The sequence below is a fragment of the Saccostrea cucullata genome, unplaced genomic scaffold (assembly GCF_032062105.1).
Source record: "Saccostrea cucullata isolate Sc308-1 unplaced genomic scaffold, CSIRO_AGI_Scuc_v1 ctg983, whole genome shotgun sequence".
NCBI classification, from domain to species: domain Eukaryota; kingdom Metazoa; phylum Mollusca; class Bivalvia; order Ostreida; family Ostreidae; genus Saccostrea; species Saccostrea cuccullata.
The window spans coordinates 2,334-146,512 of record NW_026923348.1 but is presented as its reverse complement, the minus strand read 5'-3'; the positions used below and the strand labels follow the sequence as shown (position 1 = coordinate 146,512).

Genomic DNA, 144,179 nt, shown 5'->3' with positions numbered 1-144,179 from the left:
GAATGACGTAGGTCATGAATCAGACATGGGGGATTACCAATAGTCACGATTCTGATTGGCTGTGCGGAGATATTGCTCAACTGCGTTAGCCGTAACAATGTGGAAGCGTGAATTAAAGCTCAGCATACACTCAGATATAAAAATATGAATTTGAGAGATACTTTTATATGCAATTCATTGAGAAAATATCATATATGCAATTCATTGAGAAAATATCATTAATAGCTAATGAACCAAAATTTAGCATGGGTCGACAACTAGTATTCGCCATGCATTGGATTTACATTGAAGCCGAAAAAGGACTTGAACATGCACTTGGCCTTTAATACGGTTTATTCCCACTTAGCCAAAATTCTGAATTTCTTATTCCCATCTAGCCAAAATTGGGATTTTCACACCTGAGTGGTCACCTGTGTATAGTCTGTTTTAGGCTTATTACCTGTAATATTTACCTGTGGTGTAATGGTTCATTAATCAAATAAATATCATGAATATTTGTTTTAGATATAAGACTAATTAATAAAGTTCTACTTTGTATCAATCAAATATTTATAAATAAAATAATATTTGTATTTTAAAAATAAAGAGATCGATAGAAAAATTGAAAAGAATAGGAATTGAGTTAAATTTATTGTGCAGAAATATTAATGCTAATTATTAGAACTTATGTACATGTATACATGATTGAAATTGAGATAAGTGCTTTTATGCATAGGTGTTATACGCATAATTACAATGCACATGCACTTGTTTCGGAATAAAATTTTATCACATAGTATCATATGGTTAATTTTTTTAGTGCTTGTGGTACAATGCCATAGAAGTCTTTTTCTGATAAATTTGTTATCCGATAAAAATAAGTATTGACCCAAAAAAATCAAAACATTATAAAACACAACACTAGAAATTTATTAAACGTGTCCGAACTGATATTTAATTCATAATGTACAAAAAATCGTTTAGAAGTAGATTCTTTATAAAAATGTCTATATTCCTTTACAATTGCTTGTTTATAAGGATTAAAAATCCAGCAGGCATGTTTACGAAACTTTCCTAAGATTGTTCGTAAGAAATTTCCTAAGATGTATCTTAAGAAAATCTTAGGATCATCGTAAGATTATCTTAAGGTGTTTTTCAAAGCTATCTTATGACTATCCTAAGCTAAGACGTCTTAAATCATTATGACATAGAAATACTCCAAGCTTTTAACCATTGTAAGGGATCAGAGAGTTGTAATTTTTTGCTATATGTAATGCTACACGTTATGTCATCATAATGAAAATATCTAAAGAGTGAAAATTTAAAAAAAAAAAAAAAAAAAGAAGAAGAATTTGAGGGGTTTTTTAATTTTTAAATTTATAGATATAAATTGTATATTTTTAATTATTAATCATATAAAATCAAAGATACATATACTGTAGTAATATTGGTTACATCTAAAATCAAATAGAGTGCTATTGATCATTCAGAATCTTTGAGCGATGAAAAACTTGTGCGCCATTTTACATGAGTGAAACGGGATGCAGCGGAAAATCGGAAGGAAGTAGGCAAAACTGGAGGAGCCCCCTCCCTCAAAGACTACATCATTCGCAAGAAAAATTGTGAGAATAATTGGTTATACTCCAATCTCTGCCATAGAGGGCAGTACATGTATCGACATCTGTGAGGTCACCTGGAAAAACCCATTTAAACTCTCTCTCGATTTTTCCAAGTTTAGACGTCTTAAAAGAGGGAAAATACTCTCTCTCTCTCTCTCTTTCTCTCATAGGTTAATATTGATTGATTGTATATTATTTAACGTCCCTCTCGAGAATCTTGAAATCACACATATGGAGACGCCACCACTTGCCGATGGAGAGCTACAAATTTTGTCCTATTCTTGACACTTAGGGCCATTGAGCAGTGAGGGATCTTTTAAGTGTCACCATCAAGTGCGACACGGGCATTGGTTCATACGGTCTCATCCGAAGGACCGGTCTCCATGTCCCACAGTGGGATTCGAACACGACTGAGACGTAAGGATCAACTCCTTACTCCGCGATTCTCTCAGGTTAAGTGAGATTAAATTTTATTCTGTTAACAGGTTACATATTCTTACTATGTATGTTGGCATCTGCGTGAGGCACTGAACGTCATAAGAATTCTAACCATGAGTATTCTTGGAAAGTAGATGCATAAAGACACGTAATTCAACATGGGGGAAGGGAGGTCCAAATACTATTTACACTGTACCATTGAAAACGTTCATTGAAAGATCGCCCCTTTCACCCTTTTTATGTTGTATAGTAAAATAGGGGTTATGGAATAGTGTATGAGTAAATTTGGCACTTAAAGTTGGAACCGAGCCCCCCCCCCCCCCTCCTCCCCAGCACGAAATAAGATTTTCGCACAGACACCTGACATTACTAATTTTTCTTTTAATAAAAAATATACCCCTACCTAAAAATAAATTCTTATTAGGTAGGAGTAATATTTTTCTTTTATTTAAAGAAAAATAAAGTAACACCAGGTCCCTGTGGATTTTCGAGCTACAAAATTTTCAGGGTTCTTTTTCGCTTGTCAATTTTTTTTTTAAAATGTACGTTATCTAGATTCCTTTTCTATGTAGTTGAATTCTTTTTCTACCCCCCCCCCCCTTCAAACTCGATGCTACGTCCGTGTCATGTGTAAATATAACTTACATTTATAACTGTGTATTAATTCAACATATGTAGAAACCATCTGATATATACACAATACAAAAAAATCCATGATTTTTTAGATAGCGTTGAGGCTTCAAGAAGGGGGGGGGGGGCTTACAAAATAAATAAATGTACTCTTTTAAATGAAATAGTGCGAATATCATTAATCAGTCAAACTGTATTACATTTGTTTCGATAAACACATCAACAAAAATTAATAGTCATATCAAACATTTTATTTAAAGAAATATATATATTGCAGTGGTATATAATTTTTCCAGCTGTCGTTAACGGTCCTGACATACTAGTAATCAGTCTTTCGAATTCTTCCTACATCTTTAAATACTCATTCAGGTCTGATACGACGATTTCGTCGAGACAGCAACAACATGGACGCAGCTATTTCTACTTACGATAGACTTAAGATATGTCCAAAGCTGTCGTAACTTTATGATAAATCTTAGAAACTTTCATAAGTTACGATACTTTCGAAAACCCCACTTAGTCTTAAGAATTGTCGTAAGTATATCTTAAGACGTTTCTTAGTCATAAGATAGCTTCGTAAACATGCCTGCAGTATTTTATGCATGAAAGAAAAAAAAAACTTAGTATCAGATGCACATTTAAAATATTTGCACTAACATTAATTTTATAATACAATCATCCTATTAAATTCAATTGTTTTTTTTTAATTTGATTTTTTTAATTACATGAATCAGAATTTACTCATTTTCATTTAAACACATGATTTACGGTATAGATTCTAGATTTCAAAAGCATTACCAGTACCTTACTTTTGCATGACTGTATTAATTTTTATCACCAGTACTAGTGATACAGAGTGTAATAGAACTGGCACTTAAACATTTCAAATAAGTTAATATATCAAATCTCATGAATTAAAAATGAGTAGATATAAAATTAAAAAAAAATACAAATTAAATCAATGCAAATAAAATTAAAAAAAAATTTTTAGTATAATACTAAGTAACCATTAATTTGAATTAATTAAAATATGAATTTATTAATAAATATTGATTTCAATACAATTCATTAATTGTCAGACTTTTTCTAGTGATCATCTAAAACAGATTATAGGTCAACTGTAATTAATTTCTTTTGTTCTCTCCCTCCCCTTACCTGTACACCATTCACACTTAGCCAAAACCAGTTACCTGTACTTTTTTCAGAATTTTGGCTAAGTGGGAAGACACCTTTAATACAACGGAAATAACTAATTAATGACTGAAAAGAAACTATTTTTTTTGCCTCATAACGAGGAGAAACTGATGCAGCCTCCTTCCGATACTACGTGCTTTTAACAAAATTTTTCCTGGAAGATTTTTCAATCCAGCACCCACTTCTTTGTGCCAATGTTAAACAAGAATGTAAATATTATTTCCCCTGTAAATCCCTGGTAAATCCGAAAACATTGAATTCCCATGCCAATTAGGATTCAATGTAAATTTCACTGCATCCGCAAAAAGCGTGAGATTTTTTTTAGTTATACGAGTCATATTAGTTTTGGAAACACTGAGTAGAAGAGTGGACGTAGAATTAAAATCGCCTTACGTTTTAACTGATGAGGGGGATGTCTTCACTTTATCTCACATTTATGCAGATCTTGAAACTAAATATCTTGTGTATCTTAGTATTTCTAACAACTTCAATGTCGATGCGAATGAAGGCGTTGGAGACAGCGGTACAAATACAGGTGGAGTTTGATATCGGGAATTTGTCTTTTGAAAATACTAAAAACTACACAAAATGGACTGTGTTAACGTTTTGGAAAGTAAGCACGAGCAGAGAGCGGAGAACACTACCGAGCTTTACTATGGATACTGAAAATGGATTTTTTTTTTACTTTGTGCCAAATCTTAGGTAAGTTGAGCCAGTATAGTTTTTAAAATTGATTTTTACATTATAAAGGAATATATAGCAAACTAATTGTGTCCTATGAGGTCAAAGGACGATCAAAGCTCATGTTAATCTGACTGCCGTCATGAGAAAAGGGCCCTTATCTTTTGACGTCACAATGCTCAGAAAACGACGTCAAAGTCGAGGTATTGTAAACACGGAAGTAATTTTTGTTGACTGCATTTTGTAAACAAGAAGTAAAATTGAATTTCAAAGTGTAACAAAAATTTGAAGCTTAATGCGGACATTTTTTTAATAGGTATATGATATGATTACAATTTAGTACGTAAATTTATTCATAATTTTGTTTAAATATTTAACTTGATGCTGATATACGGGACATTGGACATGCACAAATTGCTAGCTCTGGAACAGCGATTAAAACGATGTCTATGCATGACGAAATTGAAGATGCTGTTTTTTTGTTTTCTGGGCAATTTACAAATACTTTAATTTGAATTCATGTTAAGAAGTCTCGATATCAAAGGTATATTCCATGAACTAGACTAGTATATTTTGTCAGAGAGAGAGAGAGAGAGAGAGAGAGAGAGAGAAGAGCGAGCGAGAGGTCTATGCACATATAGTAATTACCGTTTTTATAAGAGCTACTTTTTCCCTGAAAATATATGTTTTACCATAATGTAATAATGTAAAACATACAGAATGTATTTATTCATTTTAATTTTAATCCATAGTTAATTACACTGATGTACCCCGATAGCCAGCCTTCGATGAACTGTTGATTTTAATTTTTTTTAAAGGGGGGGGGGGTAAGAAGACAGACCAAACAAAAATCTCCGGATAAAAAAGACCGGTAAATGTTAAGCTAAGAAACATAATCCCTCTTTTATTAGATAAAGATAATAATAACTTACCTTTTACTAAATTAACAGTAATAGAGAATGATAAGGGAAAAAAATACGGATGATAGGGATGTCACAATTTTGTTAAATTAAATTTTGTTTTAAATACTAATCTAAAATGATCAAATAAATACATTCAAAGGAATTGTATGGTAGAAATTATTTTTGTTTCAAATTTCTGAAATTGTTCCGATGAAATGATTGAATGAAAATCAACTGGAGCCTATTTTGCAATATGTTAAGAAATTAAATACAGCTACTGTAGACTTTTCCCAAAAGCATTATACCCAATGTTGAAGAAATGAACAATATTACATCGACAATGATAATATGAATGAGGAACCAAAAGGAAAAATAAAACTAAAGATTAAGCAAAAAGACGTACGAATTTCCGGATATCATATATATGGCTACATCTCTTGAGAATACATTCACCGAAAGAGCAAAAAGTATGTAACAAATTATAATTTCCAAAAGTTATGAACATTTTTAAAATCTTTAAAAACTTTTAGGAGCGTGAAATATTATTATATAACTGACTGTTGAATTCTTGATATGAAATAAATAAACCACATTTTGCGTTGAAATCTTCAACTCTGATACATGTATCAAAATACCCCGCATATCTTGACATTAATTTCTTAAAGTTTCGTTGAAATCGAGATAAGACTTTATATCGTAATCCTTACATGACCCTACGGAAAGTAATTAATAAAGAAACACAAATTTTTCTTCTTTTAAAGAAAATATTGATCATTACAATCGCAGCAAGTAGCAACGGGGGTAGGGGGTGGAGTTTACATTGAAAGTCCCTCCCCCCCCCACACCACCACCACCACACACACACATACACACTCTTTGTTGTAGTATAGTCAAATTCGTGCACTATAGGGCTAAAGAATAAGGCAGTGTTTTATGTTTGATTAAGAAAATTTGATACTAAAAGAAGATTGAACCTACCCACCCCCCTTTCTGACCAACGGCGAAATTGGATTCGAGTTTCGACACCCCCCCCCCCTTTTTTTAAGGTAAATTTATTTATTTTTTCTGGCTGAACCATCCCCCAAATTTTTCAAAGGAGTTAGTGTGGGGACAGGCGAAGGTACGAGTCAAATGTTTTTATTTTGGGATATGTTTGGTATGTTCTGAATGTAACAACTAGGAAAAAATGGTCTGCCTAAGTAAATATTTTAGCGAAAGAGAGTCGGATTAGAGCGGTATAATATTTACTTAATTAACAGCATCGCCTCAGACAAAAAGCATTAAGGTATGTTGTACATAATAGTTCATCATTGGATAAGACAATCGCATCGAAATTTTGAAAAGCTTATATCAAGTTAATTAGCCATTCACGGAGGAAAATGAATACTAAGTAGATGACCGTTCGTGGCCGTGAAAAATTGTTTCGCTTGTCAAGGAAAATTTGGTGATTGAAAGTGCCTACATGTACAACTGAGAAAAAAAATATAGCTCCCCCAACTGAAATGGCTTCCTAAGGGCCAGCCGTTCTTGCGTAAAAATACAGTGGACCTTCAGATATCCGGAAGCCAGATATCCGGATGTATCCGAACGATTTTTCATCGGGACGAAAGTTTTATTAACTAGTGATTCCGGTATCCGGACGCTTCACATATCCGGGCAAATTGACTAGGAATCAAAGCATCCGGATAAATGAGGCTCCACTAAGTATACATTCAGTTGCAGTTTCAAATAGATTTCGTCAAAATTTTAATATGGAAATCATAGAAGCTGCCCTTGTAAGAAATATACAAATGTTGTGTTCATGTGAAACAGGGTACAGGTGCCACAAAATATATTTTAGAAAAAGGTAAATGAGCAGAAATATTTGAAACCGATTTTTATTGTGATTTAATTTAAAAAAAAATAAGAAGTTAAAAGACGGTTTAAATTTGAGGCATAAATTCAAAGAAAGTTTCAATTTTAGGTATACGGTATATAAATAATTCATTTGTCCTTTATTTGCCAATTTACTACCACGTTTCTACTCTATAACTAAGACAGGCGACGAAAATGAATTGTATACACAGTGGAAACCTAGAGCTTTAAACATTTTAATTTTTAAATAAAATGTTCAAAAACGTAAAAAAAAATTTAAAATCCGCTTGCATGGAAGAAGGGAACTTATATTTTTTCATGAATGTTTATAAAGCAATAAACGTTTTTAAAAACAAGTTTACATATCCTAGCGTATCTGAATTTATTTCTCAATTGAATTTTTAGTGATACAGAAAATTCATGGTGTTTTTTTTTTTATTATAGTAACAGAAGAAAGTTACTTGCGTGTGTGATTGTGAGTGAATGCTGTCTCACAAGTTTTTTTTTATTATCGGGATCGATGTTCTTTTTGCGAGGGGGGCCCCTATTTGCTCGTGGTGTCCTTCTGCATGGGATTCTCTATTTATGTATATATTTCTTTTAATCTTTAAGTGTTACAAATTCTTTATATATTTTATAAATTATATTAGATTATTTGATATAAAAAGAATGATTTTTATGGATTTAAACAAATATTATTTCCCTACTGATTATGTTATAAACCGTTCCTACATTCTGTCTAGACCCCCTCCCCCTCTCTTTTACGAATTACTAGATCTGCTCTAAAATTAGCATGGAAATAGTAATAACATACGAAATCCCTCAGGAATAGTTAAATACTAGTCGCTTGGAGGAAAAAAAGAAATACTTTCTCATATTTTAAATGCTCAAAACGATTGAGGTTATTTAAATAACACGTGATTTTAAGATTTTTTGAAATTAAATTGAATAAGACGCAGGCGACGTCATTACGTTTTCAGTGAGTAACGTCAAAGTTATTTTTGAAGCGCCTCACTAAAATGCTCATAAAATATCGAAAAAGTGAGATATTTTCAAAATTTATGTATATTTGCATTCAGAAAGAGTCCGGCTATCAAAATTTACCAAAAAGTCAATTTGTGAAAATTTGACCTTAAGGGCCCTTTTCTCGTGACGGCAGTCATCTTATTGACCATTTTCAAATAAATCGGAACTAATTATGCAACTTGATAACAAATTTTAAAAAATTATATTTCGGAAAAATAACCTGCTCATGATGTATGTGACATAATGTGTTCAATTAACGTGTGTCAAGAATTTATGCAGTATGAATTTTTATTCTCTATTTAATGTTGTAGCTGACATAGAACCCATTCCTCACATATCCTTTTTATATTTTTTAAAATGTTCAAATGGAGTTCATAAACAAAGGTATGTTTCCAACATTTTATCATTCTTTATGTGTATTTGACACTCATTTTTAGTCAGTGATTGTGGAATTGCATGCAGTAGTCTGGATCGATGACATCATTAATATTTTTTAAAATTGTTGGCAGTCAAAAGTGAACATTTTTGTACTAGTAGCAGAGACAAATAAGTATTCAGTAAACAAGATACAGCTGTCAACAATATTTCTTAGGTAAATAATCAACTGACTCATAAGTTTTGTACCATTTTGTTGTGTTGTGTTTGAGATTATTTATTAGAAAAATGTAATGAACTTATAAACGTGATAGCTGGATTTTTTTATTTACGCTACCAAAGGAGGAATAACATATTTATTGAGGATTTTAAATAAGTCTAAAGAGGATTTAAAAAAGCGAAAAGGATCGCACGCTCGGTCCCGCTACATAAGGTCTTTGAAAGTAACAAAATATGAATAATTTTGGATATATGAGTACTTTTTAGGAAAAAGAGTACCAAATCATCGGAAGTTTAAGTCATTTCCTGGTTAGGCAAGATTGAGAAGAGAACTAAATAGATAGAGATTATATACTTGAATGGATGACTTCGGGTATATTAATATTTAGCATTTTAAAGTAAAATTATTAACTTTTAAAAAAAATTAAGCCAGTATTTTTTTTTTTCTATGGTCATTTTAGTTTTATGTTTCAGTGCATCTTTCCACCGCAGGATTTATTGATATTCAAAATATTTAAATTTTTATTTTGAAAAAAACGCTTTTCCCCATAGACTTCAATGCAGTCGTTGTTAATTGACTACCGCTTAATTAAAGAAATTTTTAAAACTTTCTCGCGGGCAATCATTTTCCACGATAACATGCTTTGATATAATATCAGAGTATTATATACTTGACGGACATTTAAGGGTAGGGAATTTGGTCCCATTAGGGATGGAAATCCTTAAATACCATGGAACGGCATATTTACTAGATCATCTGAGCCAAAGGCTCGAAGAGCTACATGTAATGCTATGGCCATTTGTGCGTTGTGCGTTAACTTTTTAGAATATGGACCATATCTCAAGAACCCCTAGGCCAATCATTTTCAAATTTGTCGCATGGTATCTTTGGCCCAAAGGCTACCATTTACACTTAAACTAGGAGTAAGACCCTAAAACAAGGGGAGATAATCAGGAAAATAAAACCAAAAGTACTGGTTGCTAAACATTCTTTTACTCCAGAACCACCAGACAGATTTTCACCAAACTTACAGACAAGGGTCAGCATATGTTGAAGATTTAAATTCTTCAAGGCATGACCCTGTGGCCAACTTTTTTCAAGGCAAAGTTCCTTTCACTTCCAACTTTTTTCCTATATTTTCTTGCTATGTATATACTGTGGTAAAGAGTGGGGGGGCCAACCATGTTTTCAATAGACATTTTCTATCGTTAAGGTAATGTTGGGGAAAAAAGTGGGGGGGGGCCAGGCCCCCCCCGGATACTACGTGCCTGATAAAGGTGTCAAAAATTTCGGCCGACGGTTAAAATCAAACTGTAGCTCAGAGCTCGATGATCGGGCGACTATTGGCCGACTTGTGAATATTCAATCTATAAATGATTCACAACACAAACAAGATGTTGATGCATGGATTGATACATATTTTTTGAATGGAAATAATATTTAGAAATCCTAATTATTTTTTGCTGCTAACATATGCACCATTACTCGATTTTTATGTAATTCTATACAAAATTTTGCACACATTTTCAACATTAAGCTACAATCCTACAAAATTCTGCCACCTCGCCTTGCAAACATTACTCACATCACCTATCTGAATATAGATCTATGAAAAATATTGCTGATTTCTAAAGAAAAAAAGATTTGTTGTGTAATTTATCCAAGTCATTGGTGTTCCTAGGAATTAATGTGACTGCTCCGTGTCGCCCGATACTCGTGTCGACCGATCATGTTTTTAGCCGACAAGACCAGAAAAAATTTGTCGCCCGACCATCGGCTTAAATGTGGCCTAGGCATTAGATATTGATTGGCTTAGAATCATCAAACTTTTTCAGTTGATGCATCTTGGGTCTTCAGAAAATGTCAACCAAAAAGAAGATCACGATGACCTACTTCTGACATTTTATGGCTATATTTAAGTATCTTGGGTACTTATTGGCTTAGAATCATCAAATTTTGTCAGTTGATGCAACTTGGGTTTTCGGAGAATGTCGACCAAAAAAGAAGGTCTTTTAGACCTCGTTTTGAAATCTATGGATATATTTAATTATTCCCGGTACTTATTGGCATAGAATTGTTAAACTTTGTCAGTTGAGACATCTTGAATTTTCGGAGAATGTCGACCATCATGACCTACTTTTAATTATCTCAGGTACCTTTTGGTTTAAAATCATCAAACTTTGTGAGTTGATGCATCTTGGGTCTACGGAAAATGTGAACCAAAAAGTAGGTCACAGTGACCTACTTTTGAGATTTTATGGCTATATTTAATTATCTTAGGTACTTATTGGCTTAGAATCATCAAACTTTGTCAGTTGATGCATCTTGGGTTTTCGGAGAATGTTGACCATAAAGTAGGTGACCTACTTTTGAATATCTAAAGTACTTATTGGCATAGAATCATCAATCTTTTTCAATTAATGCATCTTGAGCCCTCAAAAAATTTCAAATCAAAAAGTAGGTCACCGTGACCTACTGATGGTATTTTGTAGCTATAGTGAAATATCTTCAGTCCTAACTGGCTAAGATTCAAACTTTGTCAGTTCATGCATCTTGGGATACTTAGAGTTAGAGGCTTCAAAAAGAAGTGATAGATAGTACAATTTACCGAAAAAGCGATTCAAGGCCCTTGGGCCTCGTTTCTTTTTGTTTTAAAAGTGTTTAAGATAAAGTTTCAAATCATACCAGAGATTTTTTGAAAGGGTATTAGCAAATAACAAGCAATTTATTTAAGTTTGTAAGGATTTTATGAAGCTAAGGTTTTCAGCAAAGGAACGGTAGATCAAGTTCACCTTGGTGGACAGGTATATTAAAAGTGTTAAACACTGTATTGTGATTCTGAAAATTTCCTTTCTTGGAAAGGGACTACAAAACTCGGTTAGTACGAACATGTATAAAGCGAATTCACGGTTAAAGCGAAGTTATTTTGGATCCCCAGCTATGTAAGTTTAAGGAATTCCTTATATGGATATAACGAATTACGGATATAGCGATGTGATTTTATAGGTCCCAGTGACTTCGCTATAACTGAGTTTTACTATAAGTATAAGTATGTTTTCCAGACGTAGAATTAAAGCCAAGTTCTTTCAAAATACAATTATAATAATTAGCCTTGCAAACAAAGATGATTTTGTTACAAGTATCATCTTCAAGTATCGTCTACTGGAACCAAAACATTTTCTCAATTTATTTACACCTCCCTCGGTTTAGTGAAAATAGAAGGGTAGATGGTTGGCAGTTTGTTCTTCATTTCTAATATAAATTTTTAATATACTAGTATTTCTAAAACAATCAATCCATCCTGACAGTGTTCAGGTTTTCTTGTCCTTATACTGGAAATGTAATTGTTGTCACAAATTACAAAAAAATATTTTGAACGAATTTCCATTCGTATTTCGATATGATATATCCTGGTGAGCTTGAGATAAAAGATATCATAGAGTCTGACACATCTGTTTTATATCTGAATATTTTACTTGAAAAAGACGTTAATTGTAATCTAACAACCAAGCTCTATGATAAACGTGATGACTTTAAATTTTCTATCGTCAACTTCCCTTACTTATGCAGCAATATACATTCATGACCTGCATACGGAGTTTATATATCTTAGTTGATTCGATACGCAAAAGTAAGACGTATGAACAATTTCTAAAACAAGGTAAATTATTGATAATCAATTTGATGAAACAAGAATATCAGTGTTCTAATTTAAAGTCATCGTTTCGTTCTATTGTCGACACAATGACCATGTCAGGAAATACAATTTATCATTGTGTCAAATGCTGAATGAATTTTTAATATTTACTGATAGTCCATTATTAATACATTGAATTGACGATCATGACAAGGAGCCCACGGCGGTTGTGACTGGTTGGCAGGGGATGCTAACTCCTCCATGGCCCCTGATCCCACCTTAGATGTTTTGGAGGTCCGTGTTTGCTTTGCTCTTATTTTGTATTGTTTTATCGACTTTCGTTTTCTCCATACGTTTTACCCAACATTTTGAATATTTGTTTAAAATACTGGATGTAGACTTCAACTCAAAATATGGTGGAATGTAAGGTTAAACCTTTTGTATGATAAAGAATTTTACAACATCAATTGCTATTTTAAGCTTAAAGAAGCGATGTATCTATTCAGAATTATCTTCCGACACACGTGGTGACTTAAAGAGCCTATATTTTGCAACATCTATAATCACAAACTAAAGTATACTCTGCAGGTAAAGAATCTAGATATGGACTTGCTTTAGCTTTGCAAATACTAGTAGTCCATTCAATAAATTCAAAGAAAGTTAATATATATCGAAGACCTAATTGTTTATTGACATAAAGATGAAGATAATCACAGGAGGCATCAGGTATATTTGGTTTATCATTGATTTCATAAACATTCAAAGAATAATTCACAGTACTTTAAAAAAAATTCTTAATAAATGTACGATAAGGTCATGCATTTTAACCAAATACAATTTGGGTAATCCTAACAAAAATCTACAATATCAATATCACAATTGTAGCCTTCCGTAGGGAAGTTGGATTATAGTGAAAGTCTCGTTTCACAACATTTTTCTTAATTCATCATTACACATTTTTCACAAAACAGGCCTGGGACTAAACAAACGGACTCGACATAATTTTGTCCATGAAATATATTGAAAATTCGAAATTGATTTCTTTCTTTGTAACCCATTTTTAAAAAGTTATTTCCAAGAAAAAGTCTGCATTGATACAAGTAACCTTGTTTTTCAGTCATACTTGACATATTTTAAAGATAATTAAATCGGCAAGAATTCTGTGAACTGTTTATTTTTTATCTTCCAGGAAATTAGTGTTTAGTGAAATGACATTTGTTTACCTACCTTGGAGGCTAAATAGCTTTATTAAGCCAAAAAATCTTTCTAACTACCATGCCAAACCATGTTTATTAGTTAATATCGATTGTTAGTTAAACATTCAAATACTATATTTAGAACGAATAGATTTCTGGGCGTCCCCATTTGCTAGATGCTTTCGAATTGCATTGCTTAAATGGACTTTGAGCTTAAGCACTTTTCGTTTCACTTTCCAATAAGTTGATTTTGAGTGCTAGTTTAATCTCGAAGTAAAATAACTTCGTACAAATATAAGTTTTATCAATTGATAAAGATAAACTTTCAAAAGCTTCCTCTGTCCCAGTTCTGCTGCTACCTCTGTCCCTTTAGGACTATCTAATATAAAATTTTACAAATTGTATATAATATATAAATTGTTTGTGGGTTAAGAACAAACCAGCCTGAAGTAAACGACCTGTCCATGTCGATGAAACCAAGGACCATTAAAGGATTGGCATTTCAAAATACTATAAAATATTGGGTTATGCCTATATATAATTGTCATTCGCTATTAAATGACGTGTATGTGATTCAATGTAATATTAATTAACCTGTTTTGGCATCTCGATAAAATTTCAAACATGATACATATACTTTATTTTTTAACCATAGTTTTGTCATACAAGAAATGCTATTAGATATTTCAGGGTTTCATAAAGTCGAGTTTCATTAATTTTATATAAACAAAAGTTACTATTAGAATTACTATAAAACTATTGACTGAACGCAAAACTTCATTTTTGAGGTGTTAAAATAATACAGACATTACTTAATTTTATACGTTAATCGACGTTTTTATTCTTAAAAATGTATCCCCTTGAACTATTTTAGTATTTAAAGGAACAAGTCATCAAATTTTTAATGATTGCGAATAAACTTTTGGTTACTATTCCAGAATCATAGATATTTTAAAGACCAAGTCAATGTATTTCTACTTGCAAATTAAATACATGTACATTATTCCCGTATTTACTTAAAAAGTTGATCGAGCCCAGGATAGAATGGTGTTTGTAGTAAGTAAAATCAAAATTCAATCTGCTACAAAATTCTGTCGTGAAAAATGCACTTTAAGATTTGTTTAAAATTCAAAAGTTAAAAATTTATGCCAGAATAATAAATGTGTATAACCCTTATTAAATCGAAACAAAATTAACTATATTCTTTATTACAATGTATGTATGACATTGAACTTGTGTCTTGCATATACGTCAAGATCCTTTGATTTGACTGTTTTACTTTGGACTTCGAAATCTCTCTTAAATGTTACGAGGGACGTTCAATAAATAATGTCATCGGGGCTCGGAAAGAAGCAAAAGACGTTTTTTAATAATTTAGTCTTCATTATTTTACTAATTAATCTCTTTTGATTCAAATAGATGTCCGTTAAAGTTTTTAGTCAATTTCTGATTGTATTTAGAACACATTTTTGGGTATGACTCTTAGCATACTGGAAAAAAGCACATAATTCCAATGATTTCATGGACTTGTTTTTTCTTTCTGAAAGGTGGTTTTTCAAGTTTGGAAATAGAAACAAGTCAAAAGGTAAAAGATCTAGCGAATATTGTTAATGTGAAAAAAATATTAACTTTCTTTTTATCCCGAAAACCCCTTTAATCTAGGGGTGCAGGGTTTGGACGCTGTCATGGAGAAATTTAATGTAGTGGATTCCGGATTCTAGGTTCTTCCTCTATTAAACCTTTCGATTTTTTTTTCAAAAAGATTGCTTTCTAGACTCCTCCAAAAATGAAACTGTCTCCCCTATTACGAAATTGAACAACAGTACCACTAATATTTAAGGAAATTGCATATAAATCTGTCTTTGTGTTCTTGCATACCTTTGCTCTTGTCGGACCATTGTTGATTTTATCAAGTTCATCTTATGCTAAATTTTGTATTGAGTGTTTTAAGCAATAGATTCATGTTCCATTATCTGTTTGAATATGAAACAAACTTGGATAACTACAGTTACTGATATTTTTAAAAAATTGTAAAGACATTCCTACACGCTGTCGTTCTCACTCATTTTTCAAAATATAGGATTGCTATGTGTCTTAAAGTCAGTCATACATCATCAGATATTATTTGCTGAAATTGGGCAAATAGTACATAAGTTGTTATATTTTTTATTGGCAAGGACGGTACCCATTATTGATGCCCATTATATAATTTTTTATCATTGAAATCCACTTCCTTTTTTGTCTATAAAACAGGCATTGGTTGAATTAAATGTCTCATATTTCAGTGAAAATTTCTTTGGGATTTTTAACACGTTTTACAGCAGCTTTTATGAAGCTTTTATTTTCACTCTTGTTTACTGATTCTTTACCATTCATTTATAATGCAGTGTCTCGAATAGCCCTTCTCACGATGAAACTATGTGATGAAAAGTGGTCACATCAACTGTTATCAATTCATTAAAGATTCAATAATGAGAGAAAGTCAAGCTTAATGTCATATAATTTCTATGTTGTATGTCATCGAGCTAGTGACATTATTTATTGAACGCCCCTCGTAGCTAGCTTAAGACAGATTGTGGTGTTTGTGCATAAGGTTGATGCTGGTTATCTGAAATACTTGAGTTTCTGGTCTTCTATTTAGAGAATTTCATTGTTCAATGACTATTTTGAATTTTAATTGTTCTCCCTAAATTCAGTTCTAGCCACGATCTCGGATCAGCGATACATTTCATAGAATGTACAGGCTTGACGAAAACTAAATAAAGAGGAATTTCAATGATTCTTTTCCGAGAGGATTGCCTTATTTCTGTTCACATTTAAAGTTTTCTTACCATGTATGTCTTAAATACATATATATAAACTACAAATCATAGCCTCTACTTTCAGTTTCATAGAAACCAAAAAGGATAACCTACTTCCCAGCCGGAGATGTCTTAATTTATGATACATGTAGGGTGCATGTTTCACCTCTGTTCATGTTTATTACAAACCCTTACAAATGCATCTTTGGTCTTTTGGTGACAAAAGCATGTAGGACAGATACAGTGGCAAGTGGTGAAATAAATGCTGACTATATGTAGAAAGTAGATTTAAGTAAGTATTGACAGTTTTTCCTCACCATTATCAGAATTGAAGAAAATATTAAAAAATCAAATGGTAATCATGACGTTTAATGAATTTTTGATGCAGTGGTTGATTCATTTCAACAAAATTTTTATTTGTGACATCAACTTGGTACATATAAGGAATCACTGTCTATATCGTATAGTATGCTAGGGCATCAACAATAGTGGGAAACATGGGATAATCTGCATAACGGGCGAAGCCATTTCCATTTCATTGTGAAATAAAATAATAGATTTAGACATAGATTTAAATAACACGCGGACTCCAATGCTAATCTCAATAGTCCTCGCCCACTGACGTCAAACACAAAGGCAGCCGCACGAGATTTACATGCATATTTGGCCTCCTTAGCGACAGAAGCAGAGTAAGATGCGCGAGGGATTTGCATGCATATAAGGCCTCCTTAGCTCCTGACCTATCGACCTGCCTAATTTACATTACGGTAGATTTATCAAGAAATCAACTCCGCTAACTTTCAAAGAGTTATCACAGAGAAAAAAATAGAAATGGAAATATATAGTGATAGCCGAGCTCATTATAAAACAACGGGTAGGTCCTCCATTGGAGCTGCGAATAGGACAGAGTCGAGGTTATGCCACATTCTAAGGTCGTAAGCAATCTTTTAAGGCGTATCATTTTGAAATGTTTCAGCAGTAGAAAGACAGTAAAGGAATGTATAGTTCTTCTGATAGTGACCTTGAACTTGTACAAATGACTGTCAAGCCATGACACACTCTGCAACTGGTTATACGTACAAAAGCAAGCCCCATCTGTATGTTAACGACTTGACAAGTTCACATATCATCCTTCAAACTATTCGTCTGAAACATCTTATCCTTAGTACAGTACCAAGAGAATCCAAACAATTATGACGCAATACACATTATAAAATTTGACCAAATTTGATGAACACATGATGAAATTTGACCAATGTCATTGCCACCGCAATATAGAACCAGAAATTGTGGGGTATCATCTTAAGGTAATCCCACCCTCCTGTGATGTCATAGGTTTTTGCAAAAACTGTTATTAGTTTAAAATCATACCTAATAGAACAATATCTCTTAGAAGAATGCTTTACAATAGATGTAATGATAAATATTGTTAAGTTAAAGAATTTAAAACATGCATATTTTCTATATTTAATCAATTATTTAATCTTTAAAAAATATTGACAAGGGCAATAACTCCTTCTAAGGTCTCTTCATTCAGGCATTTGATTTATTGTAAAAAAGTTTCCCTGATATTCACAATTCAAAAGTATCTTTTAAGTAGTAAGTATTTAGGAACACTCAGCATCAGAATTATGCATTTTAACCAGTTTTAACATATTTTTCATAATTCTGTTTACAAAAAATGTGCGATTTTTTATGTTGACATACACTTCTGTTTATTTGTGTTTCGCACCTTAAATAATATGCTGACCTATACATTTTTTGCAATAATTGGAAAGTTTAAAGTATATTAAATGAAAATATATGCAGTTTTTGTACTTTGAACCTATAAAATTGTGAGGGTGGAAACACCTTGATATCAATTTGATTTGGGGAATGAGCTGTCGCCATCTCAAACGTGTACCACCTTTGACCTTTTCGTCTAACATGACCAAAGGCATGACATATGATTTGTGATCTGAAATACAGTATTTGTACTTAAGTTAGCGGGCTTCATATTTTAGCAGCTTTGGCGCTGGCAGCTATGCGTTAATTAATGAATATCGCTAAGAAAACTTTTATCAATATACAATAAACGGTGCATTAGTGTGTAGCGCTAATTCATGAAAACGCCAACAACTCAAAATTTAGTGACTGCGCTAAATTTCAAATAATAGTAAGCAAATTTATGTTCACGTACTATATATATGTAAAAATGTTTAATTGGTGCAGTCTTGTTTGAAAAAACCTACAGATTATTCTGCTTAAGGGTGCTAACGTTAACAAATCCAATTAAGTTTTTGATCCCAAACGCCCAACTTCTTGGATTTCATCATCTGACATGCCATTGATAGAAACTGTTGTGGCATCACCTAACCTAAAGGAATACAACTTGTACTTACTATTGTCTACCCCTCTGTATGAAAATGACTTCTTTTAAATGGCATTTAATTGATAATGTGTTAATGGTGACCCATCAAAATGCGGGAGAGAGCCTTTTATTATAGGGCCTTGAATTAAATATTGTTTTAGCAGCTTGACTGGACAAATCTTTAATTCTGTAACGTGTGCCCAGCCGTGCGGTCTATATATATTCAAGTAGGCACGTACCCGGTTACACCCAGGATTTCTGCAGTGCATAAATTTAGACAAGTGATTTGTATCTTGTCCACTAGGACACAAACTTAATCAATATATGTACGATGATTATTTCAACAATTTACCTAATCAATATACCGGTATTTACTACGATTCGCAAAACAAAATCAAGAGACGATCTGACTATGGACCACCTGCCCTACCCTTAACCAATGTCCCCGAACAAATGCCCCAACCAAGGGTCCCGGTTACTTAACAAAAGGTCTCTAGTCAACTAGCGTATCCAGTTCACTTTGGCACTAGGGTACAGACTTATTCAGCCTTTATTTCTAATGCCAAAGCTACTGACAGCTGACTGAGGTCGACCAGTTGACGCAACCTATACAATAGGGCTTATTCAGTCCTAAAGTAAAATATTGTGATTCGGCTAATTCAGCGTCGTCACTTATCCTATCACCCTTACTATTCTATCATCCTTACCTGGCGACTTCTTAGATCGGCCTGCTGCAACGAACATGCACTACACGGATTCTAAGATGGAAATAACAAAGAATCTGCCAACACCCGCTAAATATATATAGTAGGACTGGTCAATTACATTGTTGGGGAGACAGGTTATTCCATGTCAAGTAAAACCTAATATCCCTTGTAACACTGATTGGAATATTCCTGATTCATTACAATTTCCTCCATTGCAGGTAAGGTGAAATGTTTGGATATATCGAACAGAATTCAAGCTCAAATTTCCATAAAGCAATATTAAACAGGAGCTGAACAAACACGGACCTCCAAAACATCAAAGGTGGGGTCAGGTGCTATGGAGGAGTGAGCATCGCCTGCAGACCTTTCACACCCACCGGGACCAAAACACACCCTTTCCAAAATGGTCAGTTTTAGAACGAGACAAATAATTTTTTACATTTGAATTGTCCTGAGAGAACTAAGAATAGTCTTAAATTTAGTGAAATTGAACTCTGAAGTTATCAGTCAAATTCAGTCAAGCCCCCCCCCCCCGGTTTCGACGCCTATGAGCCACACATTTAAGTCATCTTTAACTGCCACAGAAACCCTAGCTGGTAAAGAAAATGGGGGTTTAGTAACCCCTTGTTTGACGTCGTAAATACCAGAACGCCTTGTAAATGTTGACTTAACGGAATGGCACACAAACAGAAACTCATCAAACCTGCAAGAGCCTGAAAATTCCTTTGAATAGCCTTGAAAAAGATGATACATGTACCACCGCTTTGACATCACATATTGTTGAATAAAACAGACACAGTGTAATACTGGAAATGAGGCATCATTATTGCGATGTTTTCCTTTGAAGACCAAGTGCTATGTTTTTATTTTTAGCTCACCTGAGCCGAAGGCTCAAGTGAGCTTTTCTGATCAAAATTTGTCCGTTGTCTGTCGTCGTTGTTGTCGTTGGCGTTGTCGCTGTCGTTGTAGTCGTAAACTTTTTACATTTTCATCTTCTTCTCTAGAACCACTGGGCCAATTTCAACCAAACTTGGCATAAAGTATTCTTGAGTGAAGGGGATTCAAGTTTGTTCAAATGAGCGGCCATGCCCTCTTCCAAGGGGAGATAATTATGAATAAGTGAAAAATTAATAGCATTTTTAAAAATTCTTCTTCTCAAGAACCACTGGGCCAAGAAAGTTGAAACTTGTGTGGAAGCATCCTCAGGTAATGTTAATTCAAGTTTGTTCAAATCATGACCCCCCGGGGTAGGGTGGGGCCAAGATGGCCGATCAAAGTTTTACCTAGGAATATATAGGAAAAATCTTTAAAAATCTTCTTCTCAAGGACCACTGGGCCAGGAAAGATAAAACTCATGTGGAATCATCCTCAGGTAGTGTAGATTGAAGTTTGTTCAAATCATGACCCCCGGGGGAAGGGTGGGGCCAAAATGGCCGATCAAAGTTTTACATAGGCATATATAGGAAAAATCTTTAAAAATCTTCTCAAGAACCACTAGGCCAGGAAAAATGAAACTCATGTGGAATCATCCTCAGGTAGTGTAGATTAAAGTTTGTTCAAATCATGATCCCCGGGAGTAGGGTGGGGCCAAAATGGCCGATCAAAGTTTTACATAGGAATATACTAGTATAGGTTAACCTTTTAAAATCTTCTTTTCAAGTACTTTAAAGCCATAATTAGTGATATTTATGGGGAATCATCTTAGGTAGTGTAGATTCAAGTTTGTTAAAATCATGACCCCCTGGGGGATTAAAATTCATGCCCCCTCCCCCCTCAGTACACTTTCAGTTCTGTGCTTTTTCCTAGCCAATTGCTCAGGTGAGCGATGTGGCCCCTGGGCCTCTCATTTATATATCATGACTAACTGTGATTTAACACGCATGCTCTGTCAAGAAAGACCACGCCAGGATGATGATGCAACAATTTCAATGGCATGACCTTACAATGAATAAGAAAAAAATTAACAAAGAAGCCAACTTTATAAGCAAAATACAAAGTCATGTAGACATAGTGAGTAGTGAAGGTACACTTTTCCTAGCACGTCGATATCTAGATCCAAAATTAAAAACACAGCACATTTTTAATAATTTTTTTTGACTTTCATAAACTTGAAAAGGAACAAAACACACACAGTGTAGTACTAGAAATGAGGTGGATATTCCGGTTCGTCTTATTTTATTAATTCCAACACAAATGGTTGCATATCCAATAATTTAGAAAATCGCTGAACCATTACAGTATACTGTCGGCGTACACACACACACACACACACACACACACACACACACACACACACACACACACACACACACACACACACACACACACACACACACACACACACACACACACACACACACACACACACACACACACACACACACACACACACACACACACACACACACACACACACACACACACACACACACACACACACACACACACACACACACACACACACACACACACACACACACACACACACACACACACACACACACACACACACACACACACACACACACACACACACACACACACACACACACACACACACACACACACACACACACACACACACACACACACACACACACACACACACACACACACACACACACACACACACACACACACACACACACACACACACACACACACACACACACACACACACACACACACACACACACACACACACACACACACACACACACACACACACACACACACACACACACACACACACACACACACACACACACACACACACACACACACACACACACACACACACACACACACACACACACACACACACACACACACACACACACACACACACACACACACACACACACACACACACACACACACACACACACACACACACACACACACACACACACACACACACACACACACACACACACACACACACACACACACACACACACACACACACACACACACACACACACACACACACACACACACACACACACACACACACACACACACACACACACACACACACACACACACACACACACACACACACACACACACACACACACACACACACACACACACACACACACACACACACACACACACACACACACACACACACACACACACACACACACACACACACACACACACACACACACACACACACACACACACACACACACACACACACACACACACACACACACACACACACACACACACACACACACACACACACACACACACACACACACACACACACACACACACACACACACACACACACACACACACACACACACACACACACACACACACACACACACACACACACACACACACACACACACACACACACACACACACACACACACACACACACACACACACACACACACACACACACACACACACACACACACACACACACACACACGTGTGAAGGGTGTCAAACGGGGACAGGGGTTAAAGAGTGTCAAAGTGGGGACTTCTTTATCTTTAACATTTCATTGACTTGTGACCTAAAATATTAATCACCCTATAATCCTGATGACAAATATAATGAGAATATATCAATATCTTTGATTTTAAGCGAAGCACATTTCACGGCACAAACGGGGACCTATTTCACACTCATTAATATTCACACACCAGTTCTTGTTATATTGTATCTAAACGGGGACATTTTCCAAAATGAACAAAACACTCTCTTTTGTGCCCTTTATTCACTTATTACAACCAGTTTTCATCACTGATTAAGACCACCGTTTTCATCGGCACTTGAATGATTAATATTTTAAATCAAATATGGAAATAATGAATAGTTATTGCATGTTGAAAATATATATTTAAGGCAGGATTCTTCTCATATTTCTAATATTTAAAAATTAATGAAATTTTCACAGAATCAAGAAGACAATATCAGTAAGTGATAGTATCAGTGAAATTGAATTCGACCGTTTTATATTAGGGGCAAGGTCAGGTCAAGGTCATTATCTTTTTCCTTGAAATTAAGAATAAAAAAATACTGTTGCTAATCATGTGATACCTACTTCTATTTCAAAAGTTTAAATATAATTGTTCTTTTTGCATAAAAAGATATTACTATATCAGGTCTATAGCTTGATATTACAAAGTTTACATAAGTAATTTAACTTAACTGATATTGGCTAATCCGAATTTTCTCTGTTTTTCTTAATCTTTTAGGATATTTTCATTATTTTCATATACTTCCTATATTTAACTTTTTCTTATTTTCATATATAATAAAGTAGTCTTATAAATGTACAAAATAATACAAAAACGAAAATTTTGATCGTTTATTTAGAGAGAAAAAATACTTTTTTTGGATTCTTGGCTCAAATCTGCACTTTGATAGGAAGCGTTTAAAAACTAACAAAGTTCTGGTTTGTTTGAAAAATCATATTTATTTGATATATTTTAAAAGTTAAGTCCCTTGTTATTAATTTAACTTACATTTGAAAATTTCTCCAAGTCTTCAATTGTGTAAAAATTATAACTAAATCCATTGTTCTATTATAATTTTGAGACACAGAAAAGAAGATATTTTCATACCCCACCATTCCGCCAATAATATAGTTCCTGCTAGTTTCCAAATGCAGTTTACCATTTCTATATGAAGTTGTACAATTGTAATGAGGAAAGAAAAATATGGTCTTTTAAATTCCTTACACCTCAATATATAAGGCATATAAGCAAATATATTTTGAATGTTTCATCTCGTCAGAAACCAGAGAAGAATCCTACCTTAAGTTTTCTTATATAGTTTTAAAATTAAGCAATCTGTATTATACTTATCAGTTTGACATCAAGTTTGCCGCAGTGGCATTGGCATGATTGATGGCATTTAAATATGGTGATTGCAAGTTCACGCCTGACATTGATATTCTTATGATTCTCCAAATCTTTTGTTCAGTATTGAGTAAAATGATTGTCGTTTGACATACTTGCAACTATAAAAATATAACACAACGTCTGAAGAGGGCAATGATAATACCACTCCGCAAAATGACCCAATAAAAATGAAAAAAAAGAAAAGAAGAATACATATGAGTATTTTGGCATTTTGATTATGATCATGCTATTGAATATACTGTAAATGTATTATATTTAGCGCGAACGATATTTGGCGGAAATTGACTTTTGAAAAAGTTAGCGTAGATTTGATTTCGTGCATTTCTTCATTTTCTTCTTCATGTGTGTATGTGCAAGACATTTAGCGTTATACTTGATTTAGCGGTTGCTGCGTTCCGCCAAAGCCGCTAAAAAGAATACACAGCGAAATGTAATACGTTTACAGTAATCGATAAACACTTTAAAATCAAATGCAGTGCATTTACATGTACTCGTCATTACGGAAGCGGGGTTCGACGACTTCTTTAAAATATTTACATTTATACATTGCATCTTTGAGGCACTTTAATAAAAACATTAAACATTTATTGACTAAGTTCGGACCTAAGAACCAAAAGGTCGTTAAGTTCGAGGGTCGACAAACTATTTCGCATTTTGCTCGAGAACACAGTCAACAAATGTTTTGTTATACCTTTCATTTTAATTTTTTGGACATACATGCATTTTGTACTGTCTTCCGTTATGTAACCTTAATGTAACACTGTTAAACACCAACAAATGAAAATGTTATTAAGCTCCGCTCATCTCATAGACCGGTCCAACATCTCATTCAGCGTCCAATATAGATTTTTTATGCCAGCTCAGTTAAACATTTGAATTTTTTTTATCGTTTAGACATGTATAGGAACAAAGGACAAGATAGGGTAACAGCCGAATTTTTTATATAAAAATCAGAACACTGATAAAACTGTGATAGTTTGTAGTTAAGAAGTTAAAATGATGCTTACTTTAAGACAAGCACTAATTCTGATTCAAGGGCTACATGGAAGCCACTAAAGGGTTCAGAAATAGGACATTTTCCCGAATTTCCTCAATTCTGGTGGATTTTCATCATATTTTGGGTACATTTCTCTTCGAAAAACATAGAGCACACGCTTGCCTATCTGAGATTTTTACATATATACTGCATCTGATATCAGAGTATAAAATATATAAATTTGGTAGATAGGCAAGCGTGTGCTCTATGTTTTCCGAAAGAAAATGTGCTGTAAAATTAGTGAAAATTTGCATAAAAATGAGAAATTTCGAAAATTGACCTATTTCCTGACCTCACTGCGACCTCTGTATATTCTTAATCTTAAAACCAGTACTCATTTTGTGGCAGGGGTTAAAACAGGTTTTCATGAATAAACTGTTGGATCATTCTGAAAGACACCCCAAATCGGGGGCCAAATACTGGTCTTACCCTATCTTGTCCTTTATTAAGGTATAACAATAAATTAAAAAAAACTTTCAAAGCAAAGACAGTTTAGTAAGGAATCAATTTATCTTATAATCTTTAATTTCAAAACCGATGATCCGGAAGTATTACGTGTTTTTTTATTGCAACAAATTTTTATGACAACTACATGTTATTGAATTCAAATATTTTTTTATAAGAAATATGCAAATGAACTAATTTAACGTAAATTAAAAAAAAAAATCAGGAGTAAAATGTGTTTTGCACAACCGTTGCTTAAATTATAAAAGAAAATTTACAAGAAATTTCAGTTGCGACTACTTAAAATAGGGCACTTTTAACCAACTTTTTGCAAAACATCTTAGATATGAATACTATCGAGCACCCTCGTCCTCATTGTTTAAAAAATTATTTGAAAAAGTAGGCACTTGTGTTATAGAGATGGATTTTCCCTAGTGTAGAATCCTTCCCCCTCCCCCCAGGCGAAATCAAACACCAGATCCAAATTACGCCTTCTCTCTTTCTTATGCAGAGTTGTTAAAGAGTCTATATAAACCACAGTCACATTATTATAAAATAAACGACAAACAGATTTTTAAATGAAAAATGAGTGTATTTAAACTTGTGTAATTAGAATTATATATCATCGAGTCCCAACCCAAAAGTTTAGCTTTTAAATGAAATGCAAATCTCCTCACATTAGAAGGATAAGAAGTATTAACACCTTTAATGGCTCAGGGCGTCTCCATATGAGTGAAAAATTCTCGAGAGGGACGTTAAACAACATATAATCAATCAATCAATCTAATGGCTCAGCGGTAAGTGTACATGTGAATGGACTAATCCCCAAAAGATAGACTGATCCCCCTGCGTTAGTCCGGAAGCTAATCCCCGTTCATTCGTAATCCTGATTTTTTTTTTTTTTTAATTATATACCGATAGAATAAAACAGTCAGTATATAATTGGTGGGTTAGCAAGATTATAATTCCCCATGACCAGGACTATTTCCCGAGACGCAGCCACTATTATCCGCTGACTATTGAAATCCCGCCCTCAAGCGTAGCAACAATCAACTCTGCTTGATGACGGTTATATTACAAAAAATATTGACTGTGCAGAATTCATGGACGCAAGGTTCATTGTAATATATTTTCATAGAATATTACGAATACTATAATACATAAAGCATGCAGTTATTGTTACATTGGAATGTTTCAACCTTCGAAATCTTTGGCAACATTTACTGTTAAATTATACTAATACAAAAATCAAAAAAATATATTAATGAGGATTATGGAAAACTGAGAAGAAGCTTTGGGGTCAGCAACTAGCTCATTTGATTTAAACACCTCCCGATACCAAGTTAAATCAAGAGAACTACAGATAACGGGGACTTATCTTCCGAAGCAGTAATTAGCTCATTTGACTTATGCACGGGAATTAGTCAATTTACGGCGATTTCACAAACCAAAAATTAGCTCGCTGTATCCAATCGATTAGAAAAAAACATTGCAGAAAACCTTTGAAAATTTAAACGGTCGTATTTCTGTAAAAAAAAAAATATATATTGAAGTGAAATGCTACTCATCAAAATACACTTCCATTCCAAAAACAGCTTACTATTTCAAAAATTAAGAAAAAAAATTTGTGAAAAAGTTTTTGGGACAGACAGACAAACGAAGGGACAGATAGAAAGTGAGACAGACGGACAGACGCAAAGGAGACTTTAACCAACCCTACCCCACCCCGTATCACTGATGTAATGTATTTGATTGTTGTTGAGAAAAATAAGCTTAATTTTTTTTTCAATCTTTGAATTCGTCTGTGAACAACACATATATCTGGTCACCATTTTAAATTTGTAGAAAGAACACGTGTAGCAATGTGCTGCCCCATCCCTCTGAAACCATAAGTACAGCAATTAAATTTTATTGGGAACACCATTAGCCCTGGGGGAAATCGCACTATACGAGGGTAGTCCTAAAATTCCGTAGACAAGGCTTTTTTGTAGGAACCCTATATCATACATTAATGAAACATCGTATATAGATTAAACCAGCACTATCTAATATATTTATAGACGCATGTGGAGTAACTTCACAAATTGTTCCAATTTTAAAGTCGACACATTTAATTCATTGTCTGGTGTAGGTAGGCAGCGCAATACCCAAGAGTTGCATTTAAAATTTGGTATATTATCCTACGGAAAAGTAATTACTACACCGTATTTTTTAAATGGATATGAAAATTTTTAATACTGTTCTATTAAGGAGGCTGGCGGGTCAACAATGCAATCCCAAATTAACAACCAGATTTAACTTATGTTTTTAGATATGGTATATTTAGCTGTCAACTATCATTTGGCAAAGAAAAAATTCATATATCTTAGTTTTAAAATTTTATCATTTTGTATATCTTTATATGGAGCTCTCCTTTTAAAGGAGATTGAAATAGTCTAAAAATGGCTGCCACCCCCTAGCCTCGTTAATTACATTTCCCCAAATTTTGGTGTTCATGCTTTGAAATATGATTTTTAAAACGTTTTTTTGAACATGAGGTTGAAATCCGACATTCTCAAAAATGGCGGCTGAGTTGGCACAGGCGGCGCACTGGACTATGATCAAGTGTTTTACTCGATCGTAAATTCAAAAAACTCTTACCAAAATGTTCCAAAATCATAACTTTTTAGATATGACTCTAGGAAATTTTTTCTCATCCTGTAGCATTTAAATGATTAAAACGGTTTTTTTATGTATATCTGAATAATATTAACTAAAGGGTGATTTTAAGGGGGAAAAGACGTGTTACATTTAATTAGGCCTTAGAAAACTGCGGACAAGGAATTGCATTGTGCAGCCATCCCTTAGAGAAAGACAGAAAAAAGAAAAACCATAGAAAGCATTTGTATAAAAAAAAACATCTTAATCAAATGTGTGTAAAAAAATCACAAAAATCAGGGAACTTTGTGTATGAATTATCACAATACAATGGAGGACATTTGTGTATAAAAAACTACAACACAATAGGGGACATATTTTGTGTATAAAAATCCACATTACAAAAGGGGACATTTGTGTATAAAAAACTACAACACAATAGAGGACATATTTTGTGTGTAAAAAATTACAATACAGTAGGGGACATTTGTGTATAAAAATAACAATACAATAGGGGACATTTGTGTATAAAAAATAACAAAACAAAAGGGGACATTCCTGTATAATCATAAAAATACAACAAAAAAATTTGAATAATGTATTATTCTAAAATCTATAAGTTGAGGAGAATTGGGTAAAAATATTACAAAAGAGGGAAAATTTGTGTATAAATAATCACAATACTATAGGGGACAATATGTGTATAATTTCTATTTCTTTATTGCATAATGTAATTTGGACGTCCCCCTCTGCAAATTGATTGATTGATTGTATATTTTTTAACGTCCCATCTCGAGAATTTTTCACTATGGAAGACGCCACCACTTGCCGGTGGAGGGGTTTACATGAATTTTGTGAAAGATATCCACAGGCACTCAAAGGCCTTTGAGCAGCGACTTAAAATCATTTTCTAGTGCCAGCACCTACTGCGACATGTCTTATCATGTTCTCGGTTTATACGGTCTCATCCCAAAAAAGGACAACTTTAAAGTCTCATTCACGTCCCTTCTGTAACAACAATTTGAAAACATTCGTTAAAAAATCCGCGACGTAAGGATTCATCAACTCCTTACTTCGCCTAACTTTATAAAAGAAAATTAATATATATATATAAACTGATTAGACGATAATCAACTAACCACTGCGCCACGCGGGTGTCCCAAGATGCGGTGATCTGTCCCCTGGACTCGAGGCTTTTTCACTAATTATGTAAATATGGAAAAACGCTACCACTTGCCGTTGGAGAGCTGCCTCCTTTTTGTGGAAGGGCAAAATTCAGAAATTACGATGGAAAAGCTGGGCGTAAAAAAAGCCATTAATATTTCACTCGTCAAGGCATTGAGCAGCGAGGGATCAAATTAACAGTCCGAAGCCGCCATGTATGATACTGCGACATTGTGGATCTCGCTTTGTATGGTCTCCTCCAAAGGACCGGTCTCCACGTCCCACGAGTAGTAAAAGAAACCCACGACTATAAAACCACGAATCAAATCCTTTTTTGCACAAAAACTTACAGGGCCATTGAGCATAGAAATCAAAGGGATATTTTTCGTTATAGCATCCTACTGAGACACGGGTTGTAGGTTTAAAAAATGTGCGATCTTTTATCCGTAAAGTTTATATTTCCAAGAAAGAATTTTACCACATCCCCATCACTAATACCAAAATCGGGATTCGACGTATGACCCACCGCGAACAAGTAAGGATCAACTCCTTACCTCCGGATCCTCTTTTATTTTCAAATGTGGAAAAACATTTCTTGTGAATGAAAATATGACTCTAGAGTAACAGGCGCTCTGTAAGAGAGGAATAACCACCGGGACCCAGTTAACCGCCCGCATTGCCAACAAATTAACAATCCGAACCTTAGAAACACGCCATTGATTATCGAAAGCAATTGGCTTTAAGTTCTTATATCATGACTGGTTCAAAAATATATATATATATATATATATATATATATATATATATATATATATATATATATATATATATATATATATATATATATATATATATATATATATATATATATATATATAATTATAGAAGAAAACAATTGCTGTTGAAATTTCATTTTCGTTTTGTTTTGTTCGGATGTACATAAATTGAAATTGTTTTAGCTTGCAATTTTTTAGATTTTATATGTGTTATAAAAGTTATCTGAATAATTGGAAACTGAATTTGTTGCACGCAATATCATTATGTTCTAACTGAATAACGACGATGCCGATTTGAAATTTTGACCTTTATGCCTCATACTGTAGTTTGAACTTTATTGGGCTCTTCCCTAGCGTTGAAGAGTTTCACTAAATGAAGTATCTGTGTGCAATACTTTAAATGTTTATGTATGGATTCGTACACCTCTTCCAAAACAAATTTTGATGAAAAAAAATCTGGAAATTGTGATATGTGATTTTTATATAGCTTCTTTGAATAATGCAAAAATTTTCATAATTTGATATCTTCCAAAAACCCCTGGTAATGGATGCAGATTTTTTGTCTATGAAAATCTGATGCTACTAGATTAAGGACCATTTGTGCTATTTATTCTGTGTTTTATGAAAGTATGAAATTTTTAATTTGAAAGTAGAAGTATGAGATATAAAGGTTGTACGAGTATATACAATGGTTACTGGTTAATTATATAGAAAGTGTCCTTTTAATTGATCAGATTTATTGTAAAAATCTATCTAAGCTGACTTTATGAATCGCACAGATTCAATTTATAGGGATTTTAAACATAACGTCTTCACGCACTTCGAATTCTAAGCGGTATGATCAAATCGCTGTAGTATATACACAGCATAAGACCCCCCCCCACACACACACACACACACTTCCTTCTCATCAACATCACATTGAACATTTTGCTTTCATAAAGCGAGGGATTTATTGATATTTTTAGATTTCTTCAGTATCTCTTCCCTTCAGAAATCTCAGACTGTCGAAACATTATTTTAAAATTTAATCATTTCACACGCATTTGCTTACTAGCTGCAGAACTGTAGCTCTCCAGAAAAATAAATTTTGACAGATAGAAGAGTTACAATGCAAACCATTGTAAAAACGGTATATTTATTGCGCACTGTTTCTTCCTTTATTTTTCCATAGTTTTCAAGTGTCATCTGAAAATATTACTTACCGTGTGTTGCTAACATATTGTTTCAATGTTTCCTCAACAACAAATGTTATAATTTTGTTAATAGCCCTCCTGGACTTGAAGTTGATATCATAAAAAAAATCATCGACTTTTTATTTATTTATTTAAATTGCAAGATAATTCGGTCTAATGTACTTCGTGCAGTTGTCACCTACATGTATACGAGAGTACTTTATATAGGAGTAAGAATTTTTTTTTAATATATCTTTTTGCAATTAAGGGGGAAAAAATGGAAGAATAAATCCAGTTTTTTCCAGGCAATAAATATACAGTTTTTACAATGGATGGGGCTGTACATTGAAGCTCTCCGGTCTGTCAAAATATTTTTTTCGGAGAGTTACAGTTCTGCAGCTAGTATTTGCCACACTACTATTACAAGGCACATTGAAGGAATTTCAGTTTAGTCTCATGCATGTTTACTAGCATCCTTAGCTATGCAAATAACCACTTACAAATAAAATGGTAAAAAAATTGTACGCTGTTACTTTCCGATCCCAACCCCACTCTTACCCCACTCTAACTCCCTTCCCAACAAAATGCATGACAAAGTTCAATTCTGGTGAAATGTATATTATTTAACAAAAAAATCTTTAATTAACTCTGCAAATAATACGTATACTTATTAATCTAAATGGGTATAATTTTCCCACTAAATCAAGAATTATGTTTAAGCTTAAGAAAACCAACCCTACTACAGATTTCAAACTTTAATGTAAACAGTCAATTATTTATTTCGAATTATAAGCTTGCGTCCTCTACTTTTTTGCACAGATATACATTAATTGTGCATTGGAAAAATGGATTTACGGTTTTATTGGGGTTTAGCCCCATTGCATTGTGGCTATATATAGATATATATATATATATATATATATATATATATATATATATATATATATATATATATATATATATATATATATATATATATATAAATTGAAAGGCTCCTCAAAAAAATTTCTGACAAACACAAAAAGGGGGGAAATGTCCATTTCCCGAACACGAAAATCCTATTTCGTGAGGGGGGGGATGAGGTTCGAACCTATACTGCGACGTGTTTTTGGAAAGTGGGAGGGCTAATGGCAGCAATGTTCAATGTCTATACTAAGCTTAAGTATATATTTAGAAAAAAAAAGTTGGGCTAAGCCCCCCCCCCCGGTTCTGACGCCTTTGAGTTCAAATAAACTTCATTCCTTAAGAAAAATGATAGACTCGATTAAGAAACTTAATTCACATGTATGCGTAACGACTTATAACCCAAATAGATGTTGTATAGACATGATTAATGTTTGTCAGACTGACTGATGGTCATAACGTAGTTACGAAAAATTATAAATGTTAATTCAACCTTTTAAAAAATACGGACTTAAAAACAAGAAAGAGACGTTTGTTTATTTACACACCTTCCAACCGGGGACGACCTTCCAACCGGGGACGTCCCCGGTTGTCTTCGATTGAAAATAGCGCCAAATTCGAAATCAGGGATGTCTAATTACCCAAAAAAGCCGAAAAAATCCATTTCTTAACATGTTGAAAAAATGTCCCCGGTTAGTTAGGATTAAAAGATGTGTGTTAGTGTGAACTTTTCATAATGAGCGAAGGTTCGTACTTGGGGATTACACACGTGTCCCCGGTAGTATAGTGAAAAACGTGTCACGTGACCTTTCCTGAAACAAACATTACCTTGATATATATTCTCTTTCTTATTTTTAAGTCCGTATTTTTTTTTTTAAATGTTAAAGTTACTTCTATTATTTTACGTTACTAGGGCATGATCATCAGCCAGTCTGACAAACATTCGTGTCATTGAACACCTGGATTATAGATGTACGATTGACTTAGCATTTACGCATGTAAATTAAGTTTCTTAATCGAGCCTATATTTTTTTTTTAAAAATGAAGGTTTTTTAAACTTATGTTATTCGAATAATTCGATAATTCTAACATAATTTGGGGCAGTTTGCACGTTATAAACCACGCAATATTGCGGGTTTGATGATTGCCGATAAGCAGTCACAATACATTCAGCATAATTCATAGGCGTCGAAAGCAAATTAAACTGGGGGGGGGGGTTAATATCAAAATGGGGCTAGTCCCCAATAAAACCGTAAACCTTGTTTTCAATGTCCACATAATGTATTTCTTTGCAAAAAAGTGGAGGACTTAAGCCGATAAATTGAAATAATATTGTTTATATTATGTTTGAATTCTGCAGTAGGGTTGATTTTCTTAAAGCAAGCATAATTCTTGAATTAGTGACAAAATAATTCTCATTTAGATAAAAATGCTTTAGTTAGTTAATTAAAGAATTTCCTGTAAATATAAATTTCACCAGAATTGAACGTTGTCATGCATTTTTTTAGGGGGGATACATGTAAGACCGGGTTGGGGTTGGAAAGTTATAGCATACAGTGTTTTTATCATTTTATTTCTAAGCTGTTATTTGCATAGCTAAGGATGGTAGACATACCCATATACATGCATGAGATTCCTACAATGTGCCTTGTAATAGTAGTGTGGCAAAAGCTAGGTGCAGAACGGTAGTTATCCGAAAAAAATAGTTTGACAGACAGAGCTACAGTCCCATTCATTGTAAAAACTCTATATTTATTGCCTGGACAAAAAGCAGCGCTTAGTTCTGAATTTATTCTTCCAATTTTTTTTTACCTCAACTGCAAAAAAAGATATATCTTTAAAAACCCTCTTTCAAATGTAGGTGCGTTGGACCAAATTATCTTGCAAACCAAATTGAAAGTATAAATAGTTGAAATTTTGATGATCACAGGAGGGCTATTAACAACAATGACATTTAAAAATTAAGCTTCGACAGTCTGAGATTTCTGAAGGGGAGAGACACTGGACTCTTTGAAACTTAGCGGAGTTAATTCCTTGGTTATCATACCGTTATGTAAGTTAGGCAGGTCAATAAGTCAAGAGCTAAGGAGGCGTAATATGCATTCAAATCTCGTGCGCATCTGTCTGCGATTCTTACGCTAATGAGATCAAATTTGCATGAAAATCTCGTGCGGCTGCTGTTGTGTTTGACTTCAGTGACCGATGGCTATTGAAATTGGGATGGGAATCCTCGTGTAAGAGGTAGAGCCACTTTGGGCTTTATTTGGCCCTCAGAATTTCTGAAAATTTAAAACCGCTCAGTTTAGGTTGCATATGCAGTTTTTATCACTTGGACTGTTGGTGACCACGTATCTGTTAATTATTTCGTAATTTCACATCTACTCAATGCATTATGATGTCATAAGATGCGTCATTTTCCTCATATCCTGTAAATTCCTTTGAAAATGACCTAAAGTTGAAGCGTTTTTCTAATATTTCAAATAGAGCACAACCTATGATCCAAAATATGCCAATACATAATGAATAAAGTGTCTACGTTATTTTGATTTATGAAAATGGAAAAAGGGTGATAGTTAATTAATTTATATAAGTACAGGGCCATTTCATGCATCAGATGGCTCTTGTTCTTTAAATCTATGTCTGCATTTTATTTAAGTCTAAATCTACAATTTTATTTTCACAATGAAATGGAAATATAAGGAATCACTCTCTAGGGAACATGGGATAATTTATGCATAAAGGGCTTCGCCCAATATGCAAATTATTCCTTCTTTTCCCACTATTGTTGATGCTCTGGCATACAATACTAACTAGACAGTGATTCCTTAATTTAATGCAGTCTATATGCCACAGCGATCTGATCATACTCCTTAGAATTCGAAGTGTATGAAGACGAGATATTGAAAAAAAACCTATATACTATATGAAACCTGTGCGATTCATAAAGTTAGTTATATAGAGTATTTACAATAAATCTGATTAATTAAAAGGATCCTTTATCTATAATTAACCAGTAACCATTGTAAATATTCGTACAACCATTATATCTGCTACTAGTATTTTCAAATTAAAAATATAAAAAAAAATCATATTTTCATAATATACAGAATAAGTAGCAGTCCACTCTCAGTACGTCGGTACGTGGAAGTTGTTATGCATGGACATATACGTGTAGTACAATGTTTACATTTGATCACAGTCGAAAGAGAGAAAGGAAGAAGGCGCTAAGAATAATGAAGAAATTTTTTTTATCATTTGACTGCTTTTACGAAAAAAGTATCCTTAAAGACATACGCAAGGTACCTTACCTGCTGTTAATTATTCAAGATATTTTAAATCTGAGATTATAGTGTCATCAGATGTTTATAGACAAAAAATCAGCATGCATTACCAGGGTTTTTGAAAGATAACAAATTATGAAAATTTTTACATTATTCAAGAAAAGTATATACAAAAATTACAAAACACAATTAACATATTCTTTTTCAAAATTTGTTTCAGAAGAGGTGTGCAAATTCATAATTATATAAAAAATTTTAAGTATTGCACACAGGTCCATCATCTAGTAGAATTCACCTCCAGGGAAGAGCTCAATAAAGTTTAAAGTATGTTGTATATGACCTTAAAGTCAAAATTTCAAATCGGTATCGTCGTTATTCAGTAAGAACGTATAATGACGTCGGGTACAACGAATTAAGTTTCAAATCATTCAAATAACTTTTATAACATATATAAATTCTTAAAAGATGTTTTTTTTTTATAATTTTCTTCTTTCAAGATCTTAAATTTTCAATATATATACACATGTATTATGAAGATGAATTTGTTCTCTTCCATAGGCAGATCTAGTAATTTTGACGGGGTTGGGGGGTCTATACAGATTCTGAAAACAGATTTTGTTAATTTGGAATATAATATGTGTACCGTACAATTCAACACTAACTTAAAGATATTTGATATTTTAGCTCGATTAAAAGATGCAAAGCACTTGTACATTCAGACATAAAAACTACTGATGACTTATACTTTTTTTCTATCAAAAATGTCGGATGGTCATTTAAAGGAAGTAAATAATATCTTGGCAGCTTAATATATTGTTTCTTTTCAAATTGTTTCATGCATATACTTTTAAGAATAAGTACACTACTGTCGATGCAATTATTACTTCACTTTAACATTGATTTATGCCCTTGGAGGTTAGATGAGGTGTGGATGGGAGTTCCACATTAACTGTATTTAATTCCTAAACAAAATTCAAACTCGATTTCAAGCTTTCATCCGAACAAAACAAAATAGAATCAAAAGTAATTGTTATCAGAGAATAGCTTTTCGGAATGTTAAATTTTATTTTATAATTGCTACCTTTTTAAAAAACACTCCGTATTTTTACTCAATTCTCCTCCATTGAGGTTTTAGAATAATTCATAAACATGTTCCTTCTTGTACTATTGTATAAGCCTAAGGTACATGTATATACATACGTCATTCACATTTTTTTTCTATTTGCATGTTATATACAGGAATATCTATTTTTGTATTGTGATCATTTATACCCACAATGTCCCCTATTGTATTGTGAATTTTAATACACAAATGCGCCCTATTTTATTGTGAATTTTTATACACAAATGTCCCTAATTGTATTGTGTATTTTTATACACAAAATATGTCCCCTATTGTATTGTGTATTTTTATACACAAAATATGTCCCCTATTGTGTTGTAGTTTTTATACACAAATGTCCTCCATGTATTGTGATAATTTCTACACACAGTTCCCCTATTTGATTAAGATTTTTTTAAAATTTATTCCCAATATTTACTAGTATTAACAAATTCTTTCTGTTGTTGTGCTGTATTTTTTACAATCTTTTTTTACTGATTCGCGAATGTCCATAAAGCTTATTAATATTCTTTGATATCCATTCATGCGTCCTCTAGTTTTCGGTTATAATCAAACGTAATACATTAATATTTCCATTTCTAATTTTTTTCTCTGTGATACCTGTTTGAAAGTTTGGGAAATTTATTTCTTGATAATTCTGCCGGAATGTAAATTAGGCAGGTCAATAGACAAGCAGCTAAGGAGGCCTAATACGCATGCAAATCTCGTGCGCATCTGTCTCTGTGTCTGACGCTAAGGAGACTAAATATGAATGTAAATCTCGTGCGGCTGCCTTTGTGTTTGACGTAAGTGGGCGTGGACAATTGAAATTGGCATGGAAGTCCTCGTGTAATTTAAATCACCTAGTCTGCATTTTTAATGTCTAAGTCTACAATTTAATTTCACAATGAAATGAAAATATATGGTATCACTGTCTAGTTTTGAGAGTATGCCAGGGACATCAGCAATAGTGGGAAACATGGGATAATTTTAGCATAACGGGCTTCGCCCGTTATGCAAATTATCCCATGTTTCCCACTATTGTTTATGCCCTGGCATACTCTCAAACTAGGCATTGATTCCTTAAATATATTGGTCTTTCCACCTAATGATCTCACCCATCGGAAAACTAGCTCTATAGTAGAATTTCACCCAAGGAGAAATGGCTTAATCAAATGAACTAGACTCCGTCCCCAAAAGCTTAATCTCAGATATCTATAACACCATAATCCTCATTAATATGTATGTATGTATATCATTGATGGAGTAAACAAGGTTCCAGTTCCCCTCAACAAGGTCCTGACCCTGGGGAACTGTAATCTTGCTAACCCTCTTAATGACATACTTTAAATGTATAATAATTACCTCTTTTAAACGAGTTTATTATATCGAAAAAAAATTTCCTTAGAGTTGATATCTTTTATAGTAAAGAATAACAGAACTAGAAATAAACGGATTCGATTTATTAAAATGTGTGTGTATTATGTATAATGAAGAGATAATGGAATTGAAGAATAGTTTTGCAACTGATTAATTAGTGTTCTTTTTATATGTCAAAAAAGTATCTCCTTGTTCACGATTTTTTTCCCAGGAGTGATAAAGTTAATCCTTAAGATTATTGGCAGCAGAACAGTTTAAGAATTTTTCATAACTTAGCCCCAACGCTGAATAAAATTTTAGCCATTTGTCCAATATTAGAAAGATAATTATAAATGGGATTTAAGATGACAAAAAAGTGTGTAGAAAATTAAGGATAGTTACAGATAGATGGAAATTTGAACATCTAGGTAAATTAAAATTTTTTAGTACAAGTATTTTGAAATATATTTTTTTTTATCATTTACAACCAAAAAAGATCCAAGAAAAGATTCCCATCTATACGATCAGTTTTTATTTGTATCATCTGTCCTTAACATGATAACAAACCTGTTATTATATACTGCATGAAATTGATTGATTGATTCCTCTGGAGAATTTTTCACTCATATGTAGACGTACGCCACCACTTTCTGGTGGAGAGCTTCAGACTTGGCCCTTACACTCGGCAAACAGAGTCATTGAACAGCGAGGGATCTTTTTTTGTGTCAGCACCTACTGCGACACGGGGCTTCGGTTTATACGGTCTCAAACCTGCGGCTAAAGGATCATTTTCACTCAGAGAAAACCATTGTCAACTAATGCGCAGCCAAGGTTGCCAAAGATTTCGAAGGGCGGAAATGCCAAAGTAGCATTTAACTACATGCTTTATGCATTATAAAATTCTTAATATTCTATGAAAACATATTACAACTAAAGGTACTGTGAACAATGAGTTCACTAAATAAAACCCCGCCTCCCATATGAATATCATTGCAGTATCCATGTTTTGATCTGGAAAATCCAAAATATATGTCAGATGAAGAAGTAAAATAGGAGGTCACAATGGCAATATGTAATAAAGATTCTGTGAAAGTTGCATTAAATTTCTTTAGGTAGTATGAGAGGAGTTGCAGATACATGTAAGAGATGGGTACCCCAAAGCGTAACAGAAGGACGTACAGACGGACGGACGGGTATATCATTTTTTTATATATACCCTCCAACTTTTCAAGCGGGAGTATAATAAACCTTGTGCGCATGAATTCTGCACAATCATTTTTTTAATATCACCGTCATCAAATTAAGCAGTGTTGATTGTTGCTACGTTTGATAGCGTGGTTTCATTAGTCAGCGGATAATAGTGGCTGTGTCTCAAAAATAGTCCTGGTCAAGGGGAACTAGAATCTTGCTAACTCACCAATTATATACTTTTTGACTATGTTATACCGATATAAAAGTAATTTTAAAAAAAGTAAAGGATTACGAATGACCGGGGATTAGCTTCCGGACTAACGCACGACGATTAGTCCTTTAACAAATTAGAACCGAAACAAAAGTAAAATCTAGAGATAAGAGATAACCGGAGAATTAACTTCCGAAGCAGGGATTAGATTATTTAACTATTTCATGGAGATTAGTCCATTTGCAGAGATTTCTAAGGAATTATTCACATTTTACTGCGTAGCTTTTATAGAGGAAAGAAATCAGTAGACGTATGAATTAAAGGAGAAAACTAACTATTTATGAAATAATTCGTTTTCACATGATACGAACTCAATCAATTCTTCCGTTCATTAGATTCAAGCAAAAGATAAGTAATAAAAAGTATACATAAATAAAGGGCTTTATATGAAAAAAAATCTTTAAACAGCCTTGTCAAAAAGAACATTAAAAATACATCTACCGCTGAGCCATTTGAGGTGTTGATACATCTAATCTGGGGAGATCTGGTTTCTTTTGAAAGCTAAACATTTTTGTTGATAATTTGAAATTTAAACTTCCTAAATGCAACACTCATTTACCATTCAAAAATCTGTTTGTCGTTTATTTTATTATAATGCGGCTGTGGTTTATATTTACTCTATATGACAAGGGATGGGGGATCCTACTCTGAGAAAGAGATAGCTGCAGATCTGTAGCTCTCCGAAAATATATATTGATAGACCGGAGAGTTACAGTGCCACCACCCATTGAAAAAACTGTATATTTATTGCGCACAAAAAAGTGAGCTCTGTTCTTGTTCAATTCTTCCAAATTCTTACCTCTATTGCAAATAAGGAAAGATTCAAAATTCTTTTATCATCTATCAAATACTCTCGTAGTTGACACCTGAACGAAGCATATTGGACCGAATTATCTTTGAAACCAAAATGGCAGTATAAATAAGCGAAATTTTCTATGATTACAATATCAGGGTTCTGAGGATTTAGTATATTAACAACAATTTTGAGGAATCTTTGGTTGTGGAAACAGCGAAAGAATATGTAAAAAACACACGGTTAGCAATAGATTGAGATTATAGCTTTAAAAACATGGAGAAATAAATCGAGAACTGAGCGCACTTTTTTGTGTGCAATAAATATACAGTCTTTTCAATGGGGGGCACTAAAGCTCTCCGGTCTATCAATATATTTTTTCGGAGAGCTGCAGATCTGCAGCTAAGAAAGAGCGAACTTCAAGGAGTAATTTGGTTCTGGTGTGTGAAGTCCCCTTGGAGGGAAATTCTGCTCTAGAGTACGATTAATAATGAGGACGAGGGTGCTCGAACCCGCCCTTACTGTACAGTATACATATCTCAAGCAATCAGATGATTCTGCAAAAAGTTTATTGGTTTAAAGTACCCTATTTGCAGCAGTCGCAACTAAAATGTCTTGTAAATTTTCTTTTATAATTTTTAACTCCTGTGTTTTTTTAATTTAGATGTTAATTTAGTTCATTTGTATATTTCTTATAAAAAATAAAATTATTTGACTTTAATGAAATGTATTCATAAACATTTTGTGCCATCAGAAATACTGCACAGGTATAATACTTCCGGATCATCGGTTTTCTGCGTAAAACATAAAATGAATAATTGTCCTTGCTTCGTAAGATTTTTAGTTAATGTATTTTTTTTAATAAAAGTACCTGATCAAAGATGCAATGTAATGTAAATATTTTAAAGAAGTCGTCGTACTCCGATTTTGTAATGAAGCGTATACGTAAATGCAGTGGATTTGATTTTAAAGCGTTTATCGATTATATTCAATAGCTGACCATTTTCAGAAGGTCAATATAAATTTTTCTTTTCATTTTGAAATTGGTCATTTTTTGGAGTGGTATTATCAGCGCCCCCTTCAGACCCTTTGCTATATATTTTTATAGTTGTAAGTATGTCAAATCATTTTTCTAATTCAATACTCTGATTCTGATACAAAAAAATTGGAAAATCATAAATTACATGTAGAACAAGTAGCTTTGAATTTTGCAAACTATGTTACAATCACTATATTTAAATTCCATTAATCATGCCACTGCGACAAAGAGGTCAGTGATGCCAAATTGATAAATTTAAGACAGATTCCTTAATTTTAAAATTGTTTGAGAAGAAAAATTAGAAATATATTTTCATCATGCAATAACTGTTCGTAATTTCCATATTTGATCTAAAATATTAAGCATTCAAGTGCCTATGAAGACGGGGATCTTAATCAGTGATGAAAACCGGTGGTAATAAGTGAATAAAGGGCACTAAAGAGGGTGTTTTGTTCATTTTGGAAAATGTTCCCGTTTAGATACAATATAACAAGAACTGGTGTGTGAATATTAATGAGTGTAAAATAGGTCCCCGTTTGTGCTGTGAAATGTGCTTAGCTTAAAATCAAAGATATTGATATATTCTCATTATATTTGTCATCAGGATTACAGGGTGATTAATATTTTAGGTCAAAAGTCAATGAAATGTTAAAAATAAAGAAGTCCCCACTTTGACAGTCTTTAACCCCTGTCCCCGTTTGACACCCTTCACACTTACAGACCCTGAGACGTGCTACTACCCCAAAAAAGCGTGAAACTTTCGTGCGCTTCCGTTTTGTGCAAACCGTGTAGCGTTTCGTGTAAACCGTGCAGCGTTTCGTGCAAACCGTGTAGCGTTTCGTGTAAACCGTGCAGCGTTTCGTGTAAGCTCCAAAGCGTTTCGTGCAAACCGTGTACCGAGCGTGCGAGAATCGTGTGAGAAACGTGCAACTTTCGTGTACGAGTCGTGTGAGAAACGTGTGACTTTCGTGCAAGAATCGTGTAAGATTCATTCGAAAGTCATTTCATTTTAAATATGGCTATCGATGAGTCAGAATGTCAAATTGTATTAGTATTTTATTATTGAAATAATTATGATTGTGATATTTTTGGAGTAATAACAAAAAATGGAACAACAAAACAAAATTACACGGTAAAGTATAATACATATTTGGTTTTTTTTCTTTTTCTTCCGAAGAAATTGTAATCAAATTAATCAACTATGTACAACAATTTTAAGGGCATTGAATTTCGATATACTATCAACGCGATCATGGCTTCTTAAATTTTTTTCTCAAAGAAAGATAGAAATTAATACCGGTATAATATTTTTTCATTTAAAGCAAAAAATATATCAGGACGCTGCTCTTGTCTTTATACTTAAAGTACGTGAAAGAAAAAGAGTTAAGCCCACGAATGGTCAAATAATGCCTCATATAAAAAATTAATGAAATTTTGATAATAGATAGTATAGACTTCGAGCTTTATGGAACTGTTTTCCTTTTTTTGATATCTATTTTACTTTTTATTTAAGAGAGTTTGCAGTATGGCATTGTTTTACTAGGAAATGGTGAACGGAACGTCATAATTGGTATAACGTGACGTAAGGTCATATAGGACAAAAAATTATGTGATTGTAAGCACAGAAATGACTTGATAATGGATAATTGACTACCGGGTATGACATTATCAGTTTAATAGAAGTACATGTCCAGTCGTATTTGGTGCGATTCTAACAATACAAGGCCCAATAGCAACGTTTTTGAATGTAAGTATGGGTTGGGGGTGGAGGAAAAAACCTCCACAAAAAATTAACATGCAGCAATAATCCTCCTGATAAACTGCATCCGATCGGTAATATGTTTGATTTTACCTCTTCACTAAATACGCCAGAAGGAATATTTCTTGCTTCGTATTTGTATATAAATATATTATATTTATATAGTTAATGCCTAAAAAGTAAATATACTAGAAATCACTGGCCTCTGTGACTACACCTCCTCAAAAAAAGTTCTATTCCGTTAGGGGTGGGTGGCTTCCTCTAACTTTCATTTAATGCAGGAATTTGCCAGTTTTTAACTTCTTTTAGCTATGGGCAGCATCTTAATAAAAATATACATATCAAAACTAAGCAAAATAATATTGACCCTCCCCCCTTCTACTCTGCGTGGGGGGGGGGGGGGGGGTTCGAACTTCAGTACCAATTTTTTCCCCAAACACTACCACTTTCCTCGTTTTTAACCGATACTGCCACTTGCCTGTGGAAAGTGGGGGAGGGGGGGGGGAAACCTACGAAGCAATTTTTAATGTCTATACTACCGGTAGGTTTATATTTGGGAAAAAAAGGCATGATGAAACCAAAGTTAAGCAAGTTTAAACATCTTTTTGGAAGACAAAAGCATTAACTTCTATTTAATAAAAAAAAAACAATGACTGAATCTGAAATTCAACCTTCAAATGCCTTTTAAAAGAAAGAGGGAGTCAAAGGCGAGGACAATCTCCTGCTCCGAGACATATTTCTCAATTCCCAAAATTCACAGAAAAGTTTTAATTTTCTAAAATCATGTTATCAGTTATGTCATCTTTAACACGTTTGATTCATCTATTTCATTGCATGACTTAATATTTTTCAAGTTGACATGCAGTTACGCATATTTAACGGAAAACGGTTATAAATTGTTTGTTTTTTTTATATATATATATATATATATATATATATATATATATATATATATATATATATATATATATATATATATATATATATATATATATATATATATATATATATATATATATATATATATATATATATATATATATATATATATATATATATATGGGTCAAGTCTCCATTCCACATTAATGTTTAAAAGATTAAAAAGTAATTGTAATATCTATTTTACGTTTCAAAAAATTGAAGTCCGAAACCATTCAATATAAAAACAACACGATTTATCTAAAGCATTCTAACATACATTACATTATGACAAATAAGCACTTGCAGCGTAGTGGTTAACATACTAGTATTAAGGTTAAGAGAAAAAATGGGTTCAGTATTATGCCCAACCTTGAGCTTTTGATAGAGTTTGAATCTTGTGAGAGTTTTTTTCACACATGTGCACCTTAAAACAAAACTAAGTGAAAAATGAAATGATATATCTGTAAGTTATTTAATAAAATAAAAGAGGCAGATATGTAAAAGATGACTCTGACAAAGCAATTATTGAAAACATCTTATCATGAATTCTTACACTAAGAGTTGAATTTCTTTGTCTCAAAGCGGGGATTGTCCTAGCCTTGGACACCTCATTTCTACAACCATAAAACAGTAAATAATTCTGCCCTATTAAATATTAAACCTTGAATTTGGTGAAAATTAGTGTACAGAAAATTAGATATGGACATGCATTTCATCAAAGACTAGAATTTTACTTTAAAAGTAATCGCATTTTATTTCTCACATGGCAGCTATTCCAATCAACAAATACACCCCCATCCCCCATAATACTAAACAATAGATGAACAAATTATTAAATGCAATATCTCACGGGAATCAGACTGAATGAAACATCTTAAGGAAACTTTAATTTTATTTTTGTAAGTTTTCTTTTCAACCAAAGTGTTACTTAACGATTCATCAGTACTTGGGCAGGCTGGAACCCCCCCCCCCCCTGGCCCCCAAAGGGAAGAAAAAACAGTTTTGTATTCAGGTCGTCCGCCTTGTACCGTCGTAGGGGATGAAGGGAGCTCTGAACGTGTCATACTAATTTTAAGTAGGTGTAAAAGATATGTTTGAAGATCAGTTTTTTTCTGAACTAGGGTGTTGTATGCCTTAATTACTATTGCCAATTTACACTAAAAGATAGATAAAATTATTGATAAATTGCGGCTTTATCCCCTTAACAATATTGTACGTTCACGTTCTTTATTTCTGCTAGTCCTGGAATTTTTTGTCGGTTCGTGGCTGCAACCCCATCCCCAATATTTCTTCCTAAGACCTTCATAGCTCTAAAAATGCCTGAGAAAAAGAGTTCTTTTCTTGAAGAATTTACCCAAAAGCTACATGTAATCAGCATGAGTACGAGTATTAATTTAAAAAAGAAATTAAAGTACCGTGTCTTTATTTATTTCATAAAACGTTTTATGTCGTTTCTGGTATTTAGTGAAAACTTTACTTTCACTTCTCACCTGCTGTAGACCAAATCTTCTTGATGGTAGTTCGAATAGGCTGATATAACATTGTATACAAACCGTAGTTTAAGGAATAGCCATGGTTTTAATTAAGGATGAAGATGTAGAATTTTACGTGTTATAATATTATACATGTACGTGCGTATTTCGTGTTGTCCATTTTACTGAGCAATGCCAAACAATAACAGTACGTCAATAGCTATTATATGACTTTGAGTATACGCCCAGTATTTGTGCACAACTTCAAAATAAATGGTTTTTTGAAAAGTTAGGTAGCTCTTATTTAGTATTTTTTTTAATGTATTCTTTTCTTTTACTGATACATGATACATACGTTTCATACGCATGACTTCAAAGAAAAGCCCGAAGATATTTGTTAACCTGTAGTGTTAGATCAACTAATTACAGTAAACTGCCCCCCTCACCCCCCAAAAAAATTAAATAGTGGACCTATAAACCTACTAAAGTGTAATGAACAACTACAAAATCGTAGTATGATACTTTTTGTGAAAAGTGAGTAATAATATATAACAAAATAACATTAATATATAACTATAAACTAGTAATTTACAAGGGGCAAAAGGGTTAAAACTGAGGAAATTCGGAATTTTTGTGGAAATCTTCTTTTTAAGGTATGAGCACACTTCAGCCCCACAAATTTTTTTTCATAAATAGAAACCTCTTGATGTTAGTCTTAAACTGAACCCTAAATAAATTTGGGGCAGGCCTGTGCTCTATGAAAAATTTGACTATTTAGCCCCCAAAATGTGATAAAATCAAGAAAAATCCTGATTTTCTATGATTTGGGGGCTATAGATCTCAGGTATAAAAGTAATGAACTCCAAGATTTTTTCCACTTTGATAAACTACAATACCTAGACTATCTTTTAAGCAAAAAATATTTGTCCAAAACTTCAGTTTAATTTTGACCATTTTACAGGGCATATTTTGACCCTTCGTGGGCCAAGCTCTTTGGAACGATGTACCATTTAATAAGTTTCAATTATACATAAACTTTGTTGCTCATTATTGTCAAATACATGGATTATAATTTTGATTCCCATGCCTTGACGACCACGCGTTTAGAAAGGAAGGGGGGGGGGCTATTTATTAAATTACTAGTCAAGTCTTCATTTTATGTTGTAACTTTCAATCTAGTATCAATTTTAATAAATGTTAAATTTTCTTTTCTTTTTTTAAATCCTTAAATTTGTTAAATGTGTGCGCAGATACGCCCCTTGAAATTGTATTGGAATATTCTTTCCGTCTTTCAAATGTGATCAAGGTCATTTAACGAGGCTCGGGGGTGGCAGCCATTTTTAGACTATTTCAATCTCCTTTAAAAGGAGAGCTCCATATAAAGATATAGAAATTGATCAAATTTTAAAACTAAAATTTTTGAATTTTTTTCTTTGTCAAATGATAGTTGACAGCTAAAGATACCATATCTAAAAAAATAAGTTAAATTTGGTGGTTAATTTGGGATTAATTTGTTGACCCTCCAGCCTCCTTAAAACAGCGATCACGGGCTCCGACTCCGAGTGCTTGCAACTGAAAACCTGTTTTGCTATGAATACATATTGAGTTCTCGGCTTAATGACAATGAAAATTACGATTATTTTTTTTTTAAATAAAATGGTTCTATAAATACTTAATGGATACAACTTATATATCAACGGATTTAATTTTTTATTCATTTTGTAACTCCGAATTGCTAGCCGTAAACAGTAAAATAAACAGAACTCCTTTCATGAATATTATGTAAGAAACGTTTAGGAGTAAATCATGAATAATTGTATATTATTAGTTTTATAAATCACGTACTTTTTATTTCATCCAAGGTATTTCAGTTTTCTTGTAATATACCTGAATGCCGTGTGAAGATCGATCTACGTTGAATGTAGAGTGTATAGTCAAATTCCGCGACTATTAATTAATGTACACAAACATGTATATATATACGTGTATTCGGGTTTGGAAATGATGGACTTTACAGTATGATAGGTATACTGGTGCTATTTAATAAGCTTCATGTAAAAAGACTGAGACATTACATTTACACACCACACACCCCCGACCGGTTTCCTTCCAAAAGATAAAAAAATCTTTAAAAATGAATCATTAATCGTTAGTAGAGTATATAAGCAAATTTTATTATCAAATCAAAATCATGAAAAATAATCCGCCTACGGAAATCAAACACAATATAATCATTATTTAGAATCAATGAGTTCGTGTTTCTGCAGTACGAAATCGAATTTTTGTTATACTCGTAAAAAATATTAAAAGGCAAGAGATACATTGTAATAAATGACTACCTGTAATATATATAAAAAATATATTTCATGAAATAGTCATTCATGATATCGGCATTTAGTTTTTAAACATTTGGATTAATAAATACATGTAAATACGAAACGACAATTAATTATTAATTAATTACAACTGTCAGAGTATGAAATTTTATTTAGGTTTATATGATACTAGTGTACTAATATTTAATTTAAACAGCTTCTAAATGTGGCTTTGTGAAAGGTTTCCATATATTTAATTATAAAACCGTAATTATTATTATGTCCGAGATATTCCGAGTAGAAAATCCAAACTGAGGCCAAAACGTGCGAGAATCGTGTACAAAGCGTGTGAGAAACGTGTAGAAAGCGTTTCGTGCAGCCTTTCGTCCAAAGCGTTTCGTGTAAACCGTGTAGCGTTTCGTGCAAACCGTGAAGCGTTTCGTGTAAACCGTGCAGCGTTTCGTGCAAACCGTGTAGCGTTCGTGTACCGTTCGTGCAGCGAGCGTGTGGGGTAGTATCACGTCTCAGGGTCTGTATGTGTGTGTGTGTGTGTGTGTGTGTGTGTAAGTACATGTGTAGTATATAAGTATATTTTCAAAATCAATATCTTTCGTTTATTATTTGACTCTCATCTCATCAAAATCGGACGAAAGACCCATTTGTTGCTCGCAACGAGAATGGATCTAGTAACACTGCATTATTCTGTTTTCATTGTTACGGACCTAATGTCTTTTTTTGGAGGTGTGGGGGGGGTCATGATTTTTTTATTATTTATTTTTCATTAAAATTCACTTTTGTTCGCGCTAATTAATCTAATTGATGCGGTAGATGATTAAAAGTAGATAAATATAACGATCGACCTTTAATTTCGGGTTGCGTGCATTTATCGCAAAGGTAAGACCGATCCAAACTTTCAATACTTTTTACACATATTTACTGACTGCGTTTTCGTGGGACAAATTAAAATTTGAATCAATGTTCATACCATATGTGAATAAATAATATTTGAAATAAACTTTTATTTATGTATAAATTTTGAAAATGTATTTTTTTGTAAATATTAACTTAGAATATAATGATACCCTGCTTTCATTTTTACTTGAATGTGTTTTCTATATCACAGCACACTTTAACTAACTTTCAATTATTTTTATATATTTTTATCTAAAAAACTAAAATCGTTTACTGGCATTTCTTATTTTATTAGATATTCATACAATGCTACAGGTTTTGACATTAAATTTAAAACCCTGAAGCATCTTATTTACAAATAAAACAATTTTTATGCTGTCTCCTCAAAAAGGCAACAAACCACCCACCCCCTCCCTTTGTAAAATACACATAATGTAACGAAATTAAAGTTAGGAATTTAAATTAAAATTTTACTTTTAGGAATTTTCCTCCCTAACAATTTTAATAGTTTAAAATAAAAAACAAATTGAGTTCGAATTAACTGAAAATCGCAAAACATATCTATTTTACCAGAATTTTAAAGATGTGAGACTCGAATAAACAGATGTACCCCTTATATCACAATTTACAATTCGTACATTTTTTTATAAATGTTATAATAAAAATTATTTAAAAACTATTTCAAATACAATATTCTAATGCTAAATGATCTAACTTCATAGCATCTTTAGAAATATTTTTTGAAATGTGAATATTAGAAACTTCATTTTACATAAGAAGTACAATAAAGGAATTCAAAATTAATGCATAGCGTCAGCTTTGTAGAAACAATTCTTATCAAATGCTTCTTAAAAAAAGAATTTAAGTATTCGTATGTTTACTGAATGTTTTTAAGGATATGCATATATTATTCATCCTGTTTTGTTCAGTAAAAACGTGTAAAATTGGCTAAAATTTTCAGTAAATACACGAATTTCCTAGCTATTCAGTGATTACATGTATTTCCTAAAACAGCCAGTAAATACATGTATTTACTGAATGTTTTAGGAAATACATGAAATTCCTGATTTCACATATTTACATGATTTACTGTAACATATATTTTATTGATTTTAGAAACATCCTCTTTCAATAACAATAAACGAAAGCAAACTATCTTGACTCTTCCATTTTTTTTCTAAAACATGCAAGAATATCTTTGAACAACTCAATGCAACGTACAAAAAAATCAATGGATGAAACAATACAACAAAATCACAAGAATCGTGTTGAATCTGTCGTTAAGCATATTTGGATATTGAAAAGATTCTGCGTGTTTACAATATCTTTTCTTATCTTATCTTATCTGAACATCTGTTTGATAAGGCTTATGAAAATACTCCTCGTTTCGAGATATAAAGCATAAAAAATATAGCATTTCGGTCCTATGCAATCCCTAATTACGTAACATATGATGAAAAGATTATCATATATTGTTGCAAAGCGTTAAAAGGAATACATTTGCTTCAGTAATGTATAACAAAATATTAATCATTAGAGAGTTATAGATAAAGGACTTTTGGCCCCTCTTAGCCCCTTATTGAAGGGGTCAGCCCCTTTTTCTTGAATCAAATGAAAGGTCTTGTGCTTTGAAAGATTTTCTGTTCAACACTTATTTAGAGACTTCTTTTCGTTGTGGAGATATGCTCAATTGAAATATTTAGGGGCCACTCCTACTAGTCCTTAAAGGGGCCGTTTTACAAAAATTCAAAGCATGCATATTGTTTAGAACATTATTCTGACCATCTTTTGTTCAATATCCCTTATCAGAATATTCCCCCCTTTCGAGATATAAAGCGTCAAAGATTTGACAATCTGCCCCCTTCTGACCCCTAATTGCGTAACATTTGATCAAAATTGTATCATATCTTGTTGCAAATCGTTAAGATGAATACCTTTGCTTCAGTAATGTATAACAAAATATTGATAATTAGAGAGTTATAGATAAAAGACTTTTGGCCCCTCTGAGCCCCTAATTGAAGGGGTCAGCCCCTTTTTCTTGATATCAAATGAAAGGTCTTGTGATTTGAAAGATTTTTTGTTCAACACTTATTCAGAGATTTCTTTTCACCGTGGAGATATGCTCTATTGAAATATTTAGGGGCCACTCCTACTAGTCCTTAAAGGGGCCGTTTTACAAAAATTCAAAGCATGCATATTGTTAAGAACATTATTCTGACCAATTTTTGTTCATTATCCCTTATCAAAATATTCCCCGTTTTCGAGATATAAAGCCTCAAAGATTTGACATTCTGGCCCCTTCTGACCCCTAATTACGTAACATTTGATCAAAATTGTATCATATCTTGTTGCAAATCGTTAAGATGAATGCTTTTGCTTCAGTAATGTATAACAAAATATTGATCAATATATGTATAGATAAAATACTGTTTGCCCCTCTGAGCCCCTTATTTGAGGGTTCAGCCCCTTTTTTTTATATCAAATGAAAGGTCTTGTGATTTGAAGGATTTTTTGTTCAACACTTATTCAGAGATTTCTTTTCATCGTGGAGATATGCTACATATAAATATTTAGGGGCCACCACTACAAGTCCTTAATGGGGACATTTTTCAAAAATTTCAAAGTTGCATATTGTTAAGAACATTATTCTGACCAATTTTTGTTCAATATCACTTATCAAAATATTCCCCCTTTTTAAGATATAAAGCGTCAAAGATTTAGCATTCTGGCCCTTTGTGACCCCTTATTACGTAAGATATACTTAAAATTTGAAAATATGTTGTTGCAAATGGTCTAGAATTAATAAAATTTGAAAAATCAAGCAGAAAAAGTCATAATATTTTTTGGTCACAAGGGGGATCGAACCCGGGTCGCCCGCGTGACAATCCAACGCGCTAACCATTCGGCCATCGGGATCGACGCTTCGCGTTTTCAAACGCTAATATCTCGAGATTGGCTTTTTCGATTTTCAAACAAATTACATATATGGCTTCTGCAAAAGTGTCTCTATTCAATTCTTAAATTAACAGATTTATTAACAGACTTATTTTTATATTCATATGAAGCAGAATTTATGCAATATCTTATGCGTTGCAAGAAGAAAACACTTGCTGTGGCCTTCAACTCGACTTTTAGATATATCGAAGACGTATTGTCTATTAATAATGATAATTTCCATACCTACGTCGATACGTTATATCCTGGTGAGCTTGAGATAAAAGATACCACAGAGTCCGACAGTTCTGCTTCATTCTGGATATTTTACTTGAAAAAGACACTAATGGAAATCTAACAACAACGCTATATTATAAACGTGATGACTTTAACTTTTCTATCGTCAACTTTCCTTACTTATGCAGCAATATACCTTCATCACCTGCTTACGGAATATATATATATATATATATATATATATATATATATATATATATATATATATATATATATATATATATATATATATATATATATATATATATAAGTTGATTCGATAAGCAAGAGCATGCTCTACGTATGATGAACAGTTTCTTAAATGAGGTTAATTATTGATAAGCAAGTTGATGAAACAATAATATCAGCAGTCTCTTTTAAAGTCATCATTTCGTAAGTTCTATGGTCGATACAATGACCTTGTCAGCAAATACAATTTATCATTAAGTCAAATGCTGACTGGCGTTTTCCATATAAATTGATAGTCCATTAGTTATACAATGAATTGGCGACGGATTCTCCCGTTATTTCCCGATCATGACAAGGCGGTTGTGACCGGCCAGCAGGGGATGCTCACTCCTCCATGACACCTGATCCAACCTCTGATGTTTCGGAGGTCCTTGTTTGCTCTGCTCTTATTTTGTATATTGTTTAATGGACTTGAGATTGAATATTGCCATTACTTAGTTACTTATCTCCATATGCTTAAACTAGCTTGTAATGGAGACATATTTTAAAAAACACCCCTTGAACTGAAATGTAATGGATGTCCTCAAGTACATGTTGTTTTATTCTTGTATATATTTCACTTTAGCTTTCATATATATTCAAATATATTCAAAATATAATTGTAAAAGGTTTACCTCTGATACAATTATTGTCTCTCTCCCTAAACCCAAATTCACATCCGCATTTTTCCTCTCTCCCTCTATATCTTTTATATTTAGGGTATTTTAGGCACATTTGTTGACACCCAGTTGAACAAAAAGACGAACCTGAAAAATATTACATGTATTATATATAGTTATCTTGAAACTTGCAGAATTAGGTTGAGTTTTATTGATGATAATGCTTAAATCAATAACATCAAAAGCACACATAATATTTTTTTGGCTACCATGTAAACATCTTTTGGTAATTAAGTGTATTAAGTTGCAATGTCAATAAATATTTGAGTCCTCGGTTATATCGACTATTGACAAATGCAAAAGAACTTTATTTCAGTTGTTAATTTATGATGCGCTTCTTGTGATACAATGTTGTATTTTTTTCTAATATAACTTTTATGTTTTGAAAAGGAAGTATAGAAAATGGTACTATTACAGTCAAATCTGTTTTGATATTTTCTCTGATATCCTTGTAAAACACGTAATGAGGTGAAAAGTCTCATGTAAGGTAAAGGAAAAATTAGAAAGATTTAGGATTCAAACCACAAAAACAACAACAAAACACAATACAAACTGTCTTCTGATGATAACAGTCTGTCATTTATCACAATGTCCGTTATTTTTCCTTCCAGGAGAACACATCTTTGTTTCGCTCCTGCTCCATTTCCATATTCAGATGAGCATATAAAGTTTTCCTTAGCTGTCGACATGGACCATATCAGCAAATTCTGAGCAGAAACATAGTCAAATAAAAGCAATCCAAAATGGATATATAACTTCTGGGGATATCTGGCCCTTAGCCAGGAAGGATGACTCTTTCAATAATGATAAAAATTAATAATTTAATTTAAATATTCTAAAAATAAAGCTTAAAATTGAAATCTTTTCGTGCAACAACTTTCACTTGATGCCTCTAAATGTACGTCAAGGTTATTTGAAGTTTTAATGAAAGATATTATAAAGTTTATATTTGTATTTCTTGAAAGTATTAAAAACATATTTCAACAAATCTAAGTCCTTTTTATCCAGCCTTAGTCAGTTAAAAGTTTCTTAGTTCTTGGCTGAACGCTATTGCAGAAATAAAAAAAAACTCGCTGACATTTTTTTTTTAAATCCAAAATGCATTTTTTCTTTTTACATATTAATATTCAATTTCAGGTCAGACGATACGTTCGACGGAAATATCATTTTCGTATATCTCAAAACATATAAATTATATTTAAAATTAAAATAACATTGTGATTTAAGAATTGGTTTCCTTATTCTAAGTTTTGAAAAACAATCATTATACGGAGGTACCTGATAGTGTAAAAGTGAATCAACTGTGGCCCCCGGAGTATATCTGTTTACTTGTTGATTTCTACCATCTTTGTCTATACTCATTATACCTTCATAACTCGTCCAAAACAGCCTTAATAAAAGATATTCAATGTGAATATTACATGATATAAGTTGCGTCCAGCAAAAGGGACTTAGGTGACCTATAAAAGTAACTACACGACAAAAGCGTTTCAAAGACAAGACGTTTTGTCTATATGTTTGCCGAAAAAAATATTAATGCGATAAATATGTTTGTAATATGAAAAAACAAAATTATACACGTCTATAACTGCAAGTCCGTATAAAAATTAATCATCCTCTATTCATGGATTAAACGATATTTTTTTCAAAATAATATATATACACTGGATGAAATACAGTTTCCGCATGGCTGAAACCCTACTGAAACTCTGCGGAAAATTAAGGTTACTAATAGTTTCTGCAAAGGTTTAGTGCGTAAACTTCAAGTTTCATCAAGTTTCCGCAGTGCGGAAACCAACCAAAGGTGTCCACAAATCCAAATAGTTTCCGCAACTGAAACATGCTGAAACTTGCGGTATACGCAAGGTTTCAGCATGCATATACTGTTGAAATACATATGGTGTACCATAGGTTCCGCAACTGAAACTTGCTGAAACTTAAGGTATACGCAAGGTTTCAGTATGCGTATACGGTTAAAATAAATATGGTTTACCAATGGTTTCCGCAACTGAAACTTGCTGAAACTTGAGGTATACGCAAGGTTTAAGTATGTGTATACGGTTGAAATACATATGGTTTACCAGTGGTTTCCGCAACAGAAACTTGCTGAAATTTGAGGTATAGGCAAGTATGCCTTTAAAATATTGATATACATAGGGTATACTTTAGGTTTCCGCAACGGAAATTGTAGTATTGACTACACAATTTAGCCCTGGTTTTCAACCATGGTCATTTTCACCCTGAATTCTCATATTGGAAAAAACAACACACTAACACTTGTTATCAAAGAATATTCAATGTTATTACAAACATTTACATACATTGGGTTGAACATTTTTCTCTTGCATCAAAAACATTTTTTACAGCTAAGTCCGAGCCCTCAAGTCACGACAGGAGGACAGAGAAAATGTCTGCATTTAATGATGTCTCATATATCAGAGATATAATCTTGCGAGAAGAACTTAGAACTGCATTACTGCAATCAATCAACTAAACCTGAATTCGGTTTATGCAAGTCTAGTATTATCAAGGAAATGTAAAATTACTTGGTATAATAAATGCACAAGTTCACATCACAAGTAGCCAATAAGCACCAAGGTTGATTCCTTTGTTAAAAATTCAGTTTGTAGTCCATCATCAATAAACAGAAAAGTCCCTGAGTGGATCTCATTTTTTGATGACCCACTTACACTTATCATGCTTATGCTAGTGGTGGCTGCATGTTTTCGGAACTGTGCAACACATCACTGTAGTCTGCATGTATGTCCTGTTCCAGTTTCAGTTGACTTTAAAAATATCAATGCTTGAGTATAGAAAGACTTGTTTTCATCATTGGAGAAATGATATCATGTTCAAGTTGGATTGATCTGCTCATCAGTTACTTCAACCTTTTGAAAAAATATATAAATATAGTTTAACAAAATCCCAATCTTAATAAAACAACATGTTAGATCCTCTCGCATACTCGCTACACAACATCTAACAATATCCCATAGAAGGTCACGTCAGATGTCAAATACGGAACAACTCTAGACTTCTTTGTTCTAATATATGAAATGCAATAATTTTGCAGTTGACTATTTGATTGGTTAATAGAATTTGACCTCTGACTAGGGCTGTATCAATATATCTATATATCAATACGTATCTATATTCAAGAAAAATATCGTTCCGAAAAGTATCTTCCAATACGTATCGGAAAGAGATTTTTTCTTCAAAATCTGTTCAAAAAATGGGAGTTTTAATCACCAAAGATTATCTTTTACTTTTTTGAATTAAAACCTTCAATAATTATATAACTTTTAAGGACATAACACATTTTTCTAATTATTACAAAATACAATGAGAATTTTTTGAACATGTTGATTTTACTGACATCAAAAGATTTAATTGAAGTGTTATTTTTAAAGATAATGAGACAAGAACTTTAAAATGGGTAAAAAAACACTTAATTGATATGAAAAGTATGCATTAAAATGATTAAGAAGCCTACTCTGACGGACGTGTTTCAGAATCCAGTATATCGCATATCGCTTTAAAAAATATTGTATCGTATCGTATTGAAATTTTTGGCTCAATACACAGCCCTACCTCTGACGTGACACTCTACAGGATGTTGTTAGATTTAGGCAGTATCTAACAATTAATATTACTTTAATGGACATAGTCCCTAGTGCTGTTCTAGTACAAGCTTTTGTTTGATTAATTTCACATTTTAGGCATTTTTTATCAGAATGATTTAAAATGAAATCTGAAAAATTATCAAGTGTAAAATATCATTAGTTTATCAAAGATGCCTTTTTTAAACACTTGATTAGGGGTAATGAAATAAACAAACTTGAATTTATTTAAATGTACCTGAATATATATGCATAGATTTGTTTCTGATTTTCAGAATAAATTAAGGAATTTTCTTTCAATCTACTTGTTCATCAAAATATCTTTTTATTTGAATAATAACTAGAGGTCCATAGACCTAATAGGTATCATGTAACAACTTTCACTCAATTGAATTTGGTTTGTGTTTTAAACAGAAAGCCATGAAATTTGAAAATTTGAAAGATGCACCATTGCTTTTCATAATTATACACTTAACATGCTTACTTTGGTTACTCAATACCCAAAGGTAGATCAGAGTAATAGGGTGAATTCACCATGCATCGGACTACCTTGTACTTCAACAAGTTCTAGCGATATTGCTACCGACGGAAAATTATCAAAATGGAGTTTGACATTTAGTTTGTAATTAAAATATCAATTTAGAACACAATTATATGCTGTTTATTGAGAAAATTTCCCCAAAAATCGAGTTTTTAGGAAAAACTGGGAATTAACCACGGATCGGACATTGTTCACCATGCATCAGACGGACGGTATGGAGACCGGAAAAATATCACACCTTTATCACAGTGCTTTAAAATCATTGATATGGAAGTATTTTCATCTTTTATCTAAGAAATAACCCTCAACTTTAATTTAATCGACGAAATTATTGCACAAATGTAGAACGATTCAAGAGACCTCACTCTGCCTTAGAAATGCTTTAAATACTTATAATGCCGTAATTCGCGCCTTTTTTCTCATGGTTTATCATACTCTGGTTTGTAGAAATAAATTAAGTAAAATTCCAGACGTCACATATCGATAACTTGTATTTTTTTCTGAAAATATAGAGTTTTTATTTTCTTTTTCCGCAAAAAACAGCTGTCAGCTGTGTTCTGTATGAAAATGGTAGTGCTTACCTTTGCACCGGAAAGTGTCCGATGCATGGTAAATTTGTGTCCGATGTACGGTGAAATTAGCATACTAATAAAAACCCGCTTTATTAAGAATTAAACAAGCAGTGAAGTGAAATTTCTTTATAATTAATGTAGAAATACCAATCCCTGACAAAATTCACCAAAGTCCGGCTCGTTCTGTGGAAGTCGAATTAAAAAGAACGATAACTCTAAAAATGGCAAAATCATAAATTTCGGGTTATTCCCCTTTGATCATGTAAAATATGACGTAACTTCAAGGCCATTTGCTGAGTATATTTATCACAACTTGATAAAAACAATCGGTATCATTAAAAAATTTAAATCTTCATCTTTATGACAGAAAAAAATAAATACACAGAACTCTTAAGTTGAAAGAGAATTTATTGCCTAAAGTTGTCCGAAGCAAGGTATGTGTCCGATGCATGGTGAACTCACCCTAAAGATAAAATGCAATTCCATTTTAAAACCACAAGTTGTGTACCCCACCCCACAGGAACCACTAACCCTGGGGCCACACATTCCAAAATTTTCTGAGTGTTATCTTAAGTTTTTTCATCATAAATGGTTGATTTATTCCCAAGAGCTATATGGACCAACCCTAGTACTAGAACCCCTGACCTTGGGGCCATGAATTTCATGATTATGGTAGATGACTCAGTGCTCATTACAATCATGGCAACAGTTTGACTGCTTGATGTCCAGAAGTAAAAAAGATGGGGGGAGGTATCATAATATTTACAAATTTTGTTCCCCTTCATTGTAGATGCTTTGTACCAAAATTGGTTGAAATTGGTTGAGCGATTGCAAGGAAGAAGCTGAAAATGTTCAAATGTCAACACACGACAAACAAAAACAGGTGCTGGCACGAAAAAGATCCCTCACTGCTCAAAGGCCCAGCATAGGACAAAATTTGTAGCCCTCCACCGGCAAGTAGTGGCGTCTCCATATGAGTGAAAAATTCTCGAGAGGGACGTTAAACAATATACAATCAATCAATCAATTCAATAAAATTTAGAGATCATAAAAGTATTATGTAAAATTTTCATAATGGGTCACATTGCCATTGGTTAAAGCGACAGCCCTAGAGTTGGGGAGTAAGACCTGATTCGTACATCACGGGTCTGAATCCAATGTAGTACAAAGAGACTGGTCCCTCGGATGAGACTGTGTTGGTGGCGTGTCCACATTAATAAAAAGTTCTCTAACGGGATAACAAATAAATACAAGTATATGACTGTATAATGAATCAATACATGTAACTTAAGAATTTGAAAATGGCCAATTGCCCATTTCATCAAGCTCCAGTCTATCATAATACACACTTCAGGTAAATACTGTTCTGTTCATATCAAGAGAATATTCTTTATGGTTGTGATTTCTGATGTATTTATAAACTGCACCACAAATAATACACAAGGTACAATAAAAATATGGTATTTTAATGAACAATAACACCATGCACACTACCGGTAAATCAAGTTTTAGGTTGCTAAAATAGTGTTAATTGTTTCATATAGATCAAAACATGCATATGTGTCAGTATAAAATTACAATTGATCTATTAATTTAAAATAAATATCATTTTAGCATTTCACGTTTAATTAATGATAATCATGCCTTGTAAGAAAAGATGTTTATGTATCTTCGTGTATAACTATTTTTTTTCACGTACGACAATGTTTCAAAATCATAATGTATTGTATGAAACTTAATAGAATACTTCGACTTGTATAATGTGAGGCATTCTGAAAATTATCAAAACACTTTCATATCCCCAAATCTGCAAGTTCTCAGGAATTTTACTTTCATGACTGTACAACATGCACAAACTGGCATTTCACAGTGATACAATACTACACAATTACATTCTCCCAATATGATGCCCTCTTACACAATGGCATTCTTCCAACATAATGCCCTCTAACATGTCTAATATTTACGATTCTAGACTGCATGTATGTTAAAAATATATTCAACCCCTTCCTCGGCTGTGCAACACAGTCTTCCATCAATAATAAAAACAATTCAGCAAAAAATAAATGTAGGATTCAAGAAACTACTCCTGCAAATAACAATGAACACATCCAGCAGTTATAATGAACAACAAAGCTTACCTGTTCTGAGGGAACCTAAGCGTGGGGGCAAATCTTTCGATTTTCCGAAAAAGTAAACACCGGATACAAGTTCATAACGATATTATCCTCTAAAACCAACCTTGTGCAGGGGAGGGTCAGAGCGGACGCCTTATCGAAAACTGGGAATCTGGCGAAACCACTTGGTATCGCGACTCTGCCTACCTTTTACAACTTTATTTCGCGGAGCTAACTCCCGAGACGCGAGAAATCAGTAATTTGATTATTTTCCTACTTGTTAATTGTCATTGAAAGGATGCTTCAAACGTTTAAACAGCCGTATCACCGACAAATGAAGCATCACTTGAACTAGGTCACCTCCTCGCCATTCGACTGCTTTGCGCATGACGTAAGCACACAAATACACAAAATTCCTGTCAGTTTGAAAGTAACACGTGCTCAAACCACGTGTAGGGCTTTTGGAAAATTATGAATGTGTTGTGAAAATACATATAAAATAACATAAGGATGTTTTATTTACTTATTGATAAGGAAAGCAACCGTCAAAAACGACTTCTAAGCTAAAATGAGGTTTAAAACACCACACATGATATTTTCACGTGATAGTTTGTTTGTGTATTTGTTTGTGACGTCATGCGCAAAGAAGTCGGATGTCGAGGAGGCGACTAAATTCAAGTGATGCTTCATTTTTCGGTGATACGGTTCTTTAAACGGCGAAAGCATCATATTTATGACGAGTTTAACAAAAAACATGCAAGATAAATACAATGGTACAAAATGCATGCGGTCGTTTTAACAGCACTTAATTATACGTATTACAACCTAAGCTGAGAATGATTTACAAGGCGCTTTTTCAAAATAATTTTAACTGTACAATGGTTGATTTGAATTTTTGGAACGCGCCGTTTTGACCCAACTTTATTTTTACGATTGCAGACAATTTAAACAAAAATAATGGTGCTATGAACTGTAAAAAAATAACTACCTGTATCTAATCTGTCGTTTGAGATGCCTTTCTTCTGTGTGGAGTCAAAAGATCTTCTCATCTCTGTTGTTTTTGTGTTTTCTTGAGCAAGTTCTTGGTGTTTTCTTAGCCATTTTGTCCCTCTTTCTTCTACTAAAAATCTAACCAATGAGAGAGAAGCATTCTATCGCGATACGCCACCTAGTGATTGAATGTCAGTCTCTACGGAAAATTCGACTTAGTTTTTGAATTTCTCTTTTGGCAATATTTTTTTTTACGTTTTAATTGCAGACGTCCTTGTACTTATGACAACAGAATGAACATGTCAGTTTTAAATGCTTAAATAAAATTGACCATGGAATCGAATTTTGGTATAAAACCGTATTTTAAGTCCCTTATCATCATGATTATAATGATTATGGTAATTGTTGAAATGGACTGTCCAGATTTTTACAAATAGATTGAAAATCATATACACATGTACTTAGATTATTGTGTAAAAAAAAAGAATACAAGTCAACAAAGTTATGCTGATGGCATATTATCCACAAACAAAAGCGATTTTAACCCCCCTCCCTTTCTAATAAGCGATACGAATTAGCTGGTTAAAACTTTATCACAAGTCTGAAAATTTATGTTTATATGTTTTTTTTTAAATCTTAATCTACGGGATAAATTTTTATTTGTATCCTAAAAAAGAATAGATAAATTAACAAAGTACATGTAAATTTATAATCATTGTACGTTATATAGTGAATTATATAATAATTAATTTTGACCTTCGTAACTTAAATAAAACGAAGAAAAAAAATTACAAACTATATTAGAATGTTTTGTATGAGCCTCTCTCTCTCTCTCACTCTTTCACACTCTCTCTCTTTCTCTCTCTCTCTCTCTCTCTCTCTCTCTTTCTCTCTCTCTCTCTCTAGAGAGTTCCGAATGTAAACATGGCAGGTAAATTTGAAGCGAGAGAAAAACGGTAAAAAAGTAATTGTTTTTTCGTCTTTATATGGATTATTTTTGGGGATTAAAAGCATAAACAATCTTAAGAAGGTTTGTTTTGATTAAATTGGTTGTTATTTCTAGTGCAAATCCTTTTATATTCCTTAAAATCGTTTCGGAATGGATCCGCCCGATTTTCTGCATTACAAGTTAAGTAGTGTGTATGGGACTTACTAAGTATTCTAACTGTGGTGAGGGGCTGAGGGCTTATATTAATCTAACTTAACAACAACAAGGAGAAATTACCCAAATCCAGAGAATGCAAAATCTGATGTCATGACACACATTTTCAGTTTTTATGAGCAAGTATGTAAAAAAAATTCTGTATCTTACACAACAAAAAGTTATTAATAAACTTGATAAAATTCATTTCTAGTTGGTACCATAATTGATAAATGCTCTAAGGAAATGGAATTTTGTAATTGAATTATCAAATAAGTCGATGATTGATCGATTAAGCTTCTCCAATTTTGATCAATTATCGATTATGAAATTTCCCCGATTATTCAACACTAATAAAAAGTCATAAAATCAGGAGACAGTATATATATTAAAGCGGCACTGTGACGCACAAAGGGGAAAATTGGCAAATGTAGAATTTTCGCATGACCTCTGTAAATTTTGTTCAATTGCTAAAAGTATTCAGTTTCAAAAAATTACATGTTTTAGAACCTAAAAAATGATATTTTTATGGGGAAAAATAAAAGGAACAAGATGTGTTTGTGAAACACTATGCGCCCAGCGGCAACAAAGTTCAAAAAATCTATTTTTAGTATATTGGTCACAGTCAAGGTCACAAGGTCATTGACCTTGGTGTCATTTGAAAGAATGCATTCGAAAGAGTATGCACACCAAATATGAAGTCCCTATCTCCTATTGTTCAAAAGTTATGGCAAAAAGTGTAAAAAGCTATTTTTAGCATATAGGTCACAGACAAGGTCGCAAGATCATTGACCTTGTCGACGTTTGAAAGGACTTTATAAGAGGAGTAAGTATACCAAATATGAAGTCCCTATCTCCTATGATTCAAAAGTTATGACAACCAGTGGGAAAAGCTTTTTTTAGCATATAGGTCACAGTCAAGGTCACAAGGTCATTGACCTTGGTGTCATTCGAAAGAACTTAAATGGTGGAGTATGCACACTAAACATGAAGTCCCTATCACCTATGGTTCAAAAGTTATGGCAAAAAGTGTAAAAAGCTATTTTTAGCATATAGGTCACAGCCAAGGTCACAAGATCATTGATGTTGTCGACGTTTAAAATGACTTTATTAGTGGAGTAAGTATACCAGATATGAAGTCCCTATCTCCTATGGTTCAAAAGTTATGACAAACAGTGGAAAAAGATATTTTTAGCATATAGGCCACAGTCAAGGTCACAAGGTCATTGACTTTGATGTCATTTGAAAGAACTTTATTAGTGGAGTATGCATACCAAATATGAAGTCTCTATCTCTTATGGTTCAAAAGTTATGGCGAAGGTTAAAGTTGACAACAGACAGAAAGACAAACAGATAAACAGACAAACAGACAGAACAAAAACAATATACGCCCGGGATCTATCGATCCGGGCGCATAAAAATAATTTCTGTCTGCCCCAGAACGAAAATATTGCAAAATATCTGGTACTTATTCATCCCTATTGTACGCGTGCGCAGAAAAGTGTTGAATAAGTTTCCATATTTACCATGGTCTCAGTAATCCACGAATGAATGTAAGAGGACCCCAAAAAATGATTAAATTTTTTTTAAAAAGTTTTTATAACATATTTCTCACCTTTGCATGCTCCAGTTGAATGTTGTTTACAAGTTTGAACTAAAAATAAGAGTTGCATGACCTTGACATAACCGAAACAACGAAACGGTAGATCTATACAACTTTTATTTTTCCGGCACTTATATTGTGCCGTCAATTCTTGCAGTTTAATTGTCATATATTCGCTAAATACTCATGATTTCATAAGTCTTCCTCTGTATGCTACAAAATCTTAAAATTATGATATGATTTTGACTCACTGTGCCGCTTTAAGTACTATAATTTGATCATTGATGGATATAATCGGCCAATGACTAATTATTATTAACCAAATTTTGATTACATTTTGTAAAATTTTCTGATTATTGTTAAACAGTTAGCATGGTTAGCATGTATATTTTCTGACAACTTCTCAGCATGTTCATGAGGCTTAAGGGGGATGTACGGCCACATTTAGTGCAGTGAGAGCAAAATGTAAACATTTCTTCAAATGGCTAAAATACATTATATTTGATCAAATTTAAAGTTTTTTTTAATAAAGATACAATAAATATGCATAACCGAATGCATGTTGTGCATAAATAATCTATACTTTTGCAGAAAAATGCTTTTGATATGCTCCTTAGAACTGCGCAGCTACAGAATTCAGCAAAGCCTTAAAAAATCCAAAAAAATACTGCAAACTGTGCATTAATGTTCTCTCTACAACCATTTGTTGAGAAAATGTCTAATTTTTGCACTTTTAAATAAAAATTTCAAGTTCAAAGCAATGTACCATTGTCTTTAAAAAGAGTGTAAAGAACCATGAAAGTAGTTCATGGATAGCAGCACGTGGTCTATTTTAGCACAGAATCTTGTTTTCCAGACCTCGTCCTAATATGGAGGGGCATAAAAATCTTTAAATGTAGAAGAGAATTACAGTTGAAAAATATTCCATATAATATATGAACACTTTTAAAGGAGGAAAGGTGTTATAGTGCGGCTTGAAGTAATTTATTTAGTGTTATTATCGAACAGTTTTTATATAGTTTACGTATTGATATTAAAATAACTAAACTCTTTGATTCCAGGTAAGGAAAAATGAGCACCATCAAAGTTAAAAATTAAGAGTTTGTAAGCTTGCCACAGATAAATTATATTATCTATTGAAATTTAATTATCTACAATAAAACACAAAGAAATTAGACACATAAGATTGATACGAATGACCTTGTTTTAGTACCTCCTAGTACGAAGCGTTATCAAAAATTTCGCGAAATATCTCTATATCTACAAAACCACAGTTCAGATTAGATAGCCAAACACAAGTTCTATAAATAGCATATGCTGAAGTTTTGATCCTTGTTTGTGATGTCAATCTGAAAATGACGTCATTATTCAGGTACTTTTGACGAAAAATGGTTGTTTCAATGGAACTCGTGGCACATGTATATCTTAGAAATGCCTTTGAAGTAGCGTATAAGAATTTGTTCATGTGAAGCAGTTTATTAAATGGCTTCCTATAATTTCAATCAATGATTGGATATCGTTTTAGTGAAGGAAGGCAGATGGTTAAATATGATACTTGTTATGTTGCCCGGTGAAAGCAAGTTTGAAAAGGGATGTGTTTTTAATAAAGCAATATGTTATCAAAGACCTTCAATTAAAATTTTACACTTTGAAAAATACTTCAATATTTCAACAATAATAAATATCAAATACCTAAGATATTGTTTATTTTTTGATCACCCCTCGTATATTCTGTCAAATAAACATGCATTTATAATTTTCATCACAGAGGAGCAACAGTTGAAAAGGCATGAAATCATTCAGAGTGGGTTAGGAGATTTAATGAATAACTTTTTTTCTATTTGCCCATATTTTCAAAATTACAATTGTACAAAGTAAAGAGAAAAAATCAACCTATAAACATCTTCAAAATGATGTTTGGTGGTCCTCCCAACTCAGGGAAAGATTATTGGGTCCGTATTTATAGGTGAGAAAAAAAAAATCCTTAAAATTTAAACAGAATTGTTGACGGATGAAAAAGAAAAAAATATCGTGTAATGGAATGTTAAAAAAATGAGTCGGGTCATTTCTAGGCAGTATTTTTTTATTTTTATAACAAGTGGTATTATAAGGCTAGTACATGTTCCATCACATACTTAGTAATGCAATTTTAAAAAATCTTTGACACTATTTTGAAAAACAAACATAGGATATTCGGGGGAAGGGGGGGGGGGGGTAGCACTCACTTTTTTGAAATGATAGACATAGCATATATGCAATGGACCTTTCTTTGCAAACATTGTGCTCGCTTCTAAATTTCATAGAAACAACTCATTATATTTTATCAAGATTCGCATGTTCAATGAGCGAGAGCTTACAACGTTGTCAACATAATGAGACATGATGCGTTTTTGTGTCCAAACATTATTCCATACAATGAGTGGGTCATTGCAAACATTCTTGCTATTTATGTGAGGTGCCTGAAGGATATCCTATAACTGCCTATTTTTTCTATCTAGCTTCTAAACAAAATAGACATATGTACCAACTTTTCGAATGTAAGACATGTAATTACAATTTATTTTTCATGCACTGCATATTGTTTAACATTTTCAAATTAAATGCTAAGCATCCTCCTTGCAGTGCCCCATTTGAAAATAACTTCTATCGCCACAGAAAAAAAGACCCAACGTAAACACATATGTTTAAGACATTTTTACCTTTTTTCTTGAGTTTTAAAGTAACCAACAAATTATCAAGACTTGTTCCATTAAAATTAAATATAATCATGGTTATAAACGGATTCATCCACAGCAGATATATGCAAATGCCAACCATGTGCTTAGTGGATTAATATTATCAAGGAATTTCGAGTTGTAAATAGAACAATTTTTCCTGATTTGCTGGAGTGAGGTTAAAATCGCGTTTTTTCATTAATCAGACAAGCGATGCAACAAATAAACGTAGTAAGTAATATTACCTAATTATTATTACTTAGTAATTTCTTGTCTTGATGTTATTATGGTCGCATTTATTCTAAAAGAATTGTTATTCGAACTCTGTGTGACAGAGGAATGGCGGACCAAAATAAACACATGGCCTCAGGAAGACACCCATTTGAAAAATCAAATTTTCAAGAATTATGGATAATGACAAGAAAAAAAAAACGAAACAAATGTAGCCATATTATCAATGAATCAAACTAACCCCATTTTCAATGCATTTTTCATCTCATGAATGCTGTAGCTGCGCAGTTCTAACATGATTAATTTTCTTCTGATTAAGACAAAATAAACTTAATTGTTTACTAATTTTGGTCTTTAACAGTAGGTTATTAGTGCATTAGCACTTTGAGTAACTTTGGGCTAGTTTGGTAGAGTATTAAGCGCATTCTTGGTATTTCTTAGTTTACACCAGACTAAATCAAATATGGCTTGTACATCCCCCTTAACCTACTTTGATATCATGAACAAGTACCATTTTTTTTATTTTAGATATACCAGTTTCTATATTTCCATGTACATGTATTAGGCTTCATAACATACAAGGTATCAGCATGCTTTTTTTTTATTATTTCTGCTTTTAGAGCAACGGAAGTACTGTAAACCAACTTTTATTTGAGTGGAAGAAATATTAGCCAGTTTCATGACCAGTGTACGAAATTCCCGTCCGCCCGAGACGTACTTAATCGGGAGCGGACGTATAAACTTTACTCTGCATCAGCCCGCTTGGACGCACTAGTATATATATATATATATATATATATATATATATATATATATAGAGAGAGAGAGAGAGAGAGAGAGAGAGAGAGAGAGAGAGAGAGAGAGAGAGAGAGAGAGAGAGAGAGAGAGAGAGAGAGAGAGAGAGAGAGAGAGAGTGTGGGGGGGGGATTTTTTTAAATTTGTAAAATTTGAATGTTCAGACACCTTGGGGTCATTACTAGTGACTATACACTGTATACACCATGCACTGTATGTATATAATACGCCTGGTCACAGCCCATTGTTCATCTAAGGTAGAAAAACCTCTCAATCCACATAGAATATACAAAAAATACACCAACACGGTAGCAGATGTCTTTGCGACACGTGTCTCCCCACCTGTGGCACGTGAGGACAGTTGCCAGCGAGTTGGATTCAAAGAAAAGGATTGAAAATTTGATCAACTTACATATTACTTTTATTTTTTAAAAAAAGTGTGTTCTGAATCACAAATATATAGCACATTATACATCTCAATACGAATATAATTGAACATATTACTAAAAAGTATAGGTACCGCGTTTTCAGTTATATTGCATAAATTGACATCACGAAAGCAAGATATTTGAAAAATAAATAAATAAATAAATAAAATGCCTACACATAACTTGCAATCTAATAAAAATGAGATTTTCCATTCGTTCCCAGGGTATTGTTTCACAAAAACAGACTTTTTTACATTAATAAGTCTTCCTCGTGCGAATAAGCTTAAGCATCTGGGTAACAAATGAGACGATTTAATTTTAATTTGATTGACATTATATGCTGCAGATCTTAAGAACCATGGCATCAAATGTTCAGGACATGTTTTCTTGCAATATTTACCCGCGGCTTTCGATTGAGATTAACGCCAATTAAACGAATAAATTGTATTCATGAGAACGGAGATAAAAATACATATATGTAGATATTAAATCAATGTAATTATAAAAAAACAACAAGTAACTATTGCACTATATATCTATGTTGAACACTGAACATTAAAAAGGGTTCCTAGTCAGTATTTGTTGTTAACAAATTGAATTATTAAAATGATAATATTCCATTCAAGAATATAGATACATGTATAAGAAATTTAAATGCAAAACTTGCTATTTCAGACTAATTTTCTTTTTTAAACAAATTAACATTAAATGTAATATTGTAGACAGAGGAACCTCCATATATAACCCTTGATTTGTTCTCATACGGAAGTAATATTTTGTGAAAATTATGTATGTTATGAAAATAATTAATTCCCGAGGGGGAGTCTCGAGTTGGGTAATGTAGAAAATCCTGGTGAGAGAAATCGATTTTGTTTATAAATGGTAGGACATCGCGCACGGTGTTGGTACTATAATATCTAAATCTTAATGTCTCAAAGAAATATGCGGTTTCGCGATGTCATATTTACTTTAAATTAAAAAAAAAATGATTTATTTTATCTAAAGTGATGAATAGTTCCTAAAAATTTCTTTTTAATAATTTAAATTTATTTTAACTATGATGAGGCGGTACTCAGTATTGGTAATTTACGGCAAAATCCCCGTGTCCGACGTTACATCAATTATTGTTTGCGCAACTAAAAGGTATGGAAAAATGCACTTACAATTCTCTGAATTAAATAAAATTTAGGGGTTAAAATAAAATTTATGCATTTTTTAAGATATTGTTGAGTTTTTAACATCATTTTATCAATTTCATAAATTTAGACTAGATCTACAGAGCGTAAATAAAATGTCTAACGGTAAAAATTTGTTTCCTTACACGGACAATAGCCGAAATGGAGATGTGTACCAGACATAAATCCCAGACAAATATCAATTTGGCTGAATAATCTTTTAGTACATATATCTCTTAGATTAATTGTATTGATACATTTCATATTACATTTCAAACGTAAATATAAGGAAGGCTTTCTTAAGTGTAGCCATTTTGTTATGCATGCATAGTCACTGCATTGTTACTAAATATGTCTCAGTAACATATCAAAGATATATTAATTAATGTAAGATGCAAAGCAATCATGTATGTAGCTTGAAAGAACATTGAATGCTGCATTTACTAATTACACAATTTTTACAGTAATGGTCTACATGAAATAAATGCAAGCATCAATAAAAGTGTAGCCATTTTGTCACAATAACGAAAAACGTCATTTTACGCAATGCGTCAGGGGTGTCAAATTATTATCGCCGTGGCTTTTTTCATGCAGGTCCGTAGTACGAGCTCACATGTACTTACGGACATGCAGGAACTACCCCCACCCACCCCAGATATTCAATCCCGGAGCTTGTTGGAGATTTTTTCAATAATTATACTTTTGACTATTATTTATCATGTGTATATGTACCGAAGGAAAAAGTTATGAAAACATTAAAATGATATCGTTCCACAAAAAATATCCTACTAAACGAAGTATGCATCATAAGAGTCCCCCCTCCCCCCTTTCTTTCACTAAAAAATAGTAAAAAGATTTTAGAATTTCTGTGATAAACCAGCCTTTTCAATAATGGTGAAACGTCTCCATCTCTTTTTTTCACCCCCCTTAATAAACTAAATTGATACTTATTTTTTTAAATTCAAAATGACAGCTGTTCCATTGAAACTTAGGAAATATAACAAATATTCTCATTTTTTCTCTATACAGCCAAAGCGCATATGACGCTATATAGAAATAAAAGGGTTGTATTGACCCTACTGAAAAAAAAAATATTGAAGGAGGTTGAAAGGAAATACTACTTAAATATATTTTCTCCTCATAAGACACACAAGTGAGAAAATAGAAAGAGGAATATTCACTGAGTGCCTTTGGCATTTCAGTAAGTAAAATTTTATTATTAAGATTTATTATTAAACATCTAACTATTTAGAAAAGAAGGTTCAAACATTCATCAATATGCGCCATTTTTTTTTATACTTTTGAAAAATAAAATTCATTTAATAAAAGATCTAAAAAATTGTATGTATAAGGTTCAAAACTTTATAACAACGTTATGGCTTTTTAACGTTTTTTTTTAACTTAACGTCTATGTGTACATGTACCAACACCGTGCGCAACGTTTATTTTTTCAGCACAATATGAAATAAATTAACATGAAGCAACGATCTTGTACAAAGTGCTTATCATTGATATCAATATCGGTATGTGTAAGTTTACACAGAACACATCTCAAAATCTGAATATGAAGTAGTAGATACCTGGTATTTAAAAATAAAACCAGTTTTTAAAATGTATAAGTAAATAAAAAATGATATGAGTTGATTTTTCTACCCTTTTGAAAAAAAAAATAATAAAAACAATTTCAGTTCGGTTTCAGCATGCGAAACCCTCACGGAATCAAAATCAATATAGTAAAGATTATAATGAGTTGATTTTTCTACCCTTTTGAAAAAAAATAATAAAAAAAGTTTCAGTTCGGTTATATGATATGATAAACGTGATGACTTTAACTTTTTCTATCGTCAACTTCTCTTACTTATGCAGCAATATACCTTCATCACCTGCATACGGAGTATTTATATCTCAGTTGATTCGATATGCAAGATCATGCTCTACGTATGAACAATTTCGTAAACGAGGTAAAATATTGACAAGCAAGTTGATGAAACAAGAATATCAACAGCCTCGTTTAAAGTCATCATTTCGTATATTCTATGGTCGATACCATGACCTTGTCAGCAAATACAATTTATCATTGAATGAAATGCTGACTGACGTTTTTGATACCAATTGTTAGTCCATTATTTATACACTGAATTGACCACGGATTTTTTCCGTTATATCCTGATTATGACAACGAGCACACGGCGGGTGTGACCGGTCGGCAGGGGATGCTCACTCCTCCATGGCACCTGATCCCACCTCTGATGTTTCGGAGGTCCGTGTTTGCTCTGCTCTTATTTTGTATATTTCATTTGAGTTTTACAATCAAATTTTGTACCATAACTCTCTAGTACCCCGCACAACAACCGTCCTAGAGGTGCAACCCCCCATCCCCATCCCGCCCCTTCCCCCTTAGATCTGTGCATGCTTTTTTACCTAAGTGGGAGACGCAGATTCTCTAAATTAGCTTTTTCTTTTTAGTGAATGAGACCATATAGGTTGTGGCAATCAGATTTAGGGATTTATAGATTCTTTTACATTGTAGAGGTCTGATTTTTGTCTCAATTCTACTTTTTTCAGTTTCAAGTTCAAATTTAGCTAGCTAGGTCAAATTAAAGTGGGATAGTAAACCATCATAAATGAAAAAAAAACCTCTATGTATTAGGCAAAGGTTATGCTAAACAAAGCTTACATATATATTACCTATTTGCATGATGTTTTTCTAATCTACAAATACAAGAAAATGTACTGGTAACATGAATTTCAGTTTTTTTTTATATATATTTTCAATTAAGGGTTCAGTATGGCTATAACAGTATCCCATTGTTGTTTTGTAGCACTGAGTGATTCAACCTGCAACATGACAAACTCTAACAGGGTTAAAGTGATGCTTGCGAGCTCGAGGTTCCGTTTGGTGACCGTGGGATTGTTAAAAGTGCCATTCCCCCCCTCCTCCCTCCTTATAAACTCCTTTTGATCCGATGAGATTGGTTTATAACTTCATGGAATTAAATTTGGCGAAATTGAACTTATAATTTTATTACAGTATATCTGTCCTTTGATTAAGGGACAAAACATGCAAAACCGGTATAATGCATTTATTTCAAGAAGCTTAAAACATGTATTCTTTAAGGAGACCGAGTCTAATTATTTTTGCATTAGGGATTTTGATAATTTCTTGATATTTACTTTTTACTGTTTTATTTATTGTTTTAAGATTAAAAAATCGATTATTTACTACTCCGATTTCTCAGTGGACCATCTAAAATGTTGTCAAACTTTACTGTTGGACCCTACGGGAATTTGTTGGTAAATTGCCAAATTATTACTTTTTTCTATATTTTTTGTACTTCTGTCCTAGGGATTTCTTTTACATTCAAGTAAATGAAAGTAAATGTAAAAAGTCACCAAATTGTGAAATTTCAAAAAAGTTCACCATCTGGATTAATTGGTCTAGGTAGTAATTACGATGTTTGTTTTTTCGAAGCCAACTACCTCTTATATTGCCATATTACGGTATAAATACATATATTTGCTGATGAATTATTAGTGCATACAATTTTTTGGCATAAATTGCGATTTTTAGATCACTAGTCTGTTTCTTGGGAAGTTATATCATCAGTTTTTAGTACAATATCAATGGACGTTTTGAAGATACAAGCGAGTTCTGCGTCATTCTCCAGCGTCATGCATTGCTTACAAAATCCGAAAATAGAGAACCATTTCAACGTTCTTCTTCCAATAATTGTCGTAAAATTACATTTTCAGATCAGTAGTAGTTACAAATAATGTTAATTTTGTAATAAAATCAAAATAATTTTCAAAGGTGTACTGTCACACAAATGACTGCATGAAATTAAAAAGCTGCGCAAACAGATGCGCACTCGAATTAGACTCGGCCTCGTAAGGACATTATCACAGAGAAGAAAAATCCACTGGCTGACTCTCTAAGCTTTTTTTAAGTTAAACTTGTACTATAAATAGCAGAGTAAACAAGAAACAAAACAGCGTCAAAGCAGACGCTTCCGATAAACAAAGTAGTCCCCTTGTAAGACAATATTGAATCAACTATTTGTATCATTCAAGTCGTTGGAAAAATTTAATTGCTTGAGAATGAAACTGAAAGCAGCTTTGTTTTATTTGGATAATCGTGATATAACTTTTTGTGCACATACGGTGCTGAATGCATATTGTAAGCAAACTATTTTTAATAGTGCCGGCTTTTCGAAATTGTTGAGGAATTTCATGTTTCTAATAGTTTTCGTCGGTGTTATCTTACTGGTTATTCTGTTTTGATTTTTAGCAAATTAATAGTATTATGAATTGGAATTTTAAGAATTATCATGCGTGAAGTCGCTTGACTATGTACATGTATCAGTGTTTCTAAATGTAGTTAACAATAAAAGTACTCTCTGTTTGAAACTAAAAGGATGTCTCTGAAATACACTTGACTGTGCATTATTATATACACAGGAAGAAATGAGACCTTTCAGTTAAAACTGAAAGGCGGTTTCAGTGACTTTTCAGCTGCCATTCAGCCACTGAATGGCAGGTACATTTCAGTGATCTTTCAGTTGCCTTTCAGTCATATTTCAGGTACCTTTCAGTCACCATTCAGTGGACACATTTCAGTCACCATTCAGTGGACACATTTCAGTCACCATTCAGTGGACACATTTCAGCTATCTTTTAGTGACCTTTCCGTCGACTTTCAGTGACCTTTCCGTCGTTTTTCAGTGACCTTTCCGTCGTCTTTCAGTAATCTTTCCGTTATCTTTTAGCACACATTTTAGTATCAATTCAGCGATTTTTTTTCACCGGCTTATTAATTCGAATCAGTAGTTTTTCCTTAAAAATATTTTGCATAAATTTATCATCCAATCTTAACGGTGTTTTTGTTTTCTTATTGTAATAAAGGTACCTAAAATTGGTAATCATAGTTAGATGTTCAATTGTATTTCAATTAAGTATTTACCAAATGTTAAAAGACATACATGTATATGGCATATTTTTGATACGTTCGGACTAACTAATAGGATCTTTCTATTTCTTTTGATACTTTTTAAATAACGAAAAGACTTTCCTGTATATTGTACCATTAAAATCAAAGATTTAAAATAAAATTTAATATCACACACAGTTTAAAGTCAATTTAACCATAGAAACGAGGGGATATTTCAGGTCAAATTCGGCGAAAAATTCAATTTGAACGTATAAATATAGCAAATATCATGCAAATCTGCACTTGATCTTGTATTTTTTTAGGTCAGATATGTCATATACTCCCTGGTATAACCTTAAATTGCGATTATAGATTATATCATGTCTTAATAATCGTTTATTTAAATGCTACAAAATAAATGATAACAGTTCAACTGAACTCGTTAAATTCAAATAGCGTGGACTCATAAAACTCAAAATGATATTTAATTTTCTAGTAGATTTAAAAAACAGAAAAATTCTTCAAATGATAAAAATAATGATCCGATTCTCGAATCAAAATTCAACTAGATGTCGTATAAGTTTGTAAATCTCTAATTCGGTAATAAATATTAATTTGATAAGGTATTAAATTAATTAGAAATCAATCTGAAAAAAAAAAAAAAAATTGGAGGCTATCGATCATAATGCGATCTTATTATTAAAAAAGAAAATGTTATCTTATTTTTAACAGCTCTAATATAGATTTCATTATTCCTATGTCAATCTAATACATTCTACAGTTATTATATTTTTCATGGAATTATCTAATACTAAACGATGAGACAGAATAAATATTATCTATTCCTTTTTCTGGAAGAACCTTGATATTATAAATTCCGTTTCTTAGTTGTCAAACCCGCATGCTATTTCAGATTTTGAAAGACATCATTATAAAATCATTTCACAGGAATAGAATAAATCATTTATTAATGCTTCTTGTGGAAGAAACTTAATATTGTAGATTAAAGCTTTTAAAAAGATACAGTTTGAAATATTTTGCTAATTTTCTAGATAGAGAATTCAAAACGATCTCCGAGGAGAAGATTTCTTTGACAAGAACAGGTGCCCGTCGCCGATAATTGTCATCATCTCGCTAAGAGTTGTGTAATTAATTAGTCTGTCCCCCAAATCCGCAGCATTAACATAGAATATACAAAATATATACAAGATATATACACATCGCAACTTCTCGATACAACAGGTGAATCGTGTTCCATTTCGATTTCTACAAATTGATTGATTTTATTTTCTTATATTTCAAAAAGAAGTCGTAGCGTAATGGATATGGTCACGGACTTACACGCTGGAGACCAGGGTTCGATTCTGGCTTTTTGCAAGATTTTTTTTATCTTGCATTAATTTTTTTTTTCATTTTTTATTCGCAAATATGTAGACTGAATACTATTAAATCAAGAAAAAGTTAAGTAAATTTTTTAAGTTAAAGAGTAAGTCGATTATTTAATAAAAACATGCAACTGAATGATAACTGAAAGGTCACTGAAATGTGTCTGCCATTCAGTCGACAGAATGGTAACGGAATGATCACGAAAAAGTCAGGGGAAAGGATCTTTTCAGTGACCTTTCAGTGACCATTCAGTGGGAATTCAGTTACAATTCCGTCGACTGAATGGTGTAATTTCATCTTGTGGTGGCCCCTAATTATATACCATAGGGCATTAAATCATAATATATAGTTTTAGATTATTGAGATAAACCTATTTTCTTCAGTAATGCATTACAAAATATTAACTGATAAAGAGTTATCGATTGAAGACTTTTGGCCCCTCTGGGCAACTAATTTGAGTACCCAGCCCCTTTTTCTTGATTTCATCTTAAAGCTCATAACATTTTGAACACATTTTGTTCAACAACTATTCAGAGTTCTTTTACATTCTCCAGCTGTTTGCAAAAGAAATATTAAGGACCAAGCCTTCGAACCCCAAATTGGGACGTTCAGCATGAAATGAAAGGTTGCATATTGTTTAGAACATGATTTTGAACATCTTTTGTTCAATATTACTCACCAAAATATTTCCCACTTTTCAGATTTAAAGCGTCAAAGATTTAGCATTCTGGCCCCTTGTGGCCCCTAAATATGTAACATACGACATTGAAATTATAATATATAGTTGTAGATTGTTGAGATAAACATTTTTGCTTCAGTAATGTATAACAAAATATTGAGTGTTATAGAGTAATCGAATAAAGACTTTTGGCCCCTCTGGGCACCTAATTTGATGAGTCAACACTTTTTTCTTGTTATTATATTAAAGATCTCGTCATTCTGCACAAATATTGCTCAGTATGTTTTAGCAAATTAATTATACTTTAAAAGATATGATGCAAAATGTCTCTGAATTTCAGTCATGATTCATGTCCTAATTTTCGTCCCCTACCGATCTTCCATACTAATCATTTCCAGATTTTTTTAAAGTATAGATGCAAAACTATAATATGATGTCTATCAGTCCTGAAAAGGACAGCATTCTAGCTTTTGTCGTTTTTGAGTTTTTGTCCAGACAAAATGGTCACTAAAAATTTGATTAAAAGGCGATAAAGTCCGACCGGAAGTGATTTTTCGGAAAATAAAATAAAAGTATCAGGTTTAGTTCATGATACATCATTTCTGAAAATATCAAGTCAATCCACTCAAGCATCTCTGAGAAATCGTCCGCACAAAAATGTGTAAAGAAAAAAAAAATAACTAGATGTAATCTCGTTGCAAGCAACGAATAGGTCTTCCGTCCGTAATCTGATGAAAATAAGACATGTGTTGGGATAATTCCATTGTCAAAATGGCATAAGAATTCTTCAAAATATGTTTAGAAACACAAAAAAATGTACGATCTATCAATTCCGATCTACTTCCGGTTCTTCTTATTCATTTCCGGTGCGACAGTATGTGTTCAAAACGACTTTCAACTCTACATCAAGCATGCAGTATCATCCCTGAAAGTTTTGATGGAAAATACTCATTTTTTACAACTTCCGGTTTGAACAAACCGTACTTCCGGTGGTAATATCAAGATGCTATGCATTCTTTAAATCTCTATAATAAACAATTACATTCATTAGAAAATGAAGGAAAAAATCTCTATATTTAAACTACTTCCGGTTTACAACGGAAGTGTCGACGGAAAAAAATTAAAAAATGAAAATATTTAAAGTATTCATATTGTTAAGAACATTATTTTGACCATATTTTGTTCAATAATGCTTATCAAAATATTCCCCCTTTTTGAGATATAGAGCGTCAAAGATTTAGCATTCTGGTCCCATGTGACCCCTTATTACGTAACATATGATCAAATTTTTATTATACATTGTTGCAAATCGTTCGGACGAATATTTTTATTTCAGTAATGTATCATGAAATATTTATCATGAAAGAGTTAACAATGAGAGAGTTTTAGCCCCTCTAGGCCCCTAATTTGAAGGGCTTACCCTATTTTCTTGATATCAAATGAAAGGTTGTACTATATTGCACATTTTTTATTATATATGTCTTAACAAAATATTAATCAGTAAAAAGATATAAAAGAAAACGTGTCAAATTTTGCGAGATGCTTCTGAGTCTATTTTTCGAGCACGGGTGAGCGTCGATGCCTTTTTACCTGGAAAGCTCTATATGCCAAATGTCACATCTACTATCCTTCTTCTACCTTCACTGAAAATCTGAACTCGATATCTTAAGTCGTCGAGGAGGAGATCTCAGGACAAGCCGACCCTCTATGAATAAGAAAATCATCGTCCATATCTCACGACCGGAAGTGACTTCATCGACAACGAAAAATTCCGACAAGGTTCAGATGAATATCTAGCAGATCCGAAAATTTGGTAAAAATCGGGTGAGCCGTTTCCGAGAAATCGAGTGCACAAATTCGGTAAGAATAATAATAATAACTAGAGCAAAGCTCGTTGCAAAGCAACGGGTAGGTCTTCCGTCCGGTTTTGACCGGAAGTGCCCGAAGTAACGGAACAAAAGAAAGCATTGAGCTAAGTAGTCTCCAGTGACTTAATCATTTCAATGTTGCATCAAAACCTTCAAAAGTAGCCATTTTTGCTACTTCCGGTTTGACCGGAAGTGACAAGGACGGACGGAAAGAATACTTTTTATGCTACCAGAGACAAATGTAACCCAAATACTTGTCAAGAACGGCAAAAAACGCGTTTTCTGACTACTTCCGGTTTTGCCGGAAGTGACGACGCGGACGTATTTTGACTCCAATAAATTAAGCTCGACATTTTTAACAACTTTGCTTCTTTGACATATTACAAATTCTAAATACTTTTTGAGATATAAACGAAAAAAAATTCGGCCCCTCCCGGCCCCTGATTTAAGGGGCCAGCCCTTTTTTCAAGGTATCATTTGAAAGATCTTGAAATTCTGTACTTATTTTGTTCTACATATTTTTTAAAAAAATATTTCTAGGTAAAAAGTTAGTGTAGAAAAGGTGTTAAAAATTTTGAAATTCTTTCTAGGACTATTATCAGGCCATAGCGAACGTCGGCACTTCGTACTTCCGGTGGTTGTGATATACGAAATTCACTTCTCCAAAGGTTGCTCTAGCATCACTGAAAATTTCAAGCTTCTGTGTTGAGTGGTTTTTCAGAAAACTGCCGGACAAAGGGACCCTCTGATTATCACTAAAACGCGGAAATTTCAAAACTGGAAGTGACGTCATCCAAACAAAAACAATATATCTAGTTTTTTTTCGTGCTCTATCAGTCCTGAAAGTTTTATGAAAATCGAGCGATCCGTTTTTTGAGAACTTGTGTGCACAAACTCGGTAAGAAAAAAAAAACAATAATGATAATAATAACTAGAGCCAAGCTCGTTGCAAAGCAACGAGTGGGTCTTCCGTCCAGTTTGACCGGAAGTAACTTTCATTTCAAAAAAAGAGTAATGAAGTCCAAGAATGGGTTAATTCTCCAAATCTATGTTAATAAGTACTATATTAAGCCATATTTGGCTACTTCCGGTTTGACCGGAAGTGACGCTGACGGACGAAAAGTTAAGATTTAAGCTTCTAGTCACACATGATATCAAAAAACCTGTCAAGAACAGCAGACTTCATTATGAATTTCTAAAATTCAACAGAAGTTATTTCACAAAAAACAAAATAGTCAGACAACCTCTATAGCCTAAACGATTAATTACATTTTGACACATAGAAATGTTAAACTTTCACTTCATTCACAACACTTGAAATCTCCTGAACATGTTGAAAGATCTTGTTTTATTTATCTAAAACAATCACCCTATCTCATTCGTATCACTTTTCTGTTTCAGAATCACTTAATTTCAAGTTATTTATATTCAATTATTTCTTTCATCGAAACTATCTTTTGGTTCTATGACTTGATAATATATAAATAATAGTATGGACCTAATTTCACTGGTATTTTTTTTTTTTTAATGAATTTTCTACAGAAAAATAGGAAAAATATTTGCATGAACTGCTAGTGCTTCAAATGTACGGAAACCCTTAACACGATAATTTATTAATTAAGATATGATATCTTGAAACTAAAGCTATCATTTAGATTAGAAAAAAGTCATACATTTTAGTTTAAAAATTTGATAATTTCTCTATATCTTTATATGAAACTCATATATTCTTTTAAAGGAGATCAAAATGGTCTAAATATGGCAACTACCACCGAGTTCATTTAATACGTTTTCAGCACAGTTTCTCTTCAAGAACATCTTTAAATTATCTTTTTTCATATAAATTTGTTTTTGTTACATTTCAATAATACTTTATATTTATTGCTTCTCATTTCAGAGATACAACTATTCAAGATTTTGATGTCTAATCCTAATCTAAGACGGAAAACTCTTCGTATTATTATCAATTAAGGAATGTCTCAATCAAAATCATATCTGATATTATAAAAAAAAAAATCGGACGGAAGACCTACTCGTTGCTCGCAACGAAATTGTTTCTAGTTAAGGTCTTTTGTCTCCAATGAAGACCTTCTTGTTATTCTTCGGTTTCTATTCCCTGTTATTTTTTTTTCAACCGATTTTTGTGCACGCAATTTCTCAAAAACGGCTCGGTCGATATACATGAAAATTTATATGTAATAGATTATCAATCGATCTTGGTGGGGTTTAAAGCATTTTTATGACGTCATTTCTGGTCGTGAGATATGGACAAGTTTCTGATTTTAAATTGCAATTTTGGCTTGATTTAGTAGCAAAAACTGCTTAAGATATGAACTGAAGATTAATTGGAGATGATAGTTCATGTTTTTTGGCGTTGCAGAATAACCTTTTCGTGCGTCGTCAATACTTCCGGTCGCTACCGTAAGCAAATTTAAAAAACGAACTTTTCAATTTTTGTTTTTTAACATTTTTGTTTTTGATTTGAATAGAGACCCTTTCGCAGAACCGAAATATGTAATTTGTTTGAAAATCGAAAAAGCCGATCTCGAGATAGTTGCATTTGAAAACGCGAAGCGCGATTCCAATGTATAAATGGTTAGCGCGTTGGATTGTCACGTGGGCGACCCGGGGTCGATCCCCCGTGTGACCAATCAATTTTTATCGATTTTTCGATATTTTCTATTTTAGACCATTTGGAACAATATATTAAAAACTTTTAAGCATATATTGCTTAATTAGGGGTCACAAGAGGCCAGGTTGTCAAATCATTGACGCTTTATACCTCGAAAAAGGGGAATAGTTTGATAAGCCATATTGAACATAAGATGGCCAGAATTGTTCTTAACAATATGCATACTTTGAATTTTTGTAAAACGGCCCCATTAAGGACTTGTAGGAGTGGCCCCTAGATATTTTGGTCTAGCATATCTCCACAACGAATAGAAATCTCTGAATAAGTGTTGAACAAAAAATCTTTAAAATCACAAGACCTTTCATTTGATATCAAGAAAATGGGGCTAACCCCTCAAATTAGGGGCTCAGAAGGGCTAAAAGTCTTTTATCTTTAACTCTCTAATGCTCAATATTTTGTTATACATTACTGAAGCAAAAGTGTTTATCTTAACAATTTGCAACAATATATGATACAATTTTGATCATATGTTACGTAATTAGGGTTCACAAAGGACCAGAATGTCAAATCTTTATATCTCTAAAAGGGGAATATTTTGATAAGCAATACGGAACAAAAAATGGTCAGAATAATATTCTTAACAATATGCTTACTTTGAATTTTTGTAAAACGGTCCAATTAAAGACTTGAAGGGGTGGCCCCTGAATATTTATATGAAGCATATTTCCACCAAGAAAAAAAATCTCTGGATAGGCGTTGAAGAAAAAGTCTTTGAAATCAGAAGAACTTTCATTTGATATCAAGAAAAAGGAACTGACTCCTTAAATTAGGGGCTTAGAGGGGTCAAAAGTCTATCATCTTCAACTCCTTCATGATGAATATTTTTTGATAAGTATCCATTATGAGAAGCAAAAATATATTTCATATATATACATTATATATAAGTGGATAACATTACGGTGTTTTTTAATTTCACTATGTTCACGATTTAAGATTTTTTTGCGAACTTTAAACCATCGTGATTATTATTTCACGTCATTTCTACCTAGAAACAGTCATAGTACCTGAATATTTACAAACAATTCTCCGTGAAATTAAAACCACCGTGAAAGGTAATTTTCTAGCAAACCGTGAAATTTTAGACACGTGAAATTAAAGCCGTCCACAGTATTATAAAATTTTGATCAATAAGTGGTTGCAAGGGGCCAAAATGCTATATTTTTGTGCTTTACGTCTTGAAAAGAGGGAGTATTTTATAAGCTATATATTAAACAAAAGATGTTCAGAATATCGTGATAAAAAAGAAACTTTAAATTGAAGTAAATTTAATGTCATTCTCTTTTAATGAATATCTCAGTCAAAATCACATCTCATCTTATCGAGAAATTCAACGGAAGACCTGCTCTTTGCTCGCAACGAGATCTCATCTAGTTAAGGTCTTCGGTCTTCAGCGGAAGACCTTTCTGTTATTCCTAGGTTTCTTTTCAACAGTTTTTATATTTTTTTTTCTTACATATTTTGTGCACGCAAGTTCTCGAAAACGGCTTGATCAGTTTTCTTGAAACTTTCAGGACTGATAGAACATCAAAAGATCTAGGCATCTTTATTTTGATTTGATGACGTCACTTCCGGTTCGGAGGTTTCTGGGATTTTGTCATTTTTAGAGGGTCACATTGTCCTGCAATGTTCTCAAAAACCATTGAAGATAGAAGTGTGAAATTTTCAGGAATCCTGGAGCAACCTTTGCCTGTTGTATATCACAACTACCGGAAGTACGAAGCGCCGACGCTCGCTATGGCCCGAAAATAGTCCTATCAAGAATTTCAAAATTTTTAACACCTTTTCTATGATAATTATTTACCTAGAAATATTTTGTTAAGACATGTAGAACAAAAGAAGTGTTGAATTACACGATCTTTCAAATGAAATCTCCAAAAAAGGGCTGGCCCCTAAAATGAAGGGGGGTCTACAGGGGCCGAAAGCTTTTTCTTTATATCTCAAAAAGTATTGAAACTTTGTAATACATCAAATAAGCAAAGTTGTTTAAAATGTCAGGCTCAATCTATCAATTTTGTCAAATCACGTCTGGCGACGTCACTTCCGGTCAAACCGGAAGTCGTCAGAAAACACACATTTTTGCCGATTTTGACATGTTTTTGAGTAAGATATCATTGGAGGCATAAAACTTCATTTTCTGTCCGTCGACATCTCTTCCGGTCAAACCAAGTAGCCAAAAATAGCTTATTTGTAAAGGATTTGACGCAAAATTGAAATTATAAAGTCACTGGAGACGACTTAGCAAATTCCTTTCTTTTGTTGACGTCACTTCCTGTCAAAACTGGACGGAAGACCTACTCGTTGCTTTGCAACCAGATTTGCTCTAGTTTTTATTATTATTTTTTTTTCTTACCCAATTTGTACGCGCAATTTCTCGAGAACGACTCGATCGATTTTCTTAAAACTTTCAGGTCCGATAGAACATCAAAAAATCTAGATTTTTTTTATTTTGATGATGTCACTTCCGGTTCGGAGTTTTCAGCGATTTAGTGAATTTTAGAGGGTCTCTTCGTCCGGCAGATTTTTCAAAAAGCACTAAACACAGAAGTATGAAATTTTCAGTAATGCTAGAGCAACCTTTGGAGAAGTGCACTAAGTATAATTATCATAACTACCGGATGTACGAAACGGCGATGCTCGCTGCGGTAATAAAACAGTCCTATCGTAAAATTCAAAATTTCTGACACCTTTTCTTCAATATCTTTTTACCTAAAATTATTTTGTTTAAACATATAAAACAAAAAAAAAGTGTAGAATTACATGATCTTTCAAATGATATCTCGAAATAAGGGCTGGTCTATCGTGCATTCGTAATATGTTCAAGAAAAAAAGTTGTTCAAAATGTTAAGCTAAATCTATTGGGGTCGTCAAAAAATTTGTCCGGTGACGTCACTTCCGGTCAAACCGGAAGTAGCCAGAAAATGCGTATTTTTGATATTCTTTACAAGTTTTAGGGTAACATCTGTCACTGGGAGCATAAAAATAAATTTCCTGTCCGTCGTTGTCACTTCCGTTCACACTGGAAGTTGCAAAAATGGCTAATTTTTGCATTAATTGACATAGATTTGGAGGATTTAAACCATTTTGAATGTATTTATTCATTTTTTTTAAGAGTGAAAGTTACTTCCGGTCAAACAGGACAGAAGACCTACTCGTTGCATTGTAACGAGCTTTGCTCTATTTTTCATAATTTTTGCAGGTCATTTTGTTTTTATCATTATATTTATTATGCCAAATAATTGAAATATAGATTAAGAAAATGAATCCAGCAGTTTTTGCTTTGTTTATGAGTGAGATTAAGTTTGGCTGTGACAAATGATACAAAGAAATTTATGAATATTTAAATGATATTTCTAATTTAACGAAAGCTAAAATTGTTGGCATTTTATGCAATCAATACACAAGTTAACAATCATATTAACCCTTGGTTGTTGCATGAAGCAACAAAAACTGGCAAACGAAGATTTGATTTGGCTCTCTATAGAGGAAATGATCAGAGAGCTCTTCGAGCTATTAGAAGAATAGATATAAAGCCCTTGTTTTCATGAATGATGCAGGGTGTCCTCATCGATCTAAAAATGTTGTCTAAAATATAAAAGCACCGGCTTACACCTTGGCTAAGCCTTTTATTATGTGGACAGCATTCGAGACTGAGGAGGTTAAAAATTATCCTGCACCACAACGATAAGATAAAATAGGCTTTATTTCTTAAATATATATCACCTTTTGAGTGTTATGTTTTAGCCTATACTTAATGTGAGCAAACAGCTAATGATTTGAGAGTTGTATGCTTACTCAGAACCATGGAAAGAGAAAAAAAATACTCTATGTTTGTTAAGCAAATTGAACAAGACCTATAAACTATCACGTAATGTGAAACATACCTTTTCATATGCGGACTGAAGAAAATGTTTCTTATTCCCAGGGCTTTCACTAAGGTTCGTTTTCTGCTACCATCTAAGTCAGAGATTTTAATAAAGTAGTTTTCTGCTGTGACCCATGCGATTCTCCTGAGGTGGAAAAATGATATAAATCAGTGTAAAAATGCATCAGATCTTTGTATTTTCTTATTATTTAAATACATTCTGAGGGGCATTTCTTTACCTTTATAATACATACAACTGTACATATGTATGAACAGCTTGGAAGGTATTCAGTTAGATTGATTGGATATTGTCAAACATCTCTCTCTGAAATATTTCATTAATGTGGAGACGCTACCTTTTGCCGGCGTAGAGCTGCAGATTTTGTCCTATACTCAGAACTTAGGGCCATTGAGCAAAGAGGGACCTTTTTCGTGTCAGCACCTTCTGCATAACGGGACCTCGGTTAATATGGTCTCACCGGTGGGTCTCCAAGTCCCACAGTGGGAATCGAACCCGGGACGATATTCATTTAGATATTTCATTGCTATAATCGATAATTGTTAAATGAATGAGGACTTTATTATGCCTAAGAGGCGCGACTTTATGTGTATTAAGATTACAAAGCATTGCTAAATCAAAGTTTATATGTCGCCTGACCTATTGCCATCCCTTTCCATCCGTCGTGGTGCGTCGTGTGTTAAAATTTGAAAATTTCAGTTTCATCTCTGCAACCGTTTAATCAACTCCAACTAAATCTTACATAAAGCACTTATGAAATTTTTAAAGATATTCTTCTTTACTCCTAGATATTACCAAAACAAATTATTGGCGTAAGCAGCATTGAATTGTCTACCGAATATTGTGAAATTGATGACCCCTGGATCATGGGTTCAAGTACAGGGATACATGTATCAAGATTATATAGTGAAAATGCATTATTTCTTCGAAAATCTTTATTTCTACTCCTAGGCATAAAATAAACAAACACATACAAAGATTATGTGAAATAAGACTGCCTCTTCCAAAATTGTGAATTTCATGACACCGGGGTCAGGGGTCAGTGGTGCTCAACTGGTTATAAAAAGAATGCATTTCCTCTTTGTTACTCTGATATACCTCTGGGTATTAAGTAACTAAAGTAAGCAAGCTAAGTGTATAGTTATGATAAGCAATGTTGTTATTTCAAAATTGTAAATTTCATGGCCTCTTGTTTAAAACACGAACCGAGTTCAATTGTTGGAAAGGTGTTACATGAAGCTCAGGTGACGTGGTCATTAAAGTCCGTGGGCCTCTGTCCCCTTAAAAAATGGAAACCGCTAATGCATTCTTGGGATTCAAATCATGGCAAGGAAACTCGGAGCATGTTTTCATAGATATAAGTTATACAACTTAAGGCAGATAGTGAATGATTATTAATTCTTGATTGAAATATAACCAAGTATTACCTGGTCAAAGTTTGACAAATTGCAATATAAAAAATGTAAGCAGTACATTTAATAAATATATCTGTTTGTTTTTTCTTTAAGAAAAAAATAACAATATTAAAGCCAACAAATTAACATGATAAATGTAACACACCTATATAATTCCTCTGCATCCCATGAATTCATAAAAGAATATTACTTGTTTATTTAGAATATTTTGTTAGTGTTTTAATTTTTTTTTCAGAAGTTATATTCTTCAGGTATGAAAGATAAAAAACAACAACACATAAACAATACTGGTATTGCTACGCTAAGTCACAAAAATTATCACGCAAAAGTCACATGTTGTACTATGTACATCAGGTGTTAATATGAAATGAGTGATAGGTTTCCATTTAAGTTTAACAATTTTAAAACACTTACCCAGACGCAACGGCAATCGACAAAATTACGTTTTTCTCCTTGTGTATGACATCTGTTTCTATGAAGTTATACCGCATGATGGAATCGTTTGAGGCAAAGTAAATTCCTTCCATATTTTCATTCACGACGCATGAAAACCCTAAAACAAGTTAAGGAAAGACTGACCATTATTAAAAAAATACCGGTATTCATAATCGAATAATTCATCGTTATATAAATGTAACATCATTTATCAATCTACAGTGGATACTTATTTATCCGTATGCTTTTGTTCCTAGTTAATTTTCCGGATATGTGAAGCGTCCGGATACCTAAATTACCAGTTTAACAAAACAACATAACTTTAAAAAATTCTGTTTCAATGAAAAATCGTCCAGATACTAAAGCATCCAGATATCTGGCGTCCGGATATCTAGCGGTCCACTGTATATTTTTTCTCTCACCTTTGATTGCTGTTTGACTTGTATATAAAATTTCCCTTGTCCAAAGACCCAACTCCATCACACCAATTTCAAAAGTATTGTTGTTTTCTTGCAGATACATTATTTTTTTTCTTTCCTTTTCAAATTCTATTGATATGACATTCAATAAATCATCAGAACACCGGAAAGTCCTGTTATTTCCAAAGGCTACGTCTGTAAGTGCATAACAGAAACGGCCATCCTTTACTACAGATAAGCCTTCATCTATTACTCCTAGAGAACCTACAGAAATAAATGTTATTTTCTTATCAAATGCCTAAAGAGCTACTCTCTCTCTCTGTTTCAAATGATTTAATTTTTAAGGAAAGCAATTACAGATATTCCAAACAACATCCTCGACTTCCATGTGATGCCCCTATCAGCTTTATTCAACAAATAAACAAACCTTCGTTTGTTCTTTTGTTTAAATAGATGTATATTTTTCGATGTACGAGGGTTGATCGGTAAAATTGTAGACAGGATAGTTTAAAATATATTTATTCAATAATGAAATGGATTGAACAACAGGCATAAATTCCTATGATCGTTCTCTCCATGAATGTAGGATGTATAGATTGAAAGGATGTATAGATTGAAAAATAATCATCACCACGTTCTATAATTTTCACGTTTCTCTATTTTCATCAATATGTTTAGCAAATTCCAAATAGATTTATTCATTAATAAACAAATTTTATTTTTGTTATGTATTGTATAGCCTTACAGGGGACGGAAAATAACGTCAAAGTATCTTAATCAGCGTCACGTTCCTCTTCGCTAAAAAATTCTCACTTAAAGTTTTGAATTTTACTAATGCGCATTGTTGGCCTTTCAATTACCGCTAGAGGTCGGTGGTATGAACGATAACTCACTGCTGAAACTTGTTTAGAGCAAGCTCGGGATATCTAACTGTTTACACGCAAGGCAGTTTTTAGCATTTCCCAAGTGTTTCTTCGCTCTCATTAAAACATTTTTGTGACGTCATCTTTTGTTAAACCTGGTTCAATAAATTTGTTATTGTCCTGCACCCCGTCCAATAAGTTACCTGTAGGAGTCCAATAAGATTCAACTTATTGGACAGGTACAGGTAACGTTAAAATGAGAACAAAGGGCGAGGCAAACAAATAAACACCACTTAAAAGGCAATGACAAACTAAACAACTTAATATGAACAATGTAGGAAAATAGTAGCGTTAAATGTTAATATTTCACAAACAATCAATCCTATTAAAAATGGCATGTAAATAATCCAGTGAATTGAATGTCTCAGATACATTATTGAAAACGCATCCGTGGCTCTAATCATAAATTTCCTAAATTCACCGTTCATTGCTATATAATAGATTCATTTCACAATGGTTGATCCATGGAACATATAAAGAATCCAACAGACACAAAAGATGAATGAGAAGCATGTGTTTTCTTACACACAACCTAGGCTTTTTGTTTATTGAAATATCCATTTTTGCGCATTTAGCACAAAATTTAGCTCACGAAATTCCAACCGAATCTGTAATTTCGTTCGGTGATTAATGATCATTTGTCCACCTTGTCTTGCGTCGTTTAAGCGAATATCAGTCGTTTAGGGAGTGGCTGGAGTAAAAATCCTTCCGAGTTCGAAACCTGCTCACAAAAGAGAATTGCATTTTTAAAAAATATATCAGGAATAATCTCCCAGTTTCAAAGAAAATGCTTAAACAGTTATTTGAGTAAAATCCTTAAAATCCTATTGCTTTACAAAAATTACCTTTCAACGGGAACTGTTTCTTGCAAATTCCAAAATATAAAAATATATATCCGGATTACAAAGTAAAAACCTGAACTGAGGCATCTTGGTGTAATCGATGAATGGCATCGTCAAAACACCCGATTCTGAGGGTCTTTTTTTCAAAATTAAAATGTACGTGTTCTTCCGAGGTCGTTGTGTTGTAAAATAAATAAATTGTAAAGAATTTAGTAGAACTGACTTTTACGCATGCGTAGTTTATATAAAAAATGTCGCAATGCGGAAAAATAAGACTAAACAAAGTTAATGTTCATATTCAAACACCTCTCGATGATTCCAACTATTAATAAAGGCAGAAAAAAAACAAAACTCGTTTTCTGTGGCCTAACTTGATGAACAGTGCCAGGTAGTCATCCAAGCAGAACGAGATCTTACCTATGACTGTCCAATAAGTTAATAATGGACGTGTTCGACAGTGGTGAAATGTTTTAAGTAAGTAATCAGCCTCAAACTGACCATTATGTCAGATATTGGACTCTCCACGGCGCTAACGCGCCTCGGGTCGTCTAATATCTGACATAATGGACAGTTTTCGGCTTATAACCATTATGTAGAATCCAGTGGCTTTAAAACCCTTTAGTATCAATGTTATACTTATTTACTGTATAGTTGCGGACATAAGTTCACTGCATATAATGAAGATTTTTAATTAAAATTAAAAGTGAAATCTACCCTCCTTCTCAGTTCTAACCTATTTAAATTTTTATACTCGGTCGTTCCTCTTCGTGCTTAATTACTAACATAAATAAGATGATCAATTGTTGCATTTACTTGTAAAAATAAATATACATGTATTTACACAGGAAGCGAAAAAGCGCGAACACAAAAAATATTACATTAAATTTTCTTTTTCATAATAATCGTCAAAGAGAATTCAAACTATTGAATATAGTCTGTTCCCCATTCATTTCACCCTGTTATTTCAGGTAGAGTGAAGGCATTTCTTTTGGTCAAAACTTTTTGTGTACAAAACAATGTGAGGAACCCTTTTGTGTATATAACAATGCCAATGCTGAAGAAGCCTATATGTCATTCCTATAAACGATAACTCATAAATCGGCACTAAGTTGGTCATTTTTCACACCTGAGTTACCTGTCCTTAAACACAACATCGGAAAAGTCCATTATAAATGATTAAACTTTTTAATGATGTAATTAAAACTATGCATAAGTTATTGTCTTTTTGGGTAATTTCATGTACCTATTAATCTATCTATACAATGTTTTTTTACCATATGTGCAACTTGAAAAATTAGTTGAAAGGCCTACGCATTGTGATTTCCGGTTTTTTCTTCTACAAAAGTGTCGAGGAAGTTTCGCATTAGCTACCTGTGAACTCTAAGCGAAGCTACATGTAATTCGAATTAAATTTTGAGGCATGCGTAAGGGCAAAATTAGGTAAAATGCCACATGTCCGTGGTCAGCGTGAAGTATGTTTGTGATTTTTGAGTGAAAAAACTAAGGAAAATTGTTTTAATCATTAAAATATGTGTACAGACACTATACATTGTGACATTATGTCAAATGCATCTGCTCCTGCATAAGGTGACGTGATTGGCAAATGACATCATAATAACCTTACTGACACCTGGCCGTAGAAGTAGAATTTTAATTCCCATTAGTTTACTTCGCATTAGCTGTCGAGTGAACGCAATTTATGCCCTGTTCACAAGGAGACTTTAATTCGAATTAAACGTAAAGTTACTTCGAATAAGATTTGCTTAGCGTTCACACGCAGAATTTAATGTGAATTAGTTATTCGAATTAATTTACTGTGCATTTAATTACTTCGCATTAGCTAAGCGAAGCTAATTCGAATTAAATTTTGAGGCATGCGTAAGACCAGAATTAAGTCACAGGACAGGTGTTGGTGGTTATATATAAGTATTTGTGCTATCTTTGGTTCAAAAATTGAGGGAAAGTATTTTAATCACTAAAATCAATGGATACGTGTAGCCACTACATGGTGTATCAAAGGATGGGTTGCATACATGATATGATTTACAACTGACGTCATAATATTATTAGAATTTCTGAAGCCTGACTGTAAAAGAAAAAATTTAATTTGCATTAGCTGTCGAGTGAACGCAATTTAATTCGCATTAATTTGATTTGCATTAGTTTACATCGCATTAAATAACTGCAAATTATAACCCGTCGTTTGAATAGGGCATTAATTGCATTATTTTGATTCGCATTAGTTTACTTCGCATTAATTCTATGCGAATTAAACTTGTCGTGTGAACAGAGCATAACAGAAACTGTTTTCTTTATTTTAGAGAAAAATATATCATATAAAGATATGCAATTTGAGACTTTTCATTCATTTAGAACATAAGGTACGAGCCTTATTGCGCAGGGAAAATGTTCAAAGACAATGAACTATTTGTGAGCAGAAAACACTTTTGTTTGCTTACATTGTGAAAATTAATGTAAATAATCGATTAAATGTCTTACTGTTGGTCTCATATAATGCTAAAATATTTCAATCTCTCATCAAGTATGTAATTAACGGTAAATAACAATTTCCTTTATCTTACATCTAAGGGCAGATCACTCTTATTGCAAAAAACTACCCCAAAAATAGAGCTCTTTGGTGTGCAGAGTTTAGAGCGTCCTTTAGATATTAACAAGTTGTTGTCCTTTAAAAAAAGACTACAATCCTTTAAAAAATGTTTGTTTGGAATTGTCGCCTGAAGGTTTTAAGACACAGGAGGGAGAATACATGTACGTGGACCAAATGCATATTTTCTTGTAACCGAAATTCAATCAAAGAAAATTTGTTAAGTTTATTTGATATTAATGTGGGTTCGTTCGCTTTTTCTTCAGTGATCTCTCTACTTTGACTTATAGTACTTTCATAGTAAAATTGTTTAATTTAATCTCCGATTGGCATATAGTTTTGTTATTTTCAAATCCATGCTAATTTGATACATATATAACCCATACTGGCTGGTAATTAACATATACCTGAACTGAATTGAACTGAACTGATTTTTTTTTTCAGTTTCAAAATTCAGTTCAGGAATGAAATTTCTGGAGCTCTCTTCCCCACATGGAATACCTTTGCTAAAGGCTTGTGTCAAGGTGTATTTGAATCCATATGTATATCGATTTTTTTTTCGAGCCTTAATAATGCCGGTGAAGACTTGTTTTATCTTTTAAAAACCTATAACTAGTATGTATGAAGTTTTTAATTCAAGTTGTAAAGTTATCTATAGATAACTTAACAACTTGAATTAAAAACTTAAGGTATCCATTGTACAAATAGTTAAAAATTCATGCCTGGAAACCCTATGATTTAATGTTCTAAAATCAAAGTATAGGTCATGACAAATTAAACAAGAGCCCTATATGCCTTATAGGTCACCTGAGTATCATGCGACAACTTTACAACAATTGAAATTAATTCATGTTTTAAACTAGAGGCCATAAAATTCACAATTTTGAAAGAGGCACCATTGCTAATCATAATTAGCATGCTTATTTTGATAACTTAGTATCCAGAGGTAGATCAGAGTAACAAAGAGAAAATGCATTTCCACTAATACTTTTAGTGAATTTCAGGGCCCCTGGGTCAGTGTTTCTTGTGTTAGGGCGGATCAACAGTTGAGCTTCTCATACCACAGGAACCACTGACCCTATGGCTACATCTTTCAAAATTTTGGACATTTTTGAAAATTTTATTTCATCTTGCTGTTGATTAATACCAAAGTGCAGATTTCAAAGCTTTAAATTATTTCAGACTATGTTAAACCCCCCCCCCCCCCAAGTACCATGATCTGTCCCAGGGGCCAGGAAATTAGCCATTTTTGGAAGAAGCAAGTTTTTTGTCATAAATATATACTTAGATTATTAGCAATATACCCAACAATAAAGGAAAATATTTTCATGATTTTTCACTATATAAACATTAAATCCCCACCCTAACGCAATCCATGGACCCTAAAATTCAAAAATATTAAATAGACATCCTTCCTCATAACTATGTACATAATTGTTTGGTTATATACTCAGATGCAGAAAAGAAGAGTTTTAAAGAATGTAAGCATTTTCACTATATAATCAATAAAGCCCAACCCTAACACCAGAACCCCCAACCCAGGGGCCATGAATTTACAATTTTGGAAGAGGTAGCCTTATTCAACATGACTATGTACTTTGTTAGTTTATTTCATACTAAGGAGCAAAGAAGATTTTCAAAGGAATTTTTTTTTAACTATAAAATATATATAGTCCCGCCCTAGCACTGGAGCCCCTGACCCTGGGGCCATAAAATTCATAATTTTGGAAGAGGTCGCCATATTCAACAAAGCTATGCACTTGGTTTGTGTATTTAATGACCATGAACTGAGAAGAAGAATTTCAAAGAATTTTTGCATTTTCACTATATAATCTATATAGCCCCGACCTACCACTAGAATCCCTGACCCCTGGGCCATGAATTTCATAATTTGAGAAGAGGCGGTCTTATTCAACATACCTATGCACTTGGTTAGTTTATTTAATGCCCACAAACAGAAAAGAAGAATTTCAAAGAATTTATGCATTTTCTCTATATAATCTATTTAGCCCCGCCCTAGCACTAGAACATCTGACCTTTTGAAAAAGGCTGTCATTTTCAACTTAACTATGCACTTGGTTAGTTTATTTAATGCCTAAGATTAGAAAAGAAGAATCTCAAAGAAATAATGCATTTTTACTATATAACTTGTTTAACCCCATCCTAGCACTAGAACCCCTGACCCTGGGGTCATGAATTTCATAATCTTGGTATAGGGCTTAATGCTGAATACAATCATACCAGCAGTTCCTGCTTGATGTCAAGGAGTAAAGAAGAAGATTTTTAAAGATTGCACTAATTTTAGTGGTTTTTGCCCTACCCCCGCAGTCCCCAGGAGGGCAGAGACCATGAAATTCACAAATTTTGTTCCCCTTCACCCATAGATGCTATATGCCAAATTTGGTTGAAAATGGTTCAGTGGTTTCAGAGAAGAAGCTAAAAATGTTCAAATGGTAACGCACGACGCACGACGTAAACAGATAGCAATAGGTCATCTGAGTTTACTCAGGTGACCTAAAAATTGGGTCATCACAGGCAACAACTCATTTCAGGAAGATAACTCTCAATTGATGAAAACTAAAATATAAAATCACATAAATTGGTATCTGAGAAGTTTATTCCATAATAACGACAAAAAATTACTTTTAAATTGTTATCTTTATATAAAATTAAAGAATATCAAATAACAAAACATGTTGGTCAGAGGGTTATTAAAAAGATTTATAAAATGATCTTTTTGTAAGAATAAATGTTCAAGCTCATAATGTCCTTTGCAACATGCTTTTACCATGGAACATTAACAATTTGAAAGAGAAATATTTATAATTACACATTACACAATATACATAAGAAAAGTCAAAACACTTTTCCCTTCAATTATTTGAACATTTTTTTTTTACTATTTTGCAAGTCAAAAAATAAGAATGAATCTCATAACTCAATGTACAAAATTTATTTACATAAATGAAAATTGTTCGAAGTTCTGCAAATGAGAATTTATAATTATGTCTAGAATTTAAAAAATTACACAAAAGAATAAAAAAAATTAAACAGATATACTAAAATTAAAAATTGATAGCGACAGTAAATCGTATCAAAGCAGGGTGATAAACATTCGATACAGAATGACTTAGAAAATAAATTTCAAGATTTTAATGACACAATAAATAGTACATGTGATATAAATGTAGATACTATAAGGACCCCGACAGTAATCCCATAAGGTTGTTTTACACTTAGTAAAGGATCCATAATACAGACCAACTTGTTTATAAATAGATACAATTGATAAATCTATGTGGCAGCAACAAATTCACACAAATTTTGGGACAGTATTTTGTAGAACTTCAGATGTTCCAGTCACTCTAGGTTTGCAATCACAGGTTTTGGGAGAAAACATAAATTGATCTATTTTCCCCATTTCTGACATAGCTATAGATCAGATTAGATGAGAAAGTGCCATCGTCTCTGCTAGACTCCTCGTCATAAAACTTTACCAATCAGCACACACAAATACCCGTAGTTCTTTGATTTTTTTCAGCATTGAACAACTGTTGAAAATGAGAAATATTTTTGTACTACAAATGATTGTTTCATACAGATTAATAATGTACATGTGATTCATTAAAAGTTTGCAGCAGAGATTATTCCCTCCAACATGACGGGGTATTCTATTGCATGAATCAAATATTTTTCTTACACTGATTCTCGAGCAAATTGATAAATAAACATTTGATTTAGAGCCACCAAATTTAAAATATATCTATCTACTAAATGATATGATAACATTGTTCACACCTTCAAAACCCTTTCATATATTAATTGTAAATTTAATATTGACGACACATTGAGAGTCTCCCACAATGAACTGTAGATTATAGCTACAAAAAGGATAGATACAATTATATTACATATAATTATTTAGATGCGTGAACATGTAAATCCTATTTATAAATTATATGCCTTATCCAAAATTTCATGGTTTCAGATGAAAATTTAGATGAGGAATTAAGCTCCAATGTTTTATATTAGTTTTCAATGCCTAAATCATATTTTTTACTAGTTGTCAATGCTTAGATTAGATAACATAAATTCCATAAACAAAATATATATAAATATTAATTCTTACCTGTTACAATCTGTATTGAGTATTGACGCTGAAGTTCTGCATCCCTTTGGATTTTCTTAGCTTTTGGGAACACCGATGCCAAATGCTAGCAATTTCCGCAATGTATGTACAACAAACCACCTAAGCAGAGTTTCACTCACATTTAATTGCTCTCTTGCATAAGAATAAAAGTCCGAAGTGACAATTTGAACGCAGTTTGAGGCAATGAACATCAAACTCGATGACCCTCCGAGTCATCTTACGAACTCTTAGTCTCTCACTGGTTAAAATTAGGGTTTACCATAACAGCATTCCTCACAAATACAAATGGAATCACAAATAAATTTAAGTTTACTAAATTTTTTTTATTGTAATCAATAAGTGTCAACCTTGAATGTGAAAGTCTGAAATACTGTATAGCTGTGCTTTGTAATATTAATTTTGTTCCATGTCTTACCGTGGTAGGAGAGGCAGAGATTGACCAATCAAAATCTGACCAATTAAAATCTAACAAATGAAACTCTGACCATGCGGTGCGTTACTCTGCCTTTTCTCCCATCTACATCCTTGGAGGACGGACGTTGTTTCAAAGTTTTTTTTTTTATTTTATCAAGATTTTGCTTAGTAAAATTATTCCATTGTGTCTTCTACAAAGGATATTGAGATAGCGAACAGTTTTCAATCTCAACGTCCATTAAACAATAAACAAAATAAGAGCAGAGCAATCACGGGCCTCTGAAACATCAGAGGTGGGATCAGGTGCCATGGAGGATTGAGCATCCCCTGTCACACCCGCCGTGTGCTCGTTGTCATGATCAGGAAATAACGGAAAATATCCGTGGTCAATTCAGTGTATAAATAATGGACTAACAATTGGTATGAAAAACGTCAGTCAGCATATGACTCGATGATAAATTGATAAATCGAGTAAAACTTCAGTTGTCATTCTTGGACACTCAGTTGTGCGTTGTTTTCATGAATTCCTGAAATATGGTGACATATGGTATTCTGCGAGCCTTGGTCTTGGAGAAACGCATTCCGTTTTGTACAGGGGTATGGGTGGAAGAAAGGTTCGTGATGTAATATCTAAGGATATGGAGAGCGCATTTGCTTTAGGTCCAGATGTAGTTGTTCTAATGATTGGGGAGAACGATATTAGTCCTTGTGCCGACGCTACCTTGTTAGCTGCAGAAATTGAATCTGTGGTATCGGTAATGCATCGCCGCTATAAAGTTGCAAAAATAATTGTTTGTAAATTATTGCCAGGATTTGGTGTTCGTTTTGGGTACAATAATATTGCAGACAAAGTAAACGCAATATTGAGATATGCATTGCCAGTACTGGGTTTCTGCGTATTTTGGGAACATAGGAATTATTTCGTTTCTCCCCGTGAAGGAGACTGCAGTCGTAAATTTGTTCACGACGGAGTTCATCTGAACAGTCAGGGGAATGGTCATTTATATAGGAGTATAAGGGGAGCTTTAATTTCCGCGAGAAAATAGATATACGTCTAAGTCATAAAAATTTGTCACCATTTTGTTACTTTTATTGTTCGTCAATTTTTCAGATAGATATTATTTGAAATTATTCAACATTTTTTTTTATTTTAACAGTGCGATAGGCATTTAGTATGTCTAATAATGTATAACAGATTTATCCTTTTTCTGTGAAGAAAATTCGGTTGGAAAAAGTATCCAGGAAATTTGATTGTTTTGTTTTTACATGTAGTTTAATTTTTACAGTACTTTAGGCAGATCCTAAGTACAAGTTTCAGACAGCTTTTTGTACTTGCCAAGTTTCAACCCATTTGGGTTTTTTCATTTTAGTTTCGGCTTTTACCATGCAGCTGGCGATTTTTCCATCGTTTTTTTTTATTTGATATCTAGGAATGTATTTTAAAGCATTCCAGATTTATCCTTTTTCTGTGAAGTAAATTCGTTAGAAGAATGTCTGCAAATTAGTTTGTTTTGGTATTAGATGATTACTAAAATATTGTGAATTTTTACAGTACTTTAGCATGTTTAAGCAAGTCTCAGGCAGACTTTTGTACTTGCCAAGTTTTAGCCCGATCTCGACTTTGAAGTGATTTTCAAGAGTATTAACTTATTGGGGCTGTGTATCCCTCATCCAGAACAATAGTACCTAAGTCATTTGTTAATACTTAGGATGATAGGTGACAGGATTGCGTGCATATAACATGTATAAACATTTAAAACAGTGTGGAAGCTTACAGTGTGAAATATTTTCAATATGGGGGCATATGTCTATCCCTCATCTAAAACAACGCTCGAGGTAGTCCTTAAGTGAATACCACACACGTGTGAACTAAGTAAAAAACAGCGAATAAGATGATGATTTGCGACTACCAAGATAGCATGACTCCGTTGGGCCAACGTTGGTTTTTGGTTGTATGGTTGGTGGAGTGTTGGCGTTGGGGAACAGATGTAGGCCCAACGTTGGTCCAACGTTCATTTACGTTGGCATAAAAGCTAAACCAACGGTGTTGGACATGTGATATTGGCCAAACGTTGGTCCAACGTTCATTTACGTTGGCATGAAAGCTAAACAAATAGTGTTAGGCATGTGATATTGGCCCAACGTTGGTCCAACGTTCATTTACGTTGGCATGAAAGCTAAACCAACGGTGTTGGGCATGTGATGTTGGCCCAATATTGGCCCATTGTAGTTACATGTTGTCAAGAAACGTAGCAATTTGGTGTTGGACATTAAGATGTTGGCCCAGCATAGGTCCAACCAAGTAAATGTTGATATGGATTAAAACCATTGTGTGTTAAATATGAAATGTTGGCCCAACGTAGGTCTTACTGAGTACACGTTAGTGGCAAAACATTGCTACTTATTGTTGGCTATTCAATGTTGGCCCAACGTTGGCCTAGCTTTATAAATGTTGACAATATAATGATGCATTGCTCTGTGTTGGGCGTGCTTGACTGAACTGGAGTTGGTCCAATAGTAGGAATACTGGATAACTAGTACATGTACAGGTAGCCTGTGATGTTTGAGTTGAAATTCTGGTCCAACGTTGGCCCAACGTTGCGAAAAGTTTTCATAAATTTAGATTTATCTATTGTAAATCGATGATAATGTAATAAGCAACTCATTATATAAATGTGATTTATATTATAAAATGAATGGAAATTATGAGACAATCCTTATGAATCTGTGAAATACATATAGTAATTTTATATCTTGGTAGATTCTCTATTTAGCATCATTGAATCAAATTTAAAGTGCTGTGTTTTGCAAATTTTAGGCTCCAAAATAAATAGGTCACTGGTGAAATTCACTGGCTCGGCAGGTGACTCATAGGTCTCCAAGGAAACCGTCATCTTTAAATCATTTTTTTTTAAACCGTGCATTTTAACAATTCAAAGCGTATATGTGTCTGTTTAAGTGAAAGCAAGAATTTTAATCCTTTCAATGTAAGTATAGCTTTTGTTTTTGTTATTGAAATAATTAATTATGTGAAATGCACAACATTGTAATGGCCTACATATAGGCTTTCAAATTACTTGTGCCAGGTATCTGATTAAACAATTGTATTTGATGACGACCTTAACTTTTATAGGAATTGGCGGGCTTGAACAGAGCAGATTTGTCCGGATCTGTTATAAAGTGAATGCAAGAATGTTAACCAGTGAAATGTAAGTAACTTTTTTGTATTAATTTTATTAATAATTACTAATGTGAAATTCAACTTAAAGGATTGCTTTAAAAATATGTGTGATGCGGATGAACATTTGGAAATACTATTTTAATTGATGACAATCTTAACGTTTGCAGGAATTGCCGGGATGGAAAAACCCTCTTCACTCTGAGACTATTGGTGGAAGGGACTGATTTATATGTGCGGGAAACATGGATTCTAAGAACAGATAAACAACAGAAAAAGTGATAAGTGATGCAAACTCTACAGTTAGAACTTGAAGACTCTTATATCAAAGTGATATTTTGTAGTGGACATAGTGAAGTGGAGTGTACGAGGGTTGTTCGGAAATTATTGAGACATTGTGTGTATTTTGCTTTTTAATGAACGTCTTTCAGTGAAAATTGGCATATACGTTTGACATACACTAAAATATAATAAGAGCAAGAAATATTTTACAAATATTAAATATTTTCTCCACAATGGTATATAAATATGTCAATAGTAAGGGTACCCGGAGCAGTCACGAAATAAGACATTTAAAATATGAAACCCCAAAATTCTAACCCTTCGTGGATCAATAATGAGAGCGAAAATAATTCAGTTAAAATGTATAATTTTTCAGCTTTGGTTCAAATTCATGTTGTGCAACTTTGAAAGAATTTTGATCAGAAATATGGAGATCATAAAAAAAATTAAGCGAGGTAGAGAAATCTGCTAACAACGAAAAAATTGATTTTGACGTCAAGGGCGGAACAGCCAGCATACCCAAAATTTTGTGTAGCGCAATACAGAACTCTTTTCAAGACTGAACGACATGCTAAAACAATAACAACGAGAAAAAAAATGATGTGTAAGGGTTTGTTATTTCCTTGGTATACATTTTTTAGCAATTAAATAAACAAGAGTAAAATTAAAAGATCTGGACGACCATGAGTTATTACATACGGTATTGATATCGTTACGGTATTTAACCCGCGTTACATATAAATTTGCACCGCATGATTCTACGTTGTTCTTTCCGATAAATGGAATTTTTTGACTGGGGTAGCAACAGCATACATTTTTAAAGAATAGTTTAAGAAAAGGGACTTTGATTTTTGTACTGTTATTTATGTAATAACAAAGAAGGAAAAGTATTAAACGCTTCCCGATCAATTCACATGCGAAACAATCTACTGCTAACGTAACGTTAAATGACGTAGCGAGGCTGCTCCGGGTCGATAGACATATGCATATTCATTACTTCACAGAACCTTATATAGTTATCGTAGGAATTTGAAAATTTGCTTAAGTGTTTTAGACGTTCTTTATAAGATATTGATGAATTTTCATGAAATTATCTCCGTCCTTTAAGGAGTAAATGTTATTGTCTCAATAATTTCCGAACAGCCCTCGTACTTGAGAAACATTGAACTTTCTACCTCTTCCTTCTTTTAGTTACATTCCATGGAATACATGTACTTTAATGAAAGTGAAAGTGGCAAAGAATACATTGTGGTACATTATAGGAGGAAAAAGGATTTGACGAAACATGGTGAAATTAATTGTGTCGTATAATCTGGGAAATAAAATTACAGAATTTAATTAATTTTGTATTGAGGAATAATTGTGTCATTGATATTTTAAGAATCAGCTTTGTATCAACGTTGAACCAACTATATTTTGAATTGAAGTCCAATATGTGGCCAATGTTACAAAATATTTGGTAAGCATCGTTACGTTTGAATAGCGTTGTACCAACGTTGGCATTTCAACAAAAGCGTTGTACCAACGTTGGACCAACGTCGGACCAATGTCTGATTATATTTTGAACTGAGGTCCAACGTTGGGCCAACGTTAAAAAATATTGCGTTGGCGTTGGTATGTTGGAATAACGTTGTACCAACGTTGACAAATGAACAAACAGTATTGTACCAACATTGGCCCAACATGTTGGGCCAACGGCGCGCCAATGAGCAGTAGGACATTGGGCCAACGTAAAACTGCCAACATTGGCCCAACATAACCGACATTGTTTTGCCAATGTTGGGCCAATGTCCTCATGATATCTGGGTATAAGGGCATATGTTTATCCCTTATCGAACATTCTACAGAGTCATTTTTTAGTACTTGGGACCCACAGACATAATACACTAGGAATAGTAAACTCATTTGGTTGTGATGGGGGCATATGTTTATCCCTAAAAAGACACTTATGAATTCAATTTTTTTTTATCATAATTGAATTGTAAAAGATTAATAGAAACAGTATCTTGTCATATATACATTTCATAAGAAAGTTGTTTTATTGCATTACGGGATATATGTTTATTTCCATTTTTGTAAATTTTACTCACTTTTGGTTGATTTATGTTTGAGGTGTGTTGCCGTTTACTTTTCCTTTACGGGTCGGAACTTTCCCTAGTTCGGTCAAGTCAGTAGCGTTTTCAAACCAATTTTCATGATTTTTCTGTTAAATCTAAGTGGTAACTAGTGCTAATTGTAACGGGAACCGTTACCGATGTTCCCCAAACACTCCCCAACTCCCTTCTCCTACCGTATTCCCTGTAAGTTTCATTAAAGAAGGCAAAATCTATGCATTTAAGACGTAAACAACGTTTTCCCAAAAATATACCAAATATTTCAAATTTAAGCAATGCAGGTGTGCGCATGTGATTGCATAAGCTTAATGACGATATCATCTTGTCTACACTATTTTACTCATTTGCACGTACACGCACGTGCATGATGACCATGCCTTCTTGTAGGTGTTTATTATGTCTGTTTATGTTCTTAATCCCATCCTGTTTGGTTGAACAACAAGTGAGTTATAGCCATTTAAAGTTTAAGCCAATCAGATTGCAGCGCACGTGCATGCGCGAATTTTCATGACAATTATTATATATCATATTGTAGGACATTTTAAGGTATGCCTATTTTATATATTTCAAAGCATTTTGAAAAAAAAAGCAGAAAAGATATTGATATTTTTGTTTCAGCCAATCAGAGCAAAGCGCAAATGCAAGCACGTGCATGCATGTAAATGAGGACCATAACATCCTGTAGGAGTCCTTTATGTCTATCTATGTTCTAAATCCCATGCTGTTTGGTTGAAAATCAAGGGAGTTATACTCATTTAAAGTTTCAGCCAATCAGATTGCAGCACACGTGCATGCGCGTGATTTCAGGAAAAATTTTGTATATCATATTGTAGTACATCCTACTGCATGCCTATGTTATAAATCCTTTCAATGCATTTCATCATAGAACAAAAAAGATAGCAAGATTTCTGTTTCAGCCAATCCGAGCAAAGCGCACGTGCATGCGCGTGAGTTCATGCAAATTTGACCATGTCATTTTATCTACACCACTTATATATCTTCATATAATGAGTTTCAAAACATTTTATCATAAAATATAAAAGTTACTACCATAATATGTTTTACGGTGTGACCGTTGGGACGAGCGCAGTTTATTTACTATCATAAACCTACACACACTGTCTATCATTCAAGAAAAAGAGAGCAAAAAGAATAAAACAAAACAACAAAGAAATCATTTCCCAAGCATCGGGATCAAGATTCGAAAATTCACTACACAACATGCCTACTAACCCTAAAAAGGTTTTAACTTAGTTTGGTGAACACTTCCGGACAAAAAAGTACCGGAGAAAAAATAAGAAGAAAAAAGAATAATAATAAGAAGAACTAGAAACAATCTCGTTGCGAGCAACGAGAGGTCTTCCGTCCTATTCTGAAATAAAAAAACGAAAAATCTTTCTGAGAAAGTCATAAAAAAATATCGGTCACATGGGGGATTGAACTCGGGTCGCCCGCGTGAAAATCCAACGCGCTTACCATTAGGCCATCGGGAACGCCGCTTCAAATTTTCAAATTCGAATATCTCGAGATTGGCTTTCTCAACTCTAAAGACCGGTACACACGGTAAGGCTTGCCTTATAAGTCACGAAACTTAAGTTCTAGCCTTACCGTGTGTACACACTTAATACACGTTTTTTGGAGCCTTACAAGTCTGACTTTAGAATAGAACACTGCTCTATTTCCTAATACAAGACTTAGCTGACATTGAATTCTTGACCAATGAAAACCATTTACCCAAAGTTCAATCTATTTTTATAAAACCATACACGTTGGTATATTGAAGAAAACACATAGTATATTTGAGTAAGATAATGAAAATATCTACAAATTTTTCTGTTAATCTCCTCTTCCTTGTAAAGAAGTGTGGATACACTGGTCGGTATAACTATTTCAAAGTCTTTGCTAGCATTCTACATATTATTCCGTTTAATAATGCGCAATGTTTATAGTTAAAACACATGGGATTTATGTTTATGTTGTTTATAATATTGTAAGTCTTGCCTTAGCGTGTGGACATGAGAGCCGTACGTCCTGCAAAACGTAAGGTTTTAGACTTATAAGGCAAGCCTTACCGTGTGTACCAGCCTTTACACCAGCAACTCAGTTGGCATTGGGTTTAGTTAACAAAAAAGGTGTACTTTTAATATTGGTCCCTAGAGCTGGGTATTGGCCTGGTATTTCATATTGCAATATTTTTTACTGTAATATTTCGATATGTATTGCAATATTTTCAATGTCATTTATCTGGAATTTTCTTATTACATTTACTGTAATTTACTTTACATGCAGAATGTACATAACTATGATAAGCTCTGGAATGTTCCCACAAAACAACTTATGTCTTACTGTTTGGCTTAATTACAAACTTTCTTTAGTCCATTTTTACATTTAATGACAAAATTCCTTAATCTAAGCATCAATATTACAAAAAAAAAAATCCCCAGATGTAACTGTGGATGCCAAAATGGTGACTGAAACCAAACAAACCTCCCATTGCTTTACATTAATGCTTAGTTTTAGAATTTTGAAAGTTAAAAATCTTACATGAATATGTCCATTTACTTTCTGTTAAAGATTAACTTTATCATGCAGTTACAATCCATGCTTAGTTTTGAATTAAGATTTAAATGATAATGTGCAATATTCAATTTAATCTAGTAGCTAAGTTTGCATAATCTGAGAAAGAATTTAGTTAAAATAAAACTTTCACTAAAACAGTGATGTCACAAAATATAAACTATAAAGGATTAGTGAAAGTCATTCAAATGAACCTAAACTCTAGTTTTCATCATGTTCATTGGCAATACAGGAAGATCATGAAAATTGAAAAATTGACTTATTTATCCTAGATAACACTTACTGCATTTAGTTCAATTTAGTAATGAAATTATCCCAGACTGACATATATACAATTCCAACTTTAAACATCTATTAGTTCAATATTCTTTAACTAGAGTAAAAAAGACACATTCTTAAGTCAAGACCGTGAATCTCCCCAATTTCATATTCAAATAAAGGAAGTTATGATTGAGCATGCTCAGTAAAAAGCCATGAGATATATAAATAAATAGTTTAAACAAAACCCGCCTGAGTTTAAAATCCTCTACCTGGGACACGGATTCTGTGCTCCCACACGGGTTTCTGTGAGTAAGGATTCCTCAGTTTCAGACACAGAAGCTGTGTCTGTGTCTTGGACATGCAGAACCCACGCGTCTTTTTAAAATCCAATGCGGATGCCGTGTCTAATTAGCCAAGCCCAAGCCGTGCCTTTATTATAATTCCGCCTCGAACTTTTGCACAGGAAGTTTTGAAGAGACTGGGTTTTTTGCCATTTTAGCTCAGCTGAGCTGAAAGCCATTAAAAAATCATATTCTCAAGAACCAATGGGTCAGAAAAGCTGAAACTTATGTGGAAGCATCCTGGGTAGTGTAGATTCTAAATTGTTCAAATCTAGACCCCTAAGGGTAGGGTGGGTCGGGTCACAATAGATAGTTGGGGCAAGTTGTATAACATTACATTGCAAAAACCTAAAAGCTTCTTGAAATATGAATTAAATTACTTCAGTGTCATGAAAATTAACTGATCAGAAATTTATACCCACGTAATGTATAAATTGATAATCTTGACCTTTCAATTGATGTTTTCAGCCAAAATAAGAAGTTTCCTTATATTAGACCAAAAGAGTTATGGTATGGGATCGGGGGATTATCCCCACTTTCAAAGGACTTGAACAGAAGAATGTTTAAACTTGCGAAGTTTGCTGCTAGAACGCATCTCCGCAATTTTGAGTTTTTGAAAGTCTTATTTTTTCTGTAAAAATTCGATAAGTTGTCCCTATTTCCCTCAATTTGAAACAAACTTCTCAATAGTGGCCATAATGTTCAGATGACGCTAAATAATTAAATTCCGACTGCAGAGTTATTTATGTATATGTACTCATTCTGATTAGATAGTGAGTGAATTATGTTGACTAGATATTAACTTATGTAAACCGAACTATACCTGGCTAAATCGATATTAAGTGGTAAACTGGTAATGAGTTGTTTTGGCTGATTCAGTATGTAGCGGTAATGAGTTGTTTTTTGCCGGAAAAATGTAGCGGTAATGATCGTTCGAAAATCTGACAAAATGTAGCGGTAATGAGTTGAAATTTTTGGCAATGTAGAACTTGGTAATGTTGACCTCCCATGCAGTTAGTTGTTCTGCTGTGTCACATATATAAAATAAGAATTTCAAGCCAGAAAAAATCCCAAATTCATGACTACAGATATGAAAATGCTAAAAGAAGAAGATAATAAAATCTGACATATATTTTGGATTTTCCAGAGGAAAACATGGACACAGCCATTTAATTTATAGGGGGGGTATCATTTAGTGAGCTCATTGCTCACAGTGCCTCTATAGATTTTTAGCAGTTTTTATTCATTTCTTTCTCAGTATTTTGAAACCTAGCTAAAACATTTTGTAAAACACAGTCTTATTTGAGGTTGATTGGATATCTTAATAAAAAAATAATTTTCCTCTCTTTCTCTCTATGTTTTGTTTGGCTATATTTATAAAATCTTGTTTCCTGTCGCAAAGAAAAAAGTGGAGAAGGAGACATGGAGTCACTGATATAAATATCTAATATTGTATAAAGTTCTAACAATTAATACAAACCCATCAAATCCCACCAAATTTTAATTATAAGTTTTAATTCATATAAGTCTAAAAAAAAAGGAATTTTTCACTTCTTTTTTGGTGTTATTAATAACTTAAATTCTTATGTTTGTAAACTGTCATTATTGGTGGACATATATATGTACAATACTGATATGCGTATCACATGAACATCGCTCGCTCTTGTTTTTTTTTTATCATGGTAAGGAAGAATGTCACACCATTTTATATGTATATATATTTTTTTGTAAAACTTAATTGTAATAAAATGTTATTTTCATGTCACAGGTGCTTGATGTTTTAAACGTCATTAATTTTTATAAAAATATTCCAGTTACTTTGTATAATACATGGTGGATTTCTTATTTATAAAAATATAGGTTTAAAACATCAATTGCAAGTGCCAGTGTTACATGCTGTAGTAATGAAGGGGGTCACATACTTTATAAATTTAAGAAATGAATCAATATATTTTTTTTAATTTCTTATTCAAAACCTTTATTCCAAATGGGGAAATTGTGAAAAAAATGTACATGCAATGTAGACCAAAATCTGGTTCAAAGTAATTGTGAACCCTATCTCCTCCAAACAAAATTGAAAGACCCTTTTACTTTTCACACCTTTCCTGGCAAGACAAAAGAACTGTATATTTCTTGTATATTCTATGCGAATTGGAAGGTTTTACAGTTTGACACCTGGCCAGGAGAACAATAAACATGTTACTTCATAGGTACGTGTATACCAGGTGGATTATCACCTGCTGATCTTCCTCAGGTTCTACCTTAGATCTGATTTATACAGTATACATGCAACAGCATTTCAGTTGACCCCCACCCATCCACAACATATTTCATTAGTAATTTTCTTTTTTGCACAACTGCCTCTATATGTCATTATTTGCTGTAAATATAAAATTAGCTCATATCCTAAAGTAATCCCCAAAAAGCAGATACACTTTATTTATAAAAGTATAATTAACTTTTTTTCTTTTTAATTGAATTAATATTTATTGTCAAAATTTCTGTGTGTTCATTACCAAAACATTATGCAGTATTTATTATGATCACATGATATGTACATGTTATAAATCATGATCTAAGAAACTTGTATAAAAATTATTAACAAATCAGAGGCCAGAGGCATGATGCTTTTGATTTCAAAATACTTGTAATTTTCTCTTCTTTCCTTCTATTTTCTAATTATATTCTCTTCTTTTTATGATACCTATGTTAATTGGCAAAAGAATAAAATGCATGCCATATATTATATAAAAACTAACACCTAAATTCACCTGCTCGTTACATGTAGCTGCAAGACTGCAGCTCTGATCAGAAAAATTGGGATGGAAAACCTACAGTGCCATCCATTGAAAAAAAACAAGTCTGTTATTTCTCTATTTCTTTCTCTGTTTACATGCATTTAAACTAGCTGCCACCTAAAAATTTTACTGGCTTTTCCTAGCATACTTGATTTTGCAACTTTATAATTCTACTGCAAAGCATTTCCCAAACCCAATGTTTACATACCATTTGATCCTTAAATCTAGTTTATCAAAATTTTCACAGATTTATATGCATGTATTACCGGGGAACATGTATATACTGCCATATATTTTAGAGCTACATTGAAAGAACATATAAATGTCCTATGCCAAACCTGATCTAGAAATGATTTTAATTAAAAAAAAAAGAAAAAGAATTTCCTCTAATCCAAAGTACTTCAATTCAGGAGACTTAAAAAAAAATCAGGTCGGTGGATCCTTAAACCAAGAAATAAAAAACAATGTCACCTTATATATGATCATGTGCAATCAGAAATATTGAACCAATTAATTAATTCAAAAAGTTTTATCAAGATTTATATTCTAATACTAGTACACTAGATTTTTAACTGATTGATATTGATTTAGAAGAAATATTAACTCAACTGAAATTCCAAAATTAGATAAAACCACCTCTTTGATTAAGAAAAAGATATAGAAGAAAATGAAGTTTTACAAGTTTTAAAAAAATATGAAGAATAATAAATCTCCTGGAAGTGATGGTTAAGCTTAATTCACAACTGAAATTTTAAAAAAAAATTCTGGAGTTATCTTAAAGTCTTCATACATTATGCGAGCTACAAATTGTATATTATATTGTCAAAAAGAAATTCCTATTTCACAAAGACTAGGGATAATTTCATGTATATCCAATGGGAATATATAAAACCAGACAATTTTTGAAAAATTGGAGACCATAACTCTACTAAATTTCAGAATAAAATATACTCTGGGTCTTTTGATTTCAGACACTCACACTGAATTCCTAAAAGGAAGATATTTTGCTGAAAACACCACATTTATTTATGATTTAATATAACACATACAGAAGCTAAAAATATACCAGGATTGTTGGTTTTAATCGATATTGAAAAAGATTTTGATTCAATTTCATTGTTCATGGTCTTTTATTTATAAAGTATTGAACTATGTTAATTTTGAAAATAATATTTTAAAGCATCTGAGTTTTGCAATGCAGATTTTTATCAGATAAGTGACATATATAATATTCATGGTGATGGGAGGGGCTTAAATAATAAAATAAAATCTCTGTGCTGGTTAAAATCTTAAATCTACCAGCCCATGATAGCAGGGACCTAGCTACCCAATGTACCCATGGTATATACTTTTTTTAAAAAAAGGTATTAAATGATCTGTTCACAGTACTAGTTCTATTTACAAATATATTAATAAAGTTTTGCTAAACTTGTTTGGAAATTACTATATAACTTTAATTTGCGAATCAATATTGAATTGGATAAGATAAATACAGTGTATAGGGTAATTTAAAAATTAGTCTGGCCTGAAATGGAAGGAAATGATGACCCAATCTTACATGATCACAATGATTTGATCAGTTTGTGTATAGTACACACCATCAAGTACTGTTAGTAGAGTTTGTGTTTGTCAGACAGGGTGGGGGTACTCTGAGGTAAATCATTTGAGATATGTATACAGTATCAAGTGTATCATGCAATGCTCAAGTCTGGAATACAATTATCAGTGTAGCCAATTATAACTTCAAGAATCAGGACTATTATAATCAAAATTAAGGTAAGAAGTTGACTTATACCCTCTTAAATATACCTACACGAGTGTGGTTGTTTATAGGTCATGATCATAACTTCAACTTATGAATTTGTCAATTGTTGTGATTTTGTAGGCATATAGTTCCCTCCGTACCCTGTTTAAATTCTAAAATCAAATAGTTTTAGAATAAAAGTAGAAAAGGTGTTCTTACTGTGAATCATATTGATAAGTAACCACTGTACCCATTGTAACCCGGCTACATTGATAGTCCTTCAGAAATTTTCTACTTTCATTTTCCAATGGCTTTGTACTGTACCCTAATTGTAACCTTATTGGTAAAGGATAAATAGAGGTGTACCCTAGGGTACAAAAGTATCACCTAAACACAGTACCAATTTCTTGCCATATATGTTTGATAGGGTCAATCTTAAGGGACGAGAATGAAATCTAAGAAACAGTTTTAAAAGTACATATTAATGATGCATAGACATTAAGCATATGTTGAAAGACAAAAGAGCTATAAAAAGAGCTAAATTTCTAAGTTTCGGAATGACCTTGACCTTTGACCTTTACATGAATTTTAAGCTCAAAGGTCAATGAATCTTATGCAATTGAGCTCATGTCTCTATACCTTCTCGTTTTGAAAATTTTTAATTATTTGTAAAATTCAAAGACTTTCAGGGGCAATAACTCATTGAAGAAGTCACCGAAGACTTTTGCAATGAATAGATTCCAGAATCCTCTCAATTAGTCGAAGACTTTAGTGAAGGTTTCATATTTGTACAGTTTATGGTTTCGCAGTATTAGCGATAACAAGGTTTTCCGCACAAAGGGCTATAACTTCTAATAGGGTCAATCTTACGCAATATTAATTGAATCTTTAAAATAGCTTTAAAAGTACATATTAATGATGCCAAGACAGTTTGTATATGTTAAAAGACAAAAAAAAGATATAAAAAGAGCTTAATTTCTAAGTTTTGAAATGACCTTGACCTTTGACCTTTGCATGAATTTTAAGCTCAAAGGTCAATGAATCTTATGCAGTTGGGCTCATGTCTCTATACCTTCTCGTTTTGAAAATTTTTAATTATTTGTAAAATTCAAAGACTTTCAGGGGCAATAACTCATTGACGAAGTCACCGAAGACTTTTGCAATGAATAGATTCCAGAATCCTCTCAATTAGTCGAAGACTTTAGTGAAGGTTTCATATTTGTATACGGTTTATGGCTTCGAAGGAGTAGCGATAACAAGCATTTCTTGCAAAAGGGGCAATAACTTTGAAAGCGGTCAGAGTTCATACGCGTTGGGTCAAATTTGATCCTAACTTTTAATGACCTTTACGATGAACAAAATTTTTTTTCGATAAATGTGGAAACAAAAAATCAGCGGAAGAAAAATAATAGGAATAATAATAAACATAAGCAAATCAATAGGTCTTTCCACACAAAGGTGGAAAGACCTAATAACTAGGAGACTTATTGTTCACATAACAATAAGAGGTCTTTCCACCTTCTTTGAATTTCAAATTTGTTTTATATCTGACTCCAAAAAATTAAATTCTGTGAAAAAGAAACCAAAACTATCTTAAAACATTAAGTTTTAAGGTTTAATAGTATGTACAAAGAAGTTAAAGGGCAATAACTCAAATAAGGGGTCATCAGATCCTTTCTCACTTACACAGTGAAGTAAGGCCTAAAGACCCTAAAGACATTAGTAAATATTTAATGGCTCTACTGTCTACGGTTTCGGAGGAGTAGTGATAACAAGGTTTTTTGCGCTAGGGGCAATAACTTTTAAAGGGGTTAATGTTAGGGGACAAGAATGAAATCTCTGAAACAGTTTTAAGAGTTCATATTAATGAAGCATAGGCATTAAGTATATGTTAAAAGACAAAAGAGATATAAAAAATGATTATTTTTTTATTTTTGGAATGAACTTGACCTTTGACCTTTATATGAATTTAAAGGTCAAAGGTCAATGAATCTTATGCAGTTGGTCCCATGACTCTACGACTTGTCGTTTTAAAAAAATTAAATTATTTGTTAAATTCAAAAAGTTTCAGGGGCAATTACTCATTGAAGGGGTCACCGAATGATTTTGCAAATAATAGATTGGAGAGTTCCATTAATTAGTCGAAGACTTTGGTGAAGGTTTCATACCTCTATGGTTGATGGTTTCTGAGGAGTAGCGATAACAAGCATTTCTTGCAAAAGGGGCAATAACTTCGGAAAAGCTGAAGGTTCATTTACGCAGGTTCAACTGCAAAAATATTTTATGAAGTACATTCTTATGGACTATGAATCTCTTTGATATATCTTGAAACTCAAAATCACACGGCGGAAAAATAAGAAGAATAAGAAACAGAAGAATGCCAATAGGTCTGTCCACGGAAAGGTGGAAAGACCTAATAAGAAACAGAAGAATACCAATAGGTCTTTCCACGGAAAGGTGGAAAGACCTAATCATAAGCATTTCAAGAGATCTTTCAGCAGAAAGGTGGAAAGACCTAATAATATGTGTTTTGAAGGACCTTGACCTTTGACCTTGACCTACATATGAAGGTAAAAGTTTTTAAAGTTGTCGAAGGCACTGTTTAAGGTTTCGCATCGCTGCGGTCAATGGTTTTGAGTGGGTAAAGATATGAAGGCTTTTCTCACAAGGAGGAAGAACTATTTTATATGTCAGGCTTGACGGGCACAGAGAGACATTTGAAAACAGTTTTATAAGGATATTTGATAAATTTGATGGTATCAAGGTCAAAGGTCAAGGTCATCAAAAAAAAAAACTTCTCATAGACATGAGTTTTCCACTTGAAGCTGGATCAAAGCTATACAAATAATAAATATGTTATTAACTCTTGAGTAAGGGTCAAGGTCAAAGGTCAAGGTCAACTATCAATGTCAAAGGTCAAATTCATTTTGTAAAAATAAACATGTATAAGCAATTTCATACTTTTTTCAATGACCTTGACCTTGACTTTGACGTTAAATTCAATGTCAAAGGGCAAAATATCTCATACACTTGGACACATGTCTTTACGACTTGTCGTTAACAAGTTTTTAGTTCTTCGCAAACATCATAAGCTGTCAGGGGCAATAACTTCTTACATGGTTTACAAATTCTTTTGCTCTGAATAGATTGGAAAGTGTACTTATTTAGTCGCAGACATTGTTGAAGGTTTCGTTCTTCTACGGTTTACGGTTTCGGAGGAGTAGCGATAACAAGGGTTTACACTGAAGGGGGCACTAACTTTAAGAGGGGTCAATCTTAGGGGACAAGAATGAAATCTCTGAAATGGTTTCAAGAGTACATATTGAAGCTGCAAAGATGTTTAGAATTTGGTTAAGAACAAAAGAGCTATTAAAAATGCTTAATTTTACATATTTTGAATGACCTTGACCTTTGACCTTGACCTATATTTGAAGGTCAAAGGTCAATGAATCTTTTGCAGTTGGTCCCATGTCTCTACGCCTTGTCGTTTACGAAAAGTTCTTGATATTCGTAAACTTCGCAAACATTCAGGGGCAATAATTCATCGTAGGGGTTTACGAATCCTTTCGCAATGAAGGATTGAAGTCTACTAATTAAGTCGTAGACATAGGTGAAGGTCTGGAAACCCTGCGGTTTACGGGTTTGGAGGAGTAGCGATAACAAGCTTTACGACAAAAGGGGTAATAACTAAGTAAGGGGTCAAAGTTCAAATACGTTGGGTAATTTTTCAGAATAACTTTTGATATCCAGTATCAAGAACTACAAAGTTTTTCGATAAGTCTTGCAGTTTCAAAAGTCCGGCGGAAAAAGAATAATAACTAGGAGACTTATTGTTCACAGAACAATAAGAGGTCTTTCCACCTTCTTTGAATTTCAATTTTTTATATTTGACTCCTTAAAATATTAATCTCCATGAAAAAGAAACCAGAATTGTCCTTAAGCATGAACAAAATTAAAATAAAAAAAAATGAAATTACCTTGACCTTTGACCTTGAAAAATATTCAAGGTAAAATTTTAAGGGTCATAATGCAATTGATCCCATGCTTCTATGTCTTTTACTTTTCAAATTATAAGGTCTAATAGTAAGAACAAAGAAGTTAAAGGGCAATAACTCACATAAGGGTCATCAAATCCTTTTGCACTTATACAGTGAAGTTAGGCCTTAAGTCCCTTAAGACATTAGTGAAGGTTTGATGTCTCTACGGTCTACAGTTTCGGAGGAGTAGCGATAACAAAGTTTTTCACACAAGGGGATATAACTTTAAAAAGGGTCAATCTTAGGGGACAAGAATGAAATGAATGAATTAAAAAGTTTTAAGAGTGCATTTTAATGATGCAAAGACAGATAATATAAGTTGAAAGAGATTAAAATAGCTTAATTTCTCATTTTTGGAATGACCTTGACCTTCGACCTTTACATAAATTTTAAGGTCAAAAGTCAATGAGTCATATGCAGTTGGTCCAATGTCTTTACGACTTCCAGGGTTCTCCATCATTTGAGATTTTACTGTGTTGCAGAGTTTACGCGAAGCACTAATATTTCGCGGTGTTTTCGCGAACAAATTCGCAACTGAATCCCAATGCATCATAATTCCAAAGATTACAAGCTTACACTTCATTAAGTTAAAAATCATCAATTTGTTACACAATTGGTATGGTCGTACATACTGATAAAAGGAAAAAATCGTTCTGAAAAGCAGAGGAAATTCTGACCGAAAGTCGAACTACTTAGCATTTTTAAAAGTAGATTTGCCGTGTTAATTTATTAGGTTTCTTGATCAAGTTACCGCATTACAAAAAAGGAACTTCTGAACAGTAAAATATATTTTAAAGAGTTCCTTGAAGATGCTTAAATTTCAAGATTTTCGGCAATTTATTTACAGTAATTAAATGACATCGGTACGATGTTATGTTTGACTTACAGTGCTTACACAATTCAAGAGCCGTGGCTATATAGAAAGGACAAATTTAAATATTTTTCATAAATGATACAATGTATTTTTATTGCAACTACCTTTTAACCGGTACATGGAATTGTGAAAACAATTTATTTGTCTTTGTTCCGTCATGCGTAAAGTCCGGCCAGGGTCTAGGAGATAATTGATCAATTACTCAAGGTGAAGCCCTAGTAATTATGTGTCATAATTTTTTTAATTGAAAGACGGTATAATTGTTTGATAAAAGTTTCAGTTTGAGAAAATTTATGTGTGTAGATTTTCTAATTATCACAACTCTTACTGTGTCGGAAAATTTTTTACTGTGTTGCATGCATGAAATTTGAATCGTTACTGTGTCGGAGAAAATTTTACTGTGTCGGAAGCAACACAGTAAAACAGCTCATGGAGAACCCTGGACTTCTTGTTTTGAAAAAAATTAATTATTTGTAAAATTCAAAATCTTTCAGGGGCAATAACTCATATAAGGGGTCTGTAGATCCTTTCACAATGAATAGATTGAAAGATCCTCTCAAGTAGTCAAAGACATTAGTGAAGGTTTCATACTTATACGGTTTACGGTTTCGGAGGAGTAGCAAGCATTTCTTGCGTAAAGGGTGATAACTTCGAAGGGGGTCAAAGTTCAAACTTCTTGGGTCGTTTTTCGGAATTACTTAAGCTATCCAATATCATGAACTATCAAGTTTTCAGGTAAGTCTTGCGGTTTCAAAAGTCCGGCAGAAAAAGAACAGAAAGGTGGAAAGACCTAATAATCATAAGAATTTCAAGAGATCTTTCCACAGAAAGGTGGAAAGACCTAATAAACATAAGCATTTCAAGAGGTCTTTCCACAGAAAGGTGGAAAGACCTAAAAAATAAAGGAAAGGTGAAATTTTAGGTTTTTTAAATCACTTCTTGTGGCAACCGGAAGTGACGTCGGAGGCATTTATCCCTATATCTGTAACCCACTCTTGAAGGTTTATTATCCATATAAATTTTATTGTCTTGATCTGTTACCATTGCCAAGATCTGGCTATGCATATGCTTACTACTCATTTTGAAGATTGGAAATCACATGACCGGAAGTCAATTTTTAAAAAGATATTTGTAGTTACTCGAGACATTTGCAATCTGAATAACGTGTCTAAAATCATTTAAATACTCATTCTGTAGAATATATTTATGGGATAGTATGATACTCAATTTATAAACTTTTTCTCTCATAACCGGAAGTTGCTGTTTTTGTTTCTTTTGGGACGGACATATATTGGAACAACAATTAAGATGCAATAGTGTGATGCCAAAAAGGATTCCAAAAAAGACAAAGATGAAATTTATGATTTCTTTGATGACTTCCTATGACGACCGGAAGTGACGGCGGACGATCTTATTCTAACTGTTTTTGCCTACTCATCAAGATTAACCACTTCATTAAGTTTGGTGTCTTAATCTCTCTACGTTTACGAGATCTAGCTATGATAACTTCTCATTTTGAGGACCTGAAATCATGCGACCGGAAGTGAATTTTGCAAAAATTCTTGACGTTATTGTAGACAGTTGCCGTCTGAATAACATATAAAAAAATCATTACAAATACTCTATAAATAAATGATATTTATTGGAAAGAAAAATACTCAAATTATGTAGTTTCCCTCTTATAACCGGAAATTGTCTTTTTTTGTTTCCAGTGGTACTGAAATATTTCAAAACAACAAATAAGATGCTATAATGAGAAGCTAAAACAGTTTCATGAAAGAAAAGTTGAAAATTTCGGTTTTTTGGATCACTTCCTGTGAAGACCGGAAGTGACGGCGGACGATTGTATCACAGCTGATTTTGCCTACTCATCAAGATCTATCACTCTAGACAAGTTTGGTGTCTTAATCTTTTACCGTTTACGAGATCTAGCTATGATAACTTCTCATTTTAATATAAGGACCGGAAATCACGCGACCAGAAGTAAGTTTTACAAAGATATTTGACAATACTGTAGACATTTGCAGTCTGAATAACATATCCAAAAATCATTACAACTATTTCATCTATAAAAATTATTTATGGGAAAGAAAAATACTCAAAATATCCAGTTTTTCTCTTATAACCGGAAGTTGTCGGTTTTGTTTCCGGTGAGACTGACTTATTTCAAAACTGCAAATGAAATTCTATAATGTTATGCAAAAAAAGTTTTATGAATGAAAAGTTGAAATTTTTGATTTTTTTGATCACTTCCTGTGACGAACGGAAGTGACGACGAACAATCTTAACCCATTTAGACTTATCAAAATCTATTACTCATATAAGTATGGTGTCTTAATCTTTTACCGTTTCTGAGATATGACTCGGACAAAATATTTTTGGAAGAAACGGAAATCGGACATATCTGACGACCGGAAGTGAATTCTGAAAAACTGAAAACAACATTTGAAAGGTATTTTCATTCTCTATCATCACTGAAAATTTCATGATAATATGTCCAGTTATCTCTGAGAAATCGTCAAGAAAAGAAATTTCAAAAGGGGAAAAAAATAAAAAGAAACAGTTGAATCACTATAAGGCCTTCCGTCTGAAACGGAAGACCTTCTATATGATAAGAAACAGAGTAAAAACTAGAACGATCTCGTTGCGAGCAACGAGAGGTCTTCCGTCCAATTTTGAAATAAAAAACGAAAAATCTAGCAGAAAAAGTGATAAAAAAAATTCGGACATTCGGTGGAGCGAACCCGGGTCGCCCGCGTAACAATCCAACGTGCTAACCATTCGGCCATTGAAAACGCAGCTTCAAATTTTTAAATGCGAATATCCTGAGATTGCTTTTATCGATTCTAAAACAAATTACATATTACGGATTTGCAAGTCTCTATTAAGATTAAAAACACCAAAGAAAAATAATGAAAAATAAAAAAAATAAAAAATTGCATTTTTTGAATATGCTTCCGGAAGAAACCGGAAGTGCTGACGATGCCAGGAAAGGCAATTCTGCAAACCGCAAAGTCATGATCTATCATCTCCAATAAGTCTCCAGTTCATATTTTCAGCGATTTTCTCTCTTTTGAAAAGTGCGCGACAAAATCGCATTTTAAAATCAGGAAATTGTCCATAACTTGGCACCGGAAGCGAATTCACCAAATTTCTCTCCGGATGTAACAACTTGATATAATGACGCATATTTTGTGAAAGTTTCCATGAAAACTGCTCAATAGTTCTCGAGAAATCTTCTGCAAAAAATTTTGTCAAAAAAAAATAATAATAACTAGATGCGTTCTTGTTGCTTGGGCAACAAGCAGGTCTTCCGACTGACTTCTCTTTTGCAATCTATGCTGTGTCATCCCATGGAATAGATTTCTTAACGTATTTTTTTCGTTTACGTTCATTTACAGTAGTTTCTCAATACAGATCGTGTTTGTCCCAGGTATTTCGCAAAATATTTCCAAATATAGCTTTTAAAAATTGGCAAAATGTTCCACACATGTTATAAAAGAGTGAAAAGTAATTTGCAACTAAAAAAAGACAAAAACAAAGAAAAAATTTGGGGAACGTCCCGAGCGGGATTCGACCCCCCGACAGTAAGAGAAAGTTTGCTTTGGTCATATCTTTGCAATAAACCCACGCATGAAAAAAATGAAAACATATATAGATATCGTTGAAGACGCGCTATAAACCCTGTAAATCCCAAAGAAAAATATTGAAAAACAAAAAAGTTGAAAGAAGTGACTTTTTGAATTCACTTCCGTTTGCGACCGGAAGTAGGAACGACAAAAAATGAAGGACGTTCGGCACATCTACATGTGATGCTCTTTCATGTCCATAAGTTTCAATGTCATATCTTAAGCCGTTTTTGAGAAAAGTTGTGTACAAAAATCCATTTAAAAAATACAAATTTCCCCAAAAATCGCGAATGGAAGCAAATTTTGAAAAAATGAAAAACACGTCTGGAGATATTAACCTGATGCATCTTTCCTGTAAAAATCTTTGAAATCCGTACAGTCACAGCTGAGATATCACCATGGAAATGAAAAAAAAGAATAATAATAATAACTAGAAGGTCTGCTATTGCAAGCAATAGCATATGTCGCCCCGTACTAGACAAGACTTTCATTTTTATCATCACTTAAACAATGGTCCATTAGCTAAGCTTGGACAACCATCGAGTCGTATCAGTCCTTTCTGTTGGAAACGGAAGACCTTAATTAGGAACATCCCATTTTATTTTTAGAATCGGTAGGAGAAGAAAGTAGTGAAAGAAAAAATTACAAGTTCCTTAATTTGCAGACTTGCATAAAAGAAATTGGGCAGATGTACTGAACTGAACCTCATACTTGTTAATTGGCAGTATCTTTCCTACCAATAAAGCTTGGCAAATGTAATTTTTTAAGAAGATCAGCCGAATTATTTTGTGTATTATATCGCCAGTAAGAACTCTGAAATTTCACTTTCATTTTTAGAGGTTCTGCCGGAAAACGAATCTCTGCATTGTACAGGGCTGATGTTTCTTAATATATGATAAATCATGTGTAAACTTTCTCAGTTTAGCGGAATCGTGAACATTTCGGCGAGATGAATGTTTTGTTTACAGTAGTGATCAAGGCTTAGCGCACCTGTAAGGAGCGGATCCTAGGATTTATGAATGATTAAAAACTACGGAAATAACGTACCAATTTTCTAATTTATACTTGCACTATCTAATGAAATTAATGATATACAAGTAATAGATATACAAAAAAAATGCGAAATGCTGATAAATGCAGTTGACAATCGTTATTTTATATATAGATAAAATAAAATAATTATAAAATCTAGAGACAAGACAGAAGAAGAATGAAGGTTGGCAAACTATGAAATCACATCAGGAGAACTGAATTTTATGAATGAAACTTTTAAAACGTTACTTGTAAGATGTATATGTAAGATATGTGTATTCTAACTGGCAGTGCGCTTCAAAAGGGGGGGGGGGGGACTGGTTAAAAATATTACATTACGTTTGAACGGTAAGTGCTAGGGTTTTTGTATTTCAAAAATGTAATCCTTGTAAAAAGAACTTTTATTGGACACGAAGAACTTTTGACCCTTTGACCTAGACCTTGGAGAACACATGTGTACATCTTAACCTTTTTTCTGTTACGTTTCTATGACAACTGTGCGGGACTCATTACAATTATTTTAAAAGTAAAAATCACTTTGACACATTGCAAGGAATTAACATTGAAAGTTTCAAAACGATTGCTTGATTAGTTATTGAGAAAATAGAAATTAAAGAATTTTAACATTCCCCTGGTTTCCATGGCAATAATCAATTATTTGAAAATTTTAAATGCATGGCGCACAACTACAGATAATAATCATTAAAATAAAAAGAGTTTCATGACGAACGTTCAAGGGACCAGAGAGAACACTCTCGGACAAAATTCGTCGTTTTTTACAGGTTTCCATGGCAACTGTAGACATATTGGAACTGAACGACCTCACTGCACAACTACAACCAGTGATCGTCCTTTGAGGAAAGTTTCAGGAAGATTGCCCCAGCCATCTCCGAGAAACAGCCTGGATAAAAAAAACATGCGTACAATATCAATATGTCGTCCCCGACTTTGTTCGGGGCGACATAATAATAGGAAACCGACGGAAAACAATAAGGTCTTCCGAAGGAAGTCGGAAGACCTTAATAAGAACTAGAAACGATCTTGTTGCGAGCAACGAGAGGTCGTCCGTCCGTTTCAGGAAAAGGACTTAAAATCGAGTTGAAAAAGTGATAAAAAAATTAGTCACAAATGGGATTAAACACAGGTCGCCAGCGTGAAAATCCGACGCGCTTTTTTCCTCTATATTCCCAACACGCTCAAATCACGTGTTTGAGTCCACTGGTCCAAATGTACTTGAATATACTTCTTCAACAATTCTCCTGTCTAAGAATCACGAAAGGCACGCCACTATTTATTATTTTGCGCCAAACGCCACAAGTTAATCTACGCGCCTTTTCTTTGGAATGTTTCATTAAATAGGCGTGATAGCTTCAATAGAATAAAGAAACAGGAACGTTCTTTAAGCTTAATTTAGAGGTTTAGAAAATATATTTAACATATTGTACATATTCTATATCTTATATACGTATAAGCAACACAAAAGAAGTGAAATGGTAATCATTTTTAATTTATTTAATTACCCGTTTATCCCCAAAGTGAACTAACCCGATTCTTTACACTTTCATCAAAAGGTAGAAATGGTTCGGTGAAAGACATGTCTCGCCTTCGACGGTCAAGGATCAGATTTCATTTATGTTCAATGTTCAATGTTCAACTTTAAATATCTTTGAGAAAAAAATGTTATATAAACTCCATTGAAGATCTTATTTAAAAAAGGGTTTCTTATTTTTGTCTTTTGTATTACTTTTATATGACTCAAGTGTGCACGGGAAACACAGTGGTTACTTTTGTGAAAAACGAATAAATTTTAAATGCTGCTCTAAATATATTTATGTATACAGTACGCCTGCAACGGTACACCTGTCTAAGAATCATTAAGGGCGGGCCACTATTCATAATCTGACAACAAATACCACGAGTAAATATTCGTGCCTATATCATTTGGACTGATCTATCAAATAGGTGTGATAGCTTCAATGAAATTAAATATTAAAGAACAAAGTACGGTATTAGCAGTAATTCGCCGCCAAAAATACGATATTTTAATCTTCTTTGAACAATTTTTTGATGTTATGCTTTGAAGTAAGGAAGATGCGAACTAAATTCTACAGGCATAATCATGACGTAATTTTTAACTATGACGTCACTAATGCGCTCTAAACATGGAATGGTCGTCTAAAATCGTTAAATTATATTGAAAAATGAGTAATCTTTGCTGAAATTAGACCCTTTCACATGCAACAACCACTTTTATACTCTGCATACATGTATAAGTTCATCATTACATATCGCAGTTACACTATTAAAATTGTGTTGGTTGTCACCTGTGATCAATATGAATTTTGCAAAAGTTAACATTCGGAAAAAAGATATTTTACCGACACAATTTTCCTGACATCGATATTAATGACGCATAATTGATACCAAATGAGATTTTCTTATTTCAAGTGCCATCACTGGATATTGTACACTATTGATACCTGAATATGAATACAATATTTTGAAAACAAAGAATAAATGGTACCTAAAGATGCCGCTTGTTTACTTATGCTGTTTGTTCATCATCTACACAAGTGTATAGACTGTAGTGTCCGTTGGTTGTACAAATAGTATTGAACAACAGTACTAAAATATCATAGACCTCAGAAATAGACAATTTTTTTTTTATTTATTAAAATATTAATTTAAAAGAAAATCGGAAATACCTTATATCAGTACATGTATATTTATATTTTCTACGAGTCTTCATCAATGTACATGTACATGTGTATAGTCTTACTAAAGTCATAGTGTGACCTCCGAACAATAATATGACAACCATAAATAATACAATGAAATGTATACATGTACATGTAGTATGCACATTATTAGTCCGAAATAGCACAAACAAATACAAATGTTTATTTTATTACATGTTATTTTCGGGGCAAATATTTCATGCAGCATTATCCAAAGTTATAGAGTACATGTTTAGGCAAATTTATTTTTTGAAGTTAGTGGTAGATCAGGAAGGGGGGGTGGTCTTGCTAAAACGTGGAATGGAAAAGGGAACGGAAAATTAGTGTCAATGAAATATACTACATTCGGAATAAATCACAAGAAAGCAAATTTCTTGATATAAAAGTCATATATAATGAAAATTCTTCTATTTTTTAAGCGTGTTCATAAAAAGAAATATGGTTTTGAAAAAAGCGGTTCATATAGCGGAAGGAAAAAGGCTATAGGTGTGTGTATACATGTACCTGTATCTTTAAAGACATACCCCGGGCATGTTTGACACACAGGTGCTTGGGGACAGGAACCCCCACCCCCCACCCTCCCGTGTTCCGTACCCCAAGGATTATTTGACTTTTTTGAGTAAAATATTTTTCAAAAAACATGTATAACCTGTTTTATATACACACTGTTGTTTTAGCTTTATTTTAGTCCTTAATACGTTAATTCGATTGTATGTATCTTTTTTTATGAGACACAAATACGGGTTTCCCCCTTTTAGAAATAGTAAAAATGACGACTTCCGTTCACGAACATTTGAAATGCCGAGTCGCGGTAGATAAATATGAAAATCCTCAGGACTGGAAATACATGGGACACAAATTAGCGATGAATCAATTAATTAATCATCTCTGAAGACATTGAAACCTTTACTTCCAGTTGGTAAGTAGCTTTCATCATAATTTTTTGAAGATTTCCTACCGAAGGGTCGAATATCGTATGTTGAAGTTGCCAACCTTCTTCTGTTATAGTATCAGTGAGGGTGAATTTTTTAAAGGGATAGTATTAGCTTTGATTTTGGATTTTTCAATTGTAATACTTTGAAAATATATCATAGAAAAATATTTTAAGAATATTTCAAAATATTTTCAAAAAAGTCCAATAATCCTTGGGGTACGGAACACGGGAGGGGGGGGGGGGGTCCTGTCCCCAAGCACTTGTGGTTTGCCATTCAGCTGATGCAGACATGTACATGTATGTAAGAATCCAGGAATCTTGTAGAGAGGAGGGCAGATTTGGATCGAGGCAGGGGCTCACAACCTCACCAAAATTGATTTTTTAAATCTAATGTATATTTTGGACACAAAGCCCCCCCCCTTTAAATCCGCCAGCTTTGCAGTGACATGATATGCATATCAAGAAATTCAAATATAAATAGCTGAAACATTAAAGAAAATTCTTGAGAATTAATTCAAAACATTTTTTTTTCTCTAATTAAAGCGACCTTAGTATAAAATGTTTACATCATTGCTCATTCAAGGTGTGTACCAAAGTTATCCTGCTATGGTTGCCTCTAATCATAATCTTCAAATTTTTTTTTTTAGATTTCAGTTTCCTCACCATGGATCATTTAGATATCAAAATTTTGCCATCACTTTTTCCAGACACTGTATACGCTTTTAACTCAATAATTGCCATTGAACCCCCCTTCCGCCCTTCACATACTTTTTGTTAATGTGATTAAGGCTGACTGGAAGTAATTGTACGTTTGAAGTTTCCTATAAACTTCAAAACCTACGAAGGAGGAAGGGAAAAATTAAACAAACGAAATCTTCGAAGAAATAAGTATTTACTCATTAAATATGTCAATATTTGTACATGTAATCATGTAAGTTTATTGTTTCACAATAGTTTTAAGTAAACTTGTCACTTTACATACTCTCAGAGGTTTACATGTTGTATATTTCTATATATGTAATGTATAGTTTTGATTAAAGTAAACGAAAACTTTAAAATATGTTGACTTTTCCGAGTGCCAATTTCTCCGAGACCTCCGTGCACGGTATACAAACTTCGGGCAGCCTAAAGTTGTAAGTTATGTTATAAAAAACGTACTGAGAGAAGATAAGTTTGAACTTAATTAATCCCCCTTCCAAATCAAACCGCTTGGATCTTTCAGGGTAAGTTTATTATATTCTACCCCTGCCCCTCTTAAAAGCAAAATTCTTGCCGTACGTCACTGCTATATGTCGGCGATTTTTGTGAATAAGAGACAGGACATAACTAAATCATCTTGTATTTAATAATGAGGGATTAAATATGCATAAGATATACCGTTTATGATAAAATTTGTGTTATTTGAGGGATTTGATCTAGGTATAATCATATTTTCCGTTTCGATCCGCGTTTTAGCAACACCAGGAAAAGGGGGGTGCTAATTTGGTAAAAAAAAAAAAAGAAAGAAAAGAAAGAAAGACTTGTACCCTTGTTAGTTGGTGGGTTCCATGGGCCATGCAATTTATGAAAGGCCCGTGCGTCCCGGGAATGGGGATTGCAAATAGTTGGTGTGGTTTTTTTTTTTGCTCACTATCTATTACATAAATGCCTTAAAATTAAGAAAATTTTGGGGATAGGGACTACTAAACAATACATATATAACATGTAATTCTCCTGTAAATACGTACATTAAATGATCATAGTCTTCCATACTATTGTTCTAATAAATGTAAATATTAACTTTCTTGTTATTCGAGTTTTTTTTTCCAACTGTTTGTGCACATTACTTACCATATTTTTGAGAATTGAACTTTTTTGTCACTAAGGACATCCCCGGACACACGAATTTTCCCCTCAGTACATAATTTGCATAAGTAGATTTTTCTCAATTGATTTAACAGAAATACATGAAATAGCTGATACTATTATTATTGAGACCTGCAATAAAATGAGAGTAAATATCCACGAGAAAAGTATTATGAAATCAACAACTTAATTTCTTCAATATATAATGAAACCTGTGTCCTAGCGATTAAGTAGAAATTTTCCGATTACGCTTATTGTACACGTAAATGTATGACGTCGCGTCAAAATTCTTCGTAAAATCTCGACGTTCTGCTATAAAAGGTACTGTATTCAGCGTTATTTTTCCAATGCATAAATTTAAGTCAGGTATATAAATTATATATCATTTGATTCTAAAAATTCTAAGCTTCTTAAAATGTTTTGAACGGAGCGGGTCTGACATCCGGCATTTTTTGGCTAATACCGTACTTTGTTCTTAAACAACTTCTTATCGCATTTATTTTATTTCGACGTTAAGCAAGTAAATTTAACACATTGCACACAAGTATCTAGTCAAATTACACTAAAGCAGTAAACGGAAATTAAGTTTTATGATTGTCACTAAATTGCAGCGTACTAATAGGTGAAAGTCCACGTAGTTTTTTTACTTTCAATGTATCATTTAGTCAAACGCTCAACTGACTCCATACGCCCCTACTCGCGAAATGGCTGAGTTGACAGAGACAGCCGCCATCTTGGGCCCGCTTCAGATTTTCAAATATTAATATCTAGAATTCAGATTAACCAATGTTCAAACAAATTATATAGTAAGCATCTATAGATAAGTCACTATTAATATTCCCAAAATAAATGAAAAATATTGGAAAACAAAAAAATTAGAAAATAGGTTTTTTTCAATTTGCATATCTTAACGAAAGGAAGTATTGACGACGAACAAAAGGTCGCGTCCTGGCTAGTATCTATCACGATCTATAATCCCTGAAAGTTTCACTTTGATATCTCTTACCGTTTTAAAGTTATATTGTGGACAAAATGTCATTTTAATTTCAGGAAATTGTCCATAACTTGGCACCGGAAGTGACTTTCCAAAAAATACCTCGGATATAATAAATTCATGTTACAACACATTTGTTCTGAAAATTTCATGTAATTTCAAGCAGTAGTCTTTGAGAAATCGCGTGCACAAAATTAGAAAGTCAAAAAAATAAGAATAACTAGATACGATCTCGTTGCGAGCAACGAGAGGTCTTCCGTCCGATTCAAGAAAAAAAAATCGTAAAATTAAGCTGAAAAATGATTCAATATTTTGGGAACAAGGAGGATTGATCCCAGGTCACCACCGTGAATGCGTTTTTTTTTTACCTTTTGTCCCCAACGCACAAACCATTAAGCTATTAGGAGTACTGCTTTTAATATACTTTTGTATACTTTTTCAACATGACTCCTTTCTAAGTATTACAAATGGCGGTTACTATTCCTAATTTCGCACCCAACGCTACGAGTAAATATTCACGCCTTTTTTTGTACTGATCTTTTAAATAGGTGTGATGGCTTAAATGAAATTGAACAAATAAAACGTTCTTATCGCTTTTATTTTATTTCCACGTTAAGAACATATATTTAAAACATTGTACGCATTACATATTGTATCTAGCCAAGTTACACTAAAGCAGTGAAACGGAAATCAAGTTTGACAATGAATTGCAACATACTATTACGTGAAAGTCCAAGTAGTTTATAACATTTCATGTATACTTATGTCAGAATCATTTAATCAAACGTTTAGCTGCCTCAATAAGCCCCTACTAAAGCAGTAAAACGTAAATTAAGTTTGAAGATTGTCACTGAATTGCAGCATACTGATAGGTGAAAGTCCATGTAGATTTTTAATTTTCATTTATCATTTATTCAAACGCTCAGCTGACTCCATAAAGCCCTACTCGCGAAATGGCGGAGTAAGCAGAGACAGCCGCCATCTTGGGTCCGCTTCAGATTTTCAAATATTAATATCTAGAGTTCTGATTAACCAATATCCACACAACTTATATAGAAAGCATCAATGAAAGGGTCTCTATTATCATTCCAAAAATAAATAAAAAATGTTGAAAAACAAAAAAAGTTAGAAAATACGATTTTTACAATTCGCTTCTCCTAACGACAGGAAGTACTGACGACGAGCAAAGTGTTGCGTCCCGGATGGTATATATCACGATCTATAATCCCTGAAAGTTTCATGTTGATATTTTTTACCGTTTTTGAGTTTAATCGCGAACAAAATGTCATTTTATTTTCAGGAAATTGTCCGTAACTTGGCACCGGAAGTGAGTTTCCAAATTTTCTCTCGGATATATAAAATTCATGTAAATTAATGAAAATTTCACGTCATTCCCTCCAGTAGTCTTCGAGAAATCGCGTGCACAAAATTAGAAAGTCAAAAAAATAATAAAAAGAATAATAATAATAATAAGAAGAAACAGTAGAATCACAATAAGGTCTTAGGTGAAGACGGAAGACCTTAATAATAACTAGAAACGATCTCGTTGCGAGCAACGAGAGGTCTTCCGTCCGATTCAGGAAAAGAACCTAAAATCCAGCTGAAAAAATAATAAAAAATTTGGTCACAAAGGGGATTGAACCCAGGTTGCCAGCGTGAAAATCCGACGCGCTTTTTTCCTCTTTATTCCAAACACTCTCACATCACACGTTTGAGTCCACTGCTCCAATTGTACTTGAATATACTTCTTCATCAATACACCTGTCTAAGAATCACGAAAGGCACGCCACTCTTTATCATTTTGCGCCAAATGCCACAAGTTCATCTGCGCGCCTTTTCTTTGGAATGTTTCATTAAATAAGTGTGAGAGCTTCAATAGAATAAAGAAAAAGGAATGTTCTTTAAGCCTAAATTTGAGGTTTAGAAAATATTTTTAACAGATTGTACATATTATATATCTTATATAGGTAAGCAACACAAAAGAAGTGAAATGGTAATCAGTTTTAACTTTTTTTTAATTATCCGTTTATCCCCAAAGTGAACTAACCCGATTCTTTACACCTTCATGAAAAGGTAGAAATGGTTCGATGAAACACATGTCTCGCCCTTCGACGGTCAAGGAATCAGATTTCATTTATGTTCAATGTTCAACTTCAAATATCTTTGAGAAAAGAATGTTAATATAAACTCCATTAGACGATCTTATTTAAAAAAGGTTTTCTTATTTTTGTCTTTTGAATTACTTTTTTATGACTCAAGTTTGCACGGGAAACACAGTGGTTACTTTTGTAAAAAACGAATAAATGTTCAATACTGCTCTAAATATAGTTATGTATACAGTACGCCTGCAACAGCACACCTGTCTTAGAATCATAAAAGGCGGGCCACTATTCATAATCTGGCAACAAACACCACGAGTAAATATTCGTGCCTATCTTTTGGACTTATCTATCAAATTGGTGTGATAGCTTCCATGAAATTAAATATTAAATTAAACAATTTCTTATCGCTTTTATTTTATTTCGACGTTAAGAAAGTAAAAACACATTGCACACACGTATCTAGCCCAATTACACTAAAGCAGTAAACGGAAGTTAAGTTTTCAGATTGTGGCTGAATTGCAGCGTACTAATAGGTGAAAGTCCACGTAGTTTTTTACTTTCCATGTATCATTTAGTCAAACGCTCAACTGACTCCAAAAGGCCCAACTTGTAAAATGGCGGACTTGACAGAGACAGCCGCCATCTTGGGCCCGCTTCAGATTTTCAAATATTAATATTTAAAGTTCAGATTAACCAATGTTCAAACAAATTATATAGTAAGCATCTATAGAAGAGTCACTATTATTATTCCCAAAATTAATGAAAAATATTGGAAAACAAAAAAGTTAGAAAATACGTTTTTTTTTTCAATTTGCTTATCCTAACGACAGGAAGTATTGACTACGAACGAAAGGTCGCGTCCTGGCTAGTATCTATCACGATCTATAATCCCTGAAAGTTTCACTTTGATATCTCTTACCGTTTTAAAGTTATATCGTGGACAAAATGTCATTTTAATTTCAGGAAATTGTCCATAACTTGGCACCGGAAGTGACTTTCCAAAAAATCTCTCGGATATAATAAATTCATGTAACAACACATCTGTCTTGAAAATTTCATGTAATTTCATCCAGTAGTCTTTGAGAAATCTCGTGCACAAAATTAGAAAGTCAAAAAAATAAGAAGAATAACTAGATACGTTCTCGTTGCGAGCAACGAGAGGTCTTCCGTCCGATTCAGGAAGAAAAAACCCACGTAAAATCGAGCTGAAAAGTGATTCAAAATTTTGGTCACAAGGAGGATTGAACCCAGGTCGCCAACGATAATGCAAAGTTTTTGCTTTTATCCTCAACACACAAACCATTAAGCTATTGGGAGTACTGCTCTAAATGTATAATTGTCTAATCTTTTGCCACAGTACACCTATCTAAGAATTAAAAAAGGTGGGCCACTATTCATAATATCGCGCCAAACACCACGAGTAAATCATCGCACATTATCTTTGGATGGATCTATTGAATAGGTGTGATAGCTGTAATGAAATTAATACATAAAACGTTCTTATCGCCTTTCAGGAAAAGAAACTTAAATCGAGCTGAAAAAGTGATAAAAAAAGATTTGCTCACAAAGGGGATTGAATCCAGGTTGCCAGCGTGAAAATCCAACGTACTTTTTTCCTCCTTATTCACAACATGCTTAAATTACGCGTTTGAGTCCACTGCTATAAATGTACTTGAAAATACTTCTTCAACAATACACCTGTCTAAGAATCACGAAAGGTGCGCCACAATTTATAATTTTGCCCCAAACGCCACAAGTAAATCTGCGCGCCTTTTCTTTGGAATGTTTCATTAAATAGGTGTGATAGCTAGGTTCTATAGAATAAAGAAAAAAGAACGTTTTCAGCGCTTAAATTTCGAGGTTTAGAAATTTGAATATATTTCACAGATTGTACATATTCTATATCTTATATAGGTAAGTAACACAATAGAAGTGAAATGGTAATCATTTTTAACTTTTTTTTAATTACCCGTTTATCCCCAAAGTGAACTAACCCGATTCTTTACACCTTCATGAAAAGATAGAAATGATTCGATGAAAGACATGTCTCGCCATACGGCGGTCAAGGAAACAGATTTCATATATGTTCAATGTTCAACTTTAAATATCATTGAGAAAAGAATGTTAATATAAACTCCATGAGATGATCTTATTTTAAAAAAAGTTTTCTTATTTCTGTCTTTTTTATTAGTTTAATATGACTCATGTATGCATGGGAAACACATTGGTTACGTTTGTGAAAAACTAATAAATTTTGAATACTGCTCTAAATATAGTTATTTATACAGTACACCTGCAACAGTACACCTGTCTAAGAATCATAAAAGGCGGGCCACTATTCATAATCTGTCGAAAAACACCACGAGTTAATATTCGTGCTTATTCTTTGGACTGATCTATCAAATAGATGTGATTGCTTAAATGGAATTAAATATTAAATTAAACAACTTAAGTTAACTTAAAAAACGCCTTTATTTTTTTTCGACGCTAAGAAAGTAAATTTAACACATTGCACACACGTATCTACCCAAATTACACTAAAGCAGTAAAACGGAAATTAAGTTTTAAGATTGAAACGTAACTGCAGCGTACTAATAGGTGAAAGTCCATGTAGTTTTTTTACTTTTCATTTATCATTAAGTCAAACGCTCAGCTGCATCCATAAACCCCTACTCGCGAAATGGCGGAGTTAGCAGAGACAGCCGCCATCTTGGGTCCGCTTCAGATATTCAAATATTAATATCTAGAGTTCTGATTAACCAATATCCAAATAACTTATATAGTAAGCATCTATCAAAGGGTCTCTATTATCAATCCAAAAATAAATAAAAAATGTTGAAAAACAAAAAAGTTAGAAAATACGATTTTTTCAATTCGCTTGTCCTAACGACAGGAAGTACTGACGACGAACAAAGTGTTGCGTCCCGGATTGTATATATCACGATCTATAATCCCTGAAAGTTTCATGTTGATATCTTTTACCGTTTGTGAGTTTAATCGCAGACAAAATGTCATTTTATTTTCAGGAAATTGTCCGTAACTTGGCACCGGAAGTGAATTTCCAAATTTTCTCTCGGATATATAAAATTCATGTTACGACACATTTTTTCTGAAAATTTCACGTCATTCCATCCAGTAGTCTTCGAGAAATCGCGTGCACAAAATTAGAAAGTCAAAAAAATAATAAAAAGAATAATAATAATAATAAGAAGAAACAGTAGAATCACTATAAGGTCTTCCGTGAAGACGGAAGACCTTAACTAGATACGATCTCGTTGCGAGCAACGAGTGGGTTTCGTCAAATTTTCGATGAAATTCATCAAAATCAGGAATTTATCGTAATATCCGATTATCGTATTATCTGATCGACTTAAAAACCGTAAAATAGAATTCCGCTTAATCTGATCGACTTATATACCGACAGATAGAAATGTTCTAGAATAATGACGTCACATGCGCAATAAGAATGCGCGTACGGTTCAAATATTCAAAATGGAGGATATCAATATATAAGCTGTCATATCATTGGTTGACCAATCACAGCCATCGTTAAATGTCCGCCATTGTAACTAAAGATAAGTTATTTACTTCTAAAACGCGAGGACATGTTCTGTCAAAACAGAATGCTTATAGATAAGATTGAAACGTAACTGCAGCGTACTTATAGGTGAAAGTCCATGTAGTTTTTTTACTTTTCATTTATCATTAAGTCAAACGCTCAGCTGCCTCCATAAACCCCTACTCGCGAAATGGCGGAGTTAGCAGACACAGCCGCCATCTTGGGTCCACTTCAGATTTTCAAATATTAATATCTAGAGTTCTGATAAACCAATATCCAAACAGCTTATATAGTAAGCATCAATCAAAGGGTCTCTATTACCATTCCAAAAATAAATAAAAAATGTTGAAAAACAAAAAAGTTAGAAAATACAATTTTTTCAATTCCCTTCTCCTTACGACAGGAAGTACTGACGACAAACAAAGTGTTGCGTCCTGGATTGTAAATATCACGATCTATAATCCCTGAAAGTTTCATGTTGATATTTTTTACCGTTTTTGAGTTTAATCGCGGACAAATTGTCATTTTATTTTCAGGAAATTGTCCGTAACTTGGCACCGGAAGTGAGTTTCCAAAATTTCTCTAGGATATATAAAATTCATGTTACGGCACATCTTTTCTGAAAATTTCACGTCATTCCCTCCAGTAGTCTTCGAGAAATCGCGTGCACAAAATTAGAAAGTCAAAAAAATAATAAAAAGAATAATAATAACTAGATGCGATCTCGTTGCGAGCAACAAGAAGGTCTTCCGTCCGAGTTGTAGAGATATAATTAAACGAGCAATATCTGAAAATTATAATTTTCGATGAAATTCATCAAAAGCAGGAATTTATCGTAATATCCGATTATCGTATTATCGGATCGACTTATACAGCGTAAAATAGAATTCCGGTTAATCTGATCGACTTATATACCGACAAATAGGAATGTTCTAATATCTAGAGTTTTAATTTATTAATATTCAAACAAATTATATAGTAAGCATCAAGAAAAGAGTCTCTATTAACTCTCCAAAAAAAATTAAAAATATAGAAAAACAAAAAAGTTAAAAAATACGATTTTTTTAATTCCCTTGTCGTAACGACCGGAAGTACCGACGACGAGCGAAAGGTCGCGTCCTGGAAGGGGAATATCACGATCTATAATCCCTGAAAGTTTCATGTTGATATCTTTTACCGTTCTTGAGTTTAACCGCGGACAAAATGTCATTTTAATTTCAGGAAATTGTCCGTAACTTGACACCGGAAGTAAATTTCAAAATTTTCTCTCGGATATATAAAATTCATGTTACGACAAATCTTTTCTGAAAATTTCACGTCATTCCATCAAGTAGTCTTCGAGAAATCGCGTGCACAAAATTAGAAAGTCAAAAAAATAATAAAAAGAATAATAACTAGATGCGAACTCGTTGCGAGCAACGAGAAGGTCTTCCGTCCGAGATGTAGAGATATAATTAAACGAGCAATATCTGAAAATTATAATTTTCGATGAAATTCATCAAAAGCAGGAATTTATCGTCATATCCGATTATCGTATTATCGGAATGACTAATAAAGCGTAAAATAGAATTCCGGTTAATCTGATCGACTTATTTACCGACAAATAGGAATGTTCTAGAATAATGACGTCACATGCGCAATTAGGATGCGCGTACGGTTCAAATATTCAAAATGGAGGATATCGATATATAAGCTGTCATATCATTGGTTGACCAATCACAGCCATCGTTAAATGTCCACCATTGTAACTAAATATAAGTTGTTTACTTCTAAAACGCGAGGACATGTTCTGTCAAAACAGAATGCTTATAGATATGAGCTAATAGTTTCTGAATTAGTGCATTAAAAATCACTAGAAATATTCCGTTGGAAACCTCTCAAAAAGATCTATATGATAGACTGATCTATCGAACAGGTGTGATAGCTTCAATGAAATTAAATATTAAATTAAACAACTTCTTATCGCCTTTATTTGTTTCGACGCAATTACACTAAAGCAGTAAAACGGAAATTAAGTTTTAAGATTGTCAGTGAATTGCAGCGTACTGAAGGGTGAAAGTCCATGTAGTTTTTTTACTTGTCATCTTGGGTCCGCTTCAGATTTTCAAATATAAATATCTAGAGTTCTGATTAACCAATGTTCAAACAAATTATATAGTAAGCATTGATCAAAGGGTCTCTATTACCATTCCAAAAATGAATAAAAAATGTTGAAAAACAAAAAAGTTGAAAAATACGATTTTTTCAATTTGCTTCTCCTGACGACAGAAAGTATAGACGACGAACAAAATGTCGCGTCCTGGATGATAGATATCACGATCTATTATCCCTGAAAGTTTCATGTTGATATCTTTTACCGTTTTTGAGTTTAATCGCGGACAAAATGTCATTTTAATTTCAGGAAATTGTCCGTAACTTGGCACCGGAAGTGAGTTTCCAAATTTTCTCTCGGATATAATAAATTCATGTTACAACACATCTGTCCTGAAAATTTCATGTAATTCCATCCAGTAGTCTTTGAGAAATCGCGTGCAAAGATTGAGCATTCTGGCCCCTTGTGACCCCTTATTACGTAAGATATACTTAAAAGTTGAAAATATGTTTTTGCAAATAGTCTAAAATTAATAAAAATCGAAAAATCAAGCAGAAAAAGTGATAAAATTTTTTGGTCACAAGCGGGATCGAACCCGGGTCGCCCGCGTGACAATCCAACGCGCTAACCATTCGGCCATCGGGATAGCCGCTTCGCGTTTTCAAATGCAAATATCTTGAGATTGGCTCGGTCGATTTTAAAACAAATTACATATTTGGATTCATAAAAGAGGTCTTTATGCAATACCAATACCAAAATATTTAAAAAAAAAAGTTGAAAAATTGCGTTTTTTAAATTCGCTTCCGGTTTCGACCGGAAGTATTGACGACGCACGAAAGGTTGCGTCATGGATGGTATATATCACGATCTATAGTCCCTGAAAGTTTCATGTTGATATCTTTTACCCTTTTCGAGTTAAATCGCGGACAAAATGTCATTTTTATTTCAGGAAATTGTCCGTAACTTGGCACCGGAAGTGAGTTTCCAAATTTTTTCTCGGATATATAAAATTCATGTTACAACACATCTTTCCTGAAAATTTCACGTCATTCTATCCAGTAGTCTTCGAGAAATCGCGTGCACAAAATTAGAAAGTCAAAAAAATAATAAAAAGAATAACTAGATGCGATCTCGTTGCAAGCAACGAGAAGGTCTTCCGTCCGAGTTGTAGAGATATAATTAAACGAGCAATATCTGAAAATTATAATTTTCGATGAAATTCATCAAAAGCAGGAATTTACCGTAATATCCGATTATCGTATTATCGGATCGACTTAAACAGCGTAAAATAAAATTCCGGTTAATCTGATCTACTTATATACCGACAAATAGGAATGTTCTAGAATAATGACGTCACATGCGCAATTAGGATGCGCGTACGGTTCAAATATTCAAAATGGAGGATATCAATATATAAGCTGTCATATCATTGGTTGACCAATCACAGCCATCGTTAAATGTCCGCCATTGTAACTAAATATAAGTTGTTTACTACTAAAACGCGAGGACATGTTCTGTCAAAACAGAATGCTTATAGATAAGATTGAAACGTAACTGCAGCGTACTAATAGGTGAAAGTCCATGTAGTTTTTTTACTTTTCATTTATCATTAAGTCAAACGATCAGCTGCCTCCATAAACCCCTACTCGCAAATAGGTGGAGTTAGCAGAGACAGTCGCCATCTTGAGTCCGCTTCAGATTTTCAAATATTAATATCTAGAGTTCTGATTAACCAATATCCAAACAACTTATATAGAAAGCATCAATGAAAGGGTCTCTATTATCATTCCAAAAATAAATAAAAAATGTTGAAAAACAAAAAAGTTAGAAAATACGATTTTTTCAATTCGCTTCTCCTAACGACAGGAAGTACCGACGACGAACAAAGTATTGCGTCCCGGATTGTATATATCACGATCTATAATCCCTGAAAGTTTCATGTTGATATCTTTTACCGTTTTTGAGTTTAATCGCGGACAAAATGTCATTTTATTTTCAGGAAATTGTCCGTAACTTGGCACCGAAAGTGAGTTTCCGAATTTTCTCTCGGATATAATGAATTCATGTCACAACACATCTGTTCTGAAAATTTCATGTAATTTTATCTAGTAGTCTTCAAGAAATCGCGTGCACAAAATTAGAAAATTCTGGCCCCTTGTGACCCTTTATTACGTAAGATATACTTAAAAGTTGAAAACATGTTTTTGCAAATAGTCTAAAATTAATAAAAATCGAAAAATCAAGCAGAAAAAGTGATAAAATTTTTTGGTCACAAGCGGGATCGAACCCGGGTCGCCCGCGTGACAATCCAACGCGCTAACCATTCCGCCATCGGGATCGCAGCTTCGCGTTTTCAAATGCTAATATCTCGAGATTGGCTCGGTCGATTTTAAAACAAATTACATATTTGGATTCATAAAAGAGGTCTTTATGCAATTCAAATACAAAAATATTAAAAAAGAAAAGTTGAAAAATTGCGTTTTTTAAATTCGCTTCCGGTTTCGACCAGAAGTATTGACGACGCACGAAAGGTTGCGTCCTGGATGGTATATATCACGATCTATAGTCCCTGAAAGTTTCATGTTGATATCTTTTACCCTTTTTGAGTTAAATCGCGGACAAAATGTCATTTGTATTTCAGGAAATTGTCCGTAACTTGGCACCGGAAGTGAGTTTCAAGATTTATTCTCGCATATATAAAATTCATGTTACAACACATCTTTCCTGAAAATTTCACGTCATTCCATCCAGTAGCCTTTGAGAAATCGCGTGCACAAAATTAGAAAGTCAAAAAAATAATAAAAAGAATAAGAAACAGTAGAATCACTATAAGGTCTTCCGTGAAGACGGAAGACCTTAATAATAAGAAACAGTAGAATCACTATAAGGTCTTCCGTGAAGACGGAAGACCTTAATAAGAAACAATAGAATCACTATAAGGTCTTCCGTGAAGACGGAAGACCTTAATAAGAAACAGTAGAATCACTATAAGGTCTTCCGTGAAGACGGAAGACCTTAATAATAACTAGAAACGATCTCGTTGCGACCAACGAGAGGTCTTCCGTCCGATTCAGGAAAAGAACCTAAAATCCAGCTGAAAAAATAATAAAAAATTTGGTCACAAAAGGGATTGAACCCAGGTTGCCAGCGTGAAAATCCGACGCGCTTTTTCCTCTTTATTCCAAACACTCTCACATCCCACGTTTGAGTCCACTGCTCCAATTGTACTTGAATATACTTCTTCATCAATACACCTGTCTAAGAATCACGAAAGGCACGCCACTCTTTATCATTTTGCGCCAAATGCCACAAGTTTATCTGCGCGCCTTTTCTTTGGAATGTTTCATTAAATAAGTGTGAGAGCTTCAATAGAATAAAGAAAAAGGAATGTTCTTTAAGCCTAAATTTGAGGTTTAGAAAATATTTTTAACAGATTGTACATATTCTATATCTTATATAGGTAAGCAACACAAAAGAAGTGAAATAGGAATCATTTTAACTTTTTTTAATTATCTGTTTATCGAGAAATTGCGTGCACAAAATTAGAAAGTCAAAAAAATAATAAAAAGAATAATAACTAGATACGATCTCGTTGCGAGCAACAAGTGGGTCTTCCGTCCAATTTTTGATGAAATGAGATAAGATTTTGACTGGGATTTTCATTCAGAATAATGTTTTTTAGGTAATTGATGTTGATTTGTGTAAATTTGTATTCGGACAGATGGAGAACATAAAACTTTATGTTCCAAAATCTCTTTAAGGTCATATAAATTATCACTTAAACAATTTAATTTCTTTGAAAAAATCGAGGGCTATATTTTTTTGACGAATAGAAATCATCAAACAATGTGTTTTTTAAATCGCTCAAATATTAAATAAAGTGAGATTTAAACGATTTAAATTTTCAAAAAATTTAAATTACTTCCAAAATTTAAAATCAAGTACAATATTTGTATTGTGAGATAAAGAGAGTATCATACAATGTGTTTGAAATATCCCAGAGGTCAAATAGAGTGAAATTTAAAAGATTTCATTATTTTTTCATAATTTAAATTGCTTCCAAATGTAAAATTATATACTAAATATATATTGTGACTGATAAAATACATCATACAATGTGTTTTGAAACCTCTCAGAGGTCAAATAGAGTGAGATTTATACGATTTTAATTTTTCAAAAAAATTAAATTGCTTCCAAATGTAAAATCAAGTACTAAATATGTATTGCAACAGATAGAGAACATCAAACAATGTCTTTTGAAATCTGATATAGCGCTTGATATTACATTTAGAAGCAATTTAAGTTTTTCAAAAAATTTAAATTGCTTCCAAATGTAAAATCAAGTACTAAATATGTATTGCGACAGATAGAAAACATCATACAATGTGTTTTGAAACTTCTCAGAGGTCAAATAGAGGGAGATTTAAACGATTTAAATTTTTCAAAAAATTTAAATTGCTTCCAAATGTAAAATCAATTACTATTTATATATTGTGACAGATAGAACATCACACAATGTGTTCTGAAACCTCTCAGAGGTCAAATTAAGTAAGATTCAAACGAATTAAATTTTTCAAAAAATTTAAATCGCTTCCAAATGTAAAATCAAGTACTATATATGCATTGCGACAGATAGAGAACATCACACAATGTGTTTTGAAACCTCTCAGAGGTCAAATTAAGTAAGATTTAAACGATTTAAATTTTTCAAAAAAATTTAATTGCTTCCAAATGTAAAATCAAGTACTATATATGTATTGCAACAGATAGAGAACATCATACAATGTGTTTAGAAACTTCCCAAAAGTCAAATAGAGTGAAATTTAAACGATTTAAATTTTTCAAAAAATTTAAATTGCTTCCAAATGTAAAATCAAGTACTATATATGTATTGCAACAGATAGAGAACAACATACAATGTGTTTTGAAACCCCTCAGAGGTCAAATAGAGTGAGATTTAAACGATTTAAGTTTTTCAAAAAATTCAAATTGCTTCCAACTGTAAAATCAAGTACTAAATATGTATTGTGACAGATACAGAACATTATACAATATGTTTTGAAACCTCTCAGAGGTCAAATTAAGTAGGATTTAAACGATTTAAATTTTTCAAGAAATTTAAATTGCTTCCAAATGTAAAATCAAGTACTATATATGCATTGCAAGAGATAGAGAACGTCATACAATGTGTTTTGACACCTCTCAGAGTTCAAGTAGAGAGAGATTTAAACGATTTAAATTTTTCAAAAAATTCAAATTGCTTCCATATGTAAAATCAAGTACTATATATGTATTGTGACAGATAAAACAACATACAATGTGTTTAGAAACCTCTCAGAGGTACATATAGTACTTGATTATACATTTAGTATCAATTTAAATTTTTTGAAAAATTCCGTTGGAGACAGAAGACCCTAACTATAAAGTCTGCTATTGCAAGCAATAGCATATGTCGCCCCATACTGGACAAGACTTTCATTTTTATCATTACTAAATCAATGGTCCATTAGCTAAGCTTGGACAACCATCGAGTCGTATCAGTCCTTTCCATTGTAAACGGAAGACTTTAATTGGGTACATCCCATTTTATTTTAGAATCATAGGAGAAGAAAGTAGTGCAGGAAAAAATTACAAGTTCCTACATTTGCAGACTTGCATAAAAGAAATTGGGCAGATGTACTGAACTGAGCCTCATACTTGTTTATTGGCAGTATCTTTCCTTCCAATAAAGCTTGGTAAATGTAATTTTTTAAGAAGATCAGCTGAATTATTTTGTGTATTATAACGCCAGTGAGAACTCTGAAATTTCACTTTCATTTTTAGAGACAAAATCGGACAAAATTCGTCGCTTTTTACAGGTTTCCATGGCAACGGTAGACATATTGGAACTGAACGACCTCACTGCACAACTACAACCAGTGATCGTCCTTTGAGGAAAGTTTCAGTAAGATTGCCCCAGCCATCTCCGAGAAACAGCCTGGATAAAAAAGACATGCGTACAATATCAATATGTCGTCCCCGACTTCGTTCGGGGCGACATAATAAGAAACAGTAGAATCACTATAAGGTCTTCCGTGAAGACGGAAGACCTTAATAAGAAACAATAGAATCACTATAAGGTCTTCCGTGAAGACGGAAGACCTTGATAATAAGAAACAGTAGAATCACTATAAGGTCTTCCGTGAAGACGGAAGACCTTAACAATATGTTCCCCAACTTCGTTTGGGGAACATAATTACTCTAAATTTGGATTATCTCCCTTTTACAAAATTGGTTTTACTTCTCATCTTGATATCTTGTGTTTGCTAAAAAAATATATGTTATTATTAGTAATACTTTTGAGAATTTTAAACAAATTATTAAACGTCACAAAGGTGGAAACACAGGCAAACTGTTTTACAGACTTTACTCATTGAAGGAGGATAAGATAAGTGTTCTGGCATTGAAAGGATTATGGAAAGAAACAAGTTGCTGGGTAACCGGGGTATCAAAATACATATTGCATGAAAGAAGGATATGGTACGGAAGCCCGTTGGTGCCACGTACGAAAAATATTTTATTGTCGGCCGCCACTTGTATATATTGGCGGCCGCCAAATAATTATGTGGCGGTCGCCACTTGTTATTTTGCGGCAGCCACTTATATATCTGGCGGCCGCCACTTAATATATGGCGTCCGCCACATAATTTTTATGGCGGCCGCCACATATTTTTCTGGTGGCCGCTATATAATATCTGGCGGCCGCCACATATTTTTCTGGCGGCCGCTATATAACATCTGGCGGCCGCCACTTATTATTTGGTTGCCGCCACATGATTTTTATTGGCGGCTGCCACCTAATTAATTGGCGGCCGCCAAATATTAAATATTATTAAATAAATTTTATCTGGCGGCTGCCACATAAATTTATATGGCGGCCGCCAGATAACACCTGGCTTCCTGAATCGCGCGCATGTTTTAATGTGTCATTTTAAGAGGTGGATACAGTGTAAAAATTATAATACCAACATCAATCAACCAAACTTGTCAGAGATTTATTATAAACCAACACTCCAATCCACACTTCTAATAGATCTGTTTTTGCATAGAGCAGATTAATATTTGATATGAATTATGCAAGTATTTGTAGAGTGTTTCTATTATTAAGAGCCTCATCAGGGGTCACGGACATAGATCATGGTGTTTCCTGTAAGCTATGATTGGTTGAGAATTAAATGAAGTTTTGCATTTTTGATTTCCAAGAATGGTGTTCCAATATTTCAGAATTCGTTTTTTATCATTTACTTTTTTATCAATATTATTAGCAGCGGTTGTGTCAACATCCATCATCTTAACCCAATAACACTCACCTTCTGCAAAATAATTTATTTGGCGGCCGCCATATAAATAATGTGGCGGCCGCCAAATAATAAATGGCGGCCGCCAGATATTAAGTGGCGGCCGCCAAACAATATTAGGTGGCGGCCGCCAATTAATAAGTGGCGGCCGCCAGATAAAATATATTTCATACGTGGCACCAACGGGCTTCCGTAATATGGAAATAACGAACAGTATTCAATCTCAACGTCCATTAAACAAAATAAGAGCAGAGCAAACACGGACCTCCGAAACATCAAAATAAATAAGTTTATTTCAAAAGTACGATCTTTTTAAAGCAACTCAGCTCGCGTCAAATTATGTCTTTTCTTGAACCGTTCCTTCCCTGTCCGACTGTTCATGGGCGCCGGCATCTGGATTTTATAGTCTCGGAGACATTTTTTTTTAAATACTTAACATTTAAACGTATATAAACAACAAATGTGTTATCATCTTGTTGTTTTCTTTAATTATCTATCAATTGAAATGAAAATATTCAAATTAAGGCCTTTGATATTGACTGGATGACTCGTACCTCGCACATAACGAATGGAGCGTATCTGAGTCAGCCGAGGATTGCCGGTTGCAGCTTTCCCAAAATGCACGACCTCAAGGAGGATGGCGGCCGAGCATTCGTATTCAAGGAATTTGGACTAACGTAGTTGCTAGCACTGGATAAGCGCTAGCAATAAGAAAATAAGCTCGAACCTTGGCGGCCGAGCATTCGTATTCAAGGAATTTGGACTAACGCAGTTGCTAGCGCTGGAGAGCGCTAGCAAATACAAAAAGAAGCTCTTCTCCAACCTTCTCTTTGTAAAAATTACACAGATTATGCATTTCCATTAGCTCATTTGCATGGAAAACCTCTATCTAGCCTTAAGTTACTTGCGTAGCAGAGAAAAAAGTTTTTCTAACGATTTTACATTACAACCCTCACATTTTCTGCCTCGATAGAAATTCATTGCACTTTTTTGTATCTTTTGCCAAACTTTCGAAGTTTTAGAAAAAACATAATACTTTTCTAAAGTACAGGAACATTTGATTCTTATCCATTTTTAGTCTACAGTTTAATATATGTTTACATAAAAGATTGAAAAAGTTCATATAAGAAAAAGTTAAAACTATGGTACATACATCGGTAATTTAACATTACCTATACGGTTCAACTAAAATTTTTAATAATTACAAAATCAAAATAGTTATCTGGTTGTACTTCGAAAGAAGTTGCTCTTCATATTATAATGTGATTATGGATACTTACGTGTACAATCTTTTCTATTATAATCAAGTGTAAATCCATCACGGCATTCACAGCCTCCAGCAAGTTCAAACTGAGAACATTCAAAGGGCGTGATCATTTCTAAGAAAAAAAAGTAAAAATATTAGTTTTAAACAACAGACTGAGAATTATGTGTGCATCTGTATAAAAAATTATGTTCATAAAATTTTGAGAAGGTTTGTCAATGAAAAGTTTTTCATGATTCTTAGTTTGTATTCATATTGTTTTTCAAACCTGATGTTTCGTGTATAACAGTTATATCTTCTATGTTGGACATATTTGAAATATCCACAACTGTTTTTAGATCCAAATCCAAAGTCAATATTGAGGAGGTGTTCATCATAACCATCAAATTATACTTCAATGAAAGAAAATGACTCGTGTAATATCTTAGGAAAGTTCAGGATATATTTTTATACGTATTCTGATTTCCCATAATCATTTAAAAGTGTTTGCTTTTTTCTATTGTATACAACATGTCCTGATCACCTCTAGAAATCCAATGAACGATATATCAAAGTCAAGATGTGCAACTCTTTCTCTAGAATCTCCAAAAAATTCGGATTTTTCGATTGTCTTCAGTATGGCATCATACCAATATAGGCCAAAATAAATCGTGAGAGATCTTGGATCATGAAGTCCTTGGTAATGTAATGTACGTTTGTCCTCTCCGTCCAAATTGCATCTATATATGAATGGACGTTTGTCGTTTTCAACCCAGAAAAATACTCTAAAACAATATCTGAAAGCTTTAGAATACATATTAATTGAAACAATTTCTCATTTCTGCTCCATTGTAGTTACTGTACTAAAATTAAAAAAAAATGTTGCTTTATTCTGAGGTCAATATCATGGACAAACTACTCAAAGGATACAATATTCACTGACCTAAAAGGGCAAAGTTAATATTGTAGTCCAAGGTTTTCTTAATAATTTCATCGCCAAAAGGGACAAATTGTGATCAGGAAAGCTATATTTTTCGAATCAAATTGTTTAATTTACGGGTGGCAATTTTTAAAATCTTTTTATTATTCATTGTCATCACAAAGAGACAGATTGCTATGTCACTACTGTAAGTCTCATAAAACGACATTGTGTGTTTATTTGTTTTTATGTACACTCGTAGATTAAACAATTTGATTCGAAAAATATATCCTGCGAAATAAAATATTGAAAATTTTATGAAATTAAAAATAAAGTCTTAAATAAAGTACGTTATTTCTGAAGCGGTGAATTTTTCATTGAAACAGTTTGACACGATACCCGAACGAGAATCGAACCCATGACCCCAGATCACAAATCAGACGATCTAACACATGGCTACAGTGACCGGTTTGTTAAAAAAAAAATTGCAGAAAAAATTTCACATTATGAATACCTAATTATATTACAGTATATTACAAAACCAATGGCACTCTCTATTCAGATGTAAAAATATTTTCTTTTTCAATAAATACATGCGTACAATGATTTGATGTTATCCAAAGTTCATAAAATATAAATACAACTTAATATTTCAGATAAAATATGATTCAAAGTGCATGTCGAGATTTATGGTCTCGTAAAAATTAATAAACGATACAAATATGTAAAGAAAAGAATACATTAAAAAAGGACCACTTTAAATTTCAGAGATGGGATCAGGTGCTGAGGAGGAGTAAGCACTCCCTGTTGATGGTCTTATTCCGCTGTAATATTGAGGGTAGATGGATCATCCCGTGGTCAAAAAGAATATAAAATACAATGACTTAAAGTCAGTACAGCATTTAAAAAAGATATTATTTGTAATTAACATATTTTTTAAAAAGTTTTTACAAACTTATTTGCAAAAGGTAGACATAATATATTGAACATTGGGCGTAGGTTTTCCCCAGTCCATTTTTCATGAACACGATTCAATTTAATAACAGTACCCGCATCGTTATTCTTTACAAATCTATCGTGTCCTATCGTGCGTGTATCCTATCGTATCGTGCGTGTATCCTATCGTATCCTATCGTATCGTGTTTTCCGTTTATCGTGTTTTGCGTTTTCTATCGTGTTTTCCGTTTATCGTGTTTTGCGTTTATCGTGTAGATCGTTTATCAGGTTCTATCGTGTATCGTGTTTTGCGTTTATCGTGCATATTCGGAAACCCTCGCTTTTTATCTTTACTACAGGAAGAAACTACCGAGATATTCCGAGTTTCTTTTTCGTTTTGTTAACTAAAATAAGATTGTTTTAACCAAGAAAGAGAAAAGATAGTTTAATTCCTTCGTTTTTCATCCTTATTATTAATATATCAAAGCGTGGAAGGAAAAGAATAAATATATGAATAATATACAGTGAAACCTGTCTAATCCGACATGCACTGGGAGACAAATTTTGTGTCGGAATAGACAGGGTGTCGAATTTCACAGTGTTAAAAACATGGAAATTAGTAAAATAAGAAAGGAATTTAACGTCGGAATCCACAGTGTGTCGGATTTCTCAGGTGTCGGATTAGACAGTTTTCACTGTAATTAATAAATCAAACAATTAATAATTAATTAGATTAAGAAAATAATTATATCATAGACAATCAGAGAATCAAAATTAATTTTTGAAAATGAAATATTCGAGTACCTATTTTTTTTTAAATCAGTCACTAGGGGTTTATTTTCGGTAAGAAAATTTTCATAATGATTCGCAGAGGATTTAT

At 33.1% G+C, this 144,179-nt stretch overlaps 1 protein-coding gene across 1 annotated transcript; it reads right to left on the bottom strand.

The window, feature by feature from the left end:
- Positions 1-45,112: 45,112 nt before the first annotated feature.
- On the bottom strand, positions 45,113-141,578 carry LOC134263798 (uncharacterized). Its single transcript, XM_062746180.1, has 8 exons — positions 141,482-141,578; positions 86,803-87,063; positions 86,360-86,498; positions 84,531-84,656; positions 54,449-54,560; positions 53,724-53,877; positions 53,126-53,257; positions 45,113-45,162 (listed from the first exon to the last, which is right to left on the bottom strand). Exons 1-8 carry the CDS (start codon positions 141,576-141,578, stop codon positions 45,113-45,115), a joined length of 1,071 nt encoding a protein of 356 aa, XP_062602164.1.
- Between the last annotated feature and the right edge of the window lie 2,601 nt (positions 141,579-144,179).

Bases quoted from the DNA above. Each gene is read 5' to 3' on its own strand.
- LOC134263798 (XM_062746180.1), bottom strand. From the start codon at position 141,578: ATGATCACGCCCTTTGAATGTTCTCAGTTTGAACTTGCTGGAGGCTGT. The intron at 84,657-86,359 runs GTAAGTGTTTTA...TTTCCACCTCAG, and splicing joins TCGATTGCCGTTGCGTCTGG to GAGAATCGCATGGGTCACAG. The intron at 45,163-53,125 runs GTAAACCTTTTA...TCTATTGTTTAG, and splicing joins AGACAATAATTGTATCAGAG to TATTATGGGGGATGGGGGTG.